The 123878-nt window shown below is 40.0% G+C and overlaps 5 protein-coding genes across 9 annotated transcripts in view; 2 read left to right on the top strand and 3 right to left on the bottom strand.

Annotated features, from left to right (window-relative positions):
* The first annotated feature begins 13708 nt into the window (after positions 1-13708).
* On the top strand, positions 13709-25869 carry melk (maternal embryonic leucine zipper kinase). Its single transcript, XM_063220093.1, has 17 exons — positions 13709-13792; positions 14921-15000; positions 15099-15184; positions 18568-18684; positions 19336-19479; positions 19645-19713; positions 19938-20030; positions 20181-20279; positions 20377-20445; positions 21187-21285; positions 22500-22586; positions 22734-22862; positions 23039-23270; positions 24207-24300; positions 24711-24870; positions 24971-25074; positions 25304-25869. The coding sequence occupies exons 2-17, from the start codon at positions 14937-14939 to the stop codon at positions 25479-25481; spliced, it is 1824 nt and encodes a 607-aa protein (XP_063076163.1). The 5' UTR covers positions 13709-13792; positions 14921-14936; the 3' UTR covers positions 25482-25869.
* Positions 25870-26523: 654 nt separating this feature from the next.
* wdr19 (WD repeat domain 19) lies at positions 26524-51961 on the bottom strand. Of its 2 annotated transcripts, XM_063218204.1 has the most exons (37): positions 51873-51961; positions 51291-51382; positions 49986-50051; positions 49649-49774; positions 49437-49552; positions 48765-48880; positions 48576-48656; positions 47968-48048; positions 47669-47781; positions 47171-47344; positions 46628-46698; positions 46332-46504; positions 46013-46127; positions 45809-45915; positions 45526-45642; positions 44863-45012; positions 44028-44175; positions 43515-43722; positions 42407-42566; positions 42191-42301; positions 39902-40011; positions 36239-36296; positions 35917-36057; positions 35720-35802; positions 35526-35609; positions 35056-35202; positions 33878-34002; positions 32900-33009; positions 32647-32715; positions 32475-32552; positions 32295-32391; positions 31348-31472; positions 31101-31182; positions 30832-30982; positions 29258-29381; positions 29089-29165; positions 26524-26907 (listed from the first exon to the last, which is right to left on the bottom strand). In XM_063218204.1, exons 1-37 carry the CDS (start codon positions 51876-51878, stop codon positions 26793-26795), a joined length of 4107 nt encoding a protein of 1368 aa, XP_063074274.1. In that variant the 5' UTR covers positions 51879-51961; the 3' UTR covers positions 26524-26792. The 2 variants fall into 2 exon arrangements, with proteins under 2 accessions (XP_063074274.1, XP_063074275.1); XM_063218205.1 differs by lacking the exon at positions 47968-48048.
* Positions 51962-52114: 153 nt separating this feature from the next.
* Positions 52115-62706, top strand: klf3 (Kruppel like factor 3 (basic)). Of its 4 annotated transcripts, none has more exons than XM_063218207.1 (7): positions 52115-52438; positions 53094-53318; positions 54684-54748; positions 56822-57413; positions 57527-57647; positions 58755-58915; positions 59113-62706. In XM_063218207.1, the coding sequence occupies exons 3-7, from the start codon at positions 54710-54712 to the stop codon at positions 59292-59294; spliced, it is 1095 nt and encodes a 364-aa protein (XP_063074277.1). In that variant the 5' UTR covers positions 52115-52438; positions 53094-53318; positions 54684-54709; the 3' UTR covers positions 59295-62706. The 4 variants fall into 4 exon arrangements, with proteins under 4 accessions (XP_063074277.1, XP_063074276.1, XP_063074278.1 ...); XM_063218206.1 differs by having other exon boundaries at positions 52116-52438; positions 53094-53217; XM_063218209.1 differs by having other exon boundaries at positions 52122-52438; positions 53094-53217; positions 55790-57413; positions 59113-62705.
* A 9655-nt stretch (positions 62707-72361) lies between these two features.
* pgm2 (phosphoglucomutase 2) lies at positions 72362-102172 on the bottom strand. The gene is made up of 13 exons (XM_063218201.1): positions 101908-102172; positions 100885-101052; positions 90209-90400; positions 88574-88657; positions 88233-88426; positions 87322-87511; positions 85458-85555; positions 85134-85323; positions 84912-85005; positions 82063-82192; positions 78826-79015; positions 73895-74028; positions 72362-73380 (listed from the first exon to the last, which is right to left on the bottom strand). The coding sequence occupies exons 1-13, from the start codon at positions 101980-101982 to the stop codon at positions 73278-73280; spliced, it is 1842 nt and encodes a 613-aa protein (XP_063074271.1). The 5' UTR covers positions 101983-102172; the 3' UTR covers positions 72362-73277.
* Positions 102173-119494: 17322 nt separating this feature from the next.
* The window catches only part of bpnt2 (3'(2'), 5'-bisphosphate nucleotidase 2), a 19494-nt gene continuing 15110 nt past the window's right edge, over positions 119495-123878 (bottom strand). Inside the window, exons 4-5 of the mRNA XM_063218200.1 lie at positions 121491-121652; positions 119495-120282 (exon numbers count right to left, since the gene is read on the bottom strand). Coding sequence (XP_063074270.1) covers positions 120020-120282; positions 121491-121652 — 425 coding nt within the window. The 3' untranslated portion in view covers positions 119495-120019. The remainder of the gene's footprint in view (positions 120283-121490; positions 121653-123878) is intronic.

Here is a 123878-nt window from a genome sequence, read left to right as displayed (position 1 = left end):
CCATGCTGGTGACCCACTGATGATGTATGAAGGAAGGTAAATATGTAGTGAAACATCTTTGCCATTTCATGTAAAAAATAGCAAAATATAATGTGAGAATATGCTGAACAAATGTGTTAACTCGTGGGTTTTCCCCCATTTTCCACAAGTTTGAATGCGTCTCACTCAAGTAAGAAAAAATATGACTTTGCTATATCTGATAAATGAGTTTAGTTGGACGTTAGCTAGTTAGCTATGAAATATGGATGCACCTGAGTTTTCACCCTGTATTTACCCTATGATCAGAATTGTCATCTTCAAAGTACATAGATTTTAGAAGAGACATCCAAAGTAGCATTATGTCTTTTTTATGACTTCACCTTTGAACATTTTGGACAACTTATTGGTTCAAACCATTCAGCGATAAGTGTTCATGTCTAGAGTGCAAGCATGCACATCTTGCTACATATTTACCTTAATGCGATGGCCTATACAAGTTTGTGCCACATTTTTCAGGCCTCAGTGCCAATACCCCCTAAAGCTCACCAGACGTGAATGTCTGCAGTGCCATATTTAAGGCACTGCAGTGACCATCAACTTTACCGTAAGCATGAGATGAGGGTTGGGCAAAGCCACATATTAATAGGTGATGTATTTCAACCATAGCTATGTCTACATTTCATCAGATATGGATTTTTCTTTCTTTTGTGGAGTTGACTTGCTGGTCAGGGTGAATCCTGCAGATTTAAGTCACCTATGGCCGATTTAATGGTGCTTTTAGAAGGGTTTTTTTGTTGTTGTTACTTTGTGCTAAAAAAAAAGAACTGTTCCAAAATGACTTGAATGAATGTATTTTATTTTCCTTTTGGGTTCAAAGTGATACAGAGGTAACTGGACTACGTGGAACATGATTTTTTGGCTAAGTGAGTATGTTATTGGTGGCCTTCTGTGTGTTTATCTTTCATATTCACTTTCGTTTTATTTCCGAATTTGTACTGAGCCTTGTAAGTGTAGAATAATGAAAATAATTATTATCTGTACTAACACAAATTGAGGAATCATTGAAATATGAGTCCCAAGTGCAATCTGGATGTTGCCATTAAATTGACAAAAAAAACTGGTGATATATGTAGAGGTTTGGCCCAGCAAAAATGGGCAGACATGGTACTGTTTTGAAAAACAAGCCCAGACCCAACCCCCTAACACACACACACACACACACACACACACACACACACACACACACACACACACACACACACACACACACACACACACACACACACACACACACACACACTGTTGAGAATGCACTTCAGCAGATATTTACACATAAAGCACTTAGGTCCTGCATAGTAAGACATTGATACTAACCGTATAGAAACATTAGCATTATGACAATGTGTGGCCCTTGTGCTATAACAAGCTGATAATTATGCCTGCCCATCTGCTTTTTTTCGCTTTACTAAGGGGGTATTAGAAGCCAAACTGAAATGTTGATTTAAAATTCTCATTGATGGGCCTAACCCCCAGGTGGTATATACTGACTGTCCTTGACCCCTGTCTTTAAAATGAAAACTGAACCAAAATTATAGAACAGATGTTAGATTTATTTCCCACTCTCCTGGCCGAGAAAAGTTGCCAGGCTAAATTGATAAGCCAATTTTGCACAGTGCTGAAAATGTTGCACACTTGAAAGAAAAAAGGAATCCATTTATTCTGGAAAACTGAAAGTATTTGACCACAGGATAAGATGTAATCCTCCCAGTCTAGCTCTTACTGCACTGCACTGCACACTCCAACCAACATTTAAACCAAACATTTACTATGGGCCATCTGGTAAGAAATACTTGGTATCCCCACCCACCTAAATATCCTCAACAATGTTGGAATGTTTCTCAGCAATGACATCAGAATTACCTCATTGATTAGGGTAAGACCTTAGATCTGTACAAAACAAATGATTCAGTGCTGTCACTGCTAATTTTATATTTCTGTATGCTGTAAAGTAATGGAATGATCACTGTTAAAGTGCCAATTTAAGTTACAATTCTGATCTCCTGCCTAGGTGAAAATGGGAGTGACCTTTCCATTCTTAAAAGGGATTATAATTTTCCCCATGTATATATTTTTTTTTCTGTTGATGATAAAATTGGTGATTGGCTATTCTTGGTGATTGTGTTACTGAGTCAGTTAAAAGCAAGAATATGATGCACATCAAGTCACTCAGTGGCAACCCAATTCTTTGTTATTTTTAACCTTTGAAACTCTTGTGTCTATGTTCAGCATGCAGTCCTGGTGCTATGTTGTAACAAAGTAAGGAGTTATATTGCTTGATACGAAAGTCTCCTTTATACTTTTCTAAATAAGTACCACTTTGTGGACAAAAGTGGCCTGTTATCACAGATCAAGTCATATTTAACTCTTTGATGTCCACACTGTGGACACATTCAAATAAATTTGAAGCATCCATTTTTGGACAGCCCTTGTTTTGTTTGTTTTGTTTTAATTTCTTTTGTTTTTAGTCAAGTCTACCTTCTACTGCTATCATGTCATAGTCAAGCATGGTCAAACCACAAAAAATCTATCATGTTTTAAGTTATCCTCTTTCTTTGTCCCAGCAGGTACAGAACATAAGGATGGCTATAGCCAAGGATTTTCTTTAGCAACTTAAGCACTTATGTTGAAACATTATCATGCGCAGCACCATCTTGCTTCTTATTTTACATGTCTGTTTTCAAGCCTCTATTATTGGACGGATAGAATTTGAGAAAACATGCATGGTATTTGTCTTTTTTTCTAGTTCTTTGCACTTATGTTGTATCGCCTCAATACATTTAACATGGTTTGCAGTTGACTGTGTACATGATACTGTTCTGTCCACAGTTTACTTGTTTGACATTTTGCTGTATTTTATGACAAGGCTCAACTTTTTGTATTTTGTTGTATTTTGGCACTTGGTGAAACAAATAATTGGTATGTGCTGTAAAAAAAAAAGCTTTTTTATGACTTCATTCTTAAGGCTGTACAGGGTTGTTTGTGACTATAACTGGTAATTAGTCCATGTGTATTTTTTATTTGTTTTTTATTTGTTTTGATTCTGTTTTGGCATCTTTTTATGTTCTGATTGCCAGTTTTAAATGTAACAGAATTTGAAAGTAAAGCTCACATCAAATATTACACAAAATGCCTCAATGTCTTTCTTTTATTGGGAGGCCTTTAAGAAGGTTGTAACAGGAATACATTTTAAGTGTAACGGAGGCTAACTAGCAGAGTTAGCGTGGAGCGTTGGTAAACCTCCCTCCCGAAAACCTCATACAGTGTCGATGCCGTTGGGCTGGAGGCCTGGTCCTTTAGTCCAGCGGTATCGTACTGTGTCTCCCATTTCCGGACCGTTGTAGTTTACGAGGTTCGCAACCCCGAGGGGGACGAACAGGTGTAGGAACACCTGCATCACAGTGGTGCCGTGACCCGGATTGAGAGTGAGGTATAAGGGGGACAGTGTGATGGAGGCTAACTAGCAGAGTTAGCGTGGAACGTTGGTAAACCTCCCTCCCGAAAACCTCATACAGTGTCGATACCGTTGGGCTGGAGGACTGGTCCTTAAGTCCAGTGGTATCGTGTTGTGTCTCCCATTTCCGGACCGTTGTAGTTGACGAGGTGGCAGGTTCGCATCCCTGAGGGGGACTAACAGGTGCAGGAACACCTGCGTCACATAAGGATTCATGCAAATCATGAAAATGATCATGCTGAATGGATACCCACATGCATAAATCCATGAAAATCAGTGAGCTTTAGTTGGTTAACTGGTGTCAATAGTGATGCAGTTAACCCTCCTGTTACCCTCATATTTAAAACATCCATCATCATTGGGGTCAATTTGAACCCAGCCACTTAGAGGCCTACAAAATCAGTAGCAACCAAAGCTTTGGCACATGTGTATGACTTGCTCTGTTGGTGACATAAAAGTCCTTTAAATATATCCTTGCAGCCCCACACACCAAAAAACCTAATCCATGACTTGGCGAAAATATGCAAAATAGCGATAAAATGTCACTTATTGATCTAAAAAAAAATTGACACATTTTATTGTAGTTTCAGTGGCTCTATATAATCTCTAAATATGAATTTCTGTTATTTGTAACATTTGAAAAGAAAAACAAATTTATCAAGGAGTAACATCTATTATCCTCTGGGTCAATTTGACCCCAGAAGAAATAGGCATATTCCCAAACATTCAGAAAGTTTTTTTTATGTTCAACATTGATTTTGTTTGAATGTTTAAAACGTGTATTTCAATGTTGAAAGTGTATACATAAGCACATTAGTTGGGTAACAGTATAGAAGCATTGTCAACCAAAATACCTTTTAGAACATCATAGAATATCGTTGTTTTCTATATGATTGAACCACATCACCATAAGAGAAAGGACAGACATGTTTGTTTTGTCTTCTTTTCTTGAAGTTTTGTGTTTTGTAGTGTAATTAAAGTTACAGGGGTTCAGTTTGTAGAAGTTATTTAATAGTCTGAAAAAAAGTCCAACTATGCAAGCAAGTACTTTTAGCCAACGTTGTCTCACCGGACAAAATTACATTTGGCCAAAATGACGTCGGCCCAACACAACTCCTGAAGTTGGCCCAATGTTTGTTTGCTACCTGGGTAGTATAGAGTATATCTTTCTGTTCCTGTTCCACAGGAACAACCTCAGATCTGGATGACGAATCAGACACTGTGCTGATGGAGCCCCTTTTTAAGCAGCGTTGTGTTGACCTTTCATCAATTTCTGAACTAAATTGTAAGGTTCATACTGTGGCATTCTTCTTGTTGGTCTCATTATACTACATTCAATTTCAAAAATATCTAAGCAATGCTGGTCTGTAGATTGATTTATGTGGTTTCTGTTTTCCTCAGTTTGATGGGCGCTGGGAAATACCTGTAGAACAAACTTTGGAACAGAGCACAGATCAGAGCACTGTGACCAGTCGCAAGAGGTAGGCCTAGTACTGTACGTCAACTCCTCTGTAGGTTTAGGATTTACTGTACACATTCGGGAGAAAAACAACACGCTTCAAGTCCACTTATCTACTTACTGCTGCTAGACCTTCATCATCATTATTTTTTACAGTTCAGGGTAAACAGAAATAAGATATAACAGATATAAACTTTATTTATCTCCAAGGGGAAATGTGTGACTTCTTGTGCATTCCAGAGTGGTAGAGATGGGATGTTTCTGGCCCACAAGCTAAAATGTGTTGGAACCAGGGCTTGACACTGGCACCTGCCAACCGGCCAAATGCTGGTAAAACTTGGCTGTGGCTGGTAACAATTCCAGTGTCACTAGCCAATTTGGCAGGTAGCTTATTCTATGGTATGACATATCAGAATAATGTATATTCTGCACTTTGCCCCTTGTGCATCAATTGCTTTTATTTAAGTTCAAGAAAAGCTCTGTTACTCAGTTTCTATTTGTTTGTTTTATTTCCATGTAGAAACCCATGCACTCATCTTCTTGCTTTAAGCACCTCAACGTCTGAGGTTAGATGTACAGCCTCATGGTAAAAAAACAAAAAAAACAAAAAATTTGTGGCTAGTAGAATAGCTGGATGGCTAGTGACTCAGGAAAACCACTAGCCACAGTGGCCGACAAGCGAAAAAGTTAATGTCAAGCCATGGTTGGAACGCCTGTTGAAGCAGAAAGTTGCAAGTCACAAGTTGGGGCCACATCGAATGGAGCATTCCCCAACGGTGGGAGATGGGATGTTTCTGACCTCCTACTTGCAGAAATGCATTGGAACGCCTGTTGAAGCGGAATGTTCAAGTCGCGAGCTGGAAGCAATCATCATTCTATAGACAAATAAAGTTGGTTCGGACAGGTTAACGGTTGCAAAACCGCCCGTGAACCATTCTAAGGTGTAGTTATATTGTCATTGCCTCTTTCAAAGATGAAATGCGGCTAAATGAAAAAACGCATGGTGTTGCTGCAACCGTATCTCTTGCCATTTCATAGTACGGCCACAAAAAAAAAAATCTATAACATTTGTGATACCACTACGAAAAAGGCCTGTTTTCCGGGCTGGTTGTTGACACCTCATTGTTTACATTGCTGACATCTTTGAGAAGTGGATATGTATTTTTGTCCTTCCATGTATGTAGTTTGTTTGACTTGCTGGTTGGAACGCATTAAGTGGAAGATAGCTGACTCCTGGTTGCATATTGGGAAGCTCCTACCGCTGGGGAACGAGCCAGAAGTACCTTGACTTCATCCCATTGAAAATCGTGACGTCAACACAGCAATAACAGTGCACAGTGATAAGAATAGTTTATGTTGCACATTACTCAGCAATTATCATTCTGCGGACAAATAGGACTACAGTTGAATCGGGCAGGTTTATGGTTGCAAAATCGCTGTTGGACTTTTCTAGTATGTAGCTTTTTTGGCATTGCCTCTTTCAAAGATGATATGTGGCAAAATGAAAAGTGCATGTTGTTTTGTTTACATAGCTCACACCTTTGACAGGATGGCGGGTATTTTTGGCCCTCCATGTTTGTAGTTTGTTGGAATGCTTTCAGGTAGCTGACTCCTGGTTGCATATTGGGAAGTTCTTATCACTCTGGTACGCAAGATTAGGATTATTAATAATAATAATAATAATGATAGCCTTATTTGAGATTCCGCAACGTCTGCATGCGCATGTAGACAGCAATGCATTTTGGATGAAAATGTTGCATGATGGTTAGATTTCTTGTCCAACTTACTAAATTTCAGTCATGTTGCGCCGACGAGGTGACATGTAAAGAATAAAGAATCTCTACCATATAAGTTTGTGGTTCACACAGACTTGTGAAGAATTGACATGGGCATGATTTGGAGGATGGCAACTCCATCAGCAGAAGATTGGCAGACAGAGAACGGCATCCCATACAAATGGTTGGGCTATGTCCAAAAGCTGTCATCCATCATCCTTGCCCATCTTTACCATGCTCACTGTATCATCAGTGTCAGTAATTTCTATGATACAACATACTCAACAAAAGATGACGAGCAATACAGGGTAATGCACATGTGCCAAACATACATAAAATTGGATGACACTTTCCTATCTGCCAAGTTTTCAAAACGTTATTGTGTAGTATCAAAAACAAGAAATAAGACTACACCATTGAGCAGTCTGAAGCTGACACTATCCTCTTCACTGTTTATGATGGTTTGCAACAGTCAAGTGTAGTGGCCCTGTTGTTATTGATGCAGCTGATGTCAATGTCTACGGCAGCTTCCTGGCATGCTATGCATTAAGAGAAACGAAGAGACAGTCCTCTTCCGTGATCTGCTGAGATGGTAGACTGCATTGTGCAGCTACACTATTTTACAGGCTGTGATGCCAACTTACGGTTGTATGAAAAAGGAAAATCATCAGTACATGTAAAGGTGATAAAGAGCTCTGTGGCAAGGCAGCAACTCCTGGTGTGGAGACAGCCTTCACCTTGAAGAGGAGGTAGTACAACAGCTGTTGGCATTCACGAGACAGATGATCTACGCAGACAAGAAAAGTAGCACCATGGCTGAAGCCTGTGCTTCCAAGTCAAAGACCATGAAGAAAAAGTATTTTATCCATCTCCCTCCATATGCACACAGCTTATACCAACACTGCCTCTGTCTCAACTACTTGGCGTATCTAGTGCACCACCCCACACTAAAGAACCACCCGTCGCCACTCAGACATGGTTGGGAGTTTGGGTGCGTAGCTTCCCCGGATGGGTCCCATGTTCCCCGGCCTTTGTATGGGACTGAAAAACTCTAGACCCTTTTTCTAAAAAAGGATCCCATGTTCCCCGCATTGCATGGCCCAGGATGCTTCGCATGCATATTTCTTGCACGAACGGTTGCCATGCGTATTTCATGTCAAGTTTGCGCACAGTGGCAGCGTAACCCTAACCGTAACCCTCACAACAACCCACGCTCGCCATGCGGCAGCAGTACTTGGAAGCAGCGAGAATAGAACTCCTTTTTGAAAAAAGGGTTATAAGCTCCCCGGTGGCCGGGAACATAGAAACCGAGGAACATAGGTCCCGGGGAACAAAGGGGTGACCCTGAGAGTTCATACACCTGATTATTTTCCTTTTTCATAGAACCCTGAGTTGGCATCACGGCATTGTGCAGCTGCACTGTTTTACAGGCTATCTGGTATCTCCTCTGTCAACAGGTCACGGCAGAGGACTGTCTCTTAGTTTTTCTTAATGCATAGCATGCCAGGAAGCTGCTGTGAACTGACTGATGCTCTAACGTAGACATATCAGCTGCATCAATAACAACAGGGCCACTACAACCTGACTGTCATTGACCATCATAAACAGTGAAGAGGATAGTGTCAGCTTCAGACTGCTCAATGGTGTAGTCTTTTTTCTAGTTTTTGACACTAAGACTTGGCAGATGGGAACTTGTCAATTTCACGTGTATGTTTGGTACATGTGCATTACTCTGTATGCACAGGTCTTGTTTGTCATCTTTTGTTAAGTATGATGTATCGTAGAGATCATTGACACCGATGATACTGGGAGCATGAGAAAGCAAGGATGATGGATGACATCTTGTGGACATACCTCAACCACTTGTATAGGGTGCCGTCCTGTGTCTGCCAATCTTCTGCTGATGGAGTTCCCATCCTCCAGATCATACCCATGCCATGTCAATTACAGTAGAGCAAGATAATATTCTTTAATCACAACAGGGTGGAGGGAGATCTTCGAGATGAGCTTGCTCTTCTGCGTCTTCTGGTATGTGGGTCATTTCACGTGAAATCAGACACTTTGGGACCCGACCGACCCGGATTTCAATCATACTTGGTGTGCCTTTTCAGTAGCAAGGTAGCACCCCAGAACTGCATTGGTTTGAATCTGACACTAATATTAAGGGAGAAACAGACTAGGAAAGGTTCACATGTGAGGGTAGGACACTATACATTCAGCCTTGAATATATCAGTCAGTGTTAGTCACAAAAAGATGCCTGTGGTGTTGTTTGAAAGCTCTTTTCTGGCTCTACATATTACACAATCACCTTGGAATACAACTACTCTCAGAATATGAATTATGATAAATTGAAAAATTAAAAATTGAATATCTAAAAAACTTATATTTTAAAATGGCCAGTTCCTTGTCCAAACGTAGCCGGCAATGTCATGAGCAGCACCTAAAATGCTGGTGTTCGGTTTGTTATTCATTTCAGAGAGAAGTTGACTCACAAATATGGCATCATACAGACCACTTACTAATAATATGGTAATACCATAGTAGCATCACATGACAAAACAAAAACAAAACAAAAATGGTCAGTGTCCATGGTCCCAGGTTTCAGAAACTAAGGCAGATGTCCATTTATACACACCAAATGATGATATGTGAATGTTTGAACATTCCTTCTCTGTGTACCTGTGCCATCTTCCCTTTACCGTACTTTAAAGAGATAATCAATGGCTACACTCTCATTTTGTACTCTACCAGTGCATTTGAAGCAACAGCTGTGTCTTTTGTAGATAACGTATAAGTACGTCCCGTTGCAGTTACAGGTTCCACTACCAGAAGCACATCCTGATGATCCACGACAAGTCTATCTGGTCTGAAGGGAAAAGTGAAGGATGGAGATGGCCCATGAGGATGCAGGAAGTTCAGTTTCACCTCTCCAGTGCTCGGCATACATTCCTCAGCACATGCTAGCCACCAGTTGCCATCATATACAGCTACAACATACCCTTTGATGCTTGAAAATGTAACACATTCCTTTACTGAGCTCACTCTTTCAACTCTGCCTTCTCTGAATGCTGAAAATGGCATAACTTCCACTGTGTCAATTGACAATGGGCAGAAGCTGTGTAGTTTTTGAGTACCTGGAATAGTTCTTGCAGATTCAAACCTTTTCAACAGGTTCTCAGCTTCATGATGGTACATCTCTGTTGTGGCAAACTGGCAATGGATGTTCTTGACATTATCCTTGACAAATTCAAACAGTTGGTATGGCGTTACAATTTAATTGTCAATAGGACGTTGCAGACTTGCTCGTGCAGCAAGCCATTTAACTGTCCCTCCAACGCCATCACATGGACCTTTGCCATGTGATGTGGCAAAAAAGTGCCACTCTGCAGGTATGTGAAAATCTGCCTCGTGGTGGCACAAATTTGTTGTGTTTTTAAGGTTCTTATATTGTGCAGCACAGCCATCAGAAAAAATATAGGATCTTCTTTGGACGTTCTGTCATTGATGAAGTGTCACTGAGGAACTGAATTAGGAGCTTCTGAAACAGATGTACAGCAATTGTATCATGAATGTTGCAGTCTGAAATAACAACAAAACAGATTTTTTTCCCAGTTTCAACTGATCTTGGTAGTAGCATACAAATGGATGGATTGTGGCCTGCACTGGTTGTTCCAGTGAAATGATTGAATAGCATCTTGAATTACAAAACTATAGTTTTAAAAACGTTCCTGGTTCAAGGGAGTCAGTCAAGGATAATGTCAAGAACATCCATTGCCAGTTTGCCACAACAGAGATGTACCATCATGAAGCTGAGAACCTGTTGAAAAGGTTTGAATCTGCAAGAACTATTCCAGGTACTCAAAACTACACAGCTTCTGCCCATTGTCAATGGACACAGTGGAAGTTAGGCCATTTTCAGCATTCAGAGAAGGCAGAGTTGAAAGAATGAGCTCAGTAAAGGAATGTGTTACATTTTCAAGCATCAAAGGGTATGTTGTAGCTGTATATGATGGCAACTGGTGGCTAGCATGTGCTGAGGAATGTATGCCGAGCACTAGAGAGGTGAAACTGAACTTCCTGCATCCTCATGGGCCATCTCCATCCTTCACTTTTCCCTTCAGACCAGATAGACTTGTCATGGATCATCAGGATGTGCTTCTGGTAGTGGAACCTGTAACTGCAACGGGACGTACTTATACGTTATCTACAAAAGACACAGCTGTTGCTTCAAATGCACTGGTAGAGTACAAAATGAGAGTGTAGCCATTGATTATCTCTTTAAAGTACGGTAAAGGGAAGATGGCACAGGTACACAGAGAAGGAATGTTCAAACATTCACATATCATCATTTGGTGTGTATAAATGGACATCTGCCTTAGTTTCTGAAACCTGGGACCATGGACACTGACCATTTTTGTTTTGTTTTTGTTTTGTCATGTGATGCTACTATGGTATTAGCTACCATATTATTAGTAAGTGGTCTGTATGATGCCATATTTGTGAGTCAACTTCTCTCTGAAATGAATAACAAACCGAACACCAGCATTTTAGGTGCTGCTCATGACATTGCCGGCTACGTTTGGACAAGGAACTGGCCATTTTAAAATATAAGTTTTTTAGATATTCAATTTTTAATTTTTCAATTTATCATAATTCATATTCTGAGAGTAGTTGTATTCCAAGGTGATTGTGTAATATGTAGAGCCAGAAAAGAGCTTTCAAACAACACAACAGGCATCTTTTTGTGACTAACACTGACTGATATATTCAAGGCTGAATGTATAGTGTCCTACCCTCACATGTGAACCTTTCCTAGTCTGTTTCTCCCTTAATATTAGTGTCAGATTCAAACCAATGCAGTTCTGGGGTGCTACCTTGCTACTGAAAAGGCACACCAAGTATGATCGAAATCCGGGTCGGTCGGGTCCCAAAGTGTCTGATTTCACGTGAAATGACCCATGTGCCATTGGGGTTGAATAAGACCACACATTCCTCAACAACACAGTGTTCTAGCAGCTCGGGGAGCTTCACAAGTTGACTGTCTTCGACCAAGTTGACCACTGCTGTGAGTGCACTTCATCCATTTCAGCAGCTCTCGTCTTGAGTTCCTCAACGGGCTTCTCTATGCAATAATGCTTGGAAAATGTCAAATGTTAATGTTTTTACTAGATAAGTAGTTCTCAACCTGTAGGTCAAGACCCCCTGTTTTGGGGGGTGGGGCCATAATGTAAGGACTCTCAAAGTAAAAGACCATCACTGCATCCAAAGTAATCATCAAACAATGCTAAAACATCAGAAAAATAGTCAAATTATACAAAAAAGACCTTAAATAATACTAAAATGGCCCATCTACAAGCCCACTACGCCCCCCAATGTGAGGAATTGTAGGTTGTAGATCAGCTTTTCTCTCAATATCTATATATGAGGAATGGAGTCACACAAATTGGGAGGTTCCCAGTCCAAATATGATCATTTGGGGGGGGGTGACGGCCTAAAAAGGTCGAAAATAACTGTTATAGATGGTGGCCATCTTGAATTTTGCTCTCAAAACAAAGTTTTATTACCAAAATGATGTCAGATTTGGAATCCTCATTATTGACTTGTATGAAAAAGTGCCTTCATACATGATTCTAGGTCATCCAGATCAAAAGTTATTTTTTCGAGATGGCGCCGGACGCCATTTTGAATTTGGCTCTGTAGCAAAAAATGCCGGGATTTTTGGGAGGGACATGGGGGCTAAATCTTTTCTAAAGGGTCCATAGAGGTCAAATCGATCATCAAAACATTGTTGCCAGAGGATGGTCACGGAACCTCACTTTATGACCCTACTATACTGCCCTACAATTTCAGAACGCAGTATAATTCAAAATGCCAAACTGAGAAAAAAGGCTTTAAAGTTTCCTTTCTGTCCACGCGACTGTGTTGGAGGTAAAGTGGTGATGACACTTCCATATAATACTTTTTTAGGGTGAAAATTTATGCACACAAGAAAAAAGCAAAAAAAACAACATTCTCATTACTTTTTAGCTGAAAAATCATTATACTGCGCTCTGTTGTGGTATTACTGTCTACACCAAAACCACGGTGTCAATGGAGAAGTGCAGTATAAAAGTGCAGTATCGCATTATACTGCGTTCTTGGCTAGTAGCCTACCACGTAACCTACTAAAACCACAAAGCGCAGTATAATCAGTTTTTTGCGTTTTTTTCCGAAACGGGACCAAGTTGGGCCGAAAAATTTTAACACAAGAAGAAGAAGGTATTTTAAAGCCAATTTCCGGTCTAAACCCATTTTCGACCATTTTCAAGATACTGCGTTCTGATATTGTAGGGCAGTATAGGCCTATGGGGCAAATTGAGTAAATTGTGAATTCAGTGTAATTTTTTGAAAACATATACAATTAAGTTATTAAAGGATTGTTAATCTCCTGAAGGTGAGAGAGCTAAAATGTTAGCTGTTAGAGATAAGAAAAGGGGAAAAAATTCCACCCTGTTGGGTTCCACCCTGTTAGAGAATTGAGCCTAACAGGGGGGAATGTGATCTTTGGGATTCTTCATGGGACCCTTACAGGGTGGAAAAAATATAAGATGGCTATTATTATTGAATTATTTATTAGTTATTATTGAAATATTGTTAGTTATTATTTAATTATTGTTAATTGTTATTATTATTGTCATTTTCATCATTATTAATGATTATTAGCCTATCTGTAGGCCTATTTCATTTAGCCTGTAGACACAAACGCATTTATGTAGGCCTAATATATATAATAAAAAGAAAATAATAAAAAGAAACAGTCAAACGAGTTATTATTAGTTCTAGCTACGAACTGAATATTAATGTTTCAGAGCAAACAGTAGGCAGCTTCGTTGACACCCATTCATTTTTCACCCGTCTGTCAGGTTGAGACTCACTAGTTTGGCCCCCTGTCAGGTTAGCTAGTTGCAGCTAGTTGGCGATAACGAGCAACTTCCGTCAGTGAACGCTGCTGCATCAACAGGAAGTTGCGTTGAAGTGGGAAATTCAAACTCCTGAAACACTGCCACCGAATAAACGACGAACGTCAGGTAAATAATAACTTGACGTGTGATTATTTCGTGATTATGTTGTTGATAGGTTATTGCGAAATGTAAAACTATAATGTGGTTTGATTTGATGTCCTAGGTTTGGCTAATGCAACGCCTAATGTGAGCTTAATAAATTGTCTTCAGAGGATAGGGTAGCATCACTGACGAAATTACAGGGAAGCATAAAGCTAGTGCCACATTCGCTGAGAAATACATAAACTCATAATACTATACGTTATTATTGCAATATACTCGCCTTTTAGACTTGTGTTTGCGTAATTTATTTGACCCTCAACGCGACCGACATTTATGACCCCTGGCATGTCTGCTGTGCACCGTTTCTTTAACTTAAAGAAGCCTAAAACGATGCAATAACCCTGATTCCACCAGCCTTTCACATTGTTCTTGGTTACTTAATTCCACTCTTAGTGCAAAAATTCCAGTAGCTGAGCTTTGTTTGATGGCTTGAGACCATCCACCTCCCACTTGATCACACAACGAGGTTTTCAATAAGGCTCGTCTGGAGAGTGGACTGACCGAGAGTCTTGATTTGGTTCTTCATCCACACCTTGTTCGAGCTGCGTGACTTGGAGCAGCATAGCACATTATTGTCCTGCTGGGGGAGGGACTTTTCTCACAGCTGGGGGACATTTAGAGCAGAAAGAAGTAATATTTATTCCAAAATAACTTTGTATGTGGCTTCATTGACCCTTTCTTCGCGAAGATGGATCTGCTCAATTCTACCCTTGCCCCCTCAGATCATCACCAATCCTGTGCCATTGCCATATTTCACATCCAAAACCAGATTCTTGTACTGTACAATTTGGTGAATCAGTGATGATCTGAGGGTAACTCGGCAAGGCTAGAAGTATGTAAGGTTGACTACATTTTTGCAAAACAATAAAAAAGTCTAAATGCTATATAGTTGCTATATAGTAATTGGGTCATATTAGCTGCTGGTCACTTGACAGTGAAAAACATAATAGGCCTATATTGTACATTTTAAGTCATCTTAGTTAATGGCGTAGCAAAATATTATGATTGTTGTTGTTAATAATAAAGATAGCCCAGTGTCCATATCATGGAACATGGAGTTAACCTGAGTTAATGGGCTTTATCTTCTGTCAGTTGTACGATTTGGGATATGCCTTCAAACGACGGGGCAGAGCTGTTGAAATATTATGAAGTTTATGACACCATTGGCACAGGTAATATGTTTTTTCTTATCAATGCCATACATGCTGTATTTTGCTGAACTGAATTCCAGAGCAGAATTCAAAGGGGTCACTTTGCTTGAATATTTCAGGTGGTTTTGCCAAGGTCAAGCTTGGCCGACACCTCCTGACTGGAGAGAAGGTGGCCATTAAAATAATGGACAAGAAGACTCTCGGGGTGAGTTGATACTTCCTTTTTTGTTTTAAATAGTTCTGTATTAAATCACTGTTTTCAACAGAGACATGTTCAACAATAGCCAAATATGTACATGAAATCTAATGTAGGCCTACAATCAATCAATCAGTCAAATTATTTATACAGCACCTTATCATGCATAACTGTCATTCAGTGTGCTGAAGAGTAGAGAAAAGGAAGAAGAGAACTATAACTAAACTATATTGAAAACTATATTTTATTATACTATTATAGATAAAACTGTATTGTATTAGATAATGGATACCTAACTATCATCAAAGGTAGATGAAAAATAAAGCTGCTTGTTTTTTCAAAGCAAGATACTGTTGGGGCTGTTATAATTTGATTAGGAAGCTGCTTCCAGCATTTTGCAGAATAATGACTAAATACCATTTCACCCTGTCTGGATTTGACCCTAGGCACAACCAGTAGAGGAGATTCTGAAGACCTTACACATCTATTAGGATGATATTGCTCTAGCATATCTCCAATATATTTAGGGCCTAAGCCATTTAGTGACTTAAAAACTATCAGAAGAGTTTTAAACTCAATCCTAATCTCACTGGTAGGCAGTGTAATGACCTAACTACTGGAGTGATGTGGTCTCTTTCTTTTGTTTTAGTTAGAATTCTTGCTGCAGCATTTTGGATTACTTGTTGTTGCACCAGCCTGAGTGACTTTTGGGGAAGACCTATAAGTAGGGTATTGCAAGATACAAGATTTGTATTTATCACATGCTTTCTTGTGCTGGCACAATTGGCAGTGAATTTAAGAAGTGGATGGCTTGAGGAGTATAGGTTACGTCTCCAGAAAATTGCTCATGGCCTGCATGGTAACCTTAAAGGGGTATGCCACTATTTTGGGGCTTAAATCGTTGGCTGGGGTTTATAAAGGTGGTAAAGTGTCTTATTTTTCATGTTAAGCGTTGTCTTGCTTTAAGACAAGTTAAAAGAGGGAATGTGTCGCTAAGCTAGTGAAAGTCAATGGATCCGTGTAGCATTCTAGCATGCTACACGGATCCATTGACTTTCACTAGCTTAGCGACATGCTCCCTCTTCTAACTTGTCTTAAAGCAAGACAACGGCTTACATGAAAAATAAGACACTTTACTTTACCTTTATAAACCCTGCCCAACGATTTTAACTGTATTAAGCCCCAAAATAGTGGCATAGCCCTTTAAGGTGATGGTACATGTGGCAACTTTCTCCAAGTGACCCTGTAACCATTTTGTAATTTCTCAATATTTTATGACCACGCTAAATCCAGAGATGGGATTCTGTGCTAATCACACATTTATCAGCTGCCCATGTCAATATGAAGTGCATTTCTAAAAAAATAAGCTTGACTTGAGTGATAAAAGCACTTCCAAAAATTCTGGATGCAGTATAATTGGTGGCCAAAAGAAATGGTAAGTTAGTCCAAGGATAGTCCAAAAGAAATGTTGATGAAATGTTGTTCTCATTCAGTCGTGCCACGTGCACTTGTCACAGCGAAAGGCAATGTAATCATTTGATAAAGGTTGATTAAAGGAACAGACCACCCTTTTTTGATTTTCACATATTTGCAGTATTTCCAAGCATTATTTATGAATGTGCATATAATTTTCGTCTATGTGTTTGCATTGCCCCGTTTAACAGTATAGCCACATTAGGCATAGCAATGCAAGTCTATGGTACAAAATAAAACACAATCAAATGTACTTATAAACCATTTTAAAATTAATGTAAAATTCACCCGAGTGTAAAACGGCAATTTAATTCCGTCCAGTGACCACTTGTGGCTTGATGCTAAAGATACCAGTTACTTCCAGTGATTATGCTAAGCTATGCTAATAATTCTGATCCAATAAATCTAAGTACTGAAAACACTGAGACGAAAATGATATGCACATTCATGAATAATGTTGGGAAATACTGCAAATATGTGAAAATCAAAAAAGGGTGGTCTGTTCCTTTAAGATCATTGAAATCTATGACAGCCTCATGTGTCACAAAGTTACACATCAAATGCAAACACACATTTTTCAGGCTAGAACTCCATATTTACTGCTTTACATATTAAAGTTCAAAGTTCAAAAGTTCAAAGTACTTTATTTGCCATTTGTGCATAAACTAGTTGTCCAAGCACATAGGAAATCTTGTGCAGGCCCTCTGAGTCAATAGATAGATAGAATTAAATACACAAAATAGGAAAAAGACAACATACATTATAAAGTGATAAAAATCTAAGAGATCAAAAGAATAATAATCATTAAAAAAAAAAAAGTAATAATACAAAAAGTGGATCGCCATGTGGATTTGCCATCAGCCTCACTGTTGCTGGGAAGAAACTGTTAAAAAAACCTTGCTTTTTTTGGTAGGAATGCTGTCCGCTCTACTGTGTCTCAGTTTGTATGTGCAGTTCTTGTGTTTGAGCAGAGAGTTAGCTGGATTGAGTGGGTCTTTAATGATTCTCTCTGCTCTCCTATGGCTGCTCTGTACATATATGGAGTCCATGGAGGGAAGTGCTGTGCCTATAATCCTCTCCGCAGTCTTGATTATTCGTTGCAAAGACTTCCTTTCAGCCTGAGTTATGTTGCCATACCAGACACTGATGTCTGTTGTGAGGATGCTCTCTAGTCTCTAGTCCTCTGTAGGCCTGGGTAAGAGGGTGGTATTTCAGTCCAGCCTTCCTAAGCATCCTAATAAAGTACAGCCTTTGCTGGGCTTTTTCACGATGGATGTGGTGTTCAGACTCCAGCTCAGGTTTGATGTTACTTGCATGCCTAGGAATTTATGACTTTCAGCCCTCACCACCTCTGTCCCTTTAATGTGCAGAGGCTGTAGGGGAGGAGGATGTTTTCTAAAGTCTGCTATAATTTCCCTCGTCTTGTCTGTGTTGAGGATGAGGTCGTTTGTCTCCCAAAAGTCAATGATGTAGTTCACAACAGACCTGTGTCCTGTATACTTGTCCCGTTCTTTGATGAGCCCCAGGATGGTAGTGTCATCAGCATATTTGATGATGATGGTGTTGTGGCTTGAGAGAAAGTCATGGGTATACAGCGTGAAGAGTTTAGGACTGAGGCAGCATCCTTGTGGAGATCCCGTACTGACTGTGAGCTCAGAGGACACCCGCCATTGATGGAGTTGGGAGGCCAAGGTCTGTCAGTTTCTCAATCAGCCTGCCTGGGTGGATGGTATTGAAAGCAGAACTGTAGTCCAGGAAAAGCATTCTGACATACGCTCCGCTACTCTCCAGGTGCTCCAGTGTGTGGTGTAAAGCTATTGCTACTGATCCTTTGATAATTTCCATTCCATTCTCCTCTCTCCCTCCTTATTTTAATCGTAATAAATTGAGCATGTCCTGGTATTTTTCTCTGTATACAGGGAGATTTGCACCGTGTGAAAACTGAAATTGAGACCATGAAAAACATGAGCCATCAACATGTGTGTCGTCTTTACCATGTCATTGAGACCCACAACCGGATCTATTTGGTGCTGGAGGTAGCCAGGTTTCTGCTCTCGTTTTTGTAATATTTGCATGTTTTTCTATTTAATCTAAATGCATTTTCACACCTAGTCCCCAGTGAACCGAACTCAGTCCTCTTTAATTGGACCAGATAGTGAATTGACAGCAAAATGACTCAGTTGTTTTTTTGTTCATGTTGTGAGTGTATTACTGCACAAAAAGAACCGGCTGCTCTTTCTAGTTCCGTTGGGCTTTTATGGTGCGTCAGTCCTCTCCTGAAGTGATTACACCTTGTCACAAGTGTAACTTGTGAGGATTCATAAGCAAACTGTACTGAGACCAAGTCAATACAGGTCTGAGTACAGTTCTGTTCCAAGGGGTTTGGGTACACTTTGTTTGCACAGAAAAATGCTGCACAGGTCTGAGTTTGCTTCAATGGCTGAAAGGGACCAGGTGTGAAAACACCCCTAGACTATTTTACATTTTATGAAAGTAGTGTGTGGGTAGTAGTGTGTGGGTGTCTTTCTAGTGTCTTTCTTCACTGCAAAGCAATGATTCCCAAACCTTGAAAAAAAAGAATTGATGTGTTAAATGTTCCATTCGACTACCCCCTTTCGATTACATATCTTATCTTTTTTTCCCCCATGTGCACTATAATATTGACCGACTCCCCCCATTGTCTGAAGTATTGTCCTGGCGGAGAACTCTTTGATTACATCATTGCTAAAGCTCATTTGTCAGAAGAGGAGACGCGTGTGTTCTTCAGGCAAATCATCTCTGCAGTCGCATATGTCCATAACCAGGGCTATGCGCACAGAGATCTGAAACCTGTAAGTGAATATGAATGTGTGAATCCTCCTTTTTTCCCCAAGACATATACCTGCATACATTTTGTCATGCCTTGCATACCCTATACTCCTCCAGAACTACATTGCTGTTTATGTCCTCTTTGGATAAGAGTCCTAAATGGAATGTATCAAATCTCATTCAAATAGGAAAATCTGCTCATTGACGATGATCACAACCTGAAGCTGATTGATTTCGGGCTATGTGCCAAACCTAAGGTATTTCAATCTTGATATCATCCCCGAAGATTTTAGTTGTTCCTGGAACTTGAAAAATCCCCAAAAAGCTGATCTGGGCAAATTAAAGTCTTCACAAACGTCTACAACTGCATTAGAATAACACGATAAACACCCAAAAGTGAATGTCATAGCTGTTGATTTTCCCCCCAGTTAACAGTTAGGTGTTATAGGATTAAATGTGTTTGTTGTTTGTGTGATCTAAGGGAGGTTTGGGAGATGAGCTCATGACCTGCTGTGGAAGCCCAGCTTATGCTGCCCCTGAACTAATCCAAGGCAAAGCATATTTTGGTGCTGAGGTTAGTACTAAAAAAGTAATATTTGAAAGCAGAAAAAGATGTCTGCCCTACCAGTATGGTATGACTTTGAACACGTATACTCTCTACCACTAGATAACTGTCGACATTGCTTAGCCAACCAACCCACATTATTTCCTGTTGAATGCATAGGCTGATGTCTGGAGCATGGGGGTGTTGCTGTACACCTTGTTATGTGGGAGTCTACCCTTCGATGATGACAATCAAATGGCTCTATTTCGGAAAATCACAGTAAGGTCTTTTTTTTTTTATTACATTTAATTTGATGTTGGACGAGTCCAGGTCTAAGTAAATCAATGAAAACAATGATATAAACTATCTTTTCCAGCATGGCAAGTATTGGAATCCTCCCTGGCTCTCACAAGACAGCATTTTACTTCTGAAGCAGATGATGCAGGTACAGTATTGTGAGTGTGAGCGATTGCTGTTGGTTGGCCTCATAAAATCTCAACCCACCTTAAAGGAGAACTCCACTTTTTTAACATGAAGGCCATTTTCTGAGTGGTCTGCAATGTTTTAGTGTCCCCCTCGCCGTTTATTTCATGTTTGCTTCAGTCTCTGTTATTTGGCTTATTTGGATTTGATCTCAACTAGCTTTAGAATGGCCGTCTATTGGGCACCTGCAACTCTGTTCTTAAAATAACCTTTAACATTTGTTACCACCAAGTGTTCAGCAGTATTCACTGGTGTTCCTTAACAATTTTTGTAGCGAAATATCATGGCATCTGTCGTGTTTTATGTGTGTTTTATGTAGCAATTTGTAAATTAAGTTTCACTTTCACTTTCTTTCATAAAATGGCAAATAAAAAATGACAGAAGCCATATTTCGCCTTGAAACTTGTTAGGGACTGCTAGTGAACAACCCTAACCATTTTGTGAGCTGTAGACTTTCAAAAACAAATGTTAAACATGATTTTAAGAACAGAGTTGCAGGTGCCCATAGATGGTCATTCTAAAGCTGGTTGAGATAAAATCCAAATCAGCCAAATAACATAGACTGCAGCAAACATAAAAGAAACGGCGAGGGGGACTCTAAAACATTGCAGACCACTCAGAAAATGGCCTTAATGTTGAAGTGGAGTTCTCCTTTAATGAGTGACAAGTGCTCAGAAATGCATTACCATGTCTTGACCCATAGGTGGATCCCAAGCGCCGTGTTACAGTGCAACAGCTTCTTGATCATCCCTGGATGATGAAAGGTTACAGCAGCCCAGTGGGGTGGCAAACAAAACGACCGGTGAGATTACACAGAAGACGTCTTTACTGGCTTTATCATCCATTTCTCTTACATATTACCCAGTATTTGGATATACTGATGTCTAGTCCCCTCCAAAAGTTTGGAACAAAAAGCCATTTTTTTCCTTTTGTTTTTCAGTGTTTGGGTTTAAGACCAAAAGATAAATGAATATGAAACAAAAGTTCAGAATGTCAACTTTTATTTTGTGGTATTTAAATCTAGATGTGTTCATTTGTTTGGGATTGATCACCATTTGTAATACACCACAGCATTTTTTTAGTTGAGGAGAAACTTTGGAATAAACAATCTTAAAGGAAATAAAATATTTGGTGGTATACAGTCAATCCGGAAAGTATTCACAGCACTTCACTTTTTCCACATTTTATTACGTTACAGCCTTATTTCAAATTGTATCCAATTAATCTCTGTCCTCAAAGTGTAGCATAAATACCCCATTATGACCATATGAAAAAAAGAGTTCTTGAGAGTTTTTGAAAATGTATTAAAATTAAAAAACAAGAAATCATATTTACATAAGTATTCACAGCCTTTGCTTAATACTTCGTAGAACCACCTTTGGCAGCAACTACATTCATTTTTTTCATTTCGAAAAAAAAAAGGGATTAAAAGGGAGGTCATCGGTGTGCGTTTCAACCTTTCTTTGAACATTGAAATTTTACATTTTGAGTCTGCACCTGGCTAAAAGAGATGGGTGTGAGTTTTGAATGAAATCCTATACAGAGTATCATGATCTGCTTCTGTAGTCACAGTGCATGTTGACATGCACGCTTCTTTAGGTGTAATTCAGATTTCCAATGTTGATGGCATTCATACATCCCCAAACAATGTCAGTCCCACTACCGTGCTTGACAAGCAAGATGATGCACTTTTTTGGTAAACTTCACTTGTTTACCACCACACATGCTTAACACCATCTAAAGCAAATTTGTTTATCTTGGTCTCATCAGACCACACGACATGGTTCCAGTGATCCATATCTTTGGTCTGTTGATCTCTCTTGAGACCAAGATAAACAAAGAAAATCTGGCTGGCTTTTCCAAACCTTTTGGAAGGGATTGCAGTGGTAAAATTATTTTGTGTGTTTTCCTGTCTAGAGATCATGTAGCTGAACATGTTCACATGCGAGAAAATGTGTATATGATTCTGCTTTTTCTCCACTGTGTTGTCTGTGTTCTATGCCCATATTGGGTCAGTTGGGTCATATAGATGATGACTGCATCACTGAGATGGCTGTTCATATGAAGCGCTCCAGGCAAAGCACCATTCAACTTGTGTCTGAGGTATTGTTTTTTTGGACTGTAGATGGCAGCATCTGTTTGTTTGTTACCTGCACATTGTAATTCTCAGTCAGTAGTTGGTTATGGTGGTAAGTTATTGCTCTCTCTGTCTTTCTCTCTTTCTCTCTGTCTCCCCCCCCGCCTGTTTAGTGGAAGTATGATCAGACGACAGCCACATATCTCTTGTTGCTTGCAAAGAAGCAGAGTGGTAGACCTGTGCGCCTTTTGCGACATATACCTCCCCAAGAAATCATCTTTCCACCAATGTATGATTCCACGGTAAGGAAAACTTCCCGTCTGTTGGGTGCTCTGGTGACAAATACAAATGTAATTTTTAGGAAAAGAAATGTATTCACCACTCTAAAGGTGACAGAGAGGAAAGTTCTGAGGTATAGTAACTCAGGATAGATAACATTCGGTCTCTCTGATATCACCCTCTGTTTTTTATTCCATAGGGTACTTTCCTTCACTCACCTGCAATGATCCTGGATGACAACGTTTACTCCCCAAGGGGCGCATACCCTGGTAAAATGGACAGATTTGACGGCCTTGAAGAGAGTAAAGAAAACGTGCCCGTGTCCAATCGCAGTGGGGATGTGTTTGCCCTACCTCCTCCCAGAACCCCTGCTGGCATCAAGAAGAACCGTCCAAGGAAAGGTCCATCCACCCCAAACAAGACTAACACAGGTAGTACTGTAATGGCACATCACATTGTAGATTTATCTCCCTTAATAACTCTCTCAGGGCAGCCCCCCCATGTTCCAGTGCTTATTTTTAGGGTTGTTGTTTTTTTTTTTTTTTCTTGTATTCTTACAGTTGTTATTTTTGTGTTTCCATCATCAACTGAGGCTTTTGATGGACTCATTCTACTCATTTTGAGACATTTTTTTTTTTTGCAATTGTATTTATTTCACCGAGCTTTCAAAAACAATGCTGCGTTATTCAAGGGTGACACTTTTAGCATTTCATGAGCAAACCTAGCATTTCGACGCTAGTGATACCTGCTGAGCTTGGGGTGCTGAGGAGAGTTAGCAGAGCTGACTGGCAGAGCGAGAAGACCCCCGTTGATTATTTTTAACCTCATCCATGACTCTTGAAAATGTTTTTCTTTTATCACCACTTTGGACACAAGCAACACTACTGCACTGTCTTCATCTACAGACATTTTCTCTAACCATGCATTTGTGAACATCACAACTTTAAGAGATGGTTTCGTAACCTTTTTGAGCTTTATATAGGTTAATTCTCTCTTCAGAGATATATTTTGAGGGATGCAATGGTGTACATCAGACAACGCAGCTTCATCAACAGATAATTCTTAACTGGTGTGTGTTTTCCATTGGACAGGCCAGCTTTATACACTTGAGCGAATGGATTTGAAATCCCTCAAATTGTGTAATAGTCGTGCTTGTCTGAACTTCTCTAATCAGCTTTTATCTTAGCCAAGGGTGTACTGTCTTATGCCTCCCTTTCTTGAGAATGTTTACATGATGTCATTGTCAATAAAATGTGGAAATCCTTCCTGGAAATCACAAGAGGGAACAATGTTTTATAATCAATTTTGACAGAAATGTAAGAAATTTCAAAGGGTGTACTGTACAAACCTATTCCTTGTGTTCCTAGGCAGTGCCTGTACAGAGCAGCCGCAGAGAGGAGTATTGGACCAGTCACCTCATGCTGCAGATTTAGAGGCCCTAACACTCAGCCCAGAGAGGAGGTGAACACAACTGGCACATGGGGGCCAAAATCTACCAAAATACATTGTAGCTTGACTTGGTTTCAACTCCTGAAAAATGTAGTTAAGATCCCATGTTGACATGCATGTTTCTTTTGGTGAAATTGCAGCGCTCCATGTTGATGACATTCATAGAACCTCAAACCATGTCAGTCAGGGACACTTTTTTTGCTGTAACCAAAGCTGACCTCTGCTTCCAAGCCTTTCTCCGAAGTAGTACTAGGTACATGTGGTGGTGTGTTGCTACAGTTAATTTCTGCAATACACAGGCTGCATGACTCATCAAATTCATGTAATGTTGGAACAGATTTTTTATCATCATTATTATTGTGTTATGATGGTATTTTGTTATTTAAAAAGCAAAAGACAAACCTTTGCCTTTGTTGGTTTAGATCTCGCTCTTTGGACGCAGCTGGCTGTCAGAGTGACAGTGCTCAGAAGCGCAAGGGAGGGAAGGTCTTCGGCAGTTTAGAGCGTGGGCTGGATAAGGTCATTACAATGCTTACTCCCAGCAAGAAGAGGACAATTCGTGATGGCCCTCGCAAGATCAAAGTAGGACTCTGCTTTTCTTTCCCCGTGTTTCTTCTTCTAGCTCTTGTACGAACCTGTAATAGTCTTTATCTGTGTAACCCACTTTGTTCCTTTCCCACAGGCCCAGTATAATGTGACCTTAACAAGTCAAACTAATGCAGACCAAGTGCTGCAGCAGATCCTCGATGTTCTACCAGGGAAGAATGTGACCTTTGTACAGAAAGGGTAGGCTATTTATTTTTACTTTTTCCTCATTTCTCCAAAAACTGAGCCACCAAAGTTATCATTGGTTTCAATTTCATTTTAGTTAAGGACCACGTACAATTAAATCACAATTGCCATTTCATGCTTTTTACCAGAATTAGCCTCATGCTAATTCACATCTGCAGTCCGTGGCAGGACATTAAAAACATCGATATTCAATAAAAGATGTCTTTTTCCCCATTGCCATTAGGTACACTGTGACATGCAAGACCTTATCAGACATGGGAAAGACTACACTGCATTTTGAGCTAGAAGTTTGTCTACTCCAGAAGCCTGAGGTAGTAGGCATTCTACGGCAGAGGCTAAAAGGTCATTCCTGGGTCTACAAAAATCTGGTTGAAGACATTCTTTTAAGCCTCAGTATCTAATCGGTGTGTGTGTGTGTGTGTGTGTGTGTGTGTGTGTGTGTGTGTGTGTGTGTGTGTGTGTGTGTGTGTGTGTGTGTATGCAACTGATGATGTTTTGTGAGAATGTTAAAAGACCAATCACATTTTTATTGTATTTTTCTGTTCGTGTTCACCAGCATGTCTAATATATTCAATTGGGAAAATCTTTTTCATTCAGCTCCTGATGCCCAGTCGCCTCTTTGAGTTCATTCCACCTGTCATTTTGTATTTAAATGTCTTTTAGATCATGCTTGATTTTATTTTAATTGACAACTTCTGTAGAAGAAGATTTTTTTTTGTAAAGAATAAATATAACTGTATCTTGTATGAGTTCTAAATCGCTAGCATTAAACTTGTAAATTGTTAAGTATATTGTATGGATTATTTCACATATATTTGAGATCCTATTATGTATTCTAAAATATCTCTCATTCCTTTAATAATGTTAAGGTAATTGATGCTGGAAAGGAAACACTATTCAGACCTTTCTACATTTCCAGCCTGTCATAGTTGTCTAGAAAGGAGCCAGGTTTAGAAGTTGACCATCACCCGCCTCATGCATGTATAATGTAGCTCAAGCTTGACGGATCTGCAGACACCAATTTCCACCTATGCATAGTTGCAACAATGATGAAAAGAAGTCTTTGTGGTAAGCACCACTATGATTTCTGTTTTGTGAATTCATTATTGTCATTTCAGTGTACATAGTAGAACCTAGTAGCCTATTGGTTTAACTCAGTGGCTAAAAGTCATGCACTTTCCCCTGCAAACAATATTGCAAGGTGGACCTTGCCTTCCAACTCTGTAAATCTGAGAGGTCCAAATGGCACTTCTGACAACATTCTCCACTAAAAAACTGATTGTAGAGATTCTCTTTCAACTCAACTGTCAACTAATTCATCAGTATAGGGTTCATGGAAACACTGTTTACATTGCAGACCTAGGCTAAGACCAAACCCACTTAAAACATTTTTTTTTTAAATGCTGAACTAATTGAACTAAATTAGACATAACAGACATAAAATAGAAAGAAATGTATTTAATAAAATATGTGTAAAGGATAGAGTAGATGAATATCTTGACCAGAGCAAGTTAGATACGCTGAGGTTATCTGCATGTTGATAGTAACCAGGTCCACTGCTGACCTACGTACATGTATATCTCATCTTAGGTAGAGAATTGGTCAGAGGACCCTGGCACCCCCGTGTCCATACACCGACATGCATGATGGTTTCAAGGAGAAGCTGGCGGCATATTCTGTAGTGTAGCGGGTTGTTGGTTCATGGCCCATTTTCACTGTTCCAGCTCATTTAGTTGTAAGTAGGCGGAGCAGTCCGGGATTCTCCTGATTTGGTTTACGCTCAAGCTTTCTGAGCACATGGGGCACACCGACTCAGTTTCCAACAACCTGGAAAACACCCACAGAATATGCAGTGAGTGAAACATATTTTGCCAAGTCATCCTTCTCTTACAGAGCTGCACACATCTGGAACACCATACTGACAATGAGTGTGTTCCATGCATATCAATATCCAGAGTATGTGACTTATCCCAGTTATGATCAAATTCAGGAATGCTGGGCTATAACAATTCTCTTCAAAAAATGTGTTTGGAAATGTCTCTTTCTTGGAATTTGCCATATAAATCTTTTAAGTCCATCCTCTATTTTTTTTCTCTCTCTCATGCTCAAAGCTCAGAAACTCCACTTCTGTACCACTTACATCAAACTTTTCAGTTCGATTCCTAACTATGTGTAGAAAATTGAAAGTTGAATCCCCAAACCAACTTGCAATTTTCCACAACAGAATGGCATTTCTCATTGCTTTCATCCAATCTCAAATGCGTTGTACATGTTTCAAATGTTTAGTAAATTCAAATGGCCATGTACAAGTACCCTACAGTTAACACATTGAGCATACATTTAGCACATTTTCCAAATACCGGTAAATTGATCTTGCTTATTTAAACGGATGAGACAATTCTCAGTCTAATGGTTGCCCTCTCCAAAACATGTCAGCATGATTTCATTGTGCAAGTCATCATATGCAAAATATTCTTCACAATTGTCAAAACAGTCAAAGACATAATATTTTAAGAATTTCATCAACCGTTAATTCATGACAGTGTTTAACAGGTCAGATGATATTTTAACTTCACTAGTTTGTTGAAAATAATTTTACAACCGTGTATACTACAGTTTTCTCTCTTATTTGGCTAATTTCTTGATTTTTTCAAACGACATTCTGTTTTGATCAATTGGTAGTTTTTTTTTAGATTGGTCCATGTTATTTTGAGAATGGTATCCCTGTTTTGAGAAATGAGCCAAACCAATGAGAAACCTTTAATATATGGGCATTACTTGAATTTACAGTTAAGGAAGTTACTGATAAATGTCCTTGGTAGAATTAGTAAATTGTGTTGTCAAACTTCAATGGTTTCACTCACTTTTTCATTTTTAGTTCCACATAGTAGAAATCTGTTAGCTGAACATAGTCCCATAGTGGCAAAACATCTAATCATTTTGGCTTGCAGTGCTTACACAATGCCAAAGGGACAATGTATTTTAGGGGTAGTGATATATATGGGAAAGGGATTTAATTGTGACACACAGGTACACTGTTTTTGGAGCGATATGAGCATGTGATGAGGATCCATGAGATTATTCTGAACCATCCAGTTTATTTTGACAGAAGGACTAAATGAATGCAAATGAGCCAAAGCAATTGAGAAGGATATACCGGTATGCCATGTTTATGGTACTGACTATTTATGTAGGAGAAGGTTTAGTATTGATTCAAGAATGGGCTGTTTTGGGAGGTATGACATTTTGCTAGGTATCTGAACTGTTGTGCAGAAGTGTAAGAATGTTTGGCCAAATGACCCAATAGTTATAGGAATGTAATCTCAGTTTCAAGAAATTCGCCAAACCAATCAAGAAAAACTATAACAGTGTTAATTGTTATCAACCTTGTTATTTTTTTGTAAACCTGATTTATTTTATTTTCTTCTGAAAAATGAAACTCCTTTCCAAAAGTCAGATTTTACTAGATGTCATTTAGCAGGTTTAATCGTTTTAGAATCCATTACAAAAGGGGGTTAAACCATGTATTTACCCAAAGCCTATATTAATAAGCAATTTGAGTGAATGAGAATGAAAGTCAATCTTTCCCTTTTTTTTCTGTCTCTTCCTCTCCATCTTCCCTCCTCAAAAAAACAACTGTATGGAAACAGTTACCCCCATCTGACACTGATTGTTGAGAGTTTAGCAAAAACGCGCCCCACTCATAAAAATGCTAATTTTGTTGAAAATCAATTTCACACAAAAAAAATTCCAGGTAATGACCAAGGGGTCTCCAATATTGTATACATTGTGTTTTAAAGGTTAATTCATTACTGTACACTTTCCCAGCCCCTATGAAACATGCTGTCTTAAGCATGGACATAATCATTTCAATTGACTAAAAATGAAAAACTGGAATTGAATGACAGCACCATTGCAGTTCTGTAGAACTATTTCAATATATTCTTCCATGCAAACAGTGAGTTTTAGAACAATATTAATTTATATTTTCTGGATAGAGATACATACTGTATGAACTGGGAGTAGAGTGCTGGAAAGTCACAGTGAGGACACACTGACCAGTCCTCTTTCACCATGTGTCGACCCTGCATACAAGTGGAAAGTGCAGTGAGTGACGGGCAGTATGATTGGATGCAAAACCACTGGTAAATAAATGTCTGATGTCTACTTAAACTACCGTAGCAATGCAGTATGGCAAATTGTTTTTGCATCCTGGGCACAACAGCTCACACTCAGGCAGCTGAAAATCGCAGAATGGACATGGAGTGGAGTCTTCCTCCAACTCTGTTGTGTCTGGGCGACTAGAATAAAGAGAGAATAACATAAAAATAAGAATAACAATAAAAATGGTACACAATGGTGCAGAATTTGTCAGTTCTAGGGGTGTCACAGTTACCAGTGAAAACACACAGTTCACATGATTTAAAAAAAAGTTGGCTGAGACAATCACCCGGATAACCGTGCATAACCACACCAAGCAACGTGGCACAATGAGCCTTTCCAATGTTAACTTGCTACATACCTTTCTGATACATACTTTTCTGATGTTAAGACTGAAAATTGGTCAAAGAAAAAGTTCATGATCCCAACAGGTTCACATCAGAAAGTGAGTGATAATGGTTACATGTCTCGGAGTATGGTGGACATGCATGTGAACATGTAGCCGTTTAATCGGTTGAGGAACAGCATATAGTGGTGGAAGTAAGCATTTTATCCCCTGCTGATTGTATTGGTTTGACCACTAATCAAGACATAATCAGTCTATAATTTGAATGGTAAGGGTAACAGTTGGGTAAACTCTCCCTGTTTCTGCCTCTAGCTGCAGTATCAAACCAGACCAATGGCAGTCATTGATCCAATCTGCATCTCTCACTCACCCTCACTCTCACACTGTACCCTACTGAACTAAGCCTACTATTTATCTAGCCTGGGAACTCCCATACTGCCTTTAGTTCTACACAATCGTTCCTGTCTGAAAGACTCTCACTTGTGATTAGGTCTGGTGGTAACCAGGCAAATATTTATCTGGACCAATTGGAAATAGTGAATTGTTGAACCATTTGTAATGCTTTTGATTAAAAAAAAAAAAAGCTTTTGTCACCTAACTTGATGAAGTGGAGTAATTAAAATAAAAGTGGATTAATTAAAAACAGAAACAAATACTGCAATAATACTAATGGTGTGACACAACTGGTGTGCATTGGCACTGCACTCACGATTCGATTACGATTCAGGAGGAAGCGACTTGTTTCGATTCAATTCTACTATGCATTGCAATGCATTACATTTCTACTGCAAAGCAAATGTTTCATCAGTCATGATGAGGCAATACATGTAGTCAGATACTGAGCAACATGTTATTGGCTGTTTTCTGTATCAGTCTTGCAGTTTTCAATGCTTTGAGGAGCTTTTATTTAATTTAATATTCATTTGCCCCTGAAATATCAACAGAAGTAATTGAAACTTTAAAAAAAATGCAGCATTGATTCTGGAACTTGCCGCATTGAATTGAATTGTCCATGCCCCGCATTGCATTGCAGAATGGATTATTGTTGACACCACTAAATAATACTGTGGTTATTTTGATCACAATAACTGTGAGCTTCAATTTTCATACTGTGCCAACCCTAGTCAATTCCAAGCAATTTGTTGGTGTAGTGTCCACTCTACTCAAGACAGAGAGGAATATGAATTACTGCATTTTATACGTAGCATTTGTTTTGAATTGCACAAAACAGAGGGAATACTCACCGGACCATGGCCTCTATCTTCTTCTTGTATTTCAGATCAATCTTGTTGCGATACTCAGGGCGCATTAACATGGCAGCAAAGCTAAAAGCGGAATTTTTCAAACCTGCACGATGGCACTCTATCACCGCAGATGTCAGAATGGGAACAATGTCTATGTGAATAAAACAGGCAAAAAAAAATCATTGTCAGAAAAGTGTTTTCAATGTATTGAATTTCATTGTAGAGTTGTTCACACTAACTTTAGTGAGTATGGCATTACTGCAGCTTACGTGAGGGGAATTTGCTGATGTTACTGGAAACACGTATGAGCATACGGGCCCCCTTCAGGTGATCTCCCCTCTTCACATGAATCTACAGAACAAGAAAAAAACAATATCAAACCAGGCAACAAAGTATTTAGATTAGGAAAATAGAAAGTTCTGCTATTTATTGTTGCCTGTGCTCTGTTAATACAGGACTAACATGTGGCAGGACTTTTTTTTTAAATCATGGGTTTTCAGTATACATTTTCCTCACCTTCACCAAAATGTAGCTGTGTAGGATCATAAGGTTGATAGCCATCTCAGATGGAATCTTAATTTTCTGAGCCAGTAACTCCGTGTACATACTGAACAGCACGTCATGACCATTCCGATAATTTCCTGCAAAATAATACACTTTATGTAGTATGGTTTAGCACAGCTTGCACCTCAAAAATAAATAACATACATTGATATATACATTTAGGAACATTTCATAGAGATTTTCATCAATTTCATTTTTTAAGTTCTAGGACCCCCCAGAAAATGATGGAATCCTGTTTTCCCCCAGGTTGTTAATGAAGTACACAAAACCATTATTTTTGTCGAGAATAGCAAGAGCCAACAACAAGTAGCTAGCAAAAGGCCACCTATCTGCACAAGAAATTATGCATAAACCTTATATTCTGGTTGCAGCCTGAGGAAGGCACACGCCGAAACGCGTCTGTGCGCAAAAATAAAGAAAACAAATTGATGCAATGTGCGCCCCCTTTTCTTTGATTCTAAGTATTTTATTTGGGCCAGCACCCTTAAAATTAAACAAGAAACCTGAGTGAAGCCTGCTACCTGCCATACTATCAAATGTATAAGTCATATTGGATTTTGCTAATAAAATTAAAATTTTAGTTCAAGTAAAGTTTAGTTTTATTAAAAATTCAAAACATTCGTATTCGGGGGACTAGAAGTATACCAACAGACAACATGTCTATTAAATAGAACTATTGAAACAATGCAACACCAAATGTGCACTGTGATGAAAGCTAAAGGTGATCCAACAACATATTAGTGTGGGTGACTTGGTGGCAACTTTTTTTGTTGGCTAAACTGTGTATAATCCAAGCCAAAACATATTTGTAACTTCTGCCGTCTGTCCATTCGCACAGAGACATGATGTGTACATTTCTTTTAAACAAGTATGAATAAACAACACAAGGACAAAGAGACCTGCAGATTGCTCCTCTCTGGCTATGATGATGGCAGTTCGTGCTGCTTCTCTATATTGTTTCAGAGCCATGTAGAGCCGAAACAAGTACTTGGCATCCTAAGAAAACGGTAAAAACCAGTCAGTCTTTAGATTAGTGGATGGATGTCAAGAAGAATGTACTATCTTGAAGGGGACACTACCTTTGGCATGCCATCACTCTCTCCCATCAGGTAGTCTATTAGCTGATTGGTCAAAGCATCATCTTTAGCCTCTCCAACCTATTACACATAGTTGTTAGTTACCTTCATGCATCATAACTTGCCATTTGTATTGAACTGAAACCCAAGTCAAAGAATATATAAACAGTCTTACCGTCTCTATTGCCTTCTCTATGGCCAAGCTGTCTTCAGTATTTGAGCATTTCAGAAAGTGTTTCAAAGCCTAAAATCACAATGTGTAGAGAGAGGACACAGAGCAGACATGAGGATAAGAAGACACATTGGTGTAAATTGCAAATCAGAGAAAGATATCTTTATACTAGATTACTTATTGTCACACAACATTGGTTGGCATTAAGTTGTGAAAGTATAACAGCAGGTGATGGATAATAACAGTGCCCTCTTACTCTATTGAACTGTCCACATTTCTGAAAAAATTTCCCAGCCAGCAGGTGCTGCTTCTCTCCTTCAAAGTGCAGAGCGATGCTCTGGTAATCTTCAGCTGAAGCATCTAGGCCTGGCAGTTGCATTTTCAAACATAAAATGTGTTAGGTACATACTTTTCACAGAGAGAGGAAAAATTTGAAACCTGAGCCAGTTTTCAACATGACATCTCTTTGATACCTCATTGGCCTGAATATGACAACCCCCATTACACTTGAGTTTTAACCATTAATCAAGACTTTGCACCTTGAAACTACATCAATAACAAAAGACAAAGGCACTATACGACACTAAATTCCAGTGTCACCCAACCCTAATTATCTGCCTTCACAACAGAATTTACTTTTCTGATTGGCTGATGGGGTGACCATTGATTCAATGGAACTGGTGAAGCTTCTATAGGACACGTGTAACCAGAGTTCTAAGCCCCTGCCTCGCCATTAACTTTGTGTAACCGGTCACCTTGTCTGCCATTATCCCTTTCTTCTTAATGACAATAATACGTTTGGTGACTAAAAGACATGTTGGATAACCACTTTGCGTCTGAGGGTTCACTCCCACCAGGCACAAAATGTACCCAGCCCAATCCATACAACAGCCTTCACAGGACCTGCAAGATTTCAGAGAGTCTGCGAGATTTAGTAGCTAGCCCAACCCCCAGACAGCTCCAAGTGCAACTGCTCATGTTTGGGGTTACAATGAGAGGGTGAGGAGAAGCGACTGGAGGAAAGTGTAACATCAGAAAAGTCTGAAAGCCTCATCGAGTTGGACGCGGTGGTGATGTGCTCAAATCATCATAGCTTGGCATCCCCAGCTCTCAACCCAACTTTGAGATTAGATTAACGGCAATAATGTCTTTATCACTGTAAGAATCTCACATGACGCAGCATGCTAACGGCCACCACAAAACATACTGGCCAAAGGTAAAGAGGTTCACTAACCAATGATGTCTGCATAAACCTCCATCTGCCCATGTTGCTGTGCCAGTTGGAAGGCCTCGTCACTGCACTGGGAAAGCACCAAGAACTGAATGGCAGATCCATAGTCATTCAGATTCAAGAAAAACCTAGAACAAACAACCAAAAGCTGTTTCTTCATGGCAATGGCAATGTCATTTTCACTATAAATAGTTTTTTAAAAATACAATGGTTGTAATAAGTATTTGATTCCTTGCAGATTTTTTTTGTTTGCTCACAAATAAAGGTACAATCAGTCTATAGATCAGTCAATGGCAGGTGTATTCTAACATGGAGATAGAATATTTAAAAAAAAAACTTTAAAAGAAAATAACTTCAAATGATATGTGATTTGCATTTCATTGAGGGGAAAAAACAAAAAGACAGCCGCATTGTCTGCTTATGCCTATCCGCTGCCTGTAAAGAGTCACCTGCATAAAAAGAAACACCTTCCAGAGAATCATTGAATCAATCAGACTCTAAACTCTTAAACATGGGAAAGATAAACACACTGTAAAAGGATGTCCAAGGACAAAATTGTGGACCCGAATGTGGTTGGAATGGGCAAGAACGTGACAAGTAAGAAGCAAAGTGTTCAATTTCAACATTACATTAGTTAAATAGATCAACTGCACCAACAGTTGTGAAAATGAGAAATCACTAGAACTGCACAGGGGGAACTAGCCAATGATCTCAAGGCAGAGGGTGCCGCTGTCACTAAGAAAACTATTGGTAGCGCTTAACACTGCAATGGACTATTATCCTGCAGTGCAAAGCCAATAGTCCAAGGCAATCTGGCAACATAATCCAAGGTCTCAAACTCCAGTTCAGTTCAATTTCAGCTGTATTAAGGCTCAAATACTTATCTCCCTCAATGAAAAATAAATAAATTTATAGTAGTATAGAAGTATATTCATATACATTATTTTATGCATTTTCTTTTTTGTATACAGTATCCTCTATCTCTCCATGTTACAATACACCTGAAACCATAAACTGATCCTTTCTTTGTTAGTGGGCAAACCTACAAAATCAGGAAGCTATCAAATTATTACCACTGTACATGACTAAAGAGAGCAATATAGTAGAGTAGAATAGAGTAGAGTAAACTTTATTAATTCAGAGGAAAATTAATATCATCAATCTGAAAGTGTGGCTCTTACCTTGCCACCATCTTGGCACCGTCGATTGACTGTGTTTCCCTGACAATGCGCACAGCCTCCTCAGGGTTGTTCAAATGCTCCAATAAGATGCGGATCACATTGTCCCAGTCCCTTGCACTCTCATAAGCCATTGCAGCCTCTTTAAACCTGTCAACAGCCAATACAACATCACTTTTACTAAAGAGGCTGTAAACCACAACGCTAAGAGATCCAACTTGCTATACAAAAATACAGAAGTATACTCCTCAGATAGCTAGATGCCTAACAACTGTTACCAGTGCCCACCCCACACAGACTATTTCAATGTTTTATTTTTTTTATTTCAAATTTGTCATTTTAATCCTTTTTTAAAATACATTTAATATTACTTTGTCGTTTTTCCATACTCTATGCATTACTATTCATTGTAAAACTTTCTGAGATCATGGCTATGGTGATACCCCACAATAATAAATTGAATATCTACTTACTTGCCATCAGCTTCTTTGGCCTTTGCATACTGCAGATGGATCTTGGAAGCGGACACTTGGGGTAGGAGCTCACCAACTTTTGACCTAAAGACAGGGACAAACTTACAACATCTGTGTACAATAAATCAGTACTATTATCTCGCCAATTCAGCAAAAAGGAAGGGAAGAGGTACATTTCATTCTTAGATGCTTACCAGTTTTTGCAACGGATATAAACAGAGGCAGCTTTCTCATGGAACAGACCTTTCTCATACAACTGTGCAGCTTCTGAGTATTGCTAAAACACAACAAAATACAATCTTAAAAAGGTTAACAGAAAGGGTGCTTCTAAATGCACACATGAGTGTGCACTCGTACAGAGTAATGAAACCCATAAAACTGAGGTAAGGACCTTCATGCCCTCCAGGATGGCACCACATTCCTTCTTCAGTGATCGACTCGGATGCTTTATGGCAAGATTGACACCACGTCGGATATCTCCCATACGAATGGACATACGTGCTACCCCGGCCTCGCATGCTTCATCGTGTTCCTGGGCACATGTTGATTGGATAGAGTTTTTAACAGGTTTGTGCATAGGAAAACACACAGTAGGTTGCAGTAAGACTCTATATTGCATTTCCATACAATATGCTAGGCATTACAGAATTATAACAAAAATTGATGTTGAACCTTCACTGACAGTGTTAAAACTTTTTTGTGTGTATACTGACCTTGTTTTCTTGAGTCATTCCCTTTTCATAGTGTGATAGTGCATTCACATAGTCTCCACTGCCAAGGGACAGAATATAGAATACAGCATTATTGTCTGTTTTAGTCCAGTAGAACTTGGTGGAAAATAAGGATTTTTTTTACATACAGTATATTGCTACGTAGTTTAGGAGGTGCAGTTAAAAGTGGTGAAGTTAAGGAATCCGACGGGTGCCGGTCTGACACCTTTGAGGATTTTTTTTTTTTGAAATTGCATCATACACCATGGTCATAGCAAACCCAAAGCAATCCAGTTAAATTTCCTTATATGCAAACCTATCATGTTTGATTTCCAATTAATCCCATTTGCCCAAATCATTCATATCAGTAACAAATAATAGGCATTAGTGTTTCAGCCTTGTTTTTGTGGAGTTAGAAACTGGAATATCAAAATTCTTCCTATCCCACAATGGTGAATAATGTTTTTTTTTTTTTTTTAAATCTTGGATCCACATCATGATTCGGGTCACCACCAAAATTAAAATCACTTTTTCCTTTTGTCATTTCCAACAACTCCACAAATCTGTTCATGACTTTGAGTTATCCTGCTGACAGACAAACAGACAGACCAACGCTACTTAAGCAATAAGCCACGAGAGGGCGTGGGTTATGCTCGATTGATAACAACCAAGGGGAGTGGGGCACGACGCGAAGTGGAGTGCTGTAAACGTCCCCTTGCCCGTTATCAATAGAGCATAACCCACGGACTCAAGTGGCTTATTGCTTATCTAACACTGTTACACTTAATCGCTGACCAATTTTCTTTAAAAACACTTTAATGACAATTAATTCCATCCGTAATGAGTTGACAAGTTGAGGAAGTGATTGTGGTTACCCCGGCAACATTACTTGGCGTGTGTGCGTGTGTCGTGCTGCCAGAAAACACACTTCGTATACAAAAACACATTAAGAGGCGATAAACACAGCAATGTCTTTGCAATCACACTGATACCCCAAACACAGATGGTGCAAAGATGTGCTCTTCTTGCAGACTCCCTACCCCAACTGCAACATATTCTCATTACCGACGTAGATGCGCTGGGTCTAACTTAGACGCGCATAGAATCTTCAGGTGGAAGGTGTAGGTTTACGCTCGATTGATCACAGCTATCAGCCAATCAGAATCGAGAATCGGACCGCACAGTGTTAGATAGAAGACATAAACTCATTGGCAGAAGTAAAAATCTGTTTTAAGTTACCGGTACATTGTCATTTACATTTGTTTCTGTATTCCTGTCAACTAATAAACAAACAAACTAACTAGCAAGCCAACACCAGCAAGAACCTCCATGATGGAGACATAATGTAAGTGCAGTACTTGAAATTCAAAATAAAAAAACAGTGATTAAAGAAATAAAAAGTGAAAGTGAAAGCCCATTGGGAAACTCCAACTCCCATTGTCATTGTGACACAGCACTCCACAGCACACAAGTGAACACTGCACACTGCACACAACGAAATTGTATTTATGCCTCACCCGTGCAAGGGGGCAGCCCTCAGTGGCGCCCCATGGGGAGCAGTGCGGTGGGACGGTACCATGCTCAGGGTACCTCAGTCATGGAGGAGGATGGGGGAGAGCACTGGTTGATTACTCCCCCCACCAACCTGGCGGGTCGGGAGTCGAACCGGCAACCTCTGGGATGCAAGTCTGACGCCCTAACCGCTCACCCATGACTGCCCATTTGGCATTTGGCCAATGAAAAAAAAACTGAAAGTGGTTGCTGCTGTAACCACAGCATCAGTAAATTAACTAGACTGCCTGTGCAGTCGCCTTCGACTGCTTAAGGTATATCCCCGAAACGCGACTCTTCCAGTCCCCAATCATTCCTACCACTCCCGTCCACCTTTTCATGAACGTTTATGATAAATACAAAATATAAAATAAATATATTTAATATCTATACATAGATCAATGACGTGCATAGGCTTAAAACCAAATGACTATTGTGAAAATGAAGGAAAAAATGGGGCAAATGGTAACACTGTTTTAATGGTTCACTATTACAGTGGATATACCACATTAGTGTAATAACCAGTGTAACAATATTTAATACCATGTAATACCAGTGTAACACCATGTACCAATTTTGTACTTATATCATGTAGGCTATTTGTGTGTAAGTGGTATTACATGGTATTGCATATTTGTACACTGGTATTACACTAGTATTACATGGTATTACATATTGTTACACTGGTTATTACACTGTACCTAGTATTGCCTATTTTTACACTGGTATTACACTAGTATTACATGGTATTAAATATTGTTACACTGGTTATTACACTGTAGGCCTACCTGATATGGTAGATTCACTGAAATGGTGAACCATTAAATTAAGGAGTTACCGGGCAAATCAATCCACCCAGTCAGAAGTTATGGGCCAAATAAAAATTCCACCATTTTGAAAGTGTTGACCTCCAAACTCGAATCAGTTCATGAACCTACCCTGCAGCATTCACACACCAAATCTGGGACAAATCCATCCACCCGGTCAGAAGTAATGGGCCAAACAAAAATTCGGCCATCTTGAATTCGGCCATCTTGAAAGTGTTAACCTCCAAACTGTAATCAGTTCATGAACCCACCCTAGAGCATTCAAACACCAAATCTGGGACAAATCCATCCACCCGGTCAGAAGTAATGGGCCAAACAAAAATTCGGCCATCTTGAATTCGGCCATCTTGAAATTGTTGACCTCCAAACCCGAATCAGTTCATGAACCTACCCTAGAACATTCACACACCAAATCTGGGACAAATCCATCCACCCGGTCAGAAGTTATGGACCAAACAAAAATTCGGCCATCTTGAATTCGGCCATCTTGAAAGTGTTAACCTCCAAACTCTAATCAGTTCATGAACCCACCCTAGAGCATTCACACACCAAATCTGGGACAAATCCATCCACCCGGTCAGAAGTAATGGGCCAAACAAAAATTCGGCCATCTTGAATTCGGCCATCTTGATATTGTTGACCTCCAAATTCGAATCAGTTCATGAACCTGCCCTAGAGCATTCACACACCAAATCTGGGACAAATCCATCCACCCGGTCAGATGTTATGGACCAAACAAAAATTCGGCCATCTTGAATTCGGCCATCTTGAAAGTGTTAACCTCCACACTCTAATCAGTTCATGAACCCACCCTAGAGCATTCACACACCAAATCTGGGACAAATCCATCCACCCGGTCAGAAGTAATGGGCCAAACAAAAATTCGGCCATCTTGAATTCGGCCATCTTGAAATTGTTGACCTCCAAATTCGAATCAGTTCATGAACCTGCCCTAGAGCATTCACACACCAAATCTGGGACAAATCCAAACATCCGTTCAAAAGTTATCGCGTTAACACAAAAGACCTTACGCGGCGGCGGACGCGGCGGCGGACGCGGCGGCGGACGCGGCGGCGGCGGCGGCGGTGCACGCAAAACCATTACATCCCCGACGCTCCGCGTTTCGGGGATATAATTGATGAAATGGAACATTCCAGACCAATAATAAAAATAAAAAACAGACAAATGGCATTCCAAAGCAGAGTGTTCATGTGATAATTTATCCACAAAATGCAATGTCGTAACACAGATAATCTCGTATGTTAGCTTGGCACACAAGTATACTCACATGAACTCCAATTGAATGGCATACTCTTTAGAGATATATGGCATCTCATCTGGGGACAGCCTGCTTGCTAGTTGCAGTGCACTGTCCCAGTGCTGCAGATCTCTCCTCATCTTCAAACACACACACACATCATGAAAAAGACACTTAGAAGGTTATTGTTTCAGGTCCATATTCCATGGGTAGATTTCACAAGTTACATCTGCCATTACTACGCAATTGTGACGGCAGTGACCCAGGTGCAATTGTGTTGTCAATCCACAACACCATGAATGTGTTTTTTTTTTTTTCATGTCAGAGTACCAACAGTTCATACTAATGTGAATGTACTCCCATGTCTGTTTGAATGGACATTTTCTGATACAAACAAGTCGCCATGCCCCTTATCAAAATCCTGAAAATGTTCATTATGCTGGTAACACTTTATTTTAGGGATACATCTATTAGCACTAATACATACAATATTAATGCCTGTGTAAGTAACTTGTAAGGCATGTACTAAGCAAAATAGTTGTTAAGCATGTATTCACAAATGTCTTGTTCATGCCCAATTAGGGATTTATTACTAATATAACCTTAGTAAGGACCAGTAAGCCTATATTTCTACTTATTAGTAAGTAGTAAGTGGCAGAATACAATGTGTATAAGCTCCCGACACACTGTGTGAACAAACCCTGAACAGTGTGAAAACAGATGCGGAATAAGGGTCCCTATTCTAAAGTGATGCATTGGTCAGCCCAGATGGCTCAGGGCCTCCACACTACCAAAGTCCCCCTCGTTACCTAGGGCCCCCACACCACCCAGGCCCGCACTACCTAGCCACCCCCCCCCATCTACAAAGTGTAAGGGTATATTTAATAATTAATACTTATCCAGCTGAGTCATCTAGTTTTCACTTGTTCATAACTAGGTAAGGAAGGTAACAGGAGCCTTTATATAGCAAGGATTGAACGTACACTTGTCAATGGCGGTGGGTTGGTGAGATGTAAGTTTTTTCATGTACCACTGAGTTTTAATTGTAAAACCCCCCCTAAATAAATGCAGAACATTAGAATAATAGTTTTGAAGCAAAACTAAACTATTCTTTTGTGATAATCAGGTTAATGTTTGAGAACATTAGCTTCAAGAAGTGCAGTGCATGATGGGTACGCAATCTAGGCCAACAGACAACCTACCCAGCTCTGAGCCTACGTCCTTAGCTCCTCCCCTCACTCGTGAAATTTAGTTGCTATCCAAACAATTTGCCATGTACGTAACAACAGAAATATTATCATTGCTGCACTGGCCATGCATTGCATTTCTGACTAAGGGCGCACCCATCATGCACTGCACTTCTTGGAGATACGTTTCTCTAACATTTCTCATACGTTTCTTATTCATCACAAAGGAATAGCTTAGTTTCGCTTCCAAACTATTACTCATCGTTATATTCTGCATTTATTGTAGGGTTTTTACAATTACCTGTAAAACTAATTGGTGTATGAAAAAATGACATCTCACTACCCACCGTCATTGAGACGTTTACGTCCAATCCTTGCTATATAATGCTTCCAATTACCCTCTTACATTTTGAGTAGAATAAATGAGATCTACATATCCAAAGAAACTAATGTGGAGTCAGAAATGTTCTTACACTTTGCTTCCCGTGGGGGGTGGGGGTAGAGTGGGGGCCCTAGGTAGTGTCGGGGCCCTAGGTAGTGCGGGGGCCCTAAGTCATCTGGGCTGAGCAATGCATCACTTTAGAATAGGGACCCTTATTCCACATCTGTTTTCACACTGTTCAGGGTTTGTTCACACAGTGTACCAGGAACTTATACACATTGTATTCTGCCACTTACTACTTACTACTAGATAGAAATATAGGCTTACTGGTCCTTACTAAGGTTATATTAGTAATAAATCCCTAATTGGGCATGAACAAGACATTTGTGAATACATGCTTAACCACTATCTTATTTTGCTTTGTACATGCCTTACAAGTTACTTACACAGGCATTAATATTGTATGTATTAGTGCTAATAGATGTATCCCTAAAATAAAGTGTTACCATTATGCTTCCTACTTAGTTATTGTTATTCTCCTTAGTGTTCTCTGCTGTTGGACTTTTCTGAGTTAGGGGTAAGCATTTGGTAATGATTGAAAGGAAAACTGAAAAGAAAAACCATGCAGAAAATAGGTGTAAATCACAACTTAGAGTTAAGCAAGGGTCCAAGACATGGGAAACATTTGAATATCAGTTATAAGTCAGTTTGTACATTAGTGATAGTGCTAAATGGGATGTGTGGTAGTACCTCAAGAGCAGCATTAGGACAGGACGATGCTAGGTAGAGGTCTTGAGCTTGATTGAAGTCACTGCTGAACATAGCCAGGTGGCCAGCCAGAAGATTTTGATCTTCTGTGCTCTAAAAGTGAGAATGACAGAGAGCGTATGCATTACTCTGAACTTCCAAAATCAAGACAGAGAGAGATAGAGAGAGAGACAGAGAGAGAACAGAGAATACACTGACCTTGATATCCTCTAAGGACATGACCATCCCTACATTCCCCATCATGCGATACACTTGCAATGCTAGTTCCACTTCTATGTGATGTAGACAAGTCCGGCCCATCTCAGCCCATGTGTCTGTGCTGTTCACCAGTTTGCACAACTCCCATGCCTCTTGAAACCTAACCACAATGGGCACAGATATACCAAGGTATGATTACCAAGGAAAACCCCCTTTCTTTTGGTAAAAAAATGGCTCTAATATGCCTATTAGAGACAGATTTTTTGACCAAAAGAAAGGGGACTTAATCAGAGACAGATTCACAAAAAATAAACTTGTGTATTTATCTGGTATGATGGCATATTAGAGAAGGTTTTTCCCAAAAGGAGGATATATTCAGAGACAGATTTACAAGAAACAAACGTTTACATTTTCACAGTATTATGTGTCAAATTTGCTTACTTAATTAAGTGTGGGTTTCATCTATCAATAAAACTGTACAAGAAACAAACATCAAAAGAATTTCTTCTTTCCTTCCCTTTCTTCCTTATAGTGGGTATCGGTAGATACTGTGTAAATTTGGAAAAGTTAACTAATTTGTTATATAATATTTCACAGAAAGTGAAGCAATGTAATGTTCAAAAATAGCAGCGTTGATAATATGTCTTTGGAAAATCAAAAATGCACTGTGTGCAAGCGAACATTTTTGAAATTTCAACTTTGCTCAGTATACTAAATTAATATTTTATTGCATAACCATGGTTTGTTCAGCGGTAGAGCCATGAGAAACCAAATGAGTGAGAAAGGGGAGAGAGCGAGTCAGCGAGACAGAGGAGAAGATGAAGCGAGGCACAGGTGGGAGAAAAATGAAAAATAGGACCCAAATGTTGAAGTCACGGCTCGTGCCATCACTCGCAAGCTCTCTGTATGAAATGCCTTGCAATAAACAATGTGTAGGATTTGTGATAAACCTTTTGTAAGCTTCAGTTAGTTTGTTAACACTGGAGTTACTGGAAGACTTCCTCATAATGTAATCTGCTATCTCCAAAAATGTCATACATTCCCCCTCATACAACCCTGTGCCAGCTTGTTAAGCCTTTTTATCTACATTTGCAGGTATGGTATGTACCTCTTGAGCATCAGTGCTTTCCGGAGCATCTGTGTGAGTTGCTCGTTCGAGGCCTCCGAGAAATTGGTAGTGAGGAAGCTGTGTGAGGTCAGGTGGACACTGTTGGTCTTACCACTCTGTGTCTGACATGATAACTCTCCATTGTGTAGCAGTAAGGGCTTATGGGAAAATGGTAGTTTAGTCCCGCCCACAAGAATGACTCTGGGACCTAGACAAGTAGATGGAGACAGAAAGGCAGAATAGATAAGAAAGCTCACTCTGATTGGTTACCATTGTAGCCAATAAACTTGCAGTTCCGCCTAGTCGGCGAACACAGGCACGTGGAAAATGAATGGCTAAATGCTAAAATATATCCCATATGGCACGTCACTTGCACTCTTTGAACAGAAACTATACTACTATAGACTATAGACTATAAACCTACATTAGCAATCATCAATCCATTGTGTTTGATGTGTTAACAAGGTATGGTAAATGATTTGCCTATTTATATGTGTTTCTATCATTCTGTACCTTGTATGGTCTCCTTGTGAAAGGCGTATGTGTAAACTTTGTCATCGTCATAAGCAACAAAGACTCCCTTATCGCCAGGACAGGTTTCCCAAAGAGCACCAGTGATAGTTGGAGAAAAGTTAGGGATCTCAAGAACCATGTCATTTACCTGAGTAAAGAGAATTTGAAAGGTGAAGTATTTACTGACAAGAGTTAAAAAAAAAGAAAGAAAAAAAGCTCACCACTTCTTTGAGGTCTAATATGTCAAGTCATGGGCATCATGTCTTACATTTCTGTCTGGACCAAAATTCTCTCAAACTCATCATCAGTCTCTTTTTTATTGTGTGTAAAGGTCAGTGCCAACCAGATACAGCTGCAGCACAGGTTACGTTAACAACAGGTTATGGATGGTAACTAAGGCTGTAAAGCTCAAATAGTTTGATTTACATTGTAGTCGATAAAAAAAGTCAACATTCTGAGGCATAACAATAACAGAAAGGCCTGGCTGTAATGGTATTGCAAGCAATGGTAAACGGCTTTATCCACATCCTTATGCCAGAAATGTGCTTGTTGTGTTGGCTACATATGGGACCATCTATTGATTAATTATTTTTGGGTATGGGAACATTTGCAGAGGTGGAAACGTGTCATGCTTTGGATCAGCAGCAATGATCCTATGTCACGGCATATAGACATAGACAGGTCATGGCCAGACAATCAGGCAGAGATGGATATGTAATGAAAGCAAATAGCTTATGGTTTTGTTGAACTTGGTGGCATTACAGATGCAAGAACATGTATCTGTCTTTTTATGTACTATGGCCTTCCCACTAAGTGTGCAAGTGTGCAATTTTACCGGGCAATAGAGGAATCCATCACTCTTGTCATCAATGAAGATGAGACGAGTGCCGCTAGGATCAGGGAAAATCTTTCTTACACCCACTGAGTGTCGATACTCATTAAGGTTCTGCCAGTCCTCAATGAAAAAACATTGGATGAGGCCAGTCTAAAAGGAGAGAGAGAGAGAGAGAGAGGGAGAGAGAGAGAGAGACACAAAGTAAAATGATTAAAAAAGTGTGATTACAAATGTTAGTTTAGTCAGTGTTATTGATAGGGGATAGTGGGCAATAGGGGAAAATGTCATGTCGCGATTTTTAAAAAGAAAATCTCGATTTCGACTTTTTTTTTTCTATCACAATCTTGCACAAACAAAACAACTGGGTATTTAAGGAACTTTCTGAACAGATTTTGATGAATATACTTTGTAAACACACTGATGACACGGATAAATTGAACTATTGGAATAATAAATTCAGGAAAAAATAAAAGTGAAGACAACAACACTTAGTAAGTAAATGCCACTCTGATAAAGTAAACATCCTCACTCATAGGCGATCTATACGATCTATACTATTTCTCCATTGGCAGATTGTTCACGATCTTCTACTCAATATCACGTGATTTCGCACACCCCTATTTCAAATCATAGTCAGACTTGTTATTGTTATCCCCAACTTACATCAGTGCTGAAGAACAGGAAGTCTGCAGTAAGTGCATGGCTCATGATGCGATACTTGTCGTCGCCACCAGAGAACAATTTTGTCTGCCTCTCCTCCTCCTGTTCCTCACCCTCAATCTGATGAATCAATGCAGGGGCACAAATCAAGATATATTTTAAAAACCAAAACTACATGACATATATGACATACGTACATGACATTCTGACATTCATCAAGCATGTTTTCCGTTTTAACCAAACTTTCTAAACACCATCAATACAAGCGTACAACCACTCTACATACCGTGTGCAGTTGCACTTTCCCCTCAAACAGTGCAGCTGCGTAGTCAGCATTTACACACATGCTCACTACAGTACCCAAATACTCAGTATCCTTCAGTCTTTCAACTCCTGTAACATGGAAATGAAATGAGAGCATTCATCAGTATATATATATATATATTTCCATGGAAGTGATGACTGGTGTTTTCACTGCTGTCACACATACCATTGTCTCCAAAAGCATAAAACCAAGCCCGATTATTCATGCCTACAGCAACATGAAAAGGGCCCACAGCAATGAAATTTGGTTCAACGTCCACAGCTACAGCAACTGGTGTTTCCTGTGAGACAAAACCATGCAATACAACACAACACAGCATAAAAAGAAGTAAAGAGTGAATTAGATATTCATGTTTTTTCCACTTAAGGGCTGCTTGGCCAAAACTCACTTGCAACTACATGGATGAAGAAATGTAACATGTAACAACACAAAAGATATAATATTGGAGATGCAAGCAATACATAAATGTGCATCATTTCCATACCCCTTCCACTGGGTTAGCCACTGTAACCTCCAACAATGATGTGAGATAGGCCATGCGCGTCCCTGAGCTGCTGCCTAAAATAGGCAGACGTGTGAGGAAGACATGTAAAGATCCACGCTGAGTTGAAACTGCTAACAACTGTCCATCATCAGTCCAGGATAGCTGGTCCAGACCTGCCAAATACAGATTAAAAAAAAAAAAAAAAAAGACAAATTAATTCTGCACCTTCATATAACCCATAATAATCCAGCAAATGTAAAAAGCATAAATGACAGAATAGGTGTATCAACAAAAACCTTTGGTTTCTTCATCCAGGTTCAAGATGGCATACATCTCTTTCAGTTCTGAAAGGTCGTGAATCTTAATGCTGGTGAGGAGGAAAAAAATCCAAAAATAATAAGGATGCTGTGTTGACCATGAATTCTCAACCAGTACTGCAGGTCATTTAAAGGTCCAGAGTAGGTACTGTAACTCTGCTAAAGAACAAACTAATATTTATTTACTAGTATGACCAAAGTACAGTACGTTTTGCAGATAAAAAAATGTCATAATGAACACTTAGAATTTGATGGTGGTGCCAAGTATTTGTGAAAATTTTAACATTTGTGAATGGGCAGCATGAATTCTGGAAATAAGCTACTCAAAAAATTACACAGTGCACCTTTAAGGATGGACAACATGTCTTTGTTGTAGGGATTTGTAGGGATATAGTACATTATACCACATGCAGAATTAACGGTTGGTCATGAATGGTCACAATGAATATAAGCCATAATGAATAATGGGTGATAAATGGTTAGTACGAAAACTATGCAACCAGGTCTTTGGATTAGACATACCTAGTGTCTCCACAGGAAGCAGCCTTGTTAAGAGATTGGGAGATGGCGATGCTAGCCAGATTGTCTTTGTGGTTGTGAGCTTGAAAGAGTTCGTGGCCTATCTCACGAATGTGAGTGGAGATAACCACAAAATATCCCAGAGAAAATCCTATCATGATATACCCATCCCCATACCTGATTTTAGATAGAGGAAGGAAGTGGGGTCAGGGGGAGGAGAGAAACATACCACAACAACACCAGAATCAAAAACTGAAAATGAATTTACTCATACTTATATTTCACATTAGAACTTACACATAAACACTACATATAAGCAGTTAGTGTACAATGCTGTACGAAATGACAATTTCAACTTAACTCAATCTGGTCTGCTCTACCACAATATAGTGTTTCTTTAATATGTTTAGCTCTGTGATGCACCTGTATGGGACCTACTTCCCACCAAACAAAACAGACACAAACAGTAAAGTGATGATTAAGTTCAAAGGAAGCTTGTACCAGCGGTAGGAGACTATGGAACCATAGCGCTGCTGAAAGGCCAGCTCAATTGGGTTATCTGGGTCATTCAGGTTGAACAGGAAGAGTGTCTTTCTCCCCACTGCAACACTCACCTACAGCACACAGAACAGAGAAAAGCAACAACAAAGCAACCACAAAACAAAAGTTTTAACCAGAGCTTCCAAATGCTTTGTGTGGATTCAAGATTTTCTAACATGATTACTGTATTCTTAGCTTCTTAAGTTCTAGTGGCTATCGTCTCTTTGGCCTTCGTTCCTTCTTTTTTTTTTTACCCTCACCACATCTACTTCTGAAGACTGGTTGTCACTCTGGCTGTCCCTGGTGTTGACACTATCTCCAGCAGAACTTATTGAATGTATCTGACAACAAACACAGACACACAATTTAAGTTTTGTGTGGTAGACAGAGAGAGAAAGCGGTTCAACATGTCAGCTGTACATGGCTTTGGATGACATCTGCATCTTCAAAATACGGTGCAATGTAATGCTTCAATGATATTTTTAAAAATGGCATGCAAACAAAGGTTTTATGAAAGGGGGGAAGTATTTACAGTTCTGTTTAATGTCCGATTATGCACATTGTCTTTCTCCAGCTACAGTGTGGTACAACTGTTACAGTTACTTCACTAACAAACTAGTTTGTACAAGCATTCTCCTTCTTCTTCCTTCTTCTGTTGTCCTTTGAGTGAAAATAAGCTTAGTTACAGTATGTTCTGAAATAGTAAGACTGGAACAGCCCATTCAATTCAATTAATTTTCAACAATATTTGATGAAATATGTACTGCCAGTTTTTAGTCCTTTTGGCATGCTACTTCATCAAAAGTATTCTTCAAAGTGTTATGTTTTAAGCTGATTTTAAACATTCTCTTATTCATTCATGACTTACAGTGCTCTCTCCTGGTGAAGCTCTCTCATCTGTCTTCATCACAGAGAACTGAATATCTGCTGGATCTGACCGTACTGATGTCTAAGAGAGCAAGAATATGGGAAACAAGTAAGTGCAGCTATTTTAAAACATTCACATTCTGTATGATCAGAGGAAAACACGATTTTGTTGTCTACTGGAGAGTCAGACCTGCCGAATTGTGTCCCCTTCATGGTTGCTGACTGTTATTGTACGATCTTCACTACCAAGAGCCAGCAGGTTTTGAGAGCTCCAGCAGCCACAGGTAATCCGTTTTGTATGCTTACCTAAACAGAAGTACAGAAACTGAGTTAGGGTCTTCAACTAAATTATGGTTAATATATAAGCTTAAATGGTATCAATTTTTCTTAAAGATTTCACTCATTGCCACCCATTTTGAAGATGATCAACGTCATTTATATTGGTGCGATTTCACAAAAGTGAAATTTAGCACAGCTCAGATCAACTTTACCAAAGGGGTTTGTTTAACAGCTCATCTCAGATTCAGTGTTCCTGAACATTATAGCCTACCAAGTTTCTGTGCAGACTCTAAGCTTATGTCAGTTCATTTCAAACAATAGCTGGAAAACAGTTTACATGACATTACACTCAGATAAAGCAACTTACAGTCATTTTAAGTACAGGGTATTGGTTAAAGTCCCTGGAGTAGTGTGGGGTTAGGTGCCTTGCTCAAGGGTACATCAGCCATCAAGTGAGATGGAGAGTGGAAGGGTCGGACTATGCTGACTATGCTATCTAACCATGCTGGTACAATGTCAGAGCCAGCAGCAAATCTCTTCCCATTTGATTTCACACATTTTTTCTGGAAAATGTTAACTTTACCCAGGACCGGTATCTTGCGAGAAGTCTGCTGGTTATAGATGAGTAAATTCCCTTTAGCTGTTCCCACTGCAAGCAGAGGGCCAGTCTTAGACCAAAGGATGAATGACATCTGATCCCTAAGACAAAATGAGCATTGTATGTAGACTTTAAAAAGGCTACAGCAACAACACAACAGAAACACCATACCTCGCATAACTCACACAAAATCATACCTCATTCCACTGTCTAATTGCGACATTTTGTTGACGTTTGCATCCCATAGATGGATGACACTCGATTTATCAGCTATTATTGCTAAGGTATCACCATCTTTATCCCAGTCCATGGCTATGCATTTCCTAAAGAAGGAGAAAACAGACAACAATACGGAATCTAACAGAAGGGAAAAAAGTCGAATGTGATGTGAATGTGAAAAATGTCGAATTCCCGTTTGGACACAAACAATTTCGAGATAAAAGTTATCTTGGAGAGTGGACTCCGAGTAGGTACAGGTTCTGGTATAAAACTAGGCAATTTCATCGCAATTGGCTGTTTTTGTAGACTACTCACCAGGGTAGGTTAAATTCATTCACCTTTTGTCCATGTCGATCAAAGATTTTAATGGTGTTGTCGAACCTAAAACACACATAGGGGAGAACGGGGTTGGTTGTCACAAGTTATGGTTGTCACACTCGTCATATCTCAGCCTCTGAAGGTCGCAAATCAAAACCGTTGACACAGAAATGTTTGCAATTAGTGTCACAGGACACGTTGATATGGAAGGTAAAACCATGATATCCTTGAGGTGACACAACGTAATGTGTTTTCCACAGGAAAATGAAAATTCTTAGAAGTCTAATGTTTTAGTTCTCACGCATTGCACCAGGGGCGGAGCTATAGGGCGGGCAAGCAGGGCATTTGCCCCTAGGCCCAGGGCCCTCCTATATTGTTGGAGGGGGCCTTATAGTGACCATGGCAAGCTGATTGAGGGGCCCCATCAGTGTTTTGCCCTAGGGCCCTGTGTCCAATTGTTACGCCACTGCATTGCACTATAGGCTGACATCAAAATCAGTATGGCCATTTGAAAGTTTAAAGGGTAAGCTACAATATTGGTTCATTTTTTTCTCATCTAAGGCGATCCATGTCGGACCTAGCCTGAAAAAGAGTGAAACATGACAGTCGGGGTTGGTGGTCACACTGCTACCGGGGTTGTCACAATACATCCCATTACCTGTGCTGTTAGCCATAGTAGCATGAGGTGTTTCACATTCAGTTGTGTGTGAAATACACTACATTTGCAATTTTAAAGTTCAAAAGTATAAAAAGTATTAATAGGACCTAATTTGATGACTATGTAGCCCACATAAGCTATGCTTAGGTTCACATTTCATTGAAATTAAAAATGTTGTATTTTTATTTAATGTTAAAAACTTCCATTTCCCCCCATTAGAATAACATTGTAACTGACAACAACCAACCCCCATAGGGTGTGACAACCAACGCACTGGGGTTGGTGGTCACATTTGTCACATTTGTCTTTGACAGCCCATATTTTAAAGAGAATGGTTTATGGGATCTATTACTATACAAATGTACCTGACACCTGAAGCATTGAAGCTGTACAGAAATGGCTTTCTTGCAATAAACCGTTTCTCCTAAAATTAGATTTAAGTAAAAAAAAAAAAAAAAAAAAATGTGACAACTAACCCCAGTCTCCCCCTAATCGCTACACATAGGCTACGTGTGCCACAAATGTCTAGGCGTACGCCTATCCAATAAACCAACAATAAGAATAAAAGCCGATAAACCATGCAAAGGTTGGCCGTTTTGAGAGTGAATTTGCAAATGAGACAATAACGATATTGGTTTACTCACCCAGCAACGGCAAGATAGTTCCCCAAAGTTTTCTGCCATTTGTACAGAAGACAGGACCCCTGCCAACTTCTCTCCGCAATTGTAAAAACGCGCTGTGACAAAAAAAAAAAAAAAGGATAAGTATGCAGATAAACAATATAGCTTTATTACGGGGAGCAGGGTGGGCATTCAAACGAACGAATTCAGAGAAACAAAGTGCTGTGTTACTGGGACTGGTGAGGATGGTTTATCACAGTCTGTGGGTTTAACCGAAATGCTAACTACATGATGTGCTATTGTTCTTCATGCAATGCAACAGGTCAATTCGCAGATATAAACTCGCCTGGATTTAAGATGGTGGGCAGCAGTCAGTGAGAAGAAATACACGAAGATGGGAAACATAGAGAACTGGTTAAAAAACTAGAGATCACTAGTAAATGATTGTTTATAGCTAGTAGGCAGCTAAAAGAATGTGAGCATACAACTGAAGTCCACAACGTAAGGTATACAACAAGCGGACATGGCGCGCGTAGTTTATTATTACTGATAGTAGCCTACATTGTATTATGGTGTTCATGCAGAAGAAAACTATATTTTTCATACCTTCATTTTTGTGGAGACGTTTTGTGAAGTGTAGTTTACGGAAACATTCCTGTTACATTTCCCATGATTCGTTGCTCTTAAGCGTCGGTATCACCCATAGCGACACCACAACCAATCAAGTTCATGGGCGGGGTTGCCCTTGTGCGACGTCACACGCAGGCCGGCCAGTCCTGCCTTCTCCCAGGCCGCAGCTGAATGCAGCCTACTTCGGTCACAGATTTTTTTTTTCTGCGCTTGGTTACGCTCTACAGCTCTAGCCTACTCCGCCCCGAAACACAAGTTAGGCAAAATTACGACCCTCTTCGGCTCGGTCTTCGGTGACTGAAAGCACGATTCCGTACTTTTAGTGAGTCAAAGCGAGTTGTTAACGTTCCGATTTCAGAGGCAGATTTGCCTACGTTTCTCAAGCACAGATGTGACCAATCCGCGTCGTTTTCTTTGCGTCCCTCTTCCGTCTGTGTGAAGTTAGTTTTCACTGCAATCCCTTCAAACATTGTCCAAGAAAGGATTATCGACATTTTTTTCTCTTAACTTGTTCGAGGTCAAGCCGCCAGCAAATAGAAGAGGTAAATTCAAGTTTTGTTGTTAATATTATGCATATGAAGACTGAAGAGCTAATGGAGTAAATAATGACAGATGTGTATGCCCTATATTTTACTGCTACAGGTGCCACAACACCAGGTTACTCTCACAGCCTACTACTGTCATAAACTGATGCGTTTCTCACAGGCCTACCTGGTGCCCCAGGCCTTAGTCTGTCAGTAGCCTATCATAAAAATATCATTAAAATGGTTTTTTTGTCAGTTATTAAGTTGTAATGTTTTGAACCAGGCATATTGTTTTAGTGATAGTGGCTATTAAGAATTAGTGACATATTCCTTAATTTTATAGACCCTCATAAAGTAATTATAGCCCCTAGGTCAAGTACAGTAGGCTAACCAATTAGAGAGACCTAACTGTTAATCTTTTTTTTTTTTTTTTAAATGAAGTAACATCACCTTCAGGATCAGATTTATATTCTATAGATGAGCAATGTAGGCTTTCGATGTGGCTTGCTTATAGCAGTGAGAATGTTCATTAATGGAAGACACAATACATAGGGGAAATGTCATTAGGTTGTCCCTTCTGGTATCTCACCTATTCAGAAAGACCTTTTGCTCCTTTCTACACCTATCCACAGTTTACAGTTTCCTGTTTCTTTCTCTTTTTTTTTGTCTCAAGGCCATAGCTTACGTCAGAAATTCCACTTGGCACATTGAGACTCTCTTCCTGTTTGGAGCCTCTTAGAGGATATTGGCTTTGTTGGAGGCGGGGGTGAAGAAGGGCGGGTCAACACACTGAAACAGTAATACACAAACACACCCTGCCCCACCCTCTCACATACCTTTTCCCCTGAATCACGACAATGATGTTATCTAGTGGAACAAAACACACACCAAAGGCCATGTAGGTAGGAGGCATACAGAGCTAAACATTAACACACACCCCTCCCAGTAAACCTATAATGCAGGTCAGATGCTGCTCCTGTTTTCACTGTATCCACACACATGACACATCCGTTCTAAAACATTTAAACAGTTTGCATAACTTTTGCCAACATGTTTTAGAATAAGTCAGGCGTAGCACTGACATGTACATATACACACATTCATCTAAAACATGCATCAGCCAGACCACAAATAGGTAATGTCATGGCTTCAGCTCTGTTTTCTGCTCCGATAGATAGTTGCAGGAAAGATCTGAAAGTGTGTTGGTAAGCTTAGTTGGTAGTTAGGTAAGTAGGTACATTGTGTTTGTCTGTGTTGTTTAACAGGCAGTGTGCAGCTATGGCATGACAGAATTGTTAGGTGACAATGTAATATTTTGATTTCATATTTTTAGTGGTGTACATGGCAGCTTCGTAGGTCTATGCTTTTATATTACATTACCAACTGACTTCTTCCACATCTCTGTGATGGTCAGGAGACCAGAATGCATAACTTAAACCTCAAAGGTTAAGCTCAAGCTGGTATATCAGGTGTAAGAAGTTCTGTAAGATAGGTAGGCACTAATCTTGTAGAGCTATTAGGCAAGATGTATAAATCAGAGCCTTCATGGCTTTGATTCAATTCGATTCAGTTGAAATCTCAGTGGCTTAATATCTGAAAGAGCAATCATCACCAAACTTCTGGTTATGCCTACTGTCATCACTCCAGAACTGAAACCTAGATCCTAATATTATAGGGGCTGTATTATTATAATCCTGGTATTCACAGAGGTTGATACTAATGTTAACAAAGGAACAAACCCAAGTGGCACAATAAATTCCACAAATTACTAACAATATCTGTGAAAATTATAGTCTGTTTCTTTTAGTCACTATTAAACAAGACACATGTAGGATTATGACAAACTAGTTGATAATATGCTTCATTAAGAATTTCAACTGTTTTGAACAGGTTTAAAATTGTAGTTCAAAGTTTTTACGGTGGCACCAACTTGACATCTTTACCATTATACCCTCATTGTATTGTATTGTATTGTATCAAAATTGATTAAATCAAAATAAATTATGCTAGGTTTGTAAAAAGAGAATGTATTTAAGCATGTTGTGAGTTTATTTTAAAATGTTAACCTTTTTCTACTAAAACAAATCATAGGAACACAAAAAATGTCATCACGTGTTTGAGCCACATACACTGTATGTAAACTTCTGGTTTCAACTGTATAACTGTACATTAATTACGTCGTTTGCCTAGCCATTTCTTACACTATGTGAAACTCAATGAGAGCTTTTTTTGAATGTCACATTCTTTCCCTCTTTCATCTCAGGTTGCACTGGCCCATTGCTTCCAGTCATGCTCATGTATGATTATCCAATAAAGGACATGGAGACGGTGAGTGTTTGGGACTAGAAGGATGTGTCCACCATTTAGCACATCTAGCCCCTTTGCTGAAAAATAATAATAATAATAAAATTATATTTCTATATTTGCTGTCGTCTTAATTTGGCTAATTTGACCTTTGCTTTAGGATGGTGGTCTATGGGCGGTATTCACTGGCATTCCAAAGCAAGTTTCATGATGAAATATGGGTTCTGGTGTATTTTATTAAGCATTTTGTAAATCCCATTTTTTCTCTTTCATTTACAAAATACCACATAAAACTTGACAGAAACCATATTTCGCTATCAAACTTGCTGGGTGATACCAGTGAACACTACAAAACCACTTGGCGAGTTGCACACTTTTGGGAAAAAAAATGGTTGGGGTGGCTTTAAATACACATATGGACACATGGACACTGCCACTCTAAAGCAGGTTGAGACAGAATCCAAATTAGCCAATTAACGGAGACCGCTGCAAACATTAAAAAAAAAAAAGTGAGTACCACTCTATTAGCCTCGCGCACCATCCTACGTACTTCCGCCAAGAGACTTGACTCCGCACTACGGGTGCATTCCAATATGCGACCTTGTGTCCTCCAGTTGTGCTTGTGGCCTCACGTTTTGCTGAAGCCCCGCCTCCGTGGAGAAAATAATTAAGTTTCCCCGCTGTCAGCCTTGCCACAACAATTTTTGGGGGACTATTCTCCATTCACCATCCAGTTTGCAAATGAGAAAATGACTTCACAATTGAGCTTTTGCGAGATATGCTGTTGTCAGCGATGTCATCACAACCTATTACTTCCTGGTTTGAGGCCACAAGCACAAGTGGAGGACGCAAGGTCGCATATTGGAATGCACACTACGTCTGGTAGGCCTACCTGTTTTCTGTGGAGCGATGTTGAGCGGCAGGATTTGGCCGGTGTTCTGACAAGCGGTCTTACGTTGTAATTTTATCCTACGGTTGGATGTTCTGTCAGACAAGTCTGTTAAACGGTCCTACATCGCCAAGACGTTAGACGTGTTTGTTCAACAACTTATCCTGATTTTTCAGAAAATGTCCTTCCCGCTTCCTGCAATCACGTCAGATCAAACAACCTCCAGACCATGAATACGAAATGAAATGATAGTATTATGGGAAGGTCAGGACCAGGCTACCACTCTATTGCATTGCAGACAACTCAAAAAAGGGGCCAGATGCTAGATGAAAAAGTGGACATATCCTTTAAGGGATAAAAGAGTTGGCATCTGTGTCAAAGAACTGACTTTATTCATAGAATACCACTTCATTTGCATATCATTGCTAGTTCTCATTAAAAAAAAACATATTGGAGTTAGGGGTGTCTCTGTTTTACATTAATATTTCTTTTGTAAGTGGACTTTCAATCAGCCCAGATAAGTTAAAAAAGCAAAGGGAAAGAGCATCTGGAGAGTTTATTGTGGGGTGTTTTGTATTTAGAGTTTGGGTGTTTGGGTATATTTTTTGTCGCTGTATAACTGCCTTTCATATCTGTGTGATTTCACAACAGCATATTCGTGTTCATTGATATGAAGTTTGTCAGAGCTATTTTTTTTAGTATTTGCATCATTTGTATGTCTCAAGCGAACCCCAACAGCAACAATACAACAAAACACAACAATAAATCATAGCGATAGCAATAGGATTTGTATAGCACATTATCATACATAACTGTCTTTCAACGAGCTAAAAAAGAAAGAAAGATAAGACAGAAGAAAAAAAATATTGTAGAAAGTAAAATCAGTCCGTTAAAGAAAATACAAACATGATCAGACAAACCTTAATTGTTAACCTTAACTGAAGGTATACTGACACCTTTATTGATAACTAAGCTTAAATCTAAAACTGAGTATGCTCACAGTTACATGTTAAGATCAAACATGTCAAATAAAGACAAAGTTCTCTAGAAAGGTCAACATTAAGATTGTCTATCTACTGTATGTGGATATTCAATATACCAGCTACTATGAAGAATCATGTCAACTAGTTATGTTGTTCCTGTTCTTTTAAAGGAACCATGTGTACATCTTTCATAATTCCTTTCCCCCTCTTTCATTATTCCTTTAGTCTGTTTTCCAAGGTCACACTTCAGTAATGAAGTCTCAAATGGAAGGTTACAGTGTCATCTTCCCTCCTCATGTAGGCCTGGCAGGCACTGGGCATCTTTACCCATCTCGCTACCCAGGTCAAGCTCACGGTCAACCCCTCTACTCAGCCCACTATCCTTTTCAGAGCTACACAACCACTGCCCAGTCTGAAGGCCAGACCCTCATTTCCACCCAGGTAGAACCTGTAGATCTCTCCCTTAGTAAAAGCTCCTCCTCCTCGCCACGTTCGGCATCTCCCCCTTCCCCTTCCTCCACTCAAAGCTGTCCATCCCCTTCTCCTGCATATAGTAGCCAACCCACACACGCCAGCACACATAGCCATAGTCAGGCAATCACCTGCTCCAGTTCCAGCTGTGGCTCTGCTTCTCAATCTTCAGCAGTGATGGCCATGCCCTTTCCAGCCATGATGCCTGTCTTGCATTCCCCTTCTGGAATGATTCCTGTCATTCTACCCATCATGTACCCCTCTTCCATACACCCGCCAGTCATATTGTCCCCCATTGACCCGGATGAGAAGCACGGAGGGGCAGTTGTATCCACACATAAATATGGTAAATTGACACAGATTACCTTTCACTTACCCAAACTAAACTATCATTTTTGGGTTACCAACTAATTTTGAGTGTTGAAAGATATTCTGACTTTTTTCTTGGTGTCTTATCAGCCCCCATCATACCAACTGACAGCAGGGAGCCAATGAAAACAATGAAATCAGAGTCTGGCTGTTCTTCTGAACCTGACGAGGAAGTAACATCTTCAGTTATGAATGGGCACTTTTCATATGAGTGAGTATGACGAGCACATAATATCTTTTCAGTGTGGAATTAACTTAATTAATGATGATAAATAAATTACAATGATTACAACTGATTAAAATGTGAAAAGAAATTACAGTCTCCATTCCAAGTAACATGTATTGAAAATCGTGCAAAAAAGAGTTTGTCAATGACTGAAACACCTCAGCTAGTGTTATCAAAGCAAACAGCAGTGAGCACAGATTCTGCTGGAACTGTTAGTGATAGTGTTCTTTTGTGTACTATGAATAGACTCGTCCTCAAGGAAACATAATAGTTGCACTTGAGAATTGAGACCAGAGGTTTTCGCCAAAGGAACCTTATATTGACCGTTTGTTTCCATTCAACAATTTTAGTTTGAGAAAAAAAAACTATGCGATCAAAATGAAGGATTCTGAAAGGACAAGTGTGCTATTTTGAACATTTACCCCCTTTTCTGAATGGTCTTCAATGAAGTAGTGTGGTCCTCGACAATGTTTTACCTTTGCTGCTGTCTCCGCTATTTGTTGAATTTGGATTTTTTTTTCAATTGGCTTTATAATGGCTATCTATGGGCATGTGCAAATCTTTTCTTAAAACCACCATAAACACTTTTTTTCCCGAAAGTGTGCATCTGTTAATGCATGTGCATGTGTTAATATACACAAAAATAAATAATCAATTCATCAATTTATAATCAGGTTTTTGGAGTAACAGATTTATTCAAGTGCTCACATAAAACGAATAAACAATTTATAATAATTAGTTTATTGCAGTTGTCGGGTTAATGAGAAATCAGATTCGTACAGGTAGGATTTTGGCTAATAAACTAATCTGTCAAGACATGTTATTGTCAGGTTATTGACATTCTAGAATGATAAGTAGCCAATCACAAGTCTTGAATTCCAGTTTCATGTCACAAACTTGAGAGGAACACAAGCAACTGACAGGCTGCATGTAAACAACAATAAATAGTTTACTCCAATAACCTGTTTATTCCAATAACCTAATTAGTGTGGTAATGTAAATGGCCTCATTGATAGCAGAAAACAATTGTCAATAAATTAGTGTGTGTGTGTGTGTGTGTGTGTGTGTGTACATTGACACATCTATTATCAGGAAAGGCTCCCCATCCATGCTCATTCATTCCTCCAAACCTCAACCTGTGGAGTCCCCAGATGCACTGAAGAAACGGCGTATCCATCGTTGTGATGTTGGAGGGTGCAATAAAGTCTACACCAAGAGCTCCCACCTTAAGGCACACAGACGAACTCACACAGGTCAGACATGCAGTCAACAGAAACACAATTAACAAAACAGTTTGTCTTCTATATTTTAAATTCCAAAAACTATAACCTGCTCAGCTAGAGTGACTGTGACTTTGTGAAGAAAAAACAAGATTGGCAACATGCGATCACGTTGCTTGATGATCACATTAGACTGAGAAATGACATGTATTTGATCTATTTGTTTGTAGGAGAGAAGCCATACAAGTGCATGTGGGAAGGCTGTACATGGAAATTTGCACGTTCAGATGAGCTCACACGACACTTCCGCAAACACACTGGTATCAAGCCTTTTCAGTGTCCCGACTGTGAGCGCAGCTTCTCTCGTTCTGATCACTTGGCCCTGCACAGGAAACGTCATCTTTTGGTCTAAATCAGAAGTGCCTCTTTCTTTTTTAGATTTTAGTGCCTTCATTGTGACAGGACAATGAGAATGCAACAGGACTTGAATTAGGGAACCATGTGGTATAGGAGCTCTATGCAGTCCACCACAGCAGTGGCATTCGCTTTTGGCTATTGGTGTGATGCTTATTATCGGCGTGGTGCATAGCTACCCCCCCTTAGCTACCTCTACTACTGGTATGATAATTGTATGTTCTAACTCAAATTCCTTTCTGGTCCATGCATCATTCATTCAAAGTGTTTTTCTATTCATGTAAAAAATCAAGAGACTAAAAATGAGACTTACACTTAAGTATTCTCTCACCCCTCCAAATGATCAGAATCAGGTGTCCTAATCCCTTGTCCTGACCAAAGGTGTATGAAATCAAGCACCTAGACATGCAGACTGTTTTTACAAACATTTGTGAAAGAATGGGCTGCTCTCAGGTGTCCAGTGAACTCCAGTGTGGAACTGTCATAGGATTCCACCTGTGCAACAAATAATGTCATGAAAGTTCCTTGCTCCTAAATATTCCACACTCATCCGTCAGCTTTATTATAAGCTATATGCTTTTTTATTGGCTGATTGAGTGGAATTGGTCAAGCGTGCGTGTAAGTTAGCTGCGCATAGAGTCTTCGTTTGGAATGTCGACGGTATTGTAAAAGTATGAATCTTTTACCCCACTCTTAATCCCAGCCAAAACGGGCCAGTAGTGGTTCATTCAGCAGATACGCATTGTTATCTTAAAACACAGAAATGGCAAATGGCATGATACAGATGAGGAGATGCAAATGAATCAACGTTATGACAATTCAATCATCAACTGCAAGGTAACATTACATTTAACTCAAGGCTACTGTAGGTTGCATAGGATACAGTGAAATCAAATACAGTTTACCCAAGATAGATAGACAGAGTGAGAGAACGAAAGAGGGGGAGAGAGAGAGAGAAAGACAGAGTTTGGAGCCCTTCAAAGGTAGGAAGCGACTCCCAGAGGAATCTCTGAGGTGAGTTTAAATACTACAAAGCCCCACACCAAAAGTGTCCTTTGTCTTACTAGGGCCAGTGGCACCATGGGGGTGTGAGCCCACCACACCTAGAATGGCATGGGGGGTGGTCTTCTAAGTCAACTTTACCAGATAACAGCAACAGTAACAGCAACAATATAATTTCTGGGTCATCAAACAATCTCCATTCTTGCAGTATCTAAGGGATAACGCTGTAGAAACCATGCACATGATCTATGGAAAATTAGATCATCACAGCATCGGCATTCCGATCGAAGATTCTAGGCGTGTCTAAGTTTCACGCCCATGTAACGACGTGTCTAGTCTATCTTGCTCACTAGATTCTGGTGCAGTTGGCATGGTTCCTACAACTTTACGATAAAAAAAAATAAATACCCTACCCTAATGGCAGATGAGCAGGGTAACAGCCTTCGAGGTCGACCGGTTCCACGAAGTTAATGGCTTGGGGAGGCAACTCCGTCTCCATCCTGCGCATGTTGCTGGAGTTTTAAGCCGCCACCTCGCCATTAACTTCATGGAACCAGTCACCTCGTTGACCGTTATCCCTTACAAAATGGAATAGTTTGGGAACAACCGCAACTCAGCCACGAAGGGGTAGGCCATTTTAACTGCTGGAGAGGGTTCAGCGGATGGTGCAGCGTTTAGTGCAAAGAGGTGGTCGACTTTCTTTACAGTCAATTGACTCTGGCTTCAAACTGCTCAACTTTTACAAACTGGTGAGGGAGGACCTGGATTTTTGCCCAGTGCACTGTTTGTTCTCCTGATTGGTGATGGCCACAAGTCCATAGGCTACACAAATGGTTCTCTTTCAGGTCTCGAAACACTTCTCTGCAAATATCACAGTATTCACATGATGACTACAAGCACAATGCCATTTGGGCAGAAAAGCCTGCCCATCCTGTAAAAACTATAGCCAAGTCAGATATGGCCTTGACCCCGGTGCACATCATGTAGCGTGCGTCACCCAGATGCCTTCAGGCCAGGCTACTTGACATTTCATGATGTAGTCATCAGTTGAAACACATAAAAAGATGAAATATTCACAAGATCGTTTTTTGTCTTCAAATGAGTATTACTTGACCTGAACATCATATATAATACTACGAAATTGTGTTTTTTCCCCCCCTTTATTGACAGTCTGGACGAATTGTGCATGGACCACCCTACTGTTTGTTTGTTTTACTTTTCTATTGCCCACTTGTATATTCTCGCCCGCTTGTATATTGTCCTCTTTCGCAAATGTATCTTTTCATTTACAAAGATCTAGACCTCCTCTGCTGGCCAGATAACAAACACATAAAAAGTTATATACGCCCCACCCACCCCTAAATGTGAATCTTTGCCCAGCTAATGTGTTTAAATACATGTAAAAAAAAAAAAAAAAAAGATCCTGTGTCAATTATAAATGGAAATGTTTCATTAACATATTAATGTAATCGTCTTGTTTGTCCACATCTATCTATTTATTTTTGGTTATGTCAAGCTATGGCCCATTGTATTTTATTTTTTACCCTGAAGGGGAAAAGGGCATTTACTTGTTGTCCAAAATGTGAAATATTTTGAAAGGGCATTATTGTTAGAAGACCTGAATGATGGTTTTGTTGATGTTGTGGTTGCATGTATTACTGCATGTATGACACGGAATTATAGTAGGTCTATACAGGGATATCACTTCTCGTATGTTCTGAGCGTTTCTGGGTAAGAGCTTTGTAAGTCATTTTGATTGTTTTTGTGCACTTTAAAATTTGATTACACAGAAGTAAAGGTTTTATTGGATGAAATATTGTACTGCATAGCTTCTGGGAGGCAATGTTCACAGCCTTATATTGAGTCAAACATACACATTGTTCCAAATTATTATGCAAATGACATTTTTCACTGATTTACTAAATTGTCGCCATCAATGACTGAATCATTTTCAAGTCATCAACAATTTAAGTTCACATCACGTCTTTGAATGAATGTTTCAATGATAACAGTATTCTTAAAGAGCAATCTTTTTTCAAATTATTACAGAACTTAGAGGAACTCTTCTGCACAATAAATTGGAACAGTGCATTTTAATGCATTTACATCTTCACAGATTCCTCTAATAAAAATATCTATACATTTTCAATACAAATAGTTGATTAGATTTTTATTCTACTAATTGTATGTTTTTAAAACTAATTGCAAGTATACATTTCCACAGAGTGAGAATATCAGTTTATATGAAAACTATATATTTCCACAGTGAACTGATCTGGAGCAAATTACCAAACTGTGAATCGCATTTACTGTACTTAATGACAAATCATATTCAATAAATATATTGGTTTATTTTCCATCTAAATGTTCTTTTTTTCAGTATTCGTAACATAGCACAGACTCAGTATCCTACCACACAGAGAGAGAGAGACCATCAGTATCATACCACACAGAGAGAATCACAAAGTTACAGTGTAATTTGGTGTAAAGAGTAACAATATAGCTCACATTTGTGATTTTTTTAATTCGTTTTTTTTTTAGGGGGGGTTTACTAGCTGTAATTCATAATTAGTTCTTAAAATACCTTATTCGCCTCCCAGTACAAAAAGTCAAATTGCTGAGTTTTATTTGATGGCTTGCGACCATTTCTCCTCTTCTTGATCACATTTCAGAAGTTTCCAATGGCACTGAGGCCTGGAGATTGGGCTGGCCATGACAGGGTCTTGATCTGGTGGTCCTCCATCCTCACACTAATTGACAAAGCTGCGTGGCTTGGAGCATTGTCCTGCTGAAAAAGACAATCCTCTGATTTGACAGGCATTGTCAGAGTAGAGGGAAGCAAGTTTTATTCCAAGATAACTTTGCGAAGGGTGTGTTACTGAAGCTACATACAAAGATGAAGCTGACCTATTTCAGCCTTGCTGAAGCACCATCAGATAATCACCTATTTTCTGCCCAATTTCACAGCAAGTGCAAGATACTGCGCTTTATAGACCTCCCCAGTTCTCTAGTTAACCATTAGATGACCAGGTGTTGGATTAGATATGAAATTTGACCAAGGATTGGTGATGATCTGAGGATGCTTCAGCTTGCTTGAATTGAGCATTCATCTTTGCGAACGACTCGGAAACCACATACAAAGTTACCTTGGGCCAAAACTCGTTTTCTTCTTTTCTGACAATGCCCCTGAACACTGAGGACTGTTTTTTTTTTTAAAGAGAAGGACAATGCTCCAGCCACTCAGCTTGACCAATCAAGCTGTGGATGGAGGACCACCAGATCAATACTCCAGCAAACTCCAGGCCCGAACCTGCTTGAAAACCTCTGGAATGTGATCAAGAGGAAGCTGGATGGTCACAAGCCATCAACCCAAACTCAGCAACCTGAATTCCAGACCAGGGTGAAAGACTAGTGGAACACACAACAAAACAGATGAAAGCTTTGACTACAAATCGGGCTTATTCTACCAAATATTGATTTCTGAACTCTTTTTACTATTATGTTGTTGTAAAGTTAACCATTTGGATAATTTCAGAAAATCTCAATATCATTCAATATCAGAAAATCTCAAATGACAATATTTTCTTTTGAAATTCAGAGGAAATGTAGTCAGTAGTTAATAGAATGAAATAACAATGTTTGTTTTACTCAAACACATACTTATCCATAGTACAATCCGAAAAACTGAACATTTCGCAGTGGTCTAAATTTTTCCCATGGCTGTTTACACATACACATCAGTCATATAATTAAATAGATCCTTTGAATAAATAGATATTCTAGGCCTACCATTGATTCACCTAAACCAGGTGTCAGGAACCTATGGCTCTAGAGCCACATGTGGCTCTTTTGGGATCTGTATCTGGCTCTTAGGCCTACCTGGGGTTGCCAACCGTCCCTTGAAATACGGAATCATATTAATAAAGTATGGGTTACATATTGAGCTGAAACGGGACACAGGACGTTAATATTTGTTAAAATGCAGGAAATTACATCTAAGAAATACAAAATATCCCCCCACCATAATGAAGTTAACAGTTGGCAACCCACTTACCTTTTATCAATAAAAGTAATAACTTGACAGTGCACTCTTAAATTGTGGGGCTTAATTGAAATACATGCTTTTAATTGTATTCCGTGTTTTTAAAATGGTATGGCTCTCCCGAAAATTTCTTTTAAAAAAATTGGCTTTTATGGCTCTCCCCAGCAAAAAGGTTCCTGACCCCTGACCTAAACTCTCCCATTCCCCCTTCCTGCTTTCGATCCAACAGCAACACCTGGTGTTCAAAAAGAGTTGTGACGGTCAGTGGCCACCCACTGACTATTAGATAACTTATGTAAATCTCTTCTCTTCCAGTACGTTGTCGCTGTTGTCTTTTCTGGTGCAATTAATGTATCCCCATCGTCCATGTAATACATAACAACGGTTGAAATGTCTAGTCAAGTCAAGTTAATGTAATTCATAAAGCACTATCTATAACAGAGGTAGATGTCTAAGAGGTAGAAGTGCTAGACAAGTAAGCAGACTTGAAGATCCCATAGAACACAAAGACAGACATACCTTGAGAACATTGTACACAAAGATCACTGGACAATAAAAGAGAAATACTCATACTCAGTAAGATCTAAAATCAGAGAGCATCATGTAGTAAAAAAGGTGGCAGGGTATAATAGTGAGTCTAGGGTAATACATAACTAGGGGATAAGTTAGCTAATGCAAGGCATAAGATCATAAGAGGACAGTTACAGAAAACACGTTTTAAGCTACAGGGACTGATAAACGTGTTAAAACGTGATAAACGACTTAAAAGCTAATGCATAAAAGTGAGTTTTGAAAGCACTAAGGAAGAGGACAAACCAATGAGTCAGTCAATGGGACAAACAAATATGGAGTGGCAGCTCGTTCCAGAGTTTGGGGCCCATAAAAACAAATGCTTTACTTGGGCCCCACTCTAGGCTGAAAACCAGAGGAGACCAAGGAGGAAAATTTGTTCTAATGACCTGAGGGACTTGGAGGGGGTGTTGATTTTTAATAGGTCGGATAAATAAGATGGTGCCCGACCATGTATAGATTTAAAAACAAATTAAAAAATCTTTAAATGTATTCTGTAGCGTATGGGGAGCCAGTGAAGAGCAGCAAGCACAGGTGTAATATGCTCCCACCTTCGAGTTTTAGTGAGGAGGCGGGCAGCAGCATTATGCCCAAGATGGAGGAAGAACTAAGGCCAGCATACAGGGCGTTGCAGTAGTCGAGGCGGGAAGAAATAAAAGCATGGATGACCCTTTCAAAGTTTTTAATAGATAAAAAGGGCTTAGCCTTGGATAATAGTCGTAACTGATCAAAACTAGACTTTCACAACCATATTGATGTGTTTCTCCGCTAAAAAGTGAAATTAAAATGAAAAATCACACCAAGGTTTTTTGCTGAGTTTTTTTTACATGGGTTTGAGGGGGCTTAAGTCATTCAGGGGGGTCTCAGGTGGTACTAGACCGAATGACAAGGACCTCAGTTATGAGGTAATCAACACCTCCAGTTAGTAAGATATTGCTGTTCCTTTTTGAACTCTTGGATCCACCGTCGCTGTCTTCTTGGGGTAATTTTAGTGTGACAGCTATACTTAGAAATGTTCACCACTACATCATGCTTCCTCCATTTGTGGATAATGGCTCTCACCATTGTTTGCAGGTGCCCCAATGGTTTAGAAATGACTTTGTAACCTTGTACAGTCTGAGAAAAGTCAATTTTTAAAATTATAATCTGCTCCTGAATGCTGATGGATCACAGTGTGATGTGATGGGTTCGATATGACCTACTATACATTGTCAAACCTGTTCTATTCAAATTATCTTTTGGTTTGAAAGGCCTAGCTTGGTCAGCTGTGAAATATAACTCAGTTGTCCAAATTAATATGATTAATCACAGATACCTCCTCATCTAACAGGGGGACATTTTTTCACACAGGTTCTTGCAGCTTTTATGGCATTATTCTCTTAACAAATGAAACAATCACTGAAACACTGCATTTTATGTTTACTTGGGTCAACCTTGTTTAATGGTTACATTTGTTTGGTGATCTGAAAATGTTAAGTCTACCAAATGTGATATAGTAAAACAATCAGTAAGGGGGCAAAAACATACACACCACACTGTATATATCCTGGGGTTAGACAATGAAACTGAAACACCTGTCATTTTAGTGTGGGAAGTTTCATGGCTTAAGTGGACCAGCCTGTTGGCCAATCTTCTAACGGAATTAGCAGTTTTTTTGGTTTTACTACTTATTGGCATGTGTTTCAGTGAAATTAACATTGTCGTTTCTTTCTATAAACTACTGACAATTTTCCAATGAAAATATTGTCATTTAGTCATGTTTTGACTTCACCCGCATGGAAGAGTTCACCCGCCATGGCGAAACATGTGCATGAGCCAAACTTTGTGAGAAATTTTCATTTAAGCTACACCATGTTCTTGAAGATGTCTATCAAGTGGACAACAGATAAGAAAACAACAACAACAAAACGTCTATTTCTGGTCATTTATTTTTTTATTATTGATAATTATAAAATTGCCTACATTTAATTAAAAATTGGTTGAAGTAAATGGTTACAATTAGTCATTTGTTAGATAGCCTGATCACCTCAGTTTAAGGACATATTACATACAGCAGTTGTGAACGTGTTGCTAGCAAAGAATGTGTTCCATTTTGTTATTTGTTACTGAATTCCATATAATTCCAAATACTCCATAAAACCCTGTGGATAACAGGTGGCACAAACATGCATTCAAGCTCCAGTTAGACAGAGCAGGGCTCAAACTACAAGAAATTAAAATCCGATTCTGACGTCTACATGTCTGATACCTACAATTTGAGATTGGACACTCCTTGAAGCATTCGTTTTCCGTTTTTACTCCTGGGGAGTAATATTCCACTGATTGTTGTAAGGGGCAATTCAGCAGAGCCTCGAACTGATTGGTAGATTCCCTGTAAAGCTCGGCTGAAACTACTATGTGCTGCTATCTGTCTGAACAGATGAAAGTTAATGTGTATCCACAATTCGCCTTTGGCCAAGTGCTGCCCCCTAATGTGCTGTTGCATGGTGTTCTATGCTCTGATATCAACATGGTTTATGCGGTGACAGTAAGTAAATTGCAGCAGTTGCACTCCCATAAAACGCATTCCATTCATAACATTATGAATGCAAGTATTACTTTTCTGAACGGTCACACACCACTATGTTATTCAGCTTTTGTGGGCTCTAAAATTCACATTGGGGGTAAATGGTAGACATGTTGTAGCCTGAACCATGGTAAGCTAACTTGCATATCTTAGACCTCTGGCTCAAACAGTAGATTAAATCACCCAATTGTAGTCACTTTCAAAAAACGTATGGTGTTTGTAGGCCTATCTTCAGTAGCCTTGCAAAGGAACATCTAGCTGGCCAGACAAAACATAATCCTCCAGACGCACCTTGTTTCTTCAGTAATTAGGTCAGAGAACGGAAATTATAAACTGAAACGGGTACATGTTTTGCTTGTGGCCTTACTATAACGTTACACAAGTTACATAATTGCAGCATGATTGGAGCACATAATGTGTGTTCGTTTATCAGTTTAGATTTAGTCGACTGAGGATGCTGATGATGTCCAAGCCAAGTAGATGTCCAAGTTATAGTATGGCTTCTACTCTATTCCAACGGTTTTTAAGTGTTGTTGATTGAGCTGCGAGAATACTTCCGCCCCAAATTTCCAGAACCATAGCTTAGAATTCAATGGAGCGCTGTCAAAAAATGTCCGACCACTGTTGGACCACATTATTTGCTGCACTGTGATGGTCAATCGGCATTCTAGAGCAAGGGTGTAAACTGCATACAGCATGTGGCTGAGAAAGAATAAAGTTATGATACAATAATATAATAACATAATAATAATAATAATAATAATAATAATAATAATAATAATAATAATAATAATAATAATAATAGAATAACAATATTTAACCATAATATAATATAATGGGCTTATAAACTATATTTCACTATTGCATTACTGGTCCGGCCCACTTGAGATCAAATGGGATATACCTGTATGTGGCCCTTAAACCAAAATGAATTTGACACTCCTGTTACAGAGTGTGGCTTAGCCAAAGGTGAATTCAACAGGACATTGGAAAACTATGGTTTTGGAAAACTACCTTAAAATGTTTTTGCTTCAACACTCCTGATGCAATTTGACCTCCTCTAAACTGAATGAAAGGAGAGGAGTAATTTTCTAAAAGTATACCGTAAAACACCAAATAATAGTACAGGTCCAGCATTTATTTGAGACCAGGTGGCTATTAACTCCAAATCTTGCCCCAAAACCTAAAACAAAAACGGGAAAAATGGCACTCATATATTTTCAACCAATATAACTGCATTGTTAAGAGTAAGTTTGTAATTAAGACATTCAGTGCTGACTATTATTTATGGCACAGTACGGGATGGATTGAGGACCATACACTTTTCCCTTAATGGCTATTCGTAAGGGGGGGGGGGGAGAGGAAAAAAAAAAACACAAGGCCTAGACGACCTCAACAAAACAGGCAAAGAGGGAAGACATACTTGTCACACAAGACAGAGTTGTCACATCTTCCTCGACAATTCATTTAATAATGAATTAGACCCGGCCTGGATTTGGAACTGGCCTTTATTTATCAAAACATCCTCATACACCTGACCTTTAAAGGGAATACTGCTATTATCTGCTATTTTAGAGTAGTTTCATATTTGTAGACCGTAAAAATACATCAGAGATTACTATTGTTCTGTCCATTAGATACTAAAATGGGTCTGTGAATACTTGTGAACTTAAGCACATTTAATTTAAAATAAATAAATTAGCAAAAATGATGCAATTGAACCTTTTCATTGTAGATTTGTAGGAAAATATAAAGGAATGCACGTTGAGAAATCCAAATATACATTCTGTATTTGTTATATGACTGCAGAGATCTTGTAACATATTATAATACTATTTTAAATAACTGTTAGATGATTAAGATGATTATTAACAGAAAATCTTCAAAAATCAGTAGCATCATCAAAAATCAGTAAAATAACTTGGATTATTGAAATCTGGTATAATATATTAGGTGATAGACTTCAATTGCTCTAAAATGAGATGGCCAATTATAAAAACCTTAATTGCAGGTTGTATTGGCATTATAACCTGATTTTATGTTTCCCATTCACAAATTCGATCTTTTTAATTTATTTTCACGACCACCGTCATTGGAAATGTCTACTTTTTCTTTGTTTGCACACGGATTCCTGAAAGTTTGGCAAAAACATGAACGTTTTTTGTCTGATGGTGGTGGGAAAAGCCTTCACATACTCCTTAGTGGAGGCCAGAATGTAATTTTGGATCACATGGAATACTTATACATCTTATTGTTTCATTACCCAGCACAATTCAGTCACATGTGGAACAAACTACCCCTTGCCACCACCGTCAGCAACACCAGAGGGAGTTTTACATGTTTTTGACGCGTTTTAAATTAATATTTTTACAATATGCATCTTTATTGCTGTTGGATTAAAATATTTGTTCGTTCTTTTAATTGTGTCTGAAGATGTGGACAAAAACAACCGCCCATTTCATGAAAAAAGTAAATATAGGGAGGTTGTTCCAATACATTGCTGAGCAGCCAATACCTTTGTCTATGATGGATGTGCTTCAATAGTTAATATTACTTTGTATTTATTATAGACTACTTATTTTCTTTCAAAATTAAAACCTGTTTTAGCTGCATTCTCAAGAGTCAGTCTGAATCTTCTCCATGTCTGCCATTTTGAATGACAGGAAAATGACATCTTTGGTCTTTTCATGAATATTAAGTTAGCAATATACACTAATATTTATGGGTCTGACAAAAACGGAGTACGTTTTGCAGCCAAATTTGAATGGGCAGCATATATTTTGAAAATAACAGACTAAAATGACATTTTAACAGTATAAGGCTCACTTTCTTTTCTGTACCTGCATGCACTGGAAGACATTCACCTTTCCTTGTAATTGAAGATCTCATCTTTTCAAAATAAATCAAGGATATGGAACTGGGGTAAAGGATTATTTTTGTCATTAATTTCATTAATTTGTTTCTCCGTTAGCACAATTATGCAAACATTGCATGGCAATTTCAGAGAAGATTGGAAATAGGCCAGTTAATATTTTATCACAGGTTCTACCAGTATTTCATACAATATCAAGGCCTGTCTTTTACCGAGAGTTGCATACATCTATGCTTGCCGGGGATTTTTATACTAAATCAGAGATTACACCAATTAGAACTTAAATCCTGGAAATGAACTACTAAAAATGTCATTCTACTTTTACGCTGCCCATCAGCAGTGAGTTGCACCAGCTGAGGGCAAGTTACAATGTGAGTTAGGGCCAAAAGTTCACCTCATCTCTTGCACTCGGTGTAGCTACTGTCAAGCTCAAGATTCCCTAAATGTCAGTTGCACCACTACAACTCAAGTTGTCTACTGAATGATTTGTGTGAAGATGTGAAACAGTTCAACATAATTTATCCTCTGATATGAATCACCTGCCTGGACATCCTAGGGCAGGTAAAGGTGCGAAGGCAAGGTATTTTATGGTGAATTAAATTGCAGCCAATTGTTGGTTTGAATGAGATGTGTGAGTAACGTAACTTTTACTAACCTCTAGACACACACTATAGCTAGTTTTTGTTAATGCATCAAAATGTCAAATAATTTGGCTTCACACCTCATGGTACGTAATGGTAAACCAAGGTTTAGGAAGTTAATTAATTCCTTGAATGATAAGCAGCACCAACACTGACATGTCATCTCGACAATCGCGCAGAATTTGGTGGATGGTTTTAAATTAGTGTTACATTGAATCTATCTGAATGGTGCAACCCCATTTTTAAGTCATTTGTAAACTAGAACGTGGGCACAATGTCTACCATTTTCAATGACTAGAAATAGAAATCTTTTGCTGAAAAACGTACTATTTTGGTCAGACCAGTACGACATATGTGAATGGACAGCATATACACTGTGTGCAGAATTATTAGGCAAACGTGTTTTTTGACCATATTGTCTTTTTTATGCATATTTTCCAACAGCAATCTATATGGACATGAAAACCTATTGGATTTAAGCATTCCAGGTCATGCACATTTGTATAATAAGATGGGGATGTAGTCGAAGGTGCCCAACACCTTATATCAGGTGTGCATAATTATTAGGCAAATTTGTTTTCTTCTGGGAAAATGGGCCACAAAACAGATCTAACAAACTCTGAAATGTCTATAAACAATTTTGAAGTGTTCTAGAGGGATGTGGCTGTCTTGAAATTAGCAAGATGTTGGTCACGTTGGCACAGAACTATCAGATGCACCGTTACAAAGTCATCAGTCTCTTAAGAAATGTCACTGCCAAAGATTGAGAAGAATTTAACGTGAAGCTACAAAAAAAATATTACCCTGCAGTCCTATCATATTCCAGAACAGAAACCAACACCAAGTGTCCAAAAGAACAGGGTATTGAGCGCTCAGAGACATGGCCAAGGTAAGAAAGGATGACACCAGACAACCATTCAACAAGTTAATTAAGTCAAGACTGGGTCAAAAATACCTGGGGACAGAGTTTTCAAAGGTATTATGGACTTGGGAAAGTGACTCTTGACAGACAGGGTAGATGAACCCATGGCTGGATCTTTTAGAGGGAGAAAATCGCATCATTTACAAAGACAATGGTATTTATGCAGTAATCTGCTGGTATTTGAGTGGAACTCGGGAACTGATCTGAGTGTGCACATCACTGATCCAGCCATTGGCTCATCAACCTGGTCCATTAACAGTCACTTTCACTAGTTCATAAAACCATTGAAAAAACTGTCTAAAGACATTTCTTGACCCAGTTTTGACTTAAGTTTCTTGTTGAGTGGTCTTCAGGTTTCAACCTGTTTTACCTTGGCCATGTCTCTGAGTGCTGAGTACAATGTTCTTGTGGACACTGGATGTAGGTTTCAGTTCTGGAATATAACAGCACTGCAGGGTAATAGTTTTATGGTAGTTTCATCTTCAATTCTTCTCAATCTGGCAGTTACTTTGTGGGCACATGTCATGTGACACTGATGGCTTGTAACGGTGCATTAGATCGATGTGACCAATATTTCAAGACAGTCACACCCTTCTAGAAGACTTCAAAATTGTTTATAGTCTTTACAGAGTTTGTTAGATCTCTTTTGTTGCTCATTTTCCGAGAGGAAAACAAAGTTGCCTAATAATTATGCACACTAATTTTGCCCTGATATAGGGTATTGGGCTCCTTCGATCACACCGTCTCTTATTATACCAATATGAATGACCTGGAATGCTTAAATCCAATAGGTGTTCATGTCCATAAAGGGTGGTGTCGGACAAAATGCATAAAATGGACGATATTGTCAAAAAACTTGTTTGCCTAATAATTCTGCACACAGTGTATTTCGGAAATGAACCACTAAAATGAAATACTCTACCTATAAGGTGTCATTAAGTTGGCGTCATTGTCCGATAGTCGGCATGTCAGCGCTGTTCGATCAAACTGACGCTGGAAAATATCTAATAGCTTATCCAATCAAAAGGTAGAGTATGACATACAGTATATGCCTATATTCCTGCCTAACTGTGCAAAATTGACAATAATTATTCTAATTAAAGGAGAATTAATAATGTTTCTGACTAACTTTTGTTTAAGTCTTCGAAGTGCATGTCTGTGCTAATTAATGCTAATTAACAAAACCCAGTTATGTGGACGCTTCAGTTGTTTGTAGGCGATCTTGTGCATGAGAGCAGCTTTAGACATCCCCACTGACTTATATACTATATGGACTATTCAGTGTCAATGGACATCCCTGTTTACAGGTCCAGAGACATTCCTGTTGTTTTCGGCATTATGGTCCTCGTTGTGTTGTTGTATTCTCTCAATCCGACCGTGGGATCAACTTGTTAACCTTGGGCTGGAAGAAGTTCTCAACGATGGCTTCAACAAGATTATCCAACTCTGCTTTCAATTGCGTCAGGTCACTAAAAAAAATAACAGATATTCATGAAGGGATTAAACATGTATCAAAAGTTATGAAACCTTTTGAACAAAAAACGATTTTCTAAAACTACACTGTAAATACTGTATTTGTGACTCAAGTGTAGTGTGAAGTAGAACAGCACTGTAATTTGTTTGTTTGTTTAACTTATTTTTACACAGTGTAGGTAAACAAAAGGTCCTCCCAAAAAGGACACGGACACACGCGCACGTGCATACACACGCACACACGCACTTTTGCAATGTCTGATTTTTTTCCCCTTCTTGTATTGATGTATTGTATTGATGATGTACAGTATAAATGATAAAAGCCTTCTTCAGCATATCCCAAAGCATTCACCCACACTTCACACAGTTATCAAGGTGTTCCTTTGATGTTGATTTGACAACCATTTCCTAACTCATTCAGGTTGGTCATTCAGCTAAACCTTTCTGTGATTTTTGGTCAAAGGTTGTCATAGAAAGTTCTGTGCTTAGCTAAAACCAACGGCAAGTTACCTATTCCCTGGTGCGGCACAGAGTTCAGTGTAGTACTTGATCTTCGGTTCAGTTCCACTGGTGCGCAGGGTAGCCACCCCTCCATTAGCAAATGTGAAGGTGATCATCTGACTGCTCTTACTGGTGGGCAGAACCTGGTGTATATAAATGAACAGAATTGCAAATTTAAAGCGGAAATATGATGAACATCATCTCCTGTCCAGAGGGTTTTCTGGAGAGAAAAAAACAGCTAGAATACTACTAATGCATGTTAGTCAGCAATTTGGTTGTCAATGTAAATCATTTATTATTAATACATTGTTGTACAATACCTTATTCTACCCTTAAAAGACCCAAAACTAAGACTGCCCATTATAAACTGTGGATTACCACTTACTCGTAATTCTTCATAAGTAAGAAGTTTAATAAGCAAGACGAATTATGATCCAAATTGCATGACTTAGTATGGAGATTGCAAGGAGGTAGTAACACAAAGAGTGTTATTATTTATTGTAATACTCATTAAAACTGGTCCATTCATCTGGAACTTTCAAAAGTATATCACCTCACAATTAGCGAGATGCTAGTACTGTGTAAGATAAGAATTAAGTCACAGGGGAACACTGAATAAGGGGACAGCATCAGGAAGTGAGTGTTATGGTTAATTACAAATTACAAGTGTTGGAATATGCGATAGAGCATGCAAAATTGCAACATGAAAATCAGGTGAGCAACCGGCCATTTGGGCTACAAAGATAAGAGACGCAGTGAATTTTGAGAATGTCCAAATCCCCGTGGGGAAAATGTAAGTGGACAAGCAGCGGCATGGAATTCAAGCTGTGTTGCTTCTTGCTCCCATTCTGAGAAGACCGACTGGATGAACTCAAAATTAAAAAGTCTCTGCCATGCTGCAGAACAAGGAATTAGTTAGGGCTGGTATGCTAGGAATACACATCTTGTATTAGAACATGCTCCTTCAGCCTTAAAGAATCTCTGTCAGATGTGTAAGGAACAATATTCCACAACACCAGCTATGACATTTAACAAAACAGATCCCCTATATTCCTGGCAAAAAAATAATACCACAAAGCAACTCCAAAGCAATATTTAAGTAACCCTACAGACAAAATGATAGGGCTGTAATGATGGCAAAGAGAAGTTGTGATACACAGAGCCACGAAATTGTAATCACCTTGCAAGAAGGCAGAATTGTGATATGTCTATTAACCTTCAGTCCAAAAAATTACTGCATGATACGAGGTGAAAGACCTTCCAAGCTTCAAATCATCATCAAGTTTTTAGTAGCTCGTTTTAACCTATTAATCATATAACCTATTGTAGTCATTACATTAATAATGTTGGTAAATGTGAAAAAAGCAAATTAATCAATTTTAAAAATACATCAATCGATGACCATGGGTCAAAACCAAATTGTGGGTTTGGTGTATCGTTACAGCCCTACAAAATAAACATGGGCCTACATACAGACAAATAGCACATAGTCACCTTCCTAAAATAATAAAGTTGACGTTTTTGCATAACCGCAACCGTTTGACATTATTGACGCATAACACAACATTTTGTTAGTAACATGGTTTAAAACCATGTTGCTCTACACAGCAACCGGCAGAAGATTCAAAACGGTGCTATGCCACAACCAGCTTTGCCGCTTCCAGTCTAAATAGGTTAAAGCCACCATGGAATGTCTAATAATTTAATGCTGCAATTCCATCATTAGCTTCAAATCACAACTGAAATGCTCTCGGAAAAATTGCTCAAATCACTAAACCTTCATGCTGAGGAACTGTGAGAGTGTTGTTTGGGTTGTAGGGTGGGGCAGGGTGGTTGGATATTTTGGTCTTACAATTATTGTCTTACAATAATTTGTGTGTTTAACAAGGTGAGCAAACGTCTATTCTTCAAATAAATTGTACTTAAATTAAAAAATAGCAGTGTTGACATCTGTCTTTGGGAACTCAAAAATGTACTGCACAAACTAAGAAATCCTTTAAAATGCAAAATGCTGAGTCCCAATCTGATATTTTCTTGCATAACCATGGTTTCTGATAACTGCTCAAAGACGTCCAACATGTCCTTCAGTGCAACGGATACTTTTGCTTACTGTAAATGCAAAAAGAGAGATTTTTTAAAATATATTTTTTTGGCTTGGCTTTCATACATTCACTTTTCAAAAAATAGTTTTGAAATTTCATGTTTTTCACAGTTACAGTAAGCAAAAGCATCTGTTAGCAAGCACTGAAGGACAGTGTCATGTTGGACGTCTTTGACCCATCTGTGGTGTATGGAATTCACCAACTTCTGGCAACATTCAACAGATATTGCGGCCCAGGTCAATACTACTACTTTCCACAATTCCTCTGTGAAGAAAAATAACCCTGGTCACACACACTCGCACGCGCACAGTGACCTTGGGTGTTTTGAAAGGCGCTATATTAAATGAAAGTATTATTATTCTTGTTTGCAGCTAAATAGTCATGCTGGTCAGGATGCTCTCGAAGGCAGCCCTGTACAGGGTGGTGAGTGCAGATGTGGGGAGGTGACCACTGTTGTGTCATCTGCAAATTTGATGGATTCATTTCAAATTTGGCCTAACAATCGTGGGTCATCAGTGTAAACAGCAGGGGTGATGGCACACATCCTTGCAGCACCCCGGGTATGTTATCTGGACCTGCAGCTTTTCTGGGATTCAGCTTGAGTAGGGTCCTCCTCATGTCCGCTGGGTCCAGTTGAAGCATTGTGTTGTCTGGGCTGACGGGTGCTTTTGTAGGTGTTGTGTTGTTTTCGTCACACTGGCTGAAAAATGTGTTGAGGAGTCTGTGTTGAAGTCTGTACCGACTGGATGCCTTGCCACAGGCATCTTGGGTCTTTTGTGTCTGTTAAGTGTAAGTTCATTTTCTGTCCATATGCATGATTGGCTGCTCTCACGCCCCGTTGCAAGTTGGCCCTGGTTGACTTCAGGGCCTCCTTGTCCACGTACTTCCTTGATGAATCAGGGTTTTTTTTGTTTGCAGTCTTTGTAATGTCCTTGGTGACGGTTACAAGTACCATGCATGTTATGTATCCAGTTACTGAGTCTGTGTATACAGTGAAGTTGATAAGCTGGTTGGTGGTGTCCCCCTCCCTGAAAACAAACCAAACCGTGTTCAAAACAGTCCTGTAGAGCTGCTGTGGCTCCCTCTGGCCAGGCCCTGGTCTGCTTCACAGCTGGTTTGCTCCTCATCAAGAGGTCTGTAGGAGAGGGTATGATGATACCAAATGGGGGTGTGGAACTTAGGCGTCTTCCCAGTAGCACGGTCGGAACGGTCATACATTCCATCGAGGTGTGGCTCAACTTTTTTTGGGGTCTTTACTCCGCCCATTTCAGGACCAACTGGGGCGATACATGGAACTACCTCAGACCTGGTTCCTAGTGTGCGAAGCCTAGTTCTAACCGACATGTTTGCTGTGTAACTGATTGGCCGTCGAGCACAATCATTTTAAATTCCCCACCCACGCACTTCAAAAATTACAGCTTTTCTACAGCCAGTTTTTACAAGTAGTCTAGACAATTGGAAATTGATCAAGCACAAGCAAATATGGGAAACGACGTTTTGAAGGGGACTATCGGAATAGCTATACACACACATCATCGTCATAATGCACACTAATCTGTTGCCTAGTCAAAGTTCACAAGTATTGAATTCCTTCCGTTTCATTGTAGCCTACATTGGTTTAATACCACTTTGGATCTCCTTAGGCCTAGGTTGCTTCCTTCTTCTCGAGTCTCATGTGTTCAGACATTCTTAAAAGTGTTTTTAATAACAGAGCATAAAAATTACTATGGCACTGGCACATAAGTAGATAGCTCACAATGTATTGAGGGATGCAACAAGCCAGCCCGAGCAATGCAAATATTGACAATGCAAGTGTCTGTGCATGCATGTCTGTTCAAAGCGTACAAAATTAGCATATACATTTCCCTAGAAGTCCTTGTGTCAAGGAAATGCACCTTGTTGTTGATGGCCGGCAATATTGTAGGCTACATCTAGGTCTGTACCAGCCATCACAGCTGTTTACGTTCCACCCAGCACAAACACAAAGGAAGCTTCCTGTGTAAACAGTTGTGATGTTGATGGTATTACATTTTCTTGGCCAAGCTTGAGGTAGTCCATTTTATTTTCAGGTGAGCAAAAGTTGGATAGGAGGATCGATGGTAGTGTAGTTCTGTGAAGGTTGCTGCACGTCAATAAAGGTCTCTATGCGGTTCACTTCCGAGGGGTCTGGGAATACTTTGGAGCATTCACATATGTGCGGAAAATGAGTCACGGGTCTGAGTTAACTTAAATGGCTGAGAGGGACCAGGTGAGAAAAAAAACTCTAGGTTAAATCCTGAACGATCCTTTGATTTGTTGGTGTTTCTCAGTCCAAGTAATGCACTGTAGTTGCATGCAAAGTGCGAAGGTACGGATAACATAAAATGCATATCGCTATCAGGAGCGTGGCATCAGCCGCACAGGGAACCGGCATCACAGCGCACTGGCAACTACACCATACATCTGCATCTACATTTTTGGACCAACACCAGCCCAATATCTAATAGTGGTGCAAGCTTAAGATATGAGGATGTTTTTTCCTAATACAGTGTTGTATGATACTGCAAATCATATTGCCATATTTTTTGTTATAATATTTTACTCATCTGTAATCAATAAGCAAATATCAATACTATTAACGTGTAACACATGACAGAACTAATGCACATTAAGAGCTGAAATTATATATATATATTATATATATTGAAGAAGTAACTGAGTTACATCTATGAGGATATGATGAAATAATTTTCCATTCATTATGAATCTGTTATTGGTAACGTTAAAATAACCGTTCAATAATGGTGAAATAACAGTCCAAAAAACATAATTTGATGACCTGTAAAGGTTGGAACTTACAGCTTTGTTGTTGGCTTGGTTACTGTCAAAGCCTGTAGTTAGGTCTCGCACAGCAGTGACAGAAATGCCTCCACACTCCTGAGGGTATGTGTTGGGTCCTTTGAAGTTCCTCAGGCGTTCAAACATCTTGCGTATTGTATTCTGATCATGACAGATGAAGTAGGAGTTCTTCGTGATGTGGTATCCATACCTTAGAGGATTATAAAAAATATATTGGAAAAAGTATTAACCATCTAAGCGTGGAATTTGCAGAATTGCAACAAACCGCTGTATTGAATAAAGCCTATTGTTTCCAGAATGGTGTAAAATCTTGTTAATTGCACTGTACTTCAGTCCTCCCTCTGACTTAGTCCTTCCTTGGAGTTACCTCATTGAACACCCAAATACATACCAAAGCTAATTTGTCATTGTGGTTGGTGTGTAACAATAGTGTATGTATATAGATATGTTTTTAGAAAAGTATTTTGTTTGGTTATCGTTCGGCTTGTACTGTGTCAGTGCATATAGTATTGCCCTACAAAGGCAAAAGGAAGCAAAATGAGTTAGTGATATTTGTAATATTAAGCATCAGTTTCAATCAGAGTTTCAAAACGGTTGTTTCAGTTGTTCAAGTTCAAATCCCTTGGGGAAACTGAGGGAGCACACAGTAACATGTTGCTTTTTGTCTTCTGCTCCGGAACGTTCAAATGAAATCACGTTACTATGTTCTGAGAGTTACAGCAATCTGCTTAATTCTGACAGACCATCAGCGTCAAATAGCTGAAAAATAGTTCAGGCATTTGTATTTGTTCCCACGCCAGTTATTGTGTTATCTATGCAAATTGTACAGTAAATCACGACAAACCTCATGACCTTAACCCATTTTGTCCTAAGCCCTTTTTGGGAAAGGATGCCCTCTTCCTATTAAATCCTAAATATCTCAGCCTCCGAAGCACATACAAACATGAAATGAGTTAAATTTAAAAGGCAAGACCCTCCCCTTGCATTGTAATGTGTTCATTCAGCTCTAACATACCCACATAGTTAATAAAACAGCTAAAATCTCAAAATCCTGAAAAACCCATATATGTGTCTCCAGGACACAATGGGTTAATAAAGCATGCACACATTTTGGAATACTTGTGAGACGCAAAATTCAGATTTGAAATGGTGATGCTAACACAGTAAAACTTTCCCTCAGTCTGATTCTTCCCTTGATGGCTCAATTAGACACCCTAATAATAACCTGCAAGTTTCGTAATACTAAATAATTATCTAAATAATATTTAATTGCAATTGAACTGTTAAACTGTTAAGGCAGCATAGTGCTGGGCTTAGCACAAAAATAAGTACACAAATTTAGATACAGAGCATTTCTCATACACTAACAAAAGACCAGTGTTAATTTCGTCAGCTTTTTTTGATTTAGTCTTAGTCTTAGTCACAATCACGAAAATCAATTTTAGTCTTAGTCATATTTTAGTCATTGCCTTCCCAATTTAGTCTTAGTCTTAGTCAAAATGACGAAAATCAATTTTAGTCATAGTCAAATTTTAGTCATTTTAGTCAACATTTCAAATTTTAGTCAACATTTCAATTTTTAGTCATTTTAGTCAATATTGTGTAAAATAAATAACCTACAATGGCTATTGTTATTTCACAAAGTATTACTAATATTGCCTATTGCAGCAGATATTCATCTTGTTACTTCATTTTCCACCAAAACCCAAATCAGTAATTTTAACATCTTAGAGCAAAAGAGCATCACACACACACACACACACACACACACACATCCAGGTGCAGGCTGCGCTCTCTCGCTCTCTCTCTCTCTCTCTCTCTCTCTCTCGTGCATTAGAAGCTGCTGCATATTATATTTCATTTTGAGTTTGATCACGGAGGAAGCTACATGCTCTTCTTCACCTGACCGCGGGACTTAAAGCCTGCAGATTGCCGGCAGTGGGAAGACCAGACATCCCAAGTCTGCATGAAGTTCAAGAAGTCTCCCTGATAGTGGCTTCCCGATGACCATGAGTCAGATAAAATACTGCTGATGTTAGACTATGCAAGTTAGCGGTTTTTGTTTTCAATTGGCAATGCGAGCAGAGAACGATAATGACTCGTGCGGCATGTGTGGAATAGGCTTAAATAGATTGCGCGAGCACACTTCGTATGCCCTGCAAACGTCCCAGGAGAAATAGTTAGGCAGGGGTATGCAGACTGGACGATAGAAAGGACACGCACATAATGCTGTTTTGTTTGTCGGGGGTGTCGAGGCTCGATAAGCATGACCTGGAAAGAGTTTTTGGATAGGAAGACGCTGAAGACGCACGGAAATGCTGTCGACTTCCTTGGGTCTTTTAGCGTTGCTCTCGACGAGAACAAGTTTCAAATCTCAACAGTTTAAAACTCCTTAGCGATCGCCCATCCATTGATTCTTTTCAAAACTAGGCTACAGTAGCCGTGCCTCTGTTATTTTAGACAGGCCAACTTTCCCCCTGCTGGCGCGCGCTCCCGCGGTGACTGATTTAAATAAATTCACAAATCCGACCTTCATGATTTGCTTGCTGCCTACTCATATGGTTAAACAACAAATATAGCAAACATTACAAAAAAGAACAGACAACGAACGCCTGGCTAAGACAGCCTAAGTGAAAGAATAGTGGAAGCTCGAGGAGGTTTAGAATGACAGTATCAGAGGAGGATTGGCGCGACTGTCATTACCTACTGCAGAAACACATGTCTTCGTCATGGATAAGAGGGTTGTTGAACATGTTTCAAAATGAACACTTCCCTCAACGTCGGCTATTTTTTCTCTTTCTCTGGGAATGTTTTAGGACCTAAACTCAACTTAAATGGATCCACTGAACTACTAGGCTACAGAACTACTGACTGAGCCGCGCCATGCATTGGCTGCCAGCAGATACAAGCGAGGCAACACAGCGTGAGCGTGCAATCAATCACCTATGAAGTTCAAGACACTTAGGCCTATATTACAATTTCAAATTACAAATGAATTATAGATAATTATATATTTTTAATGTCCATTCGTCCATGGCTTGTAAATTTCGTCTCGTCTTAGTCTCCTTGACGAAAATATTTTTTTATTTTCGTCATATTTTGATTTGCTTGAGGCAATTTTTAGTGCGTCATCGTCTCGTCATCGTCAAGGGAAAAAGGGGCGTTGACGAAATATTTTCGTCATCGCCATGGTTGACGAAATTAACACTGCAAAAGACGTTAAACAGGAATACTCACTCCTCATAGATAGCCTTTAATTGTTGTGACAGTGTAGTGTTCTGTGCTGCAAGGTAGGATGTGAGTTCTCCTGCAATGGCTGCTGCACTTACACCATCTTTATCCAGTACTGCTGGGCTGCACATGTAACCTGAAAATAAATTATACACATCATGTGTCATACACTTACGGTAAATAATGCCATGTTGACTCAATGACAGACGTCCCCATGCTGTAATAATATAGTTCTGCCAGATACCATCTGAAAACTCAGACAGTAAAGGGCGTCTCCCACAGAGAGTACAGGGCATCCCAAAAATAATTTCACACTTAAAATCATTGTAAGAGTAGGTGATTTCTTAAAGTGTTTATGAAACGAAAACAAAGTAAAGGAATTTGACCATTTCCAGGACAGATTCTGAAAGTTCTAAGCCTTGTGAATAAAATGGGATATTGTCTGGGTGATATTTTGTCCTAAAAGTCATGTTAAAACGTTCCCAAAAAGTGTTTTTTTGGTGACATGCAAATTTTATGCAAATGATATGCGTGATATAGAAGGGGTGAGTTCACCTCATTCCACCTTGTTCAGATCAATGGCGGCTAGTACCAAAACAAAGCGCAGTGTCAAGCAGTGTGTTGCTGGAGGGCCGAACGGTGCCAGCTGCAAAAATGGCTACTTGACAGAAGGAATATCTTTGCACAAGTTCCCTTCTGTGAAGAATGATGGAACTGTGGCCGACAAGGAGAAGGCTAAATCAAGCTAGGGCTCTGTGGATCCAATGCATGGTTTTGAAGCAAGCTCTTGGTCACTGTTGTGCTCGGCACATTTCCACCCCTTGTGCTTCACCACAAATGTGGAGGTCGCGGGCATGGTTGGACTGAAGAGAATGCTATTGCCTCAAGCAGTTCCAACAATTGACATCGCCGGCGTGCAGACTGAAACTGCCCCTGTAACTGCTCGGGCACGAAGACAGGTGAGTGCACTGCTTTGCTTTAGGCTACTCGTTTTACCTTGTCCATCTGCTTTTTATGTTGTTTTCAGGAAAGGGTAATGCACATTACATGCCAAACCGATGCGAATGCTCTCGGAATATGCACTTTTTATTAATTGCCATTCAACTGGTCAATAAATTGGTTTTGGGAGGATATCTGCACATCAGCATGGTGCTCTCGGTCGAGGACAGCCAACTCACAGATTGGGCTGCTTAGCGAATAAACAGAGATGCACATAGCGTAGGCCTACTTTGAAGCGTTGATTGTTTGTTTTTAGTATTGTGGTGCACGTGTGGCTGACGTTTGGACACACCTCGTCCTCAGAGTCCGGCTGAGGGACACGCGACACCTGTGACTTTGAGCACAAAAAATAATAATAATGATAAACGCTAAAAATATGCTGAGGACTCAGGCTATATAGGGCGTTTTTCCAACAGCCTAATACCTCAGTTTTTTCTCTAGTTGATGATATTTTTGCATGTAGCCTACATGCATTTCAATCACACTATATCGCGCAATTGAATAAAAATGCCCCCCATTTGTCAATAAATACACACGCCATGTCATCTGTGGGTCATGGCAAAGCGCCCTTAGCAACCGTAACCATAAACAAAACGAACTGTCAGGCTATGTCAACAATCGTCACTTCGCCTGTCAGACATGTCACTTTCTGCAGATGTATCAGTGCCTCTGAAATAGATTTGTGCTGCTGTTTTTTTTTTTTTCTCATGAGGTTGGATGTGTGGTTTTTCGACACGCTGATGTTTGTATCAGAATTTTGGTTCCTTTATAAGATGTGGGTCCATCAAATGTGTGTTGTTTTCTCAGATCGCCATACTAGCAAACCAGGGACTCCCCTCTATGATGTCACAGCCCAGCTCATTAGTCACACCAAATTTCACAGAATTCACACTTTGAGTTGCCATTTTCACAAGTTCCTCCAGGATGATTGGGTTCAAAGTCTCATCGATGCTATCAGAAAAAACAAGGCTTTAATGGGAATGACTGTTTGTTTTCGTTTCATAAACACTTTAAAATCCATGTAATTTTAAAAGTGTATTAGAATCATTTCATGGTTTTTGCCACCGGTTTTTCAAACCGACATCCATGCTGGCTATACAGTACTGCTGACAATTTTCCAAGTGAAAGTGAATCCATGAGAATTGTGTTTCAGGTCTCATAGAATGGGCATTAAACATAAGTTTCAGAATTAGTGGTGACAAAACATTAAACTGACATTTGTACATTCTATCATATGAATTTGAATAAATACTAGAGGTAGACAGGGGTGGAACTTAAACATTTTCCCCACCAGTCACTGTGGCAGGCAGATTCTAAAATGTACCAGTCACTCACATTTTTTACCAGTCCATATTCAACCGTCCCAAACATTGTAATGCCAAGTAAGATAATTTTCTGATCAATACTTTTGTTTCAGGTCATGAATTCAGTTATTGTGATTCCAATAACTGTTTTCATTACCAATTTGCTTAATCCTTTGATGTTGGATGTTGCGTATAATTCAGCATTAACTCGGGCGCCTGTAGACAAATTTCACCCGTCAAGGTGACGGGTGGGTTGAAGATTTCACCTGCCAAAGGCCAAATTTACATGTCATTGGCAGGTGGATGGGTGATTATTTCTGGTGGTGGGCATATATTATTTTTTAAATCTAGATTAATGTCACTTCAGAAGCTGTCAATGCTATTACAGGAACAAAGTATTAGCATGACCAAGACAAATCATTATTTAGGCCGCTTGCAGGACTTAAACATATTTGGGGTATGCATGTGTGATGTGTGTGTGTGTGTGTGTGTGTGTGTGTGTGTGTGTGTGTGTGTGTGTGTGTGTGTGTGTGTGTGTGTGTGTATTGATACCTATGGCTTCTTCAAATGCAAAAAGCACAGTTTTGCCTTGATCAAGCAACTCCTTTCCTCTGTTTCCCATCCACTTAAATCCTGTGAGTGTTTCCTGACAAATAAAATAGAAATAAGAAGTAAGAACAACGTTATAAAATATTGGCTTAAATGCTGAACTCTGAAACGCCTAATTGAGATTAATAGCTGATATTCTTGGTGAAGAATGTGTCTGATGTCTACCTCAAAATGAAAGCCCTCTTTAATGGCAATGGCTTGTAGAATCTTTGATGAAACGGTGCTGGCCATCATGTAGACATCCTTGGTCATTTCTTTTAACTCATCTGCCTTTTGTTGCTTCTTCCAGCACTGAAAAACCCACCAGCCCAGAAGAGCTCCTAGCTCATTTCCTGAAAACACTCTCCATGGACCACTGAGGTATTACAAAAAAATGCATAGAACAAAAATGATGTTAAAATTTGACACACATTTACACATCCAAACATTTAAGTTAACAAGGTAACATATGAAAAACCATATATAAAACCATTTTTAAAATATGCAGACCTTTCCTGCTTTTCAGCCACAGCCAGTCGATCTGCATCAGGGTCATTGGCTAGCACAACAGTGGCACCAATCTCATCAGCCAGTGAAAATGACAGAGTCTGTTAAGATACAACACACACACACACACACACACACACACACACACACACACACACACACACACACACACACACACACACACACACACACACACTTTTGGATTTGTAGGTACTCAAAGCATTCACATCTTAAATGGTGTGTGATTCCATGCATTTACTTTTTGCTTTTTAACACAATTTGATGATGCCATCTTGGGGACACACCCCTCAGCAAAGTGGGCCGAGGGTATAGAAAAACAAAAACACCAAAACCAAACACGATTAAAACTAAAACATCAGCTGCAGCTTCCGAAGGTGTGTTGGTCTTGTGAATTGTCTTGTTTCATTTACTTTGAAAAGTGTACCTGTCCATTAGTTCACACTTTCTGAACCAACAAGACTCAATTAGTTATTTTGTAGGCTAAAAGCAAGTTATTGGTTTAGACTATATAGGTGCCACACTGTTTCCCAAAGTATACGTTCATGTGGACCAACATGTGTTAACCAACAAGGTGCGCAACAATATGGTACTAACAGTCCTAACATGGTATGACAAGGACAGCCCTCAGTGCTTAGTTTCTCCTAACCAATTTTGAAGCATGCTGGCTAATTTCAAAGGCTGTAATGATATTGTATCGAAATGAGAAATCGTGATACACAGACTCACGATACTGTATCGCGGTGCAAGAAGGCAGTATCGTGATACATCCTGTCAAAGTATGGTTACCCTTCATCCAAGCTTCAAATGTGAAAAGCTGATTAAAAAGATACATTAAAAATTGTGGGGTGTATCAAATCGTAGGTCCAAAATCATGATACGAACCGAATCGTAAGTTGAGAGCATCATTACAGCCCTACTAATTTCCCTGACTTTAAGCGACCACACCTCAGCCCCCAGCACTGAAAAAAAAACTCAAGCAAAAGGAATCTAGTCCATCTTAATTCAAGTAAAAGTAACCACCGTCAACCCTCACTCGTTGCCTCACTGACATTAAAACCTGGATCGACCTCAACTTCCTGACACCAAGTAGCAATAAAACTGAGATCATCATCTTTGGCCCAAAATCCATTCTCCCCTCAAAATGTCTCACTTTGTATTGATGGCCACTCAGTCTCTCCCTCCCCCCTGGCCCACCTCGGAATCAACGTGGACCCTGGACTCTCCTTCAAATCATACATTAGCCACATAACCAAATCATCCTTCTTCCACCTGCGGAACATAGCACGTCTTCGACCCACTCTCTCCACCCCAGCTGCAGACATTTATTCATGTATTCATCACCTACAGACTTGACTACCGTAAGAGCATTCTGTATGGCCTCCCCTCCACTGCTCTTCTAAAATTACAAAATGATCAAAACCCTGCTGCCTTGGAGCAGTGTCAACAGTGTGCATGGTGGATTCTTGTGGCTGGGTTTATGGTTTTGTCACGCCATTTTTTGACTGGTAGAATATCAAAAGCATCCAGAGTGAAACCTCTGCTAGCCACATTGACTGTCACAATTTTTTTCTGGCGGAACTGTTGGTCTTGCTATCGTCCCCAACATGACGTCAAGAAGTGTTTCGTGGAGAAAGAAGAATTATTCATATACATGCAGCACTTTTCAGTATTATATTCCATTTTGTGTTACTAAACACAATGGATAATAGTTATAATAATTTATATTACCAACAACAAAGTGCTGTAAATGCCTTGCTCAGTGAACCTGTAACACCACATTTCAGCAACCATCAGCTCATAGTAGGAAAACTGAAATGTAGAACATATTACAAAGCTTTATACTCACTAAAACCCCCTCCCCTTCCTCAGGATTAGGGTATTTAACGGTTGGAAACTCAGGGTCTGGATCTTTTTGCTCTTGAACAGCAAATGGTGCTCGAAGGTCAAACGCCTTGAACGCTGACTGCACGAAGGCGTGTCCAACACCATGCACAGATGTATGCACAATCTTAACCATTGACTTTTGATTGATTTCTCTGTATATGGAGAAAAAAAACATTTTGCTGAAAGGAACGGTCCATCCTTTTTTGATTTTCACACATTTGCAGTACTTCCCAGCATTAATCATGAATGTGCATATAATTTTCGTCTATGTGTTTCCATTGCCTAGTTTAACAGTATAGCCAAATTAAGCGTAGCAATACAAGTCTATGGGGGCAAACAAAACATCATCAAATGTACTTATAAAGTAGCGGAGAGAGAGAGGGGCCATCAATGTCCATGCATCAATAAAGGATTTTTAACGCATACTTCAGAGTGCCTTGGGCCCTCTCTCTCTCTCCACTACAAGTTTGCAACTTTGGATACCGATGAGCACCTGAAGGTTTTCATACTACTAGCCCACAGACGCAACTCATCTTTCCTCTTTTTCTCTGTACTTATAAAGAACTTTAAAATGAATGTAAAATTCACCAGAGTGCAAAACAGCTATTTAATCCTGTCCTGTGATAATTTGTGGCTTGATGCTAATGCCTCCATTCACTTCCAGTGATTATGGTAAGCTATGCTAATAATCCTGATCCAATAAATCTAAGTACTGAAAAAACTGAGAAGAAAATGATAAGCACATTCATGAATAATGCTTGGAAATACAGCAAATATGTAAAAATCAAAAAAGGGTGGACTGTTCCTTTAATGGTAAAATATCAACATTGAGAGTCTTAACGGTAAGACAAATGCCAGCGATCCTCTGTGTACCTGTGAAAACAGTGTTTCTCCACAGCACTGAAGTATTCTCTGTAAATGTCCTGATAAGGGTCTCTCAGTAGAGGACTCTTCATCGCTTCCTCTGCATCCCAAGACTTGGGCCATGGCTCCAAGCATTTTTCTATTGCAACAGAGATACCCTTATCATGCGGGGGAATGATCTGGGCCCCATTATTCCAGTAGACCTACAGAAAAAAAATGGCAACATTTCATGACCTTGTCATTTTTGTGGACACAAAAACAAAACTCAATGCCAACAAAAGCAAAACATTCAAACAAAACAAACAATTCACTGCTGTATGCATTTGACTCAAAAATAGTAATCTGGGCACCTTGTAGCCATTATCCTGCTTAGGGTTGTGAGAGGCTGTAACCATGATGCCAGCACAAAGGCCGAGATGAGACACAGCAAATGGCTGAAAAACAAGTAGAACATACAAACTTTCAATGGAATCGTTTGAAACAATAACGGCTGTAGCACCTGATAATGTTGTAAAAAAAAAAGTAATAGCTGCAATGATTTGGCACATTATCCTCTAGTCTCTATTTCAAGATTCAAGATTTTTATTTGTCACATGCTTTCTTGTGCAGGCACAATTGGCAGTGAAATGAAGAGTGCACTGCTCCATGCTGTGTAGAATAAATAATAATAATTTAAAAAAGAAAAATATGAGAAAAGGGGGGCAAGAATGATGACTGTAAAAGAAAAAAAAAGTTGTCAAGAATTTTAAAAATGTTGGCTTGTGGGGAAAAAACTCTTGCATAGTCTCTCTGTCCTGCATTTTATGGAACACAGTCGTATCCCTGAGGTTAGCCTTACGAACATGGAATGGCTGGGATGAAAGGTGTCTTTAATAATCATTCTTGCTTGCGTCTTAGCCCTTCTGGAGTATATAACTTGCAGACCTGGCAGGATGGTCTCAGTGACTCTTTCTGCAGCATGCACTACTCTATGCAGGGCTAACTTATCCTTGAGTGACCATAACAATAATGCAATTTTGTGACATATTAAAAACAATTTAAAAAAAAGTAAATGACAGGGGAAAAGGTAAAAGCCCTGTAATTGGCACCCTTTGCTGAAAACAACTATGGAAACCTGATTTGACTGACGTGGTTAATTACAAATTATAAATCACCTATGATAAGCTTTTTTGGTAACACTTTAGTTTAGGGATACATCTATTAGCACTAATACATACAATGTTAATGCCTGCATAAGTAACTTGTAAGGCATGTACTAAGCAAACGCTAAGGCCTACTAGGTCCTTACTAAGGTTAAATTGGTAATAAATCCCTTATTGTGCATGAACAAGACATTTGAGAATACATGTCTAACAAATGTTTGATTTTGCTTTGTACATGCCTTACAAGTTACTTATGCAGGTACATTGTATGTATTAGTGCTAATAGATGTATCCCTAAAATAAAGTGTTACTGCTTTTTTGTCAATGGGACATGAATTAGCCAATGAATGAACAAGACACACATTGTTCCTCTTGGTACTGCCTATAGCAACAACAGAAATGTAACTATTTGCAAAATACAAGACCTCTAAAAAATAAAAGGCCATCTAAGAAGAGCTTTCAAACAACATCAAAACCATCTATTTGTGACCTAAATAGACTGATATAACCAATGATGAATCTACAGTGTCCTATCCTCTCAATTACATTCTTAGTCCATTTCTCCCTCAATATAATTGCCAGATGCATGCAAATGCAGTGCTGGGGTTCCACTTAGCCACTGAAAAGGAACACTAAGTTGTATTAAAATCCGGGTTGGTCAGGCCCCAAAAGTGGCAGATTTCACGTGAAATGACCCAATGAACACATCTATCGTTTTAGATTTTAAGCAATCCAAACCAAGTTACCCTTTATATTATCCCCCATTATCCTTTTTGTCCATCATTTAATGTTATCTGCCTTCCATCATCCCAGAGACAAATCCAATATTAGAAGAATACATACCACAAAAGGCGTTGGTGTAATGTCACTAAATAAGTAAACCGGCACTTCTCTGCTGATGAAAACAGTTGCAGCAAGAGTGGCAAATCTTTTGCTGCTGCCACCACTTGGAGGGTGAGCTCGGGCATCAAATCCTATCACCACCCCTTTCCCCTTGAGGTCCTTGAAGCTGTCCTCCAGATAGCTGCAGAACCCCTAAGGGAGACAAAAGATGCACAGCCACAGTTGAGAAAATATTCAAGTGTGGCCCAGACCAATGATGCAAGGCCCATTGTTTTTGCAAGGACTAGAAATATTTGGCAACTTTGTGTGTGTGTGTGTGTGTGAGTGTGCGTGTGCGTGTGAATGAGTGAGAGCCTCGGCCACACACATGCAAACATCAGGGTTTATGCACATTTTAACCATTACATTTCCTGACCTTTCCATGGGTTGGACAAAAGTTTCCATGACTGTGAAACCTTATACGCTCACATATAAATACACATAAATTACCACTTTATAAGGCACACCTCTCCAACTACTCGTTGACGCAATTTTCTAATCAGCAAATCACATGGCGCCAACTCAATGTATCTAGGCATGTAGACATGATAACAGTCGATCTGCTGTAGCTTAAAATTAGCATCAGATTGGTTAGTTATGGTTTATTTGAGTAGGGACATGTAGGCTGTACAACAGTCTGACAGATAAGCATCATAGCATTTGTAGCCATAGGCTAATTGGGACGAAAGGTTATTTAAGTGACTTTGAACGTGGCATATTTGTCAGTGCTAGGCAGGAGGTCTGAGGGTTTCAGAAACTGCTGATCTACTGGGATATTCAGACACAATAATCTCTAGGGTTAGCGAAGAATAGTCTGTGAGAAGGGGAAGTCTCTCTGCCCCTTCTCACCGTCTCGTTTATTTAAAACAAAACCTCACAAACTGTGTATATAAGTCATTCTACGATTCGTGTGCGCTTTTAGGTCCGTGGACTTTATTTGCCAATTCCACTAACTATTAACTGCATCCAATTTTTTTTTTTAAATTACCTTTATTCAACCAGGGAATAAAAATCACATTGAGAATAAAATTCTCTTTTTCAAGTGAGCCCTGGCCAAGGCGGCAGCACACATTACAATTTCACAGACAGGACACAGACAAAAAAGAAAAGATTAAAATGGATGTAGAGATAAAATTACGCAATAAAACCATAAAAATAATAAACATAAAATAAGATTAGAAGGAGATTACAAGATTAAAAGCAAGTGCAGACAGATTTAAAAGTGTCATTAAGATATGATTTAAACTCAACTACAGACATAAAAACAGCAAGCTTGAGTGATTTCTGAATTTCATTCCAAACAGGTGAGGCACAATGAATAAAAGCAGTTTTACCAAATTCTGTTTTCATCATGGGGACATTTAAAACAATGTAGCTACTTGAGCGTAGGTTATACCCTTGATTGCTAAAAGATAAAAGGCTGTGTATACAAGGGGAGATGGCCAACTATGGCCTTGTATACAAATAGAAGCCAGTGTTTGTGCCGTCTAATATCTAGTGATGGCCAGCCCACTAGGTCATACAGCATACAATGGTGTGTAGAATGCTTTCTTCTAGTTATGAATCTTAATGCAGAGTGATAAGTAGAATCAGGCAATTGTAGAAGTGCCTTGGTGGTATTTCTATAGAAAATGTCCCCATAATCTAAAACAGGCAAATATGTAGCTTCTACCAACTTTCTTCTTGCAGACTGAGAGAAGCAAGCAATATTTCTGTAATAAAACCCCAACTTTAGTTTTAGCTTAGACACCAGTTGCTTTACATGAAGCTTAAAGGACAAGTCCTCCTCCAACTTACTTACTTACGCCTACCGCCCAACTTTGGGCATAGGCCACGAACAAGTGCTCTCCAGTCATTTCGATCCTGGGCCATCTTTTCCAGTTGTCCCCATGTATAGCCAGACCTCTTCACATCTGCATCTAGGTCGCACACCAGCTGTTTCTTGGCCTTCCCCTCTTCCTTCTTCCTTGTGGATTCCAGAAGAGGGCCTGTCTTGTGGTGTTTGTTAAAGGTTTGCGAAGGGTATGGCCAACACACTTTCATCGCCTCTGGGGGATCTCTCCTTCGACAGGCTGTTGTCCAGTTTGGGCCACAGCTCCAGGTTGTTGATGATGTTTGGCCAGAATACTTTTAGGATCCGCCTGAGGCATGTATTGATGAAGGTCTGGATTTTATTCGTGGTGTTGGCCGTTGTCCTCCAGGTTTCAGCGCCATACAAAAGTATAGGCTTCACCATGGAGTTGAAAACCTTGATCTTGGTGTTACGTGGTAGTTCAGATGATCGCCAGACACCTCTCAGCTGGTGGAATGCTGCCCTTGAAAAAAGTGCCAGGTCGTCAGCAAAATCGAGGTCCTCTAGTTGAGACCAAGGTGTCCATTGGATGCCAGTTCTCTTTTGGGCAGTCGATGTCTTCATTACCCAGTCTATTGCCAAAAGGAAACTCTAACACAAAGCCTAAATACTTATAGGAGGAAACCAGTTCAATAGAGCTGCCCTGCAAAGTGAAAAGAGGTGGAATAGAAGGGATATTCCTTCGACTCCTTGCAAAGATCATATATTTAGTTTTGTTATCATTTAAAACTAATTTTGAAGATAAAAGGCTGCGCTGGACTCATAATACAAACAGTCAAGACATAACATTATTTCTCTCAGCAAGAATGTATATTTAATACTGGTTTTGGGCGTTTTCATGCCGTCCTGTTTTCCAAATGTCAGATTCAGTCTTTTCATATTAGTATGTAAAGGAACTTGTTTTGCCAAAGACGATTGCAAATGTTGATTCACAGTAATCATCACAATATGACAAAACTGTCAGAAAGAGCATTGTGCTTTCCATTATACATGAAATTTGCCATTTTGTGCGTGTCCACGAAAACTGTGTTAACCGAGTCACGGTCTGAAACCCCCTCCATAAATCAGTAATGGTTTTGTCTTAGGCCATATGAATAACATCACGTGATGTCAGATCCTCTTTGGCAGGATATGGGAAGACTTCTTGGTAAGTTTTGAGCTCCATTCTTCCATAATTTAATCCATTCTTTTTTATGTTCTCATAGCGAGAAAATTCCCTGTCAACTGTGTTATCAACATATTTATAAGAATCTGAATTAGAAATCACATGTAGAAAAACACAGATAAAGCATACAAATGCATGAATTGATTAAGGTGTTGTGGGGGAAATTGAGGTCCTCAGTTAGCACAACACCATGGAAATGACTGAAATGTCAAGCAGTGTTACCGTCAATGGTGTTACACATCAGCAATGACAGCTGAGGAGGAGTATGTTTTGGCCAATTTATCTCCATATTGATAGACAAACAAACAAAATAATTTGTGTTCTAGGGAGATGGGTTTGTCTGCTCTGTTTTTTCTCCTAAAAAAAAGTGCCGACCTGTTTCCCTGCACTGTTGACCGTAACACAGTTGAGTAACACGGTTGACTGTTTTGAAAGTGTTTTTGTGCTATTGATTATGTATTGGAAAAATCCTATGAACAGACACTAGGGATTATCTCTGGAGAGGGAAGTCTTGTGTAAGGAGGGTGACTAAATTCAAATCAGACGTTACAGGGATTTATAATGAAAAATGTGTCAGTCTGTATCACAGTGAATCATAAAACCCTACTTATGAAGCTGAATCACATTTTCTATATCAGTTGCACATCTTAATGACAACATTACTGTTAAGGGACATAAGCACTTTCAAACGTATGTTGTTTCAACTCTGTAGCATTTTTATATACGTTTGAAATGACATAGTATTTGTCCATAACACTATTGACAAAATAATCAAGCAAATGTATAAGAGCATTTCTCAAATGATTTAAGATTAAGCTTGGCAATTTGCTTGTTTGGAAACTTAAAATGTTTACACTATGGAAACATCTAGGTAATTTCTTTGAAAAAAAACCCCTGATAATTGACATTTTGCGTTTGCCAAAAGCGCACTCGAAACGTAGAATCAGTGATATGAACATTTGTGTTGTCTAAACTGTATGGGCTTTGAGAAACCAGTGTACACACGCGCACACATTGGAACAATTTCTCTCCGAACTTTGACATGGCCATAGGCAGAAGCGTGCATCATCATTGGCAAGGTCAGATCAAGACCAGACCAAGATCAGTGACTTTCGGGAAGGGGAATGTGTGTGGACTTTGATTGTTATGTTTATTATCTGTGATGACTGAATGTGTACATGGGCAATCTTGTGTTTCTTGTGTTTCTTGTGTTTTTATGTTTGAGAATTGTATTTAAACTGGTGTTTTTTTGTTTTGCGACGGTTCAGGAAATCGCAGGTATAGTCACGCAGCAGAGGTTAAGTGAGTAATTGAATAAATGAATAATTGGCTGTGTATCTAAGCTGTAGACAAGCGGCGAAACTATCGCTTTCTCCACGGAGGCCACGCGAGGCCACAAGCACAGACCAAGGACGGCAGTCCGCATATTGGAATCCACCCAGAGTTCTTCTGAACACCCGATGTGGATATACCTTTGTGAAGTTGGCACCCTTATGTTGGAAATATGGATTAAAAACATTATGATTTGTTTGTACATCGTTTGTGCACTATTGTGCAAGCAAAATGAGTGTTTGTGCACATATCGTCTTTAAGATATTAATTGACCTTAGCTTACTCAGCACCCCAGTAACATCCAAATGATTCGAAAATGGTTGAAATCGTTTGTGCACAATTGTACACGATTGTGCAGGCAAAATTAACATTTGTGCAAAAACCTTTTTTGTATAATTCAACTACTACTTTCAAGTGTTTGGAAGTAGGTGACACAGCACCCGTTAACATCCAAATTACTTGCTTGGAATTGTTTGTGCATGCATGTGTGGGGAAAATAAATGTTTGTGCACAAACTATTTGTATGCTATTTTGTTTGCTTTTGTTATTTTATTTATGTTATTTAAATCTTAAAAGTTAAATATCTTAAAGACGGTTTGTGCACAAACGCTCATTCTGCCTGCACAATCGTGCACAAACGATGCAAAAACGAATCAAAATACTTTTATTCACATTTGCAACATATGGGATGCCAACTTCACACAGGTGATGTAGATTTCAGTTCTGGTATATAACAGCACTGTGGGGTAAAAGCTTTCTGATAGTTTCACCTTTAATTCTTCAGTCTTTGGCAACTACTTTTAGCACATTCAGGCCGACTGAGAACCGTGCTGGTGCGCACCTAATCGCGAACCAGCCGTCGTGTTCACGCCACAAATTTTAGTGTTCGCGAACCAGAAAGTTGGTTCACAATGCAAACCGCAAAATACTAGGTTTTTCTCCGCAAATCGTGACGACAGCGTGGTCGTCAGCAGGTTCACCCGGGTAACACACAGGGATTAAAGTTTTCCGTCGCTACGACGGATTTCCGTCAGTTGGATTTTCGTTTGGACGGATTTCCGTCCGTATAATTTATGTCAATTAATTTACAATTTTTACTTTCCAACTGAACACAAATCGAGAGCACACCTGGTCATGAGAAGGTGACGAGAGGTGTGTTTGGTGTACGGATTTAGTTATACACTCCACCACTGGTGTGATAGGCCTACAACAGATTCACTCATCAATAGTTTTGAGCCATCCCCGTTCTTCAAAAAAACAAAAACAAAGAAGTCCAGCACGAGCGGTCAACAATTCGGTGGCGGTGCAGCTCGAGAGACAAAAAAAAAAAAGCCAACATTGTTGCTGATGGCAGAAAAGAAAATACGTGTAATACTATGTCTTTAAAGTGCAATGACAATCGTTAAACGAGTTGGACTGAGATTCCAATATGGGCTAATAATGCATGGAATGCATAGCTGGAAGAAGGTAGGACACGTTGTTGCACCTGCCGGGGCAGATTGTTAGAAAAAAAGAATAGTTTACTTCGACTGCGCATGATGTCTTTTTCATGAAGGGTTTGCCTTTTAATCATTGTGGCTTTTACTAACATTATTCATAGCCCCAATGGGACGGATATCATTGGCAGCTAGCTAGGATACCACGCGTTTCATCCTCAAAGTTTAGCGCGTTTGACTGGCTGCGTAAAAGGGGGGGCTATGATAGAACTAGCTCTAGTTGTCTTTCTGACAACGGATACTTTACTGTCTCATCTGTAATCATAGCAGATTAACTTTGTTGTTGCCGATATATATTCAAGAAATAAGTTAAACATGGGTTGCATTTTACAGGAGTCACTGTTGCTATCCCAGGCAGAGCCAATATTTTATGCCACGTCTTGTTCTGGGAAGCAGTGTTCTGATGGTGAACTCATATGGTCGATAAATGCCGTTTCGATGTTTGTTTCACTTTCAAGGCTTGTTGTAGGCTATTGTGTGATGCTATTTTTGCTAACTGGAATAGTGTGCCGCAACAGTTGTGTGTGTGCTTGTTTTTGAGTGGCTCAACGTCTGTGTCCATCTTCTCGACTATGCGTTTCGTTTGAGTTCAGTTATTTGCGCACTGCGCACTCAGGGCTGATGCGTGGGCGATTTTGCCTTGATTCGAGTGGAAAGTTGCGCGACAAGCTTGGGAAAGTGTGTTACTTTTGTTAAACGATAGACGTCTGACTGTGACTGTGTTGTGTGTCTGCGTGCGTCGTGTCAGCTTGTATGAGAAGAACACTAGTGCGTGCAGGAATCGGGGACGTTTTTTATATCAATGGTAAGCGTGTGCCTGGCACCGCAACATCGAGAGGCAAAAAAGTAGCCATAGGTTTTCAAAACGGTAGAACACAGAGGCAGACTACCGCACCCTGTTTGTAAACGTCAACAAGTTGTTTGTAACAGGATGAATAGTGAATTTGTGAAAAACATACAAATAACCGACAACTAGTTTTCTCCCTCTGATTGCTATGACCACAGTGCATTGTTTTTTAAATATCAGAAATACAACTGCAAGCAATGCGCACCAGTGCTTTCACCAGAACAGTGTTTGCCCATTCTGATGTGAAAGACAAAATATACTGGTAGCCTGCTACTACTACAACAACAACAAAAAACCATAATGGGATCACTGTATCAACGCATTGCAATTCCAAGTCAATAAGTCTGTGAGATCAGCTACCATTTTGAAGCAACACTCATTGTGAATCCATTCTGCAGAAATGTTGTGAACAATTCATAAATAATGGGTAGAAATAAGAGGAAATAACCAAAACATGCCCCAAATTGCAGTTCAGTGTTTGCAGTCTGATATAGTATCCATCATTCCTCCATTCTCGACCAGTTCTAGTCAATCTGGTGGCCTAGGCCCTGCCCCCTTTCCCTCTTTCCCTTTTTTGTGTTTAGAAATTGGCATCTGTAAACATAGCATTGTAGGCCTACATCTGATTGAGCACATCTGATCTAGTACCTACAGGTACATTCATATTGAGTGTATACAGACCTACTTAGTGTATAATGAATATTCATTGTTAATGTGAAGTGTAAAGTTTTATGTTGGTTCTGATTTTGTGGCAGTTTTTGGTATTACTGGCACCCTCAAGACATAGGCCTATTCTGCTCTAGGCGACTGCCCTGTCTGCCTATGTCTAGCGCTGGCTCTGACACCATTCCTTGCGTAAAACCAGTGTATGTTTCGTTACGAGGGCAGAGCCTGGCTACATTGTTTTTCGTAGGGTTACGGAGTGATACTCGATCGGGTACCTAACCGGTAAAAAAGTTCAGTCAGATGACTTTTTTTTGCTTTAATCCCTGAACACAGTCACGTGCAGAAAAATGTCAAAGCCCGGTATGAACACGGGCTGTTCGCAAATAAGCACTTTAGTGCCGAACGTAATTGGTGGGGGCGACCGGCACTAACTCCGTTCTGGTCGGCCTGAAAGCCCTAAAGTGGACACATTTCTTATAACATGGATGGCTTTGTAATGGTGTGTTTGATAGTTTTGATAATCTTGGCAATTTCATGACAGTCACATCCCTCTAGAAGACTTGAAAATTGTCTATGGAATATTTACAGTTTGTTAGATCTGTTTTGTGGCTAATTTTCCCTAAGGTAAAAAAAAAAAAAGTTGTCTAATAACTCTGCACACCTAATATAGGGTGTTAGGCTCCTTTGATCACACCTTCTCAGGGCCTCTCTTATAAGACAAATGTGCATAACCTGGAATGAAAATATGCATAAAATGGATGATCTGGACAAAAAAACTTGTTTGCCTAATAATTCTGCACACACTGCATAGCTCACAGTTGAATGTAGCATACTTTGGAGCCAGGAAATGTCATGACTGGACTTGCTACACAGGTGGCATCCTATGACAGTTCCACGCACCTAAGAGCGGGCCTTTCTTTCACAAATGTTTATTAAACCAGTCTGCATGCCTAGGCGCTTTATTTTATACATCTGTGGCCATGTCAAGTGAGTAGGACACATGATTGTGATCATTTGGATGGGTAATACATTTGGTAATATAGTATATACAGTATATCAGTACAACCCTGACGAAAGTTTTGTCACCTATCCCTGTTGTTGGAACAACGCTAACCTGACTGTCAATTAATCAGTTGGGTTTAGAAATCCCTCATATGAAAGCTGCAACTCTCCCAAATTAACTTTTATATACAACTGTTATGTTTCAGCAAAAACTTGTGCAATCATTTGGAATTGCATTGCTTCCTCTTTCATATTACCCCAGACATGCTCAATGGTGTTCATGTCTGGTGACTCGGCTGGCCAATCCTGTACCCAACCAACAAGACTTGTGTAGAGTGTAGCGCAGTGGTTCTCAACCTTTTTTTAATTAAAGCCCCCTGGACCGCATCGTAAGCTTCCCAAGCCTGCCATCGCCCTCCTTAAAAAATAAAACAGACTAATGACCCTCCATGGCAACTAAACACTAAACTTTTGTCCCAGGAAATGATACTCACAACTCTGCAGAAATGTAGGGGTGTACTCACTGTTGTGATACACGGCAAATTAAAACAGTTTTGCACAGTAGACTTTCCTGTGTAACTTCTCTTTGATCATGTAACATAATAATTCCTAGCAACTGATTTATTTAAGCATCGACTGAATTTTAATTAACTAATCCTAGTTAATTAATTAACTAATTAATTAACTAATCCTACTTTGTGCCCCTTTAAAACAGCATCTGGGTACTTGGAACTGGATTACAGTTATCTGTGGTTGCCATACCACAAATTCAAACTTATACAACAGGCAGTCATGGCCGTCAGCCCAAAGGTTGCAGGTTCGACTCCCGACCCACCAGGTTGGTGGGGGGAGTAATTGCCCCGTGCTTCCCCCCATCCTCCTCCATGACTGCGGTACCCTGACTGAGCATGGTAGTGTAACAGTACAATTCCGCATCCAATCATATTTCTATATGGGGGGACTTGGTTCTCTTGGATGACCCTGCTCAAAAACACCACAAGTTAGCTCCAAGATGGAAGGGCCCATACCCAATCGTAAGGCGTTTTGACAAAGGAGACAGTCCCCGGGTGACTTATGAGATAACTGACCCAAAAAACCCTCAGTCACGCAGGTGGCCGGTGCACCACAACCGCCTCAAGTCATTTAGTGGCATCCTTAAGAGAACCTGAATCTAAACCTGCTGGTCCTGCCCTATCTGAGCCACATGCACACCTATGGAAGTAGCTCTGCCCTGCTCTACTTTAACTGCCTTAGCGGGGTCCTTGCCATTTCAGCCACCAACTCTACCATACGTGCCTGTTCAGCCTGTTGCTCAGATTAGCCTGCCTGAGGTTGTCATACGACCGAGCCCTCCGGTTTCTACGCCATCAACCCCTCACCCTACCCCTCTCGACCTCCCGTAAGGCCAGTTACGCAGCCGAGTGAGTCGTCTTCCCTCGTTCCCTCACTTCAAACTACCCAAAGTGGACGCGTGGTTAAGCCCCCGGTAATTTTTGGGACGTTTTTGTTTTTTTAAAAAGGAGTCGTTTCCTACTCAAAGCCTTGTTTCTTCCATTCCCCCCCCCCAAAAAGAGGCAACATGATCGTTTATTCTGTATGAGCCAGACATTGGGGTTGTTCAGGTTGTATGGATGGCTGGACTGTGTGTGGTCTGAAACGGGGACATTTCTTCTGGTAGGAGGGGAAGACTGCAACAGTACAATTCAACAACAAAAATGTTTTGTTGTCATTTATGTTCACAATATGGTGTTGTATTGTTCTGCTACGGTTGTACTACGGGAGTTATCAGAGCTTTATTGATTAGGGTTCCCTTTTGGAATGTTAAGAAGGGGGGACGTTTAGAAGTGGGGACCCGCCAGAACCGTCAAGTCAGTTTATCTCAAGGAATGTTTTGGGATGTAAAATTGTTGGGTCAGCCGAATAAATATTATTAAACTCGACCTGTGTAACCTGTGTCTTCCCTCGCCTCGTCTGAACTGGAGTGCCTTACGGTTGGTAACCAACTTTTAAGGGTTACAGTAGCGTCCCGCTGCACTGCTCCCTTGGGGCGCCATTGGGGGCTTCCTCCTTGCATAGGTGAAGCATAAATGCAGTTTCGTTGTGTGCAATGTGGAGTGCTGTGTCACAATGACAATGGGAGTTGGCGTTCCCATGTGTGCTTTCACTTCACTTTCACTTACTAACACAGAGACATGTAATAAAAAACATTTCAATTTTTGAACATTTACAGACTAATATATTTGGGGGGGCGGGGTCTTTGCATGTCATGTTATTTACCTGAGTAGTCTGAATGATTGTAAGGTCATTCATGCGGGAGACACCAGGTCCCATGGGGGCCCTAAGGCCAGCAGTGCCAAACTCCATCCGGGATCCAAAGCAAGCCTGAAGCTCTGTGACAGCTCCTTGGCTTAACATGTCTCTGATGGCAGCGATGGTCTTTGGGTTCTGAAAGGAAGAGTCACAAGCAATTGAAAAAAAGCCTTCATTGGGAGAATTGAACCTTAGTCTAATATTCAGGACAGATTGGTGGATTTTTTTGTGTCTACATAACTGGGCCACTAAATGCAATAGCTAAGCATAACTAGAACATGTGATTCTTGCTTCACAACCCGCACCTCCACTCCTCCTCAATCAACACATCCTTTAACCAGTTAGGCCTAATGTGACAAGTGTAACGTTTATCTTTCCTTGAGATATATTCCACTGAGTCGACACCATTCTTGTACGGATCCAAAGAATGCCAAACTTATCAATAAAGATTTGTTTTTTTGGGGGAAATCTTTGAAAATTAATAACACATCTTTGGAGAGAACATACTGTGGGAAAGATTACGCACTTCCGTAGCCATCACGAAAGCACTTCCCTCGTGACCCCCACTGCGGGATTTTAGCAAAAAGTTTTCCACAGCTTGTGTTTATTTTGTGTTCATCTCACGGTTCTTCTGTCAGTTGATGTTGCTTCATCTGATTGCGTGTGATCCTCTTCATCACGGCCCTTGGAGGGTTGGTTAGTTTCCAATTTTCCTTTAATTAGCAACACTACTTTCCAAATTTGCTCTGTGAATGTGCTTCGTTTACTCCTCAGCAAAATCAGATGTCACACAGCACGCTACCTTAATTAAGACTAACTAACACTCATGTGACTCGTCGTCACTAGCTATCTATTTGCAATTCTACGAAATTCTACATCTCTATCCTGCAAAGTAAATTGTGCATAGGTTACCAAACCATCAAAACACTTAACAGCCTGTTCCAAAGGGTAGCCTGTTTGAGCTAGCCGGAAGAAACTACATTGTGTTACCTTGTCAAATTGGAGCCACTGTTTGACCGCATGATCCAAGTTAATGTCCCCCGTGGTTGGCAGATCGTTGTCCATCTCTATTAGGTTTTATTTAAATAAAAGTATTCGAAGACCAAAATCACCTGCAGTTCACCAGCGTACAAGAGAAACACGCTCCTGTGGGTTGGTGTGTAGTTCCAGAGTTCATTCACCGGTGGGTCGCTTTCTCATTTGTTTACGCAAGAGCGGTGAACCCTGGGTGAACCAATCATAGCCATGATGTCTATGGAACCAATCACAGACTCTCTCTTTCACTTCCTGTCCCTGTAGCTGTAGGTTTTTTTTTTTTTTTTTTTTTTTTTTAATTGTACAATTTTGAGCAATACAAAACATACGAACTTGAGACAGAAGACAATAATAGACAAAATAAGGTCAAATAAATTAAATAAATAAAATAAATAATAATAGCACAGGACAAAAACAAAGAAAATATTTTAAAAAAAGACAAAAAAAAGAAGAGGGGGCTATCTTACATTACATCGAAGCTGTCAAGTGTATTAATGAGTTGGATACTCTTCTTAGTCTTTACATATTTAAGGGATCTAATGTACAAAGACCATTCATTCTTAAATGCCACCAGTACAGGAGTTGTTTTGACACATTTACATCTGTGGATGAAGAATTTCCCTAAACAGATTATAACATTTAGTAAGAGCTCTATGTTCTTATCTTTGTGTAAATACCCATATTTGATTATGTTCAAGTCAAAGAGAGGAATGTCTGGAAAGTATTCACACAGCCAGTCGTACATATCACTCCAGAAAGTATTACTATACACGCATGTGAAAAATAAATGATCTGTGGTTTCTACAGTGTCATCACAGAATATACAATTATTCAGTTCAATGTTAAATCTGTGCTTTAGGAGCTCCCTAGAGGGGTATATGTTATTAAAATTTTTTAAATGTAATTCTTTTGTCTTTGGAGGGATAGGTAGTTTTAGGGATAGAGTGCGTAACTTTTTAAGAGTAAGTGAGTCTGTATACTGGGGATTGTCTTTGCGTTGATGGTAAGGAAATAAGTGAGATGTGAATAGCCCACGTATGACTTTGTTAGGGATGTCTTTACTGGTAAAATCATCTTCACCAATTCTTAAAGTACTGGGAAGGGCTGGGATGGAAACTGCAGGTGCTGAGTTTTGGATCATTAAAAGGAAAGCTGGAGGGAGACATTTTAAGACCTTGTTGTATTGTTGCCGGTTGCATTGGAAATTATATTTTACACAGAATTGTTCAAAAGAAAGGACATCCCCATGCTCATCCAGCAATTGCATTGTTGTCCATATGTCCCTCTCCAACCATTCATCAAAGCACAAAGATTTATTTCTGTGGAGGATATACCTACAGTTCCAAATGGGTGTGTTATGTGGAGTAAAGTTGTGTTTGTACAGAAGATTCCAGTATAGTAAGACTTGAGAGTGAAAAGAGGATATTTTAACAGGCAACTTATTGGGAGTAAAATCACAGTGCAGGAGAAATTTGATACCGCCAAGCTTTTTAAATATTTCCCTAGGGATACAAAACCAGAAACTATTGTAATTACTAAGGAATGTTTTTAGCCATTTAATTTTTAAAGTACCATTAATGCATTCAAAATCTATTGCTTGTAAGCCACCATCTTCATAATTTCTTACCATTGATGCCTTTCTTAGGTAATGATTTTTTCTTCTCCAGATATAGTCAAAATTTAATTTGTTGATGGATTTAATCATTTTATCAGGGAAGGGTAATGAACTGGCAGGGTAAACACAACGGGAAATACTCTCGAATTTAGTTACATATATGCGACCATAAAGTGATAGATCTCTATTTAGCCATCTATCTAATCTGGATTTGCATTCATTTAATTTGGTATGTATGTTTAAAGATTCACTTAGGTTTGTGTCTTTTGTTATATGTACTCCAAGATATTTAACTGAGGATTTTATGGGAATGCCATACACAGAAGAGTGGTGGGAGTTGTGTAAAGCTAAAAGTTCACATTTTTTAAGGTTAAGTTGTAACCCTGAGGCATTTGAGAACCCTTTAATGTACTCAATGGCATTTGGGACTTGTTCGTGATCTTTTAGAAATAAAGTGGTGTCATCAGCTAGTTGACTGATTTGAAGTTTGGTATTGAAAATTGTCATGTGCTCAATTTCTGAGTTTTTAGATGCGTCCCACGCATCTCTATAAGAGGCTTTGGTGTCCGTCCGTCCGTCCGTCCGTCCGTCCGTCCCTCCGTCCGTCCGTCCGCCCTCCCGTGATGTGTTTCCCTCCCGTGATGCGTTTCTGAATTGTGATTCCCTCCTGTGATTCCCTCTTGTGTCCACAAGGTGGCAGTCGCTCAGTTTTGGCCTGGAGCTCATGCGTGCAAACCAACCGTGCTCTTTGCCAGTGAGAAAAACATGGCGGCACTTCCTGTTGATTTTCACATGAAAGTTTTGCTTAATTTAAAGTCCCTAAGCGACTATAAATGTTGTGGCTTCCATATATTGATGTAAAAGTGCCCCACGAAGTAATGAAGCACAACAAAGTTACTCCACATTACCATTTGACCACTCGTTTTTCTATGCTAACAGGGTAGCTAATGTAGCATTGTAAATGATCCAGGGAGAAAGGGGGAAATGTTGTGATTTCAGTCCGCCTGAGGCAACGATTTTCGTGGGGAAGATGACCTGCATCTCGGTGGCATTGAACCACGCCCCCGTGCCTTATTTGGCTCGCTCAGCACGTGCGTCCTCAGTCCAATCGCAATGCTTTATTTTCCCCAGACGTTTAATCGCATTTAAGTGAAAGTGCCATGTATACACATCGCAAAATAACTCTTAATCCGATCTATTTAAATCGCATTTATTAAATCGGACTTAAAAACATCATGTACACGTAGCCAATGTCTCATTGATTAGTTTATGGAACTTACGGTTTGTCTGTTACGGTCCACGAAGACAATATCCTAGGGTGACCAGACGTCCCGGTTTGACCGGGACAGTCCCGGTTTGGAGTTGTGTGTCCCAGGTCCCGAACGAACCCTCTCGGGACACAAATATGTCCCGGTTTTGGCCACCCACTACATTGCTCCATGTCTATCAGGGTAAATATATGGAAAAGATGACATGTTTACCTGCCACAATTAATGGCAGCCAGCGCTTGTATGGAAAGTCTGAAGGAGTCAGTTGCGATTTGTCATTCCTCCCTCTAAAATTGATTAGAATGCAGGAAATTGCATCTAAAAAATACAAATTTTCCTGGGGGAGGACCCCCAGACCCGCCCGCCAAATATTGTCCTTCACAAAGTGTCCCGGTTTCAGACTACAAAAATCTGGTCACCCTACAATATCCACGTGAAAACGCAAACGCCTGCAAACCACTGTTTTGACAGAAATACAGTTCACCTGTCGCCTACTCTGTTTTCTTCCCAAAGCGGCATTTAAAAGTATTCCATGAAATCCAACATCAACGTCACTTCAAATAGGTGACAGCATCATGCTCACACATGAAATAACACTTCAGTGAGGGGGGGACATCACTGCTCTCATATTAAAGTGAAAAGAGAATTTCACATTTTAGCTTATTTAATGTAGGCCTATGCAAAATTGCAAATAGCCTATTCATTGAAATCTGTCCAGAAAGGGTTGTAATGTTTGCCTGTTTTTTATGTTTGTAATTAAAAAAAAAAAAAAAAAAAAGTGATTTAAAAAAAAAAAATAGCCTAACAAAAATAGAGATTTTATGTTAAAAAAAATGTGATATGGGATGGACCGATGGCCCCCCTAAGCTAAATTCGCCTTAGGTCCCCACATTGCTAAATGTAGTGTAAGGGATTATTTTGAAAAGACAGTAACATGTAATCAGCAATGCATTACAGTTTTTCAGTAAATTGCCCAACACTGTTGAAATCCTATGGTACTTTTTCAAATCCAGGCTTATACAGTACATGGTAGGCTTATTGATAAATTGCCTTGACAGGTTATGAGGAGGCCAAGGGGGCGTTTGGGCAAAAAAGGTTCAGAACGGGCATAGACGGACGCATCTGTTGTCCGCCTGTCGGACTTGTTAATTAGGATAGAAAGCATTTCTGCAGCAATTAAGAATAGATAGGGAGAGATGGGGCACCCTTGTTTTATACCTCTACTTGTGGTGAAACGGGGTGATGTACCTTTGGAGAGAGAGACAGAGCTGTTGGTGTCATGGTAGATGCATTTGATTATGTCCCTGAAAATTGTTCCAAACCCACAGCATTCTAGAGCCTGAAAAATAAAATCATGTTCTAGAGTATCAAATGCTTTATAAAAGTCAAGGAAAAGAATAAAACCATCATCCTGTATATAATTGATATATTCTATTAAATCTAATACCAGACGTACATTGTTATGTATAGATCTGCCTCTCATAAACCCTGATTGTGTTTCACTTATTATTTGGGGGAGACCGTTTTTCAGTCTATTTGAGAAGACATGTGTTAGTATTTTATAGTCATTGTTAAGGAGAGTAATTGGTCGCCAATTTTCAAGATTTTTTTCATCTTTACCAGGTTTGGGAATAAGAACTATTACACCTTGTTTCATGGTGTTAGGGAGTGACAAGTTGGTCATTATCTCGTTTAAAGTCAGGAATAGAATGTCTTTGATGTCTTCCCAGAAATGTTTGTAAAAGTTTGCCGTGAGGCCGTCTTGTCCAGGTGAGCGATCTGGTGTTAAACATTGCATAGCCTTATCTAATTCGTCATGAGATAGAGGTGCATCACAACTTAATTTGAAATCCTCTGAAATAAGTGGGATGTGCTCTTTAATTGTATCAAAAAAGGTGTTAGCTGCCTCTGGTGAGAAGTGGCTTGAGTATAATGAGTTGTAAAAGGTGAACACCTCGTTTGCAATAGTTTTGTGGTCAGAACATTCTGTGCCATTTATAATTAATGTTTCTAAGTTATTTTTCTCCTGTCTCACCTTTTCTAATCTACAGAAGTAGGCAGAATTTCTTTCACCTTCCTCTATCCATTTGGCTCTTGATCTGATATAGGCCCCTTTTGCTTTTTTGGTGTAGATGTTGTCTAATTTAGTTTGTAAGTTAAGTAGTTTTCTTTTGTCAGTGTCACACATAGTGGGCTTGTTACAGCATACATAAATTTCCCTTAACAAATCATTTTCCTCTAGCTTCAATTCTTTGCTAAAAGATATAGAGAAACATCTGACCTTATATTTGATAAATTCCCATTTTGAGGTAAAAGATAAAAGGCTTTCATCCTCAGAAATGTCTTTGATGATGCTTTTTATCCCCATGCAAAATATTTCGGAGTTCAGCAGATTTGCATTGAATTTCCAGTAACCCCTATTGCGTTTAACAGAGTTGGAAGGCTTTAGTAGTAAACGTATGAGACAGTGGTCTGATAAAGGGGCAGCAGAAATTGAACAGTCACTGATAAATTCGTTAAGAGAGTCAGAAACAAGCCAGAAGTCAATTCTGGACTTACATGAGCCATCTGGCTTGAACCAAGAGAATTCTTTTTTGTCTTGATGTGAAGAACGCCAAGGGTCTATCAAATTGTGAACATTACAAAAATTACTCAGATGAGGGTTATAGTGATGGTTAACAAACTTGGTAGGACAACGGTCTAACCATTCGTCACAAACCATATTGTAATCCCCCCCCAGTGCAATGATGTCTGTAGGGTAAATAAGTTTAAGTTCTTTGATGATGACGTCAATTTCAGAGAGCAATTCCTTGTTTTGGTTGAGGTTGTTGTGACCATAGATATTACTCAAAATAAGAAAGGAGTGTCCAATTGAGAATACACAAAGGATCCAATGTCCATCTGAGTCTTTTCTGGTGGTGAGAATTTTGCCAGGAAAGTTGTGCAGAAGAATAGCAGTACCAGCAGAGCGGTTAGTACCATGTCCAAAAATGATTTTGTCTCCCCACTGGTTAGACCAGAGCTTTTCGTCAGCCTCTATGGAGTGAGTCTCTTGCAGTAAAACAATGTTCGGCTTCTTATGTTTGCAAAAAAGAAAGACAGCTTTTCTTTTGATACTGTCTCTGAGGCCCCTTGCATTAAAAGAAATTAAATTAAAATCTTCTTTGATAGAAAACATAATGGAAAAACAACAAAAAGACACAAAACAAGTAAGGGTGGAAAAATAGAACTCTGAACTTGAAGTAACTTCTGGGAGTTACAGGAATAAACCTTTCCTGTAGTAGGTAACTAGGCAAAATGAATCCCCTTTAGGTAATCAATACAAGCATGTCCCTCTATACTTTACCACTTTAAATGGTTTCAATTGCAACCCCGTCGATGTATCCTATCGGCCCCTTGAAGTAGCCACGTTGACCAGCATCTCTTGCCGCCTTGATCTGTGGCCACACAGCCTCTCTTGCCTTCATGTCCTCCGGGAGAAGGTGTTCAGCGAATTTGATCTTGAGCTTTGAGCACACCGGTGAGCCTTTGGATAGGCTCCAAAGCTCGTCTCGGAAATGTCGCATGGTAAACTGTATGATGATGTTTCGATGTTTGTCGTCCTTCTTTTGGCCCAGACGGTGCACAGAATCGATGACAAAGCTGATCTTCTCCGACCAGTGTGGGACAATCTGTGTGATGATACGGAGTACTCGTTCCCGTGTGTCTTCGTCGCCATTTTCCTTTAGCCCACGCAGTTTCAGGTTCCATCGACGCTTGTAGCGCGCCAACTCCAAAACCTTATCTCGGAGCGCGGCGTTCTCTTTCTCCAGATTAGCCATTTTGTTTTTTACAGCAACATTTTCGGATTTGCATACTTCGATTTCTTTGGCATTAAATTCAACAGCTTTGGTCACCTCAGCTATGTTTGAAGTGTTTTCTTTCAATTGCACGTTCATTTCTTGTAGCATAGCTGAGAGGTTGTTTATAGCAGCAAGTATTGTGGCATTGGTTACCTCAGAGTCTTTCATGGTGGACTCGCGCAGTTTCATTTTCTTTGGATCATTTGATGGTTTAGTTGGAGTTTCGGGCAAAGGACGGGAGTTTTTCGCAGCCGAAGTCTCCATGTCCACAGGTGCCACGCTGTTGCAGTAATCGTGTGGGGCTAGAGCATCAGCGGTTGACTTCTCAGCGACGTTGTCCATGGTCAAGATTTGCGGTGAAATACAACTTAATACGTTCGGAAATCACTTAGAGGTTATTTTTGAGCTTTGTGACGAGAGGGACTTGATTTATAAAAAGTTTGGGGAATGAACCGCGAAGAGCACTGGATGAAGTGTGCACTCAGTTCGCCATCTTGCCGGAACCCCTGTAGCTGTAGGTGCCCAACGCGTTCCGCCTGCCTGATCCGTTCCCTAATGACTTTCACGTTTTAAATGTTTATTTTGCAGCCGCCAGAACATCAACACAAAGAGAGATGTTATATATTTATATTATACCTTACTTTATATCGTTGTTTCACATCAAATGCCGTTTGTCGCTGTAAATAACATAATATTGTGCTCTGAATAGTTAGTTGGTTAACTGGCCAGTTGGTGACCTTATTTAGCGTTTCTGTGACGGCCTGTATTATTATAAAACAGATAGTTTAAAACTCAAACTTCATCCTGCAAAATAAACACTTAAAACGACAAAGTAAAAAAATAACGGAACAGATCAGGCAATTTCCCTTCCGTATACGTCATACTGCGCATGTGCAGTGTGCAAAAGGAACGGATCGGGCAGGCGGGACCCGTTGGGCACCGACAGTAGCAACCCTGTAGCAACCCAATGTAAGTAGGCTGCCGGATGTGAGTGCCCGGATATCCGCCCGAGTATTTGCAGGCATTTGCATTCATTTCCACCATCAGGAATGCTTTGCGGTACCACAGCTACCCTATGTGAGTCGCGCTGTGTCGCCTGACTGTCCCTTCTAGGCTATAACATGATTGTAGCCTACCGTAACAACTCGGCCTCGGCCCCGCCGCAAATATCCACCACACCACCACGGGTCCTCTGGTGTTGTGACCGTTTTAGGATCTTTTTTTCATATCCAATACTTGCGCGCGCGCCTCTGACTGTATCTAGACACGGAGGGAGAATGGCTCCAATATTTATATTCAGCGCCCAGTTTAATTCTGCACTGACACTTTTAAATGTTTTGCCCAGATATTCTTTTAACTTGTTGGATATCCTGATATTATGTTTCACTAATGTAAGGAGTAAAACTTCCCGGGTGCTAGCTACATTTAGACTGGGTAAACTCGTGACTTTAATGCCTTCCGAAACGGGCTATTCCAGTGTCTATTTTAGACTATAGCCTTGTGCAAAACTTTTTATTTAACATTGCGAATGGGCGGGATGATTTGCTTAGACACGCAAGTGCTTCAGAGCAGCTAGAACTGTGCAAGGTGACTGCTGCAGTTTTCAGCTCAGTCCTCCTGGATAAACACAAAATAATGCCGACGAGAAAGTAACGCCGTTATCTTTTGATGGATTCCCTTTGGGTGCCCGGTTGAGACACTTAATTTTCACACCCAAAATCAATTCGGTTTTAAGTTATAATTTCATTGTATACTTTTTTATTATTATTTTGATGTCACAGGGCCTATTCTTTTGATTGGGAGATCAAGGAACTTTCTGGTGTCGCCGAAACGGCGATGTGCGGTGGGCTCTTTACGCACGGCACCTATGTCCCTTCCATCTTCAGTCAGACTCAAATCGGACCGAAATCAAGTAGCTGAGGTTAAACTGTCGTAAATACACGACCGAACGCGAGTAGCTGAGGTAAAATAGACGTAAATACTCGGGCGGATATCCGGGCACTCACATCCGGCAGCCTACTTACATTGGGTTGCTACACCGCAAAGCATTCCTGATGGTGGAAATGAATGCAAATGCATGGAAATACTCGGGCGGATATCCGGGCACTCACATCCGGCAGCCTACTTACATTGGGTTGCTACATAGGCCACAGCACATCGCCGTTTCGGCGACGCCAGAGAGTTCCTTGATCTCCCAATCAAAAGAATAGGCCCGGTGACCAATAAAATCAAAATAATAATACAAATAAATAAAATGAAATCATAACTTAAAACCGAATTGATTTGGGTGTGAAAATTAAACTGTCTCAACCGGGCACCCAAAGGGAATCCATCAAAAGATAACGGCGTTACTTTCTCGTCGGCATTATTTTGTTTTTATTATCCAGGAGGACTGAGCTGAAAACTGCAGCAGTCACCTTGCACAGTTTTATCTGCTCTGAAGCACGTGCGTGTCTAACAAATCATCCTGCCCATTCGCAATGTTAAATAAAAAGTTTTGCACAAGACTATAGTCTAAAATAGATACACTGTCACAGACACTGGAATAGCCCGTTTCGGAAGCCATTAAAGTCACGAGTTTACCCAGTCTAAATGTAGCTAGCACTCTGAAAGTTTCTGAGTTTTACTATTAGTGAAACATAACATCAGGATATCCTACAAGTTAAAAGAATAGGCCTATCTGGGCATAGCCTTCTCTCTGAGTTAGAAAACAGCAGCTATGCCGCACATTGTGTAGGCCTAGTTATTATTTGGTGGTGCAAAAACAACACGCGAAACCATGCCGCATATTGTGCCATTATTATTGGTGATGCCGAAACAACAAAGATTGGTGACTAGAGCCTGCCTAGTACATTTAGACATAGCCTACTCATTTGATTGTTCCATGTATATTTAAAAGTGTCAGTGCATAATTAAACTGGGCGCTGAATATAAACATTGGAGCCATTCTCCCTCCGTGTCTAGATACAGTCAGAGGCGCGCGCGCACGCTCTTATTTCTGTATTATATGAAAATATCCTAAAACGGTCACAACATCAGAGGACCTTCGTGGTGGAGGATACTTGCGGCGCGGGCCGAGACCGAGTTGTTACGGGACACTCTTAATATTATTGAAGGGACAGACCATGCTCGATACTTAACCCGGTCTAACACTCGAAAAGTTGCCGCATATTGTGCAGATTATTTGGTGATGCCAACAACACGTGAAACTAGGCACATTGGAGACTAGAGCCTATAATTTAGACATAGCCTATTCATTTGATTGTGCTACGTAAACTTAAAAGTGTCAGTACAGAATCAAACGGGACGCTGAAATATTGGAGCCAGTAACTTCGTGTCCGGTGAATATTGTGCAGAGGTATGTGTGCGCTCGCACAACTAATTTCTCTTCCATCTCTTTGCTCATCAAGCCTCCGATCTCCAAAAAGACACGGGCACTCAGGATAACTGTTTACACGAGCTGTTTAAATAATGTGCACGTTCTTCATGACATGGCATGGTTTGGCCACCCTAAATTCAACATGACTGCATTCGCACATATCGTTTAAACATCCATGATGGAATTGTCACTCTTAATGTGCAAGTATATGAAAAAAAGATCCTAAACGGTCACAACACCAGAGGACCCGTGGTGGTGTGGTGGATATTTGCGGCGGCGGGCCGAGGCCGAGTTGTTACGGTAGGCTACAATCATATTATAGAAGGGACAGTCAGGCGACACAGCGCGACTAGGGTAGCTGTGGTACCGCAAAGCATACCTGATGGTGGAAATGAATGCAAATGCATGCAAATACTCGGGCGGATATCCGGGCACTCACATGCGGCAACCTACTTACATTGGGTTGCTACAGGGCTCTTTACGCACGGCACCTAGGCCTATGTCCCTCCATCTTCAGTCAGACTCAAATCGGACCGAAATCAAGTAGCGGAGGTTAAACTGTCGTAAATACACGACCGGAATCGAGTAGCTGAGGTAAAATAGACGTAAATACTCGGGCGGATATCCCGGCACTCACATCCGGCAGCCTACTTACATTGGGTTGCTACAGTCCCTGTAATAGAGTTCTTCAGTAACGCGGAAGCATGTAGTAGATTGTAGCCTTTCATGTTAGCATTTAAGGACTTCCTGGTTCGTATCGGCTTCCGGCCTCCATTGGGAATGAATAGGGGCCAGTTTCAAATAAGCTCCGAGTGCAAGCACGAGCTTAGCGAACCCCCGCAAACTGTCGAGGGTGTTAAAAATAGGCTGTAGGTATGACATGGTTGATCATTTTGTGTCAAACTTCGACATAAAAACGATGTTGCGTCCATATGCTAAACCCGGAAACTTTTGGCGACTACAGAAGCGGCGCCTGTATCTAACGTCATGTCCGTGCGGAGGGTTGTACCCATGGCAACCAAAGGAAAGCATGTAGTTCGGAAGTTTTAATGACCAGAAAGGGGTTAGCAATATTGAATTATAATCGTCATGATTTAACATGTGAATACACCAACATGATGATACGATCCGTTCCACTAATGCGAAAGGGATGCGGGGACACGCTAATGTTCGTTGTTGGCGTGCAACTTATATTTTTGCCAAACCTGAATCTCTATGGCGTGTTGCAATGTAAAAAATCGCCATAGAACCGGAAGTCCAAACGCTGCATACAAGTTGATGTCAACGCTGAAGAACTCTTAGACCCCTGATACACCAAGGCGGTAACGCGGCGCGGAACGGCCGCGGTTTTTACCTGCGTCAGTGAAAATACATTGAAACCTATCTGTCCTTACACACCAACGCCGCGCTGCATTTGGAAAATAGAACTCGAGCGTATTTTTCACGCCGGCGACCGGCGGTGTGTCATTCAAATGAATGGCAAAGTAGCACGCTAGCTTTAGCTGTGGGGAGGGTTTTGAACAGGACTGGCCGCGCACGCCGACGCTGTCAGTGTGCAAGGCAGAGAAAAGCACGCCGGCCAAAACTAAGCAGAAAGACCGCGTCCGTCCTGCGACCGTTCCGTTCCGCCTTGGTATGTTTTGGCCCTTATAGTAGGTGCATTCGATTTCACATCAACGCATGCATGCGCATTTAGACAGCAATGCACCCTGGATGAAAATGCTGCATGACGGTTAGATTTCCTGTCAAACTTCGAAATTTCGTCGACGTTGCGTTGACGAGGTGACATGTCACATGGTGTAAAACTATCGCGGGATGAATGCGGCTGCAGTCAGATCTTGCAACCTCTGCAGTTGCTTATCCCCTTCAACGCTCGTTGGCGGACTGCCTCCGAGGTCACGCGCCCATGAACTGGTTGGTCAACAACTCACTCACGTGTGTAATGAGTCTTGTCTCACACCCCTCCACAAGTTTGCGTAGGTCCCCACTTCAGCTCCTCCTTACTGCCTGTCCCCCCACTCCTCACACGTGGTGTGTTAGTAGAGCAAACAGGTGCGAGCTCATCGTCTCGTTCATATTTGTGGCCGACTGCAAATGCGCTGTATTTAATAACACCCACATCGTGACAACAAGTTCTCGCTCACGTGCTTCCGTCAACGTTGGTCGACAGCATCAAAGTCGTATGGGCTTAATAAGTGCATTCGATTTCACATCAACGCATGCATGCGCATGAAGACAGCAATGCACCCTGGATGAAAATGCTGCATGACGGTTAGATTTCCTGTCAAACTTCGAAATTTCGTCGACGTTGCGTTGACGAGGTGACATGTCACATGGTGTAAAACTATCGCGGGATGAATGCGGCTGCAGTCAGATCTTGCAACCTCTGCAGTTGCTTATCCCCTTCAACGCTCGTCGGCGGACTGCCTCCGAGGTCACGCGCCCATGAACTGGTTGGTCAACAACTCACTCACGTGTGTATATGGGTCTTGTCTCACACCTCTACACAAGTTTGCGCAGGTCCCCACTTCAGCTCCTCCTCACTGCCTGCCCCCCCACTCCTCACACGTGGTGTGTTAGTAGAGCAAACCGGTGCGAGCTCATCGTCTCGTTCATATTTGTGGCCGACTGCAAATGCGCTGTATTTAATAACACCCACATCGTGACAACAAGTTCTCGCTCACGCCCTTCGTCAATGTTGATCGACAGCAACGAAGTCATATGGGCCTACTGACGTCAAGACGTCGGCTGCAGAGTAGAGATGGGATTTATGGCTCTTTGACGGGATCCGGATCTTAGTGGCTCGTTCCTTTCAAAGAGCCGTTCAAAAAACTGGCTATTTTGGCTCTTTTTAGAAATTATTTATTCAGTGTTTAGAATGGAATATTTTGACTTCACCTAAAGGTAATTTTGTCCAAACAACAACTGATTATTCTCCTGCTTCTAAAGACCGTTTTTGCCACTCAATTGTGTTTTGTCCCAAATTTAATTACTCAGGTTGAGGTCACGTGCTTAAAATTATTGAAAAATGAACTAAATAACGGTCGAGTGGCTCCCCCAGCTGTGATCCGGTTCCCATCGTTCACTGCAGAGCCATACAGAGGGGAGAGTCAGGCAATCTCCGCTGTGTGCTAGGGCCAGCTTCCTCATTAGCAAAATTAGCTGTTTTAGCTTCTCAGTACTGCTCAGCGTTGCGAATGTTAGTGCCTAGTACAGTAGTGAGCGTAGCACACAGCAAATGCAATGCCATGCAATGCAGGGAATATGACAAGACTTGCTGTTCGTAGTAATAACTTCAGATACACATCACAGATGGTAAAACTGTTGTGATTATCACCACCGAGACAGTTGATAGTTTACATATTTGTGGTGATTACCCCTTAGTATAGTTCGCTAGTCCTTATTTTTGGCTGTTAATGTGGTGGTTCTATGTTGAGTCTATGGGAAGACAGCCGCTTTAGGCACGACCATCTCGTTGAAAGACGGGGCTGCAATTTAATTCCTGGTCCTCCAATCGCGTAACTCTCCCCTCTGTATGGCTCTGGTCGGCTGTAGTCTAAAAAGTGAAGTGTTCCTCATATTAAGTGCATTCCATTTCTCATCAACGCATGCATGCGCATTTAGACAGCAATGCACTCTGGATGAAAATGCTGCATGACGGTTAGATTTCCTGTCAAACTTCAAAATTTCGGTGATGTTGCGTTGACGAGGTGACATGTCACATGGTGTCAAACTATCGCGGGATGAATGCGACTGATGAAATGCGACGGGATGAAACGCGCCCATGAACTGATTCGTCAACAACTCACTCACGTGTGTAGGTCCCCACTTAAGCTCCTCCTTACTGCCTGTCTCCCCACTCCTCACACGTGTATGGAATAGCGGACGACGAGGTGTCCCGATATCAAGGGAAATAATGGACGAGGCGGAGCGTTCTAAACAGCCCGACGGCGCAGCCGAAGGGCTGTTCGCTTCGCCAAGTCCATTTTCCCTTGATATCGGGACACCTCGAAGGCCGCTATTCCGCTTATCACCCGGTTACCAGCATTTAAGTATTAATTTATTAGTATGTTGATCTAAGGCTTCGTGAGAAAGTAGATTCACCACTGCGCTTGGTACGTTGCCATGGGCACCACTTCCTTATCTAGTGAGACGCGCCTCTATCGGAGGCATGTAAGGACGCGTGCAGAATGTTGGTGACTTGACAACCAAATGCGATAGAATTGACGACTGGGTTTTTGACTTGACAACCAGATGCGATAGAATTAGTAACGGGGTCTTGACTAGACAACCAGATGCGATAGAACTAGTAACGGCACTTCGCCAGAAAGTTTGAGAAGAAGCAACTTGGACGCCCGCATGACATCATAGGTGTCCTGCTACCGGGGAATAAAGGACACCTGCTCAGCCAATCAGAAGACGTTGCGTCTGCTCACTGGGTGATAAGGTGCGTTAGTAGAGCAAACTGGTGCGAGCTCATCGTCTCGTTCATATTTGTGGTCGACTTTAAATGCGCTGTATTTAATAACACCCACATCGTGACAAGTTCTCGCTCACGCCCTTCGTCAATGTTGGTCGACAGCAACAGAAGTCGTATGGGGCTATTAATTCTGCAAGTGAATGTAGGCCTACTGTAGTCATAGCCTGTCTAACCATAGATGTGTATAGAAGACGTCTATACACATCTATGTGTCTAACCCTCTCTGCTGTAGTATATTATTAGAATGCTCTGTGACTGATTGGTTTAGCCTATGAGGAACTCATCACTCAGTGTTCGATATGTTTTGCCTACTCTTCAGTCTGTAGTATGTGAGCGGCAATAAAAGTCACATACAAAGTGTCTCACCAGGTAAATAAGCCTCACCGTTTTATTTTATAGAGTAACAAGTACTCAACATGGTGTCAGAAGTGGTCTTTTCTTACTCCATATGAGACGCGACACTACAATAGTTTTCGTTGATCCTCCGCTGTGGAAAGAAAAGTTTCGTTTTTTCAGTGTTTAATTTGAGCCGGAATATGCCGGAACAGGATCCCCCACGGGCCCCACCTCGTAATTTTCACCCCCCTGTGTTCCGGGACTTATTTTGGTTGATCCGGCATATAATATATTCTCGTGAATGAATAAAAAATATATATATACTATATAGTAACGGACTACCTCTGCCTCCTCAGGAGTGAGAGCGCAGCATTATCCCGTGATAGCTACATTTCCCATCTCACCGCGCAGCCTATAAAATGGGTTTGAGACTGCCAGGATCGCAACAACCACGAGCCGAGTGAGAAAGCGAGAAGGAACTATGAAGTGTGCGCTGTTCCAAATTGAGACCGACCACGCAAGTCTGCAAACAAGGGTTAGCCTACTTTGCAAAAGTGCACTACTAAAAAAAAGAAAAAGATATTTGTTGTGTTGATCTAAGTTATTTCTTATGTGTTGGTCAGTGATTTTTATTCATATGGGTCATATTTCTTGCACCTATGGTTCTAAATAGTATTATAATTTAATTGTTATTGGGGCAGGGAGTCAAGATTCACACATCATAACACCACAAAACCGCTGAGAAACTGTATTACTGATGCTGTTGCGAAGGAAGATGCTTTGCTATGCAACACTGAATTCTAATTGAAATTGAAGTATGTCCTAATGAACCCCAAAGGAGACACACCAAATTAGCATGTAATTGTGCAACATGTCCTCTAGGGAGCACTCCATAAGAATACACATTTTTGGCATTTCTCTTATGGTGGGTTTTGGTTAGACCAGTGGTTCTCAACCTTTTTTGAACAAACGCCCCCTTGACCTCATCATGGGCCTCTCAACGCCCCCTTGACCTCATCATAAGCCTGACAACACCCCCCTTAGTATTATAAAATGAAATGGACTAATGCCCCCAATGGTAGCTAAGCACCGCCCCCTCTCAGCTGTGTCCTTCTCAACGCCCCCCTAGAGCTCCCCTACGCCCCCGATGAGAAACACTAGGTTAGACAATGTGTGACGGCGCAAGTGTTTTGAGCATGCATGAAGGGCAAGCATACTCTGGCATTTTCTGTGAGGAAATGCAAGTTACATTGACATTTGAACAAATTTAACAAAATTTGAATAGTCTCTTAATCCACTGTTAGAATAAACAGTAATGTGTAACCCTACCGTGAATATTATCACTACAAGACAAATGAATGGCTGTAGGCCTATAGACCTGCAAACACCATTTTGCGCTACACACAATGTCAGTCATCTACAGATTTTGTAATGACTTTGGTTAACCCATTAAGGCACCTGCAAAAAACACCTGCTGAATGTCTAAGCCCTTTCCAGGATAAGGTGCGCTCACCTTTTCAATTTTAAAAAATCTTCAAATTTCAAGCGCCTGAATGCAGTGTATGCCGCTGCAGGCGCCAAAGGTCAAACAGTGTATATGCAGCATCAGGGTAAAATGGGTTAGCAACTGACTTAATAACAGGCATGTACCCATCAATAAATCTAAATAATATTACCAATACAGAACGCTTCACAACACTTAATACAGCAAAATTTAGAATTTTGCCACCAAAAATTAAGGAAGAAATTGGAAATAGGTGGATTTCTATGTCTACACTTCAAATAGAAATAATAACATAAATAAACATAAATTGGAAAACCACCGGGTACATCACATCCCTTCCAAACTACGTTTTCCTTTAGAAATACCCTCAAATTCCCGGAAAACTGTTGAAAACAATAATTAAAAAAACGAGAAACACTAACAGCTTGGCAATGGAATGAGATAGGAGCCCATTTATAAAGGAGTTTCAAATCTTTAATATGCAGTTAGCAGGTTCCTAGAAAATGGTGTTCATTTCACTTGCATTCTACATTGATCACAACATTACATTAGAAATCATTCATAGTCAGAGATATGGTTGAGGAAAAAAAGAGCAAGGGTTCAATCGCAGTAGTTAGGCACTCTACAGAACACACACTGAAGACACCAGTCTGTAACCATCAACACAATATTTTAGCCTGAAGGTAAACATCCTACACATTTGAAGGAAAAAAGCACCCCTAGCCCAGTATCATTTACAGGGTTCCCACTCCAAGTCAGACTTAAATTACATGGTCTTTCATGATTTCCCTGCCCTGACCATAAAACAGAATTGTCATGACCTCCCCTACAAGGAACATTTCAAACAAAACATGTTGCCCTGTGGTAATCAATTTGAGATAGCCAATCTTTCAAATTCTCTTTGAACCTGCATTTTACAGGCATGTTTGAACTGAAAAGCTTCTTGAAGATTTTGCTCTCTAGACATTTCAGACAAAACAAAAACAATAAGAGACAAGGACAAAGTTTTGCGATTACACACTGTTTACAAAATCACATGGTATTCCATGACTGGACATGCAAAATAGTCAAATCCCATGACTTTCCAAGACTGGAAAAAACTACTGAATTTCCATAACCAGTGTGAACCCTGTTTAATAAATACAGATGTTCAAAACAGGTGGAAATGTCATATACCGAGGGTAACAGCAGGTCACACTTGCAAAATTGACATTTTGCAACATTTTGACATTTGCAAAATTATTAAAAGAATGTCAAGAGAGCAAATGGCAAAACTGTGACGGCAACAAACATGATTAATTTTACCTACTCTTTAAAATCATTTACAAACCCATGAATCAAGATGAGACATTAATCATAGATGTCTTTCTTCAGATCTGAAACCCACTGACAAACCCGAAAAAAACAAGGTATGTGTGACCTGTGTAATACAGTTGAATACATCATGCTCGTTTTTCTAATGCCAAAGGCACTCAACAAAACCTCCCTGGTCATTTTTTTTCCAGCCAAGCTAAACAGGACCAATGAAAAACTATTCTGGAATAGTTTATGTTACATCAGATATATAAAAGTAATAGCTTGACATTTGATTCAAGGGTTTTTCTTCATCCGTGTATTTTAACATTCTAAACAGCTCGGAACAGCTAGTGTTTCTCAGAAGTAGATAACCGGTTCACAAGAGCTTTGTGGTCCAGACTGATGCTGGCAACCAATCCGTCATAATTTTTCTCAGACCCCTTGTAATCAATGTCTTCTCCTTTCAGAGTAGTCATGTGGCCACCAAGTGCTTTTAGAATGGCATCACCAGCACAAATGTCCCATTTTTTAATGAAGGTGGTATGCACATAGATATCTGCTTCATCGTAATCCTCGCCAGGAGGGTCAAGAAGAGCAAGCACCTTGTAACCTGTATGGATAATAAAGACAACACACATCATCAACATATATTTGAAACACAGAAAATGCATTACGTAACAGATCTGGTGAAAACACCAAAATCAAACATCTTCTATCAGAGTAAGATTACCCAAACTCCGCCCACCCAATGCAAAGGAGTGTGCTCAAGTTTGGTCTCCTAAGTGGGCGTTGTCATCTCCTTCTTCGTGTCTTTCTGTGGCATTTGGTGACGGCTTACATGAGCTTGCATGAGATGTGCGTCCATTCATTCTTAACTGTAAGACTCCAAAGGTCTCCTAACCGAAGGTCTCCTAAAGGGGCGTTCACCTGACATCACATGGATCCAGGAAATGCATGGGCTTGAAGTATCTTACTCGAAAAAAAGATGTTTACCAAAATACAGACAAACATCCATACATGTTTGTATGGGTGTATGATGGAATTCCTATTTATGAAAGAGATATTTATTTATAAGCGATGTTTTTTTTCTTTCTTTCACATCAAAATGCATGAAGGCTGTGACTACAAATCAAGCTTATTCCACCAAATATTGATTTCTGAACTCTTCCTAAGATAATACATCTCTATTGTGTTTTTAAGTTAATACCAACTTGTTTTCTTTACCTTTTTTGAGATTTGGAAACATTGCATCTTATGTGTCATTTTGACCTTTTGAGATTTTATGCAAATAAATTATCTAAATTACAATATTTTCTTTCGAAATTTGTGGAGGAAATGCTGTTGGTAGTTTATAGAATGAAATAACAATTTTTGTTTTACTCAAACACATGCCTATCCATTATAAAATCAGAAAAACTTTTGAAGTGGTCTCTCAATTTTTGCCGCGGCTGTATATGTGTGTGTGTGTGTGTGTGTGTGTGTGTGTGTGTGTGTGTGTGTGTGTGTGTGTGTGTGTGTGTGTGTGTGTGTGTGTGTGTGTGTGTGTGTGTGTGTGTGTGTGTACACAATCACAGTGGCTACTGTCCCAGGTCGTCTAAAAAGCTTCACCGAGTAGTCTCATTTTCTGGGAGGTAAATGTTAAGTCTCACACTACGTAATCACACTACGTAATTGTCCTGGTTTTCCATGATTGTATGAACCTTTCATTTTTACAATAGTAGCGTAGAATTTAGGGTCAACCATTAGAGGTCGATAGAGTTTGCATCAAATGAGAGGCACGGTACCTGGAAATCCATGACGAATATGAAAATGATTTACCTGCTCCCCCTGCTGGAATGACGACGGTATTATTTCCAAAAGCATCCTCTATGAAGCCCTTCACTTTGCCTGCATGAGAACGGGACACAATGACCTTGGGTGCACTGCTGCTGTACTTGGATCGTGCAGTGACATTGGCACCTTCATCAACCAAAGCCCAAGCTGAAAAACAAACAAACAAACAAACAAACACACACACACACTCACACACACACACACAAACACACACACACACACACACACAGCATCAATCAGTCCCTCCAGGATTTTGCACTGGGATTTTGTGATTTTTGCGGTCAAAATGTCAGATTTTGTGGCGGCATTTTCTCATTTTTTGCAAAGATTTTGCGCCCCTTTCTGGGGTTTTTTGGTAACTGAAAACCACAATCAGTCTAAGCAGGCTTAAGACAAAAGAGAGAGAGATTCAGAAACACACTTCCTTTTAATTTTCTGTAGAAATCCCAACACAAATTACATTTACAAAAGTTACATTTGGCCATGGGGGTAATTTGTCTTCGGCTCGCAGGTGTTTCTAGCCCTGCAGATGATACTGCACCGTAGACTTTCTCCGATCAGGGGCGACTGCAGACTTGACCAGTAGGCTATGAGCCTCGAGCTCGGTTCTCTCAGTGTTTCGCCAATCAGCAAACAGTTGAGAGTGGTGACGTAGAACTCACCCGCGAGCTCCGTTACTGATTGGTTAAGGTAACTATATTCACACTTTGGTTTTGTTATTTGTATGTTTGTGCGACGCTATAACGTAACAGGCATGCTAATAAACCACAACATGGGTTTTAATTTGAGTTTGGAACTTCAATTAATTTAAATGATAGAGTAAGATCAGACCATCTCCCATCGTCCACGGAGACGGATTCCTCATGGCTTTTGCCAGACTGATTGACGGAGTCAACAGTCGGCTATTCGCCCAGGCTAATGGTACGCACCAACCGCCAAAAAAAAACACCGGAGAAATGACAGCGGATGACACCGGAGGAAAAACTAAATGATTGAGAGTGTAGTCAATATGTCTGGGGATGTTTTTTTATGGTAACTTGACGTTGACAAGTCTGTAGAGCTACTGTTTTGAAAACCGAATTGTTTCACTTCTTGAGGTGCAGCCCATGCACGCACATACTAGCCTAATGATTATTTTAAAAAGAAACTGCTACATTTAACTGCGATGACTTCCCCGACTGCACTTGTGTTCTCTCTCGTGCACAGGAATGAAACAGGTAGGCTAAAGGCAGACGCCACGCCTATCATTTGGATACAACTTTTCAAGCTTTATGCAACTTTTTCACTCGAAAGCTGGCGCGGAGATGTCTGCTGCAGCGTGCATGAAGTTCACATCACAAGCGTGACAGAGGGGTCTGCATAAAGTGCCCCGGCTTGTTATGCTTCCAGCTCAAAGAAAAGCAGCCCGACTACATCAGCCCCGAGGACTGTGTTGAGCGCACCGAAGTCCAGGCTGATCACGCGCAACCACAAGCGGAACCACGAAGCACTCCAATACCAGAACACAATTTGCAGCATGCTATTCATGTCAGCAAACATAGAATAACATGTGTGCAATAAGTCTTGAGATATCCAAGCTGCAATGCAACATGCTGGATGCCAGCTGCCTATAAACTCCACAGAATGTTGAAGGGGACAAAGGGGAACATTTGCGGGAAAAATGCGGCTTTACAGGAATTACGTTGCATCGTGAAATTATGCGGAATATCATTGAATTTGCATGAATCCACGCGATCGCTGAATCGCGAAAAACTGGAGGGACTGATCAATATACAGGATCAATATACACATTTAAAAATAATTATTTACCAGGTGATTATTAAGCTTAAAACTAAATGCAACAACAAATTTAAAAAAACATGTTATTGTTAAAACTTCTTTCACACACTGATGAGTGAACTGTATGCCATCAGTCACTAACTTAATAGCCATTGAATGTGAAAATACCAAGAGGTCTGTGTGACATTCAAGTTGCCAGCAGTGCCTGGACAAGAATGGAGATCACTGCCGAACCCCCTTGAAAACCTCTGGAATGTGATCAAGAGGAAACTGGATGGTCACAAGCCATCAACCCAAGCTCAGCAACTTGAATTCTTGCACCAGGCCTGGAATAAAGTAGTAATGGAATACACTCGCCTCCAAAAGAGTTGTCGCCTACCAATCTGTTTGGAATAACAGCTAATAAACTGACTTTCAATTAAGAAGAAGTCACTCATATGAACGCTACAACCCTCTTGAATGAAAATGAATGAACAAAAACATTTTTCATGCACCAACGAAAGATTGACCCTTTAATGAGCACAGACAGGGCAGATTTTGACAAGACAAAAGTTGTGTCGCCTATCGAACATAATGTGAAAATGAGCAGATAAG

Source organism: Engraulis encrasicolus, chromosome 16, assembly GCF_034702125.1.
Source record: "Engraulis encrasicolus isolate BLACKSEA-1 chromosome 16, IST_EnEncr_1.0, whole genome shotgun sequence".
In the NCBI taxonomy this organism is placed as follows: Eukaryota; Metazoa; Chordata; class Actinopteri; order Clupeiformes; family Engraulidae; genus Engraulis; species Engraulis encrasicolus.
The sequence above is the reverse complement of the archived record's forward strand: the minus strand, read 5'-3'. Positions and strand labels throughout refer to the sequence as shown.

What these genes read in the sequence shown, in the direction of transcription:
- melk (XM_063220093.1), top strand. Translation starts at nt 14,937, where the DNA reads ATGCCTTCAAACGACGGGGCAGAGCTGTTGAAATATTATGAAGTTTAT. An exon ending in CACCAATGTATGATTCCACG is followed by an intron (nt 22,863 to 23,038) that starts GTAAGGAAAACT and finishes TTTATTCCATAG; the next exon opens with GGTACTTTCCTTCACTCACC. An exon ending in CCCAAACAAGACTAACACAG is followed by an intron (nt 23,271 to 24,206) that starts GTAGTACTGTAA and finishes TTGTGTTCCTAG; the next exon opens with GCAGTGCCTGTACAGAGCAG.
- wdr19 (XM_063218204.1), bottom strand. An exon ending in GGAAAGTGCAACTGCACACG is followed by an intron (nt 45,643 to 45,808) that starts GTATGTAGAGTG and finishes TTGATTCATCAG; the next exon opens with ATTGAGGGTGAGGAACAGGA. An exon ending in AAAGCACTGATGCTCAAGAG is followed by an intron (nt 42,567 to 43,514) that starts GTACATACCATA and finishes CATTGTGGTTAG; the next exon opens with GTTTCAAGAGGCATGGGAGT.
- klf3 (XM_063218207.1), top strand. Translation starts at nt 54,710, where the DNA reads ATGCTCATGTATGATTATCCAATAAAGGACATGGAGACG. An exon ending in TGTATCCACACATAAATATG is followed by an intron (nt 57,414 to 57,526) that starts GTAAATTGACAC and finishes GTGTCTTATCAG; the next exon opens with CCCCCATCATACCAACTGAC. An exon ending in AATGGGCACTTTTCATATGA is followed by an intron (nt 57,648 to 58,754) that starts GTGAGTATGACG and finishes ATCTATTATCAG; the next exon opens with GAAAGGCTCCCCATCCATGC.
- pgm2 (XM_063218201.1), bottom strand. Translation starts at nt 101,982, where the DNA reads ATGGACAACGATCTGCCAACCACGGGGGACATTAACTTGGATCATGCG. An exon ending in CAATCATTCAGACTACTCAG is followed by an intron (nt 90,401 to 100,884) that starts GTAAATAACATG and finishes TGTCTCCCTTAG; the next exon opens with GGGTTCTGCAGCTATCTGGA. An exon ending in TGCATTTGAAGAAGCCATAG is followed by an intron (nt 82,193 to 84,911) that starts GTATCAATACAC and finishes ATTTATTTTCAG; the next exon opens with GTTACATGTGCAGCCCAGCA.